The sequence below is a fragment of the Scomber japonicus genome, chromosome 11 (genome assembly GCF_027409825.1).
Source record: "Scomber japonicus isolate fScoJap1 chromosome 11, fScoJap1.pri, whole genome shotgun sequence".
Lineage (NCBI taxonomy): Eukaryota > Metazoa > Chordata > Actinopteri > Scombriformes > Scombridae > Scomber > Scomber japonicus.
The window spans coordinates 17,813,923-17,937,230 of record NC_070588.1 but is presented as its reverse complement, the minus strand read 5'-3'; the positions used below and the strand labels follow the sequence as shown (position 1 = coordinate 17,937,230).

At 38.9% G+C, this 123,308-nt stretch overlaps 7 protein-coding genes and 1 non-coding gene across 10 annotated transcripts; 4 read left to right on the top strand and 4 right to left on the bottom strand.

Moving 5' to 3' along the window:
* Positions 1-9,589: 9,589 nt before the first annotated feature.
* On the bottom strand, positions 9,590-11,179 carry hce2l1 (high choriolytic enzyme 2-like 1). The gene is made up of 8 exons (XM_053328251.1): positions 11,108-11,179; positions 10,969-11,020; positions 10,780-10,839; positions 10,539-10,691; positions 10,333-10,450; positions 10,041-10,219; positions 9,827-9,908; positions 9,590-9,743 (listed from the first exon to the last, which is right to left on the bottom strand). Exons 1-8 carry the CDS (start codon positions 11,177-11,179, stop codon positions 9,590-9,592), a joined length of 870 nt encoding a protein of 289 aa, XP_053184226.1.
* Positions 11,180-12,153: 974 nt separating this feature from the next.
* Positions 12,154-14,048, bottom strand: LOC128367636 (hatching enzyme 1.2). Its single transcript, XM_053328250.1, has 9 exons — positions 13,989-14,048; positions 13,862-13,904; positions 13,715-13,777; positions 13,438-13,593; positions 13,196-13,313; positions 12,740-12,921; positions 12,511-12,592; positions 12,300-12,424; positions 12,154-12,173 (listed from the first exon to the last, which is right to left on the bottom strand). The coding sequence occupies exons 1-9, from the start codon at positions 14,046-14,048 to the stop codon at positions 12,154-12,156; spliced, it is 849 nt and encodes a 282-aa protein (XP_053184225.1).
* Positions 14,049-14,516: 468 nt separating this feature from the next.
* On the bottom strand, positions 14,517-14,589 carry trnak-uuu (transfer RNA lysine (anticodon UUU)). Its single transcript has one exon. It is a non-coding gene; the product is annotated as a tRNA-Lys (tRNA).
* A 12,144-nt stretch (positions 14,590-26,733) lies between these two features.
* On the top strand, positions 26,734-32,022 carry ankzf1 (ankyrin repeat and zinc finger peptidyl tRNA hydrolase 1). Of its 3 annotated transcripts, none has more exons than XM_053328751.1 (16): positions 26,734-26,770; positions 27,127-27,267; positions 27,877-27,995; positions 28,088-28,190; positions 28,288-28,493; positions 28,582-28,691; positions 28,828-28,981; positions 29,801-30,023; positions 30,119-30,217; positions 30,346-30,507; positions 30,629-30,760; positions 30,850-31,123; positions 31,209-31,320; positions 31,414-31,581; positions 31,664-31,734; positions 31,884-32,022. In XM_053328751.1, the coding sequence occupies exons 2-16, from the start codon at positions 27,156-27,158 to the stop codon at positions 32,008-32,010; spliced, it is 2,172 nt and encodes a 723-aa protein (XP_053184726.1). In that variant the 5' UTR covers positions 26,734-26,770; positions 27,127-27,155; the 3' UTR covers positions 32,011-32,022. The 3 variants fall into 3 exon arrangements, with proteins under 3 accessions (XP_053184726.1, XP_053184725.1, XP_053184723.1); XM_053328750.1 differs by having other exon boundaries at positions 27,856-27,995; positions 30,349-30,507; XM_053328748.1 differs by having other exon boundaries at positions 27,856-27,995.
* Positions 32,023-32,622: 600 nt separating this feature from the next.
* Positions 32,623-38,283, bottom strand: glb1l (galactosidase, beta 1-like). The gene is made up of 16 exons (XM_053328752.1): positions 38,163-38,283; positions 37,161-37,330; positions 36,915-37,065; positions 36,294-36,354; positions 36,119-36,213; positions 35,843-36,023; positions 35,693-35,751; positions 35,470-35,591; positions 34,912-34,952; positions 34,688-34,806; positions 34,520-34,594; positions 34,336-34,425; positions 34,097-34,210; positions 33,780-33,911; positions 32,952-33,164; positions 32,623-32,851 (listed from the first exon to the last, which is right to left on the bottom strand). Exons 1-16 carry the CDS (start codon positions 38,265-38,267, stop codon positions 32,648-32,650), a joined length of 1,932 nt encoding a protein of 643 aa, XP_053184727.1. The 5' UTR covers positions 38,268-38,283; the 3' UTR covers positions 32,623-32,647.
* A 13,375-nt stretch (positions 38,284-51,658) lies between these two features.
* Positions 51,659-105,920, top strand: myo10l3 (myosin X, like 3). The gene is made up of 41 exons (XM_053328742.1): positions 51,659-51,781; positions 65,337-65,435; positions 74,592-74,750; positions 75,874-76,061; positions 76,237-76,371; positions 77,312-77,436; positions 77,548-77,561; positions 77,693-77,777; positions 78,210-78,316; positions 78,747-78,876; positions 80,068-80,186; positions 82,299-82,445; positions 83,003-83,103; positions 83,472-83,538; positions 84,126-84,218; positions 85,155-85,223; positions 88,248-88,330; positions 88,425-88,533; positions 89,434-89,514; positions 91,350-91,474; positions 91,603-91,717; positions 94,628-94,734; positions 95,811-96,006; positions 96,052-96,204; positions 96,464-97,297; positions 98,074-98,197; positions 98,481-98,724; positions 98,873-98,968; positions 99,181-99,274; positions 99,709-99,764; positions 99,857-99,999; positions 100,234-100,428; positions 100,643-100,800; positions 101,218-101,341; positions 101,647-101,944; positions 102,043-102,250; positions 102,354-102,490; positions 102,635-102,758; positions 102,848-103,303; positions 103,635-103,826; positions 104,218-105,920. The coding sequence occupies exons 1-41, from the start codon at positions 51,761-51,763 to the stop codon at positions 104,320-104,322; spliced, it is 6,216 nt and encodes a 2,071-aa protein (XP_053184717.1). The 5' UTR covers positions 51,659-51,760; the 3' UTR covers positions 104,323-105,920.
* A 1,194-nt stretch (positions 105,921-107,114) lies between these two features.
* Positions 107,115-114,019, top strand: pttg1ipb (PTTG1 interacting protein b). Its single transcript, XM_053328759.1, has 7 exons — positions 107,115-107,280; positions 108,135-108,190; positions 108,294-108,402; positions 109,045-109,147; positions 109,573-109,638; positions 110,402-110,448; positions 113,358-114,019. The coding sequence occupies exons 1-7, from the start codon at positions 107,181-107,183 to the stop codon at positions 113,399-113,401; spliced, it is 525 nt and encodes a 174-aa protein (XP_053184734.1). The 5' UTR covers positions 107,115-107,180; the 3' UTR covers positions 113,402-114,019.
* Positions 114,020-115,674: 1,655 nt separating this feature from the next.
* Positions 115,675-120,207, top strand: sumo3b (small ubiquitin like modifier 3b). The gene is made up of 4 exons (XM_053328762.1): positions 115,675-115,781; positions 116,358-116,486; positions 116,633-116,704; positions 118,972-120,207. Exons 1-4 carry the CDS (start codon positions 115,761-115,763, stop codon positions 119,035-119,037), a joined length of 288 nt encoding a protein of 95 aa, XP_053184737.1. The 5' UTR covers positions 115,675-115,760; the 3' UTR covers positions 119,038-120,207.
* Positions 120,208-123,308: the final 3,101 nt, after the last annotated feature.

Below are 123,308 nucleotides of genomic sequence, written 5' to 3'. Positions count from 1 at the left end.
CTTACCAAGGTGTGGCCAGCTGTGTGTGACTGCTGCCTTATCATCAGTCTGATCTGTACACTGTGACAAATGCTGCATCACCTGATTGAATCTGTTTATTTACAAGGATTTCAATGGATACTACTCATATCTCTCCATTTATACATCTGCCACACTTATTTACTGTTTTATTAATCATTTTTAAAATATCTTTTATTCTCCAAACAGTCATATTTTAAATATCTTTTATTCTCCAAACAGTAAACATTTACATTTTACACATTCCTACTAATGTCTCAAAGGCTCATTCATCTGTTATGTTGTGCAATTCGGCAAAGTGTAACTATTTACTCAAGTATTGCATGTGTGTAGTTTAAGAGAACTAAACTATTTCCTTTTCTGTTAGGTGAATTTTACTGTTTGTAATGCATTTAAACAACAATGCATTACAGTTTACCTTGGGAGCAAATCCTCAAAATATGTTAAAAACCTTAAGATAATTAGATTGTTATAGTTATAAAATAGACATTGCAAATGAGTGCATCAATATCTTTCCCACAGAAATTAAAAACTTTTTATTGTTGGTTCACATATTTTACAAAATAGAAAACAATTTGTCTGTCGAGCTTCACCAAGTAAATTCCACTTCTCTTCGATATTAATAAATCTGGACAATTAAAACAAAAATGATATGCATGTCACTAGAGATAAGCGACATTTGTTTTTGGTTTTTTAAATCATTTGTGTGAAGTAACCCTTTAAAGAATCAGCCTAAGCTTACTGCTTTTCTTCACTGTAAAGATTTGATCGATTATTCAACACCAAAAGTTAAGAAAAAAAGAAAAGAAAAAGAAAGCATGAAATGATAAACTACAGCTCCAGTAGGACATTGAGTTTATCATGTACTGTACTCTTATGGATGCTGGAACAAGTTTAGTCTCCTGTGTGACCAGCAGGGGTAGATGTTAGACTTCAACACAGTCCCTCAGGGCAGGTCTTGCTACACCACATTGTGTGAGTTTACACAGCAGTACTTAGTGAAATCAACTCGATTTGCTGAACGTATTTATGGATAAGTCGTTGTCCTCATCAGTCTGTTCAGAGTATGAAGAGTGTCAACAAAGCACGTATGGGTTTTTTTTCTTACCACAAACTTTTTAGCCGACAGACAGTGGCATTTAAATCAAAGGTTTATAACTTTCTAGCGAGGGAATATTAGTCATATAGTCACACAGAATTGGTTTCACATGATTATTATTTAAATTGGTGACACAGATCGGATACGTAGGCAAAGATTCAGAGGAAAGTTATATGTGGTTCTGTAATATTTTAACCTGGGTATATTAGATAAGCCTGAACTTTACTTATGCATTTAGCCATATCCATTCAACTGTTTTCAAGATTTGTTTAGTAAATTATGTTAAAAGTTTATTTGATATTCTAGTTGATTTCAAGTAATGTGCTATTTAAGAAACTCTTCATACATTATGCAAAATTATATAACTTGAGTTGACATCTTAAGAAAACTTGTATTATTTGTGCAGTGTGTCCTGCCTTTATCTAAATTTGTGCAGTGATAAGATTGAACTCCCTGGGGCCCTTGCAGGGTGAAGAGGTTAGAAACAAGATGGATGTTAAAAATAAAATAAAATATAACTGAAGACATTTGCAAATGGACTGACTGAATGCATTTTAAGAATATTTGTAAGTATGAATATTCAAGAGCTTAAAGAGTAGCTTGGACACATTTTGTCTGATTTTATAGTTTATTGAAACTTATGAGCTCATGTTTTGTCGTCATCATTCATTTTTCTAATCACCTTTCAACATCAGATGGTTGTAAATGGTTGGATGGTTAAGACATTGTACATGTGTTCAAAAGGAAGGACATGAGTCAAGGTGGAAAACTACATATCCATTTAATCATGAAAAGATTTTCACTAATTTTGCATACAAGAAGGGGAAAAAACAACATAACATTTACGTAGACATTTAGATTAAAAGCAAAAGATGAGACAGCTTGAGTCATGTCAAATGGCACAACTTCAAAACTGACAGAAGTGTTACAGTCACCTTCAATAAAAGGATTCATTCAGAAAAGATAGTTACCACACAGAAACTTTGTGTGCTGGGAAACAGACAGAGGTGATTGACAGCTGATTAGTAGTGACCTGTGAAACAAAAGTAATTAAACAGACCTGCAGCTTGCTAAGTGTTGAAGGCTTCAACATAAAACAGCAGATAATTTATGAAAGCAACTTATGAGGAGAATAAAGAGCGAGGCCTGCAAGTCCCTTTGTAATACAGTGATGAAACAAGACTAATTTAATTAGTCTTCAGTGTATTTGAAAAGAGGAAATGAAAAGGAAACTACAATACCCTTAAACTTAATTTCTCAATAAGAAGCAGGAGGCGTGCTAGTACATTGAGATAGTCACCTGTATGATGTGTTGTAGTCACTGTCATCATAGCCATCATAGCTACCTCTGTTGTATCTGCCATCATATCCGTGGACCAGCTCCACTGCTACACAAAAGACAATACCAAGATGAGATATACACGGTTGTTTCTTATTTTACTGCAGTTCATTATCGGTTTACCTCATCTGTGAATCACTTATCTGAAGTATTCATTTAAAATTCTGCTTTCTTAATAAATTACATGATACAGGTTTTTAATGGGAAAAAGCTTTTTTTTTCTCAGATATTCCACAAAGGCCCTCTATATAGACATTATTAAGGTGACCCCTCTTTTTACTTAGAGGGGAAATGTTATATTCCCTTCAGTTCAGCCTCTGTGAATCAGGTTGTTTTAGCTCCTGTCTCTTTAAGCCTCCCCTCACCTTCCCGTCTAGATGGACCAGCTACTTGCTCCAGAGGCTGTGTCCATGTTTAAAAGACATCTGACATCAATATAAAAATCACAAAAAAAACATTATATAGATTTTAAGGGGTTCCATCTCCGTGCTATCAGCTTGCTCTTTTGCCTGACCCTGAATAAAGATAAATCACCTCATCACAGGCCTTTGTCAACTAATATTCCTATATCTCATTAGCGTCCCTGTGTTCTTGGAGTGTCGTGACAGCTGGTCATACAGATATAGATATCTGCCAGGGGGGCTGTATTAAAAGGAGACTTCCCTCAGCTCCCTTTCTGTGCTGAACAAGCTGAGACCAAACACTCCCAGGCAGCAGTTTAGATCTGGATTGGCCTGCAATTTTAAAGACAGTGAGAAGCTGATATGATCATATTCTTTAATACAATCAACCATTGGTAGAGTCCGTTTTTTACACTCGAGTTTCTGTATCATACATACATACAAACTGATGTAAATTCTGCGTAAGTCTACAGACAAATCAAGCAGCTTATTTATGTGTTGCATTATCAAGGACTTGACGTTTTGTAGATAATATGACATTTATTTTAATGTCAAAAGGTTGTACAGGACTAGTGAAGTGCCACCACAGTAATGGCTACTTGCCTACTTCTGCAAACAGAAAACAGGTATTTAATAGTGTTACAGAACTAAGCTGCATACTGTATATTCATATTTCTTCGAGAAGAATGCACGAAATTCTGCCTGGCTACTTACAACAAAAGTCACTGAGCACTTACGTGGTTGCTGATTTGCCGACAGCGATTGGACACAGGTGATCAGCTGTGGCGTCGGCACTGGCGCTCTCCATTGTGCTACAAAAACAGCGACAAAAGGACCTTGAGTGGAAGCGAGATCGGCTTTAATGTCTGTGTGAACCACGGTGGGAAGGGGCTCTGCATAGAAATAAGCAGTACACATACATTCATATTGATTCTGTGGCTAATCACATTCAGTTTCTTAATAACTGTAACTTTAACTTTGTATGATGGACTACTATGGAACATGAACACACCTCTTATTAGCAACAACCAGTGAGAGGACAAACTGAGAAACTTAATAATTCCTAATAATTCAGTTTAGTGAATAATTAATTTGATCCTCTGAAGAGTACAGAAAAGGACTGAATATTAACTGTAAGACAGCAATATGATTAGATGAATCCATATATACAGTCAGCAAGATGAAACATGAGCACTGTGCCTTTTCCACATTACTTCATCACTTCACTTCTATAAGTTCATTACTTCACATTATTCCTCTTTCTTCAGCTATCATACTTATTTTTACGTCCTCCACCTCACGCTGACCGTACTTAATTCAGCTTTTCAACATGAATATAAAGCATATTAAACTGAATATGAAGCAGACCTGAGACGACTTCTGCATTTTCTTGGTCCACCTGTAACATTTACCCTTACACACTGTTCATAAAAAGTGTTTGTACCAAAATTTGAACCACAGCTCTATGAATAAATGTGTGATTAAACCTTGATTCATGTTTCAGAGAGCAGAGAGAGTGTGCTCATTTTTGGAGAAAATATTCCTACTACCGTACAATATCATGTCCTATTTTACCTAAGAAATGAAAATATAACATAGCAATAATTATTTCATGTATTTTAGAATATACGATCTACAATCTTCAATCAAAGACATGCACAAAAAGATTTATGACCAAATCACACAAACCTTCGATGTTAGTTTTGATAAATGTTAGATAGATGTTAGTTAATTTCATTTTCAGTGACTCTACATCCACTGTTATACCCATCAGCCACTTATACAGACATTATGAAGCATCTTGGATGTAAACATAAATAAAGGAATGTGTTTAATCCTATAAAACCTGCTGCCATAACGGAAATTTAAATATCTAAACACATGTTCATCTTTTTTATCCATTCTGCTCGTGTCTACTGTGAAAGGATGACAGATGGCGTCAGCATCGGGAAAACGGAACAAACTGTTATCCTACACACATATATTCAAAAGATGGTAAACAATTATATAAACTATGATCTTTTGTATAACATATATGGTGTTCCTTAAAAAATGCAGAACTGGATCCTATTAACACAACTGCTGACAAGTGTCCCCTGTGGAGTCAATATGAATTAAGTCTAGTCAAGAATGAACAACACCAACAGCAGCTTTTTCTTTCTTAGTAACTCATGTTTTAAATTTGCCCAGACGACCCCAAGATGCTGCTGCCACTTATTTCTATAGACCATTATCACTAGTACTAGTTAAAGCATGCAAGACCTTGGGAGCCAATCTTCAGCTCATAAACTGTAGCTTTACCAAAATTAAGGAAAAATGGTCTTGAAAGAAACTCTGGACTGTAGACTGTGGCCTTGTATTGCTCATTTATTTAAACTAAGAAGAATAAACCAACTCTTATCTGAAACTGGTCACGATGTGCAGTTATATTTTCTTACTGAATCAGGATATTCTTCTTGAAAACATAAATAAAGGAATATGTGTAATCTTATAAAACCTGCTACCGAAATGTAAACATCCAAACACATGTTCATCTATTTTATCCATTCTGCTCCTTGTGTCTACTGTGAAAGGATGACAGATGGCGTCTGCATCGGGAAAACAGAACAAACTGTGAACTGTGATGGGCTAAATCACAACAGTTTTTCTTTAAGTTATAGATGATGACACTGTAGAGGACGTTAAATGTTGTTGGTCCACAGACAACAGAATTTATAGGAAAGTGCCTTACAGTGTCCTCCTCAAATACATACAGAAACATCAGTTAATTGTTGTCATAAACTAACATCTCAGACCTGGACTAAAACAAATATGTCCTCACCTTTCTACGCAAAAAAACAAACAACAACAAAAAGTCATACAAGACTAACAGAAATGCAATTTTCATCTATCTGATCTAGGCCAATGCAGTACAGTATGCAGTACACACATTGCATTGTTTTTTAACTTTAAAAGGAATAAAGACAAATTGAGTTAGTGCAAATTGAATAAAGAGAAAGCTAAAGGGCCGTTATTTTAAGCTGTTTTAAAAAAAAAAAATTAAAACCAATATGTTGCTTGATTTACAAAAACTCACCCAGAGTAGCCTATTACAAGAAGAGTGACGTAGCTACATAATTACATTAACTCAAATAATGACCACACTACTACTACCATTTACTCAAGTACTGTACTTAACTGCAATTCAGAGGTACTTGTACTTTATTTGAGTATTTCCATTTGATGTCACTTTATACTTCCACTCCTCTACATCATAGAGGGAAATACTGTACTACTATTCTACTTCAATAAATGTATCTCACAGCCTTATTTACTTTTCAGATGAAGATTTGACACAATGGATAATACAACAAGTTTTTAAAATACAACACATTGTGTAACCAGTGGTTTTTAACCTTTTATGCTTTTGAGGTATTACAAAAAGCAGTGAGTAGTCGGGGTCACATTTCAGATGTCTGAGTTGTTAACAGCTCCACCAAATAGTGATTTTTCCCTCTTCTCACATGGTTTCATTTCAATAAATGTTCAAATGATCCAATATTTCACCAAAAACCAAAGATTAGAGAAAAAGTCAGATTTGAGTATCAGAACTTGTTTTTTTTCTTTCCTCTCCCCTCCCATTAATCATCTCACAGCCCTCAGATTTATCTGGTGACCCTTTGGAGGTTAGGAACCACTTAAACTTACTGTATATAACGTTTTCCAAACTAGCTCCACCTAGAGCAGCTACAACATTAACATGCTGCTCTAACACTGATGCTTCAGTATTAATAATCTAATGATGAGATATATAATAATATATCAATCAAGGGACCAAACACACTACTTTTACTACTATTTTGCTGCTACGTTAATACTTACATTTGACTTACATGCTTTTTCATGGAGGACTTTTACTTGTAATGGAGTACTTTTACATTGTTATATTTCTACTTTTACTTCAGTGAAGGATCTGAATACTTCCACCATAGGTAATATCCCCATTAAGCAAAACATTTCCATTATAAAGCTTTAAAGTTTTAAACCCTGTGTTGGCTGAAGCTGGCATCACTGGCAGACGAGGCCTGAGGTCTAACGTTAGCTTTCATTATTAAGAGTTACAAAAAACCCGATACATGGTCAGGGACACACTTTGTTAATCTAATATCACTTCATCAAATTTAACAACTCAACTGTTTTCCAAGGGAGACTTGAGTTAGCGAGCTAACCTTAGCTAGCCAGCATTAGCCTAAACAATGTAAAGACTGCTGCAACATGTTTCATTAATCTTTATTTAAACTAACTGTGTCTGCATTAATCACGTTATAATATCAAAGTTCACACCTACCCGCTCCGTGTAACTTCTGCTGTTGTGACTCATGTTTTTGTGACCGTAAATTAAATATTTCAAAACAACTGATTTTTACGTCTGCTGCTAGCCAGCTAACCTATATAAGTATTGTGTGTGTGTGTGTGTGTGTATCTGTGTTTGTGTGTCTGTGTCCCTCACATAGGGCCTGTTGCCATTGGATACGTGCAGTGCTGTGGCCACTGTGATTATACACCCTCTGTGTTCCTCCTTCACACGTTTTTAAGACGACATTTAACGATTATTTTCTAATTAATCTCCTTGTCCTAATATTTTTTCTCGATTAATCAATTATTTGTGTATAAAAAAAACTTTGCAAAATGTCTCTCATGTTTAACCATATGATAACCAACCACCCAAAGATATTCAGTTTACTGTCAGAACAGGGCTGGAGAAGGTTACTTTGGAAATGTAATAGGTTACAGATTACTAGTTACTCTATTTAAAACGTAATTAGAAATTAACCTATTTCAATTACTCAAAGTAATGTAAGTTATTACATTTGATTACTTTTCTAATTTTATAATGAATGTTTTCAAACATTATAGGGTAAGTGTACCCATTAAGCACCAGAATCTAAGTTCAGGTGTTTGTCATGGATACTGACATGATTTACAAGGGAGATCATTTGTTATAAAACAAGATTTATCTCTCATTTGAAAATGTATTCATTAGTCCATGTAGATTTTGTAAAATAAAATTAAGATATTTTATGAAAATGTCAAACATCTGGCATGGGCTTAATTGGTACTGTCACACCATTTAACAAACGTCATGATTTATTTACAAAATGTGTCTATATATATATATATTTCAAATAATTAAAAACAGCAATAACATGTTAAGTATTAAAAAATAAGGGAAAAACCCTCTTCCTGAGCAAAATCTTAAAGGAAAAGGAAAATAATTTAGATGTAACCCCCTTTATAATCGTCAACATTTTCATAAGTAAGTATAATTTAAGTGCACGGATTACAGTTACATTTATTTTGTAATTAAATTATGTAACGCCATTACATACAACTACAACTAATTACTCCCTAACATTGTTACTACCAGAAACTAGACCTTCACATAAATGACAAAAACAAATTAATTAGGTGGGGAAAAAATGTGTACAATTATAGGCCTACTACAATCATTTTAAAAAGAAAAAAAAACAACATAGAACACAGTAAAAATGTTAACAAGTAATTTAATTTAAAAGGATAATTTACCCTTATGAAACCTCAAATTAGACCAATACAAATATTTGATTTTGGCTCACACTGTAATTGAGAGAGGAGGTTGTGCAGCTGTCATCTTCGTTTGGATTAAGAAAAAGTGATACAACGAGGCAAAGGAAGTATAAATCTTTCATATGCCACTTTTTCATAACATAGCACATAATAAGAAGAAATCAATGCCTTTAACTGGTGATATGTGATATTCATATAAGTCAGATAATTTAGTTTTATTTGTCAAAAGATGTTCACCCACTATTCACCTTGAAGCAACAAAACCATGATTGGAAGAGAACCTAAGACACCTAATGGGCACTGGAAGTGAATGTCATTGACACTGTACCATTTTGTTAACAGTCATTGCTGCGCTCTTTTCTTGTTTTTTCTTCATTTCATCAATCTTCCACTGCAGCTAAAACTAAGACACTGAGGAGCAGACAACCAGAGACGTGTGGATAAGGAGATGGTAATGGCTGTTAATTCCAGTGTAAGAGTACTCTTAGCAGCTAGTTGCTTCTCAGTGGATGAATACTTGTGTTTTGTTTTGTTCTTTTTACCCTGCATGAAAAAAGCATCTCTCTCATTCAGGTTGCAGGACAAAATAAAGAACCTCCAAAGCCAGTGGTGCAAAAAGCAGTTTTATTTGATTTGACTCTTTAAAAGCTGTTGATATGTAGAGGGTTTCATGGCAGTGGAGTGTATTTTATGAAAAGGCAAGGCAGAAAAAGGGGAGTTCAGCAGGGAAGGTCAAGAATACATTTAATGTATAGTTTCTAATCCATATTCCTAGTTCAGTAATACTAAACTAGCACAAAGCAACATCATAAAACCCATACACCTGATTTGTAGCCCATCTCTGTAAGACACAGTTAAATCTATCATGTTAAAGATGTGTAAAGCAGACTCATTAGTGTTATTTAATCAAAGTTAGCAGAAGCTGAGTACTGAGTACTGGGTACTATTATGACATTGGATGCAGTTGCAGACATGTAAATCTTGTTAGTGCATCACAGTTACATTACAGAGGTGCAGCTTTAAACTATTAATTATGACAATTGTATGGCAGAAGGTAACTCTCTGGATTTAGTTACTCATTGGCACCTATAGTGGGGCGTAGAGAGAAATTTCAGTCAGTCATTTTGAATGAAGTAATATATATTTTTAGCAGGTGTATATGTTAGTTCTCTTACCGCAGTCATATAGGACATTTATTTTATGAAGATCTAGAGCACTTGGTCCATCTCGCTGGCCAATGGGAATGTAGGGATCAGGTTTGGGGATTATAGTTGGTCCACCGTCTTCAGAGAAGGCATACCTGCATCAAAATTAGATAAAGTATATAGTATTGTAACACCCCAGCAGAGCACAAACTATATGTTGCCTGACAAAGTAGCTCACCTTCCATAATGCATGACAGAGCTGTAGTCATATGGGCTGTTGAGATTGTTTGTCATATGTTTTCTGAAGTTACTTATATAGTCTGTCAAAAAACACAAAAAATGAAAGACAGGTGTGAAATTGTTAATCTAAGAAAGACTCATTTGATGAAAAAGTACAAACAAGGTGAAGAAATAGCTTTCAGAATGTAAGAGATTAAATTATTGATCCTAACCTGGCATGATGTTTTTCCATACAATTGTGACATAGTGGTCTCGATCTGAGCGAGACTGCTCGTGTACAAAACCAAGCGCATGCATGAACTCATGGGAAGCCACCCCTGACCACATGCACCCAGGAGTCTGCAGCGACAGGGTCTGGCTTCCTCCAGTGTGCCCCAGGAAAGACCAGCAGCTTTGAGCACAACAGGAATAATCCAATTAATTCAACTGAAATTACTACAGTGCAAAAACACCACAAATGACTCATACATTCAAATCAAGGCAGTTATCAGGAATCATGCTTACCCATATCTAGGCTGAATATCAAGAAAGCTGGCTTCATGAGTGCGTGGAACAAATTTAATGCATGTTCCAGAGGAAATGTCTTGCATCCCAGTTTCTATGGTGATTCTGTCCATGTCGTCTGTTGTACAAAACAATTGAAAGCTGAATTAAACAAAACAGATATGAACTATGAGCATTTTTGTTACTGCAAATCTGCAGATTCATACCATAAACTGGAGAGATGATGTATGGAACATAAACAAATCCATCAACTGATTTAGGCCACAGACAGGTATTACCAGGGCACGTTATTGCACTGCGTATATACGAGCTGGCAATGTCGCCTTCTTTGAATGACATTCCTCGAGGGGGTCGCAATCCTGAAGTGAAAAAAAACATTTTATTGAGTTCAGGGTATAGTAGTTATCTTTAATTAGTACCATTATGTATTGTATACATATTACTTACTGCTATTGACTTCCATGATTTTGTCCATTATATTCATTTCATCCCAATCTGGAAGTTCATCTGAATATAAATCAAACAGTGAAAGATTTAATTGTCAGCCTTTGGTCTCCAAAATTAGATGTAAAGAATCATTTATTACATGTGTGATAAAATGCATAAAGATATAAATAACTTAATTAAAGAGCCCACCTGAGTATTTCCTTTTTAACCTCACTTTTCCCTCGTGTACTCCAGTAGAATTCTGCAACACAATTGTGCATTATATATTTTGGCTGCAAACCATTACAATAGGGGTATCTGCTCTAAAATGATTTTTCTTGGTACTGACCTTAACAGGTAGAGTGTACGCCTGGGTTAGCAAGCCAAATAAAATACCCAGAAGCATCATGGTAGAAAGCATAGTTGTGGTTCAGACTGATAACACCAGTTTCAGCCCGCAGTCTTCCAACACAACAGCTAAATGAACTCGTCACCTCCACCGAATCTATATATCTACTGCTCTGTACTGATTGGGCACATTTTCTGTGATGAAGCATGATTAAAACCCCTCATCATCCAGCGTATGTAATTAACTCAAGTCCACTGCTGATCTGTAACAGCTCTACTTATCGCATATAAGATTCAGCACTTTCAAAAATTAGACAGTGAAAGGTGTTTTGCTGTTGGAGTGCTACAGCCCAGCAGTTGCGATCAGCAGAATGAATAACTGTCTACCCGATCCAACAGACCATCAATTTGTCTACGACGGAGCTGGCAACCTGTGATTTTGTGATAAACAATCGGTTGATAACTATGTTGACAGCAATCATTTTGTCACATAAGGTAAATACATAAAGACAAAAACTTATCCTTGTCCAAATATTGTTTCTAGTTTTATCAAGGGGTCAATTTGAAGGGTGTTGACTGAGAGAAGAATCCCAGTGTCAGCAGTTTAGGAAAACTATCCATGGTTACAGCATTTCGGACTATAAAATGTAAACATCTGAGTTTAGGCCACCAGTTTCTTCAGTCTTCCTTCACTATACCCCTCAATTAAATATGTACGCAAGTATGCACACAAGTAGGATTAAATCTTCTTCACATTCAAATCATCTCTTACTGATTTATGAAATGCTGTAAAACTTGGGTAGACAATTGACAACTTTTTATACAAAGCAATGTAATTTTGAACTGCTTTATTCTCTTTGCTACAACCAAAGTGCTCTTGCCTACTCTGTCTCATGAGAAATGGCTCATTTAAACACTAAAGACTGAATGCACACAGAGGAGATACTGGTAGAAAGCTTGAATCAATCTTTATTGTAACTGTTTACATGATTTAATTTGACTGCATTGGCTTTGAGTGCACTCCTGTTTCACCTCAGTTCAGACTGGTCAGTAATCATCCTTGCCACCTTAGAAGAGAGACAGAATAACATCATATTATTTGCTCATTCAACAGTATGTTTTGCAGTCTCACCAATCAAACAACAGTTACTTAAATAATAACTGTCTGTGATTTCAGAATGTTTGGTACCAACCACATTTATAAAGCCTGTTGATTTTCAACTTATCGATGTGGCTGAGAGACATTGCTTGGCCCAGCTTTATGTCCTTTCTGTTCTTAGGCATGATAGTAGGCTTCCCATCCTGAGAGTAGGCATACCTAAACATATTCATATTATATATTATAATATTATACATTCAACACATTACAAGATATCTAGTGATCAGCACCAAATTATTACTTACATTCCAAAGTGCATGATTGAGCCATAGTCATATGGAAGGTTCATATTGTCAGTCTTGAATTTCTCAAAGTTCCTCACACGATCTGTTGGAAATTGGAAAACATGACCATTTCTCATCTTTGTTTCAAACCTGCTATACAAATGCAGTTCATTGTAAATATTTTTTTATCTAAAATTTCTGGAGATCTCACTCTCCAATGCCAGCCTCTATCCCGCCCCTTTGAAATTACCCCTCCAAATGTTTGGCCACATGATGGTGACATATTTGTCCCGGTCGACGCGTGACTGCTCATGCACAAAGCCCAGGGCATGCATGAACTCATGGGAAATCACGCCAACACCGCCGAAGCAGCTGGGGCTCTGGAGAGACACAGTCTGTCTTCCACCACGCACACCAAGGTAGGACCAACACCTGGATTAACATGCACACACAGACACAGCATAATTAGAATCATTTCCAGATTAGGAGGAAAGCAAAGATTAAATAATTACTGACTGAAAAAACACTTCTTGGAGTTTAAACAATGTATCCATTTCAATTGTTCTCATTTTTCTAAAAATGTGCTGCTGCTCAAACTGAAATGAAAATCAAAATATTCCACATCCCTCCAACTTTTCTAACAAGTCATATTTAAAAACAGGTCTATTACATGATGGAGTTAAACTCTCCAAGCAACAGTTCTCACCCAGACTTCTGCTGGATGTCGATGAAGTCTCGCTGGTGTGTCTGGGGAACAAACCGCACACACGTATCTTTCTCTATGTTCTCCATTCCTTTCTTTATCATCTTTGTCTCGATCTCAGCTGTTCATTTGTTTAAACAGAATGGACAGGGTACATAGAATTAGTAAATAATTCAATAACACAATGATGAATCTCACAAAGTATCAGACTATAATGTATCACAACTATTTCCATATTAACATACAGTATTCAGGTGACATTCTGTATGCAATGTAGACATGTCCATCCACAGACTTAGGCCAGGTGCAGGTGCGTGCAAAGCAGACTTTGGAGCGCTTTCCACTAGACACAGCAATGTCTCCCTCTCTGAGACTGGCAGAGCCATCTATGATTTGTGACCCTAAGACAGAAATCAGGGGAAATTAAATTGTTCTAGGCAGAGCAAAAGGACCTAATTTGTTACAGTATGTTGTGCAAGCTGCAAAATAATTAAATCAAGCAAAAAAATGTGTGAAACTTACCTTGGAACGCATTAGCTTTAATAATTTCATCCATTGCCGTCCCATCTCCACGCTCTTCATGCTCTTAAAAAGAAGAGAGGTGTAAATCAGGTGTGTCAGTTTCCCAGTAGAGATACAAATTAAAATTTCAAGCAAGTCCAAATTTACCTTTATAACCCCTGGGTCCCCATCTTGAGCTGAACAGAAATTTCTGCAAAAAACACAAAAAGGACAGTTGTTTGTTATTCTGTTGAATTTAAAATCTCAGACTCTCTACGGTCCCATGTATATTTACCTGAGCATGCACGACTGAGAGACAGGTGAATATCACGCATACGAGGATAATCCGCTCCATCTTTGCCAGTCAGATGTGTCCTCAGTGTTGCCATTTTACCTGCACTAACAACTAGCTTTATATGTGTTCCCAGTCACTGTCCTGAGATAATACCCATGATTATCTCAGGTAAATTACAGTGTTGCTGTTATTTGTTTATGAGTGAGTTTAATCCCCAAATTAGTTAGATTGTTTCATAAACAACAACTCCTACAGTAAGATAATGTGAGGTCTCACTGTGTGTAATAATAGTTCCAGTCCAATGACCAGCTGTAAATGAAATGGTTTAATGTTTGGCACAGGTTGAGGGCAATTTTAAGGGCTTTAGACGTCTTATACATTTACCAGGAGTGCTGTTTTGATTCTACTGAAGCTCAGCTTACTAAAAGTTGATATGTTACGTTGTGTTGCTTATTTTAGATAAGCACCAATCTTGCACTATATGCGTTCATACTGTTTTCATGTTGTGAAAGTGAAGAAAAAAATTACCGCCCGAACAGGGACTTGAACCCTGGACCCTCAGATTAAAAGTCTGATGCTCTACCGACTGAGCTATCCGGGCTCTGCAGAAAACACAAGAAGAGCCTGTTATAAATGATATACAGGCTTAACTGAGTGAGACAAGTAGAAAGTGTGTAAAGGAGTAGTACAGAGTCTTAAAATGCCAACATAGCCTTCGGTTTTGTGAATTATTACGATATCGAAAAACCTATGCGTTCAGAAGGAGCGTGAATGTCTGGGCGGGTCTGGACAGAAGGAAGTGTTAAAGATACAAATAAAGATTGGACTGAGATTATATCGCGTCGTAAAGGGAAAGCTAAAGCGAGAAGAGCTCAGTCAAGATAGCGGATGACAGGAATGAAAAAGAGAGGGTTGTGCACAGAAAAATGGATGAAGACGATTTGAAAGTTTTAATTAGATTTAAGGAAGGACATGTAGCTATATCTCGCTATGGAGAGATCGAGAAAGTGCGTAGTGATCGAAGTCGTCTGATAACAAAAGTGAGGAGCAGAGAGGTAAAGGTCTTAAAAAAGGGGAATTATATATGAAATAAAATTATTGAGGTTTTGCAAAAGTTAAAGTATAGTTTCAGAGGAGGGAAGATATCAAAAACTTGGAGACAGGGTGAAAGGGTGGACTCTTCCCAAGTAAATATCAATTGTTTATATGAAATATAATGTGAGATTATACATTTCCCCCCGCCTCTGAGATGTTATAAACGTCAGAAATATGGTCACACTGCAGCTTATTGTAAGGAGAGACAGATGTGGTCAAACTAGGCAAAATGAGAACTTGACAACTAGCCTACAGAGAAAGTCTGCAAAGCAAACTACTGTAGAGAGATCAGGATGGAAAAAAAGTTAGTGCCTTAGTGGACAGCAGAGTGCAAACAAGCAATAAAAAGTCATAATAAAGCATTAAAAGAGTTTGAAAAATCTATGAACTTGAATACATTTATAGAATATAAAAGAGAACAGTCAAAGGTAAGGAAAATAATTAGATAAGTTAAAAGGAATTATTGAAAGAATATTGTGAAACCATAGGGAGAAGTATGCCTATTAATGAGGTATACGTGGGGGCAATTAAAAAGATGAGAGGAGCAAAAAGCAATTGGAGTTATCCATTACTCAACTATGAAGGGATGTTGGCTGTTAGTGATGAAGAAAAGGCTAATATGATGGTTTAAGTGCCAGCAAAAATTCATACTAATGAGTATCTTACAGAGGATGATAAAAGGGAGAAGGAAAAAAACAAAGAGACAGCATCAAAACAGGGAGTAGGCCTAATGTAGAGCAGGAAGACAGTTTGAATTTGCTTTGTTTACTCAGTGAACTAAAGAGAGCAATAAATAGGCTAAGACAAATGTTACATCTCTGGGAAAAAATAAATAAGTTATGCAATGTTGAAACATCTTAATGACAATGCACTATTAGAACTACAATTTGATAGGAAGGTAAGATACCACATAGATGGAAATTAGCAGTCATCAATCCAATTATAGGCAACCATTGAAAGACTCAGTTACAGCAACAAATTATAGACCAAGCTTTAACATCTCATTTAGGTAAGATTATGGAAAAAATGGTAGTTGGTTAAGCTATTATTGAATAGCAGACCTTATTATCTATATATCAAAGTGGTTTCAGGAAAGAAAGGCCTATAATGGATCAAATTATTCCTTTACAGTCAGACATTAGAAAAGCACAAGCTGACAAAGAAACAATGGCTACTGTCATCTTTGATGTGGAGAAAACTTATGATTTGTTGTGGAAAGAAGGTGTATGAATTAAACTTAAGGAACTGAAGTGGAAATGTAGGTGGATCAAAGACTGTCTTAGTCATAGAAAAATAAGAATTAATAGTAACAACTAGAGAATGGTTCATCCAGGGAGTGTGATTAGTCCAATTTTATTTTTATTACCACCTATGACATATATGAGTCAGTTGATACAGCAATAGGAAGGTTTTTATTTGCTGATGATGAGGCATAATGGAATCACATGTTGTTAAAAGTTTGCAAAATGCCAATGGTAAAGTAGAATCATGGTCTTGAAGTTGGGGATTTAAATGTTGACATCAAAGTACAGCACTAAGAATATGCTCTGCAGCCATAATCTATTGCAGTGTAGATAAGATAGCAGGAAAGTAGGGGATTACTAGTAAAAAGCTTTTCCCATCTGTGGTTCTTCCACTGCATCCTCCATGGCTAATAGCAACTGAACTGATAAAAGCAAATCTACTAATACCAAACCTAAATAGACACAACATTACAAAATACAATAAGAACCAAAAGGGTGAGAGTTGTTTAATGGCATGAATTTACAAATATTATGGGTATTTACAAATATTTACATATGTTTTTTTTAACAGTCAGAAACAGGTAAATCAGTTGCAGCATTTGTTGTGAAAAAGGCAGCAAGATTTTTTTCCCTGCAGGACTAATAGCAAAAATCATGGCATTACAATGGGTAGAAGGAGTCAAGCCAGTTAGGGTAATAATATGTACAGATTCTCTTTCAACTTTAAAAAGACAAACCGGTATTTCAAGTGGGAGACACAGTCGTATCTGTGAACTATTAATAATGATTTATAGAATTAAGAAAGTAGGAATACATGTTAGATTTGTTTGGGTACCTGAACATGTGGAAACAAACTCGCAGATAAATATACAAAACAAGCCCAAACATCAGTAGTCATCGTAGTTAAAAGAAATCTGGGTAAGACAGAAGTCAAATCAATAATAAAAAAGAAAAGAACAGTGGAGTAATGGAAATAAAGAGAGTTATTTTCTATTAATCCATAGTTGGAAAAAATGACACAAGGGGGTAGGAACAGGAGGGAGGAGACAATCTTTACAAGGTTAAGAATAGGGCATACTAGATAAAACAAAACATTATTCATTGTGGGAAAATATGAAAGTGGGAGGTGAAATGCAAAAAGTATTAAAACAAGGGGAAGAAAATGAAAAAATAGAGAGGGCAGGAGGAGTGTCTAGCATCAGATATGTTTTTGAGGTTTTGAGAGCAGCAGGATTAGATAAAATGATTTGACGTTTTGATTGATTGTTTTGTTTTGATTTTGTATTCATGAAATATTAATCTGTAAGACATTGCAGTGATCTTTGCAGACCAAATGGTGGCGGTTATACACGGATATAGTCTGCTACCGCCGTATGAAGACAAAGAGGAAGAAGAAGACTGAGCGATACGATACATTTGTAAAATTAAATTAAAACACACTACAACGAGCGCATTTTCTGGATTTATACAATACCATAACACCAAGGTAAGTTTACGTTAACCTGTAGTTGACTGTTACCCAATTAAAGTTGGACCACTTCAGCTTCTTTGTTGATGGTGGCTCAAATGACGTCAATTTAATCAAGTTGCAAATTAACATGCCAATTAATATTAGTATAACACTCTTGCGACTCTTTTATATTAAAGCTGGGTTTGCTTGTTAGCTCTGTTAAATAGCGTTAAGTTTAGTAACGATGTGTTCGCTCTGGTTAATTAAAGGTTGAATATGTAGAATATTTATTAAAAGCTATATATTTTTTTTAAATAATACAGCCACGGGGCGTTTTGAGGGGTACAGAATGAAAGTATTGCTTTTCCATAAAAAAAAATATTTAGTCTGAGTTAATATTTTTAAATTTTTTTGACGGGTTCAACAATGACGTTCTGACACGTTCTGTGTACATTGTACCAGCCAATTAACGGCCGGAATTGCGGGTTGCCAGGGTTGTCTGTTGTTCCGGTGCAGCTACTGTAGGCAGGCACTGGGTGAAATGGAGTTGTAAACAAACACGGCCGTGTTGGACTCACTAAAACCAGCGTTTTTTGCTCTCAAGTACAACTTTTCATCACAAAACTTCGAAGGTAAGACAGAATATCTGTTAGTCACTGTAAATAAGTGGTTGTTTACCTTTGTATGCTGCTGGTTCACTGAGTTTTTAGCGCAATAATAGTGGTACTGTTGAAATCGCCAGGGTCTTAGCTTTCATATGAGATGCTATTTGTTTGTGTACCATGAAGTATCAAAACGGTAGCAATGGAAATGTGGAGAGTGGGTTGACTTTATTCTGACGCTATTCGGATTTTGATATTTGATCATTAACCTCTTAACGCACGCTGTTCCGTTCACGGGACTGGACGGATGTTAGGAGGTAGCCACAGGGTCTTCTGAATGTTTTAAACACCAACCCTTAAACATATATACTCATGCCGTACATTGTTGGAAAGCTTAGATTGTTCTGATTCATTCAAGACCACTCACGACTTATATGGTTGCTCACAGCCGTAATAGTATTACCGATTAGCTCGGCTAGCCACTCAGCTAAGTGAGAAAAGCTATAATCTCTACATACCTTCAAAGTCTTCCCTTTATCCACAACGATCATCTTATGACTCAGGACTTTCTGTACAGCTCGCCAAGTATCCATTCTTGTGAAATATGAAATCCGTTTTCATAAAACCGGAATATTTTCCTAAATATGTCCATGTATTTAGTCCAACACGTAATGTAATAACACAAACAAACCATATACGGTCCGTGACTAGATGTTTACGACCGTGAGCCTCTCCTGCTTCTGACGACACCACACACCAGCCAATCGGTGTTTAGGATTAGGCAGTACATGCAGAGACATTGCTGCTACTCCCACTGGCGTTACAATGTAATGTACCTCGGTGGTTTCAAGCATAATGTCTCTGTTTCAAGTCAGTTACAGCGAGGGTATGTTTGCTTCCTGTTTTCAAAATAAAAGCACCAACTCTATCGTTATGGTTTTCTTAATAATAAAAGGCAACGGGTGTTTTATTTTGTAAAAATGACCGGAAGTGCGTTACTCGCTACGGCTAACTTGAGTGGCTCCGAATTCGCAGGAACAAAACTTTAAGCAGATGTTATTTGGACAAATTAGCGTCACATTGTGGATCTAAAGGGCTACTTTCTAAAGTGGTAGGCTATATTTACAGAGTTAGAGCTAAAATAAAATCCGGCACCGGACCTGGCAACCCGACTGCTGGAATTACTTTTTGGTTGTTGCGACTACGATCTCGAGACATTAGATGGCGTTGTTCTGCTCATTCTACATATTCTACCTTTAACTTACAGGAGCGAGTCAATCAGCTGCAGCATGCTGTTGAAGAAAGCAAGCTGAAACTGGAAGAAGTCCAACAGGAAAGATTGTGTGCAGAAAAGGAGAAAACTAACTGATACTGTTATTAACACTGGTGTGAAAGTCTCAAAGGACGACTTCACAATTTTTAAAACAATAGTCAGGTGCCTAATTGAACACTGAAACAGGATTTTCTTGCTGTCATCGTTCCTTCTGTTCATATTGGCCATTAGAAGATCCCTTCATAAAACTCTTAGAGTGATGGAGGACAAAATCCACATGGCTCCTTCTCAACCACTCAAATTGTTCAAATCAAGTAATGTTACAGTCTTTTAAGTGCCACCATCCCTCTTTTGTAACTATACTTCCATCACAGCTCAATACAGAAATGCTGTGTGAGGAAACACAGAGAGAATTTGATTTCAAGTTTGTATCTGGCAAAAAAAATCAGTTATTCACATGAAAGTATTCTTAAATATTGTCATTTTGTGTAGGTTTATTTATTTATTTATGCTTTATTGGACCCAAAATTTAAGGAACGTAAAGGTTCAATCTGAAAAATCAATCTCAATATGGGTGCTATAAGGTTCCATCCACAAAGCATTAATCAGTGCTGATGGGGAACTGGAACAGTTGTCCCAGGTGGTAGCTGCATTGGATCAGAGCAGTTTGTTCAAATATATAAGCTTATTGATCTTGGCAGGTTGGACTTTGGGCTTTGTTTTGAAGTATATGGACTAATGAACAGCTGATAGCTACTGTGGAAAGAGTAGCTGTCAGCTATAGCTGCAGTAAACATTAAACAGTTTGCTCAAACCAGAAACCAGCCCATCCCAGTGATGGGAAGAGTGGAGGGTAATGAGAACACGTGAAAAATAAAAGGGGTAAAAAAGATCAGACTCAAGACATTGACTATTCAACAGACAGTGACATGGACAGGCAGTTTGACAGGAAGAAGATGGAAATGTGTCAGAGGAAGAATTTAAGAAGTAAAAAAAAAGTAAAGTAAAGGATCAATGTGCAGGTTTTGGATCACAAAGTCCAATCAAGCTATCAAGTACCATAACATGAGAGTTAGGAGATATCCAACATGCTAAAACCCCAAGCAAATACAATGTTAATGGTATTTTTGTCAGCTGACCACCAAACTAAAATCTATAAAGCCTGTAAGAGGTAAAAGTGTAGAGGTTATCAATTATTATTGTCATCAGAAATCTCAGGGGAGTACTTAAAAGCCAATTTAAAAGGAGAGAAAGAATTGTAATAGAGAAAGGTGAGAAAATGATGTTCTTAGGAAATGCCATGCAAAAAATTGCCATGCTATTTGTGTTCCCAAGTAAAAGTGTATGAAAGACCACTCTTAAGATGCTATAAATGTCAGAGAATGTCGATGTGGAAAATGTGGTAAAAATCATGATATTGAAGGATGTAATGGACATGTTAAATGCTCCAACTGTGGGGTGCACATTTGGCTGTATGTCGAGAATGACCCCATTATGCTAAGGCTTATCCATACAGAAGGTCAGGTATGAGAGTTAGATTTCATATGCAGAGGAATTGGGGGAAAAAAGTAACAATAGTCAGGTAGCTGCGACCTGGGAGGCAGTAGATGACTCAATCCTGATCTAAAAGAAGGCATTTCTTGCATTTCTTTTTGAGGCAGTGTGGAGAATTAAAGATGTGGCAAAGAATAAGTCAGATGTTAGACAGGAGGTAATTTCAGTGGCAGAATAATTTTTTTGGGATCAAAGATGTTCTCACTGAAGCACTGTATAAGTATATGCACGCAGGAATAGCTGAACGTCCGCAGGTAGCCAGCAGCCAGAGAAAGGACAAGTCAGATGAGGAGTACGTGTTTACAGATGAGGGTGAAAATAAGTTCTTAATTATGTTTTATGTCCTGCAATAGATTGCTAGCAACCTACTAGCTAATGATCTGGTATTAAAAAGATTTGATGTGTACAGGACAGTTGGCTTAAGCCATGTTTATATTTTGTAATCCTGGGTATGAATGCTTAAGGGCTGATGGAGCTAACAGTATTGGGGGAGTGGGGGTGTCATGCCACATTTCTTTAAAAAAGGTATATAATATTGAAAAGTAAGACATGAGACACTGAATTTGAATGTGTGATTGTTAAAGTGTGGTCACCACAGTCAATGATCTCTGTAGTTTACTTCTGAAGCCCTGGCCTATGGTTGGAGGAAGAGAAGTTAGGGAATTTTCCATTTTAGATGCCACATATTGGGATACATGGGGTCAAGCATGGTTCTTGAGGTCACTGAAGAAACAGCACTTAATTTTGGCAAATAGAGTCTTTGCTCATTGAGGTGCTGAGCAGCTGTCTGTCTGTGGTGTTTTGGGGAAAGTGGGAGACACTATGATAACACTGAAGCAGCGTTACTGTGGTAACCAAGGTCAGAAGATGTGACTGTCTGACAGATGTGTAACTATGTTTCCTTGTTTGTAGAATAGCAAATCAATAGACTAATTCCATATGCTGTAGATGGATTGAGTTTGACCATTTATGTGCATAGGGTATTTGTGTCACCATCTGTTAAGGGTTAAAGACTATCAACGGAGAAGAGTTTCCTTAGTATTAAGGAGGCATCCTGCAGCAGAAGCGTGTATTGATAATTCCTTCATTCTTCTTGGCCAAACATCAATAAACATCTTCAGCATGAGAAATCTTGGGCTCCTGTGTATTTTCTCCATTGATAAATTAACCATTGATGAACACATTCTCTGTATCAGGTATAATGGATAAAGTCGATGTAGTATTAAATGTTGGTGAACCAACATGGTTCCAATTCAGTCAGGCAGAAAAATCATGCACAGACATAACATTCACATCAGTTGAGCTTGGTTTAGTGGGGGAGGGGATATAATGGACACATTAAGCAGGTTTGGTAGGACGGTAGTAAAAGAGCAGGATAATATGCCAAGGAGATTCAATTACTCAAGGTTATGGTGGGCAGAATTTGAATTGAAGACCTAATCAGAGATTCGAAATGTAAGTAGTGAGGATGTAGATAGGTGGAATAGGCCACTTTGTGGAATGTTAACATTTCAGACGAGTTTATACCAAAAACACAAGTCAGATTGTACCATAGTGGAATGATGCATGCACTCCTGCTGTATATGATCAAAATAAAGCAAATAAGCGGTTGAGGAACAGTCCATTGGAAAGCCATGCAATTGAATATAAGGAACTGTGCAGGATGCAGGGATAATATAAACGATGAAAAGAGTGCAATGCTTTAGGACCACGAGCTATGAAGTTATAGACTTTAGTGCATTGAATGGCACGGGTGTACAGGACCAATTTTACCAAATGAGGCACAGGAGGCAGTTGACAACAGAGCTAAGGCAGACATGCCAGCATAAATGAAAAATAATATTCATAAGTATGTTTTCATTAGTGTATAATCATCTGGAAATAAGAATCATGTTCTTGTTACCTTAGAATGAGCCTTTCATATTTACTTACATACTACTCTACATGTCCTCTTACACAGACCCTGCCATGTTTCTATGGTAGCCCAAAACAGACAAAGCCACCATAGGTTCTCCTACAACACTTTGAAGGGGAAGGTTACAGTATTCAGATGGCTGCAGATTGCAACCTCACCACTAGATGTCACTAAATCCTAGAAACTGGACCTTTAAACAAGCCATTCAGAAAGGGAGACACAAAACACTTGGAAAGGATGGATTAGGTGACCAGATATTTCACCATCTGAATGATCTGCTACTAGAGAAGATATTAGTATTAATCAATACAATATGGGAATACTGTGAAGTAAATGTGGCTAATAGTCCTCCCAGGGAAGTGTAATCAGCCCAGTTTTGTTTAATGTAATGATCATGATATGTTTTAAGTGGGAAATTATTTTGACCATATTCATAAGCAACTACAACAGGCATTGGATAAAAAAGTGACTGCTTCAAGTAAAAGTGTGTGGTCTTTGGAAAGCATTACAACAGGACCTCAGGCTATATAACAAACCTGAGAAAGTTAAGACAATCAAATTTCTGGGTGTCTGGTTTGAGGAGAGAAAAACATGGAGGGTACATGTAGAGAAGACATTTGCAAAAGTGTGATGAAGTCATTAATGCCATAAATGTCTGGTAGGAACTGACTCGAAACCAGATAGAAGAGCATTAATAATGATATACAGGGCAATCATAAGATATGCAGTTAATTTTCGGCGTATGGCATATTGGACAATAGGAGGAGGTGAACAAATGCAGGTTTTATTTTTCAATACAGTCAACACTGAAACACACATCAAATATAAGAATGGGCAGGAGAGACAATGTCGTAATAACTAAGCTGAGACTGGGTTACTGTGCACCGAATCCCGGGCTGGCACTAGTTGGTAAGTACCCAAATGGAAAATGCATCTGTGGAGAGGCAGAAACTTTGAATCATGCTTTGATGGAATGTATCACAGAGAGACGCCTCGTGCAAAGCAGAGCTGGCAGAAATTGGAGTCACAGATTATTAATCGAAATCAACACTCATCACTGAATATTGTGAAACAATAAAAACTATCATTCATTTTCTCCATTGCCCTGAAATTAACACAGGGATTTAACTCACTCAGTGGAGTTCTACAAATGACCTGTGGAGGGCAGCAGTATGCCCTTGCTATGTCTAATCTGCCACAAGTTTCATCGAACAACAACAACTTGGTGCTTGGAATGGAGACCAATCACGTTCCTCCTCTTTACCGTATGACCACATTGCTCTGTGATTATGGTTAAATTCCCCAGAAACAGCAGTAGCCTTTGAAGCCAGTTTGACATAGTGGCCAAACCATTCAATTACCAAGTTATGTGATGCTATTGGGCCCAAGAACATTTTGCCATCGACTTGTATTGTAAAAAAGACGTCTATAAAGAAGCAGATGCAATTTTTGAGTGTCACAACTCCCACAAAGTGACTTGTTTCGCTATCAGAATCTGATCTATTCAGTCTGATAACATTTTGTAAGACTAGAAGAGACGCTCGATTGAGTAACTTGATCTCCATTCAAGTTAGTTGGAGGGCTGAACTGGATGTTAGCAGTCTCAGCTGACAGAAGTCTCTAGGGGGCATGCTCCTTGGACCGTGCGCATTATGTTCACAGGAAGTGGCTTTTTTGGCTTCCAGATCTCTTTATACATCCTTGGATTAAATAGATTTAATTAATTCATGTTGCTCAATCTCAAGTTTTGAAACCTTCAAACTGATATTTTATCAAATTAATTTTGTATAAAACAAATTCCGGCTAAGTTAAAGTCAGTTTTTTTGTTTTTTGTTTTAATTCTGCTTATTATTATTTATTTCTGTCAAGTTAATTATGTCCTTCATTAGCAGGGACACTGCTAAATATGCTTAATCATTTTCATGTTCCTGTCCAGTTCTGGGACCCCTAAATCACTCAAATCAGAATAACTTTGAAGTGTTTTAAGTCCAAAAAATAGTTGCTATTGAAATATTTAGGCAAATTATTAGTAGTATCTTTTGACCAATAATGCAAGCTAATAAACCTGTTTCACAATTTAGGTACTACCATCTGAAAGAGGAACCACCTTACTTCCCTCTGGTGACATGATAAAATCATCTGTAACAACAGGAACAATCTTATCTTAAAAGCACAGCTAACATCTAAAAACCTAACCTGTCTGGATATTTTTCAGTTGCATGTTAGAGAATTCAAGAAGGTTGTAAAAACCATCTTAGGCATTCTTATGCACAAATGTTCAGGCATTTCTGGAGTGGTAGTGCATCAATCCATCTGTTTTCTGTATAAGAAACTTGGCACACCTTGGACAGGTAGCACACAGATACACAGATTAATTCACACATATGGATGATCTAAAGTCACCAGCTCACTAAGCATAGTAGTTCAGTATTTTTGTATCCAAAATAAAATAAGGCATTTATCATGTTTCTTAGGAATACATAGTAAATGTTGATGCCACATTGTCAACCTTAAAATATGCACTGACCAATATTTTCCATATTATTCACCAATCAGTCCACTGAAAGTTGGTCATTGACATCTAATGCTGCTGATTCCCTAAGACTCACCACACCAGCTCCTTTAGCTCATTGCTTTGTTTCACCAAGAAAAGATGTTTGCATATGAATATCACTTCAACAAAACAAAACAAACTATGGGATGGTTTATTCACCTGGTTTGAATCACAGGCCTGTATTTACATAATAATAATAATTATTATTGTTTTTATGATTATAACTGACATTTATATTTCAGACCTTTATCTTTTTTAAAGGGCTTGCCCACCCATTATAAACCCACACAGGTGACTTTCTATCAATCTAGTGAAAAGTACATTATTCCCCTCTGAAAAGCAGGACTGTGCAAAAGTCATAGGCACTTTAGATGTTTAGATTCTTATTCATTATGCAAATTTATTATGCAGCATGAAAACAACCCTAACCATACAACCAGACTCATAAAGAACCATCTTCAGCAATAAGAAGAAAAAGGAGTCCTTCAACAGATGGTATGGCACCCACAGAGCCCCGATCTCAACATCATTGAGTCAGTCTGGGATTACATGAAGAGACAAAAGCAGCCGAGAAGTCTGGAAGAACTGAACTGAAACAAGTTATTTAAGATGGTTTGAACAACCGACCTGCAGTAACTTGAAAAACTCAGTGCTGTAGAACTCTGGAAACTGTTGCTGTTTTAAAGGCAAATTGTGCTCACACCAAATATTGATTTCATTTAGTTTTCCTCTGTTTAATGAACTTTAAATTAAATGATAAATACAAACTAGATGGCATTATTTGCAAAAGCATCCTCACTTTAGGAGAATATCACTTTTGCACAGTACTATAACTCTCTGTAGGTGTAATAATAATTACACAAAGAACTAGTTTAACATGTACTGAATGTACAGCAAAGTAACTTAAACTAAATACTAATCACTTGTGTTATAACAGCTCTTGTAATCTATCCATGGCACTAACAGGGCTGGGTTGTAACCTTTGGTCGGTGAACGCCTTTTTTATTGGCGCTCTTGGGCTTCCGTAGCTATACGAAGAGGACGGAAGTGTCGTTCACAACTCGTCGGCGTTGCTTTTTGAGGCATTTTCTTACGGTATGTAGAGTAACTATTTTAAGCTAGTTAATTGTAACTTTCTTTATATACCTAATGGTAGAATATGTAAACAGCAGCAGTCGCTAAATGAAGACTGTGGTTATTATAAGTGACTAAACACGTGTTTAAAGAGCACTGCTGTCACACTCACACATCAGCTAACATAAGGTTTGCTTGGTAGAGTAAAAACAGTACCAATAGGTGTGTAAGGTCATGAAAGTGATGTTGTCATGTCCGACAGAAAGAGGAGTTGCCGTCTATTTAATTATTGTGGATGAGTTAGAATAAAACGTGTTATTTTGGATAGCAGCAAACAAAACTTACAGCAGGTTTCTCTGGCTTTTAAATAACTACAGGTCATCATGAGGTAAACAAACCACCAACAATGACGGCCTGTGCAGACCACTGCTCCATCTTTGGCGTCAGCCCAAATGATGAGTCTCTGATGGGACTGAGAGAAGTAAACCCCATCCAGAAACACAGAGAAAACAATGAGGGTATGTGATGCTTTAAGTTTAGTTAAGTGTGTGATTTGGTTAAAGAGATAGTTCAGATGTACAGTAGCTTTAGGGAACGTTACTGTTTTTCCCACTTTCCTAGAATCAGAAAAAAGCATGCCTTATTTGGTGTAGTCTTAAGTGTATCAAACAGCAATATTAGTGCTATATTGGCTCAACTATTGAGTGGCTTTGTCTGAGGTGAGCGGTCTAAGTTAGTCAAATAAAGTGGATATCTGCTTTTTAGTAAAACAATTCTGTCTTGTTTTCATGTTGATTGACAGTGGAAGGAATATGTCTTAAAGAGGGAATTTGGCACCAAAAAAGACAATAACTTAATAAGATATCAACTTGATTTGACTAATTCAAATGGCTGAAGCTATAGTTTGCAGAATCAGTGATAATATTTTAAGTCACTTCTCAGAATGTACCTAACAATACCACACTGTTTTATTTCAACATGTTTTATTACTTACTAAATGTTTTAATTATGTAAAGTACTTTGTAACTTTGTGATGAAAAGAGCTGTATAAATAATGCTGTTGTTTCAGGACAATCTTGAAATACCGTGAACCCATCCTTTAATAGTTGTGTCTGCCTTCAACACAGGGTTGGAAGACAAATACCCTGAGGATGACAGACAGCGGGAGTCCAGCCTGGTTAAAGAAGTGTCGGACAAGATGGTCTGCTCAGCTTGCAGATGCTCCTTCACTAACCGCGAAGAACAGGTAAACTCAAACACTCCTCTTTTCATATCATCTAAAGCTCCATTCATGTAGTGAAGACTGTATTACACATGCCTGGGTTGTTACAATTTCAGATGGAGCACTACAAGCTCGACTGGCATCGCTTCAACTTGAGAAAAAAGATGGCTGGAATGCCACCGGTCACAACGGAGGAGTTTGAGAAGAAAACTGGAGCTGGTGAGAAAACCACAGTCCTGCAAATCTAGAATGGAGATGAAAAGTGGGGTTTGTGGGATTGTTAACAGTTAACTGATTTTCAGTCATCACTTTACAGGAGACATGTCAAGTATCTCAGGTTCAGAGTCCGACTCAGAGAAGTCAGATAGCGATGATGGGGGAACAAGCAGTAACGTCACCGGCACAGACAATGAGAGCCCAGTTGAAACCAGTTTAATCACTGGCCGGCCCTCCAGCAAGGTGTTTTTCCAGAACTCAGCAGGACAGTATTTATCAGTGTACCGCTGTATTCTCCAGGGAAAGGTGAGGCTTGGCAGGTACACTGCATATGTAACACCCATATCTCTACATATTGTTGGATGTTTAATGTTCTGTTCCTGCAATATTTCAGTCTGATGGAGAGCTGGATGTGGGATCCTCCCTAAAGGCCATAAATAAGGAGACTTTATGGATCATTCTCATGACAGGCGGTGGCCACTTTGCTGGTGCTGTTTTTCAAGGGTAATATAACTATTCTTTTGCTTGTTTGATTTTAGCACCATCAATATCTGTTACATATTATGGCTGATAATTGAGTGCAGTAGGCAGTAGGACATTAGCGTGTAACAACCTTCTCAACAGTGTATTTATGTTACAGAAAAGAAGTCCTTCAGCACAAGACTTTTCATCGTTACACTGTACGTGCAAAGCGAGGGACTGCTCAAGGACTCCGGGATTCTCAAAACCGCAGTCACGCGCCAAAATCTGCAGGAGCTGCTCTGAGACGACACAATGAGGCAGCGCTAGTCAAGGTTACAGTCCATTTAACAGCATAGTCATTTAACCTTAAGAGTCACAGCAATGAAACCTTTCTATTTCGTTCACAGAGGACATTTCATTCAACATATTAAACTATCCTTAAAGGCTGACATTCAGGATCCACATAATCATGATGAAAGTGTTGAAATGCATTCGTTTTTTTCTACCAAGTTAATAGAGCTTCAAGAGTGGCTTTTGTCAAGTACATTTTTATTTATAATGCACCAGACCACAACAGAAGTTATCACATAAAACTGGTCTAGACCACCATCTGCCTTGACTGGTTGGGTTGAGAGAGAAAGACGAAGGGGGAGAGAGGAGGGAGAGAAACGGAGAAGCCCAGCAACAACAGGAATAATAACCATAACAACAATACAAATAATAGAAATATGATGATAATAACAAAGGTAGAGCTGGACCGAGGGGACAGCAGCTGGTCTGCAGCTGAAGGTAACCTGCTGACAAGAAAGCAATAACTCCAGGAAGATGCCAAGTTACTAAAAAAGTATTAATGTGAGTATGCTGCTGCAACCAAGCAGCATAAAAACTGATCTTTTATAAAAATAGCTGTGATGTCTGTGTTATGTTGGGCACAGTTGCTTATTCCAAAAAAACACAGTCAGAAGACTTCCAAAAATGTACGTTTGACTGTTACAAACTTTGATTAGATAGTCTTCTCAATTAACACGAATGTAGTTTCATTTATTTTGGCTTGGTGTGAATTTCCTACATTTTTTTCATTTCATGCACCTCGTTCATTAGGTGAAGCAAGTTTTGTCTTCATGTGCCAACACTTCTGTAATCTTTTGCAGGACATTCAGGATCTTCTGTTAAGTTGGGCTGAACACTTGAAAAAGGCCTCTGTGATATTTGTACGAGCCCCAAGCTACAATAAAACCATCTTTTTTGGTGGTCGCGGGGCTCCACTGGACAAAAAAGACCCCACAATCCGTACAATTCCCTTTGCCACACGCAGGGCGACCTTCCGAGAGGTACAACGGGTACATGAGGTGCTTTCCACTGTTCAGATTTATGGTGAGCTGAATTATGTACTTGGAATAATAACATGCTTGCTCATTGTTGCTCAACCAGAGTGTAATCAATACTGTCGTCAAAATGTGTTGATGCAGGGAAAGACACAGACATGTCTGCAGTCTGCAGTACATCTAAGAAGTTGTGGAAAAAAACTGTAAAGCCTACAGTACAAATAAACACTGATCAAGAGAAAGGTGAGTTGAAGAGGTTAAGACAGTGGATTTACACCAGTTTTACCCCTTCTGTTGAAATTTCTGTTTCAGTAACAAAGCTTATTACTGTAAAATGTGGTACAACAGCACACTTTTTTTTTTTGTAACAGCAGAAGATCACCATGATAGCGCAGATAGTGAGGAGGATGGGGAGATCCAGCTTGAGATGGTGGAGATGACATTAAGAACTCTTGACCTCAGGGAGTCTGAAATCCAACCCTCCAGACACAGAAGGAGGAGAAGAAAGAAGGAGCCCAAAAAGGATGATCAAGGTGGGTCTAATCTGGTGTGACATCATATAAATGGTTTTCATTCATGCATTATGATAATCCAAGAAATGCTTCACACAAAACTTATGCAAAGTTTACAAAATTTCATATTCATATTTGACAGATGTGAGTAACACAGAAGCAGACAAACAAGACGAGGAAGTGCCAGAAGCTACACCAGCAGACGGTACGCCTCAGGAGACGCAGTCAAAGAACAAGAGGCGGAGGAAAACACAGAGTAAGAAACAAATGGAAGGTGAGTTAGCACTATTTTCTCTGTATTCATTACATTACACTTCTTAATGTTGCAGCTTGTCACAATTCTACTTTCTGCTTCCTCTTTAGAAACTGTGACTGATTCGTGGGAGTACAGCGCAAGTGATGCACTCTTTACAGCCTGCAAGGTTGGGGATGTGGACACTCTGTGTAGCCTCCTCCATCTATCTGGAGAAACACAAGAGCAGCCAGAAAGCAATACTTCTGATGCCCAGAATCCTCTCACTCTCCTTAATAAGCCCATAGACTCATCAGGGTTCACTTTGCTGCATGTTGCTTCAGCAGCTGCACAAAAGGCAGTAGTCAGGTTGCTCCTGGATGCAGGAGCAGACCCAGCCCTCAGGTATGAAAAAATAATGAAGTCAGATGTTGTAAAAGTAAAATTACAATGCAATAAGCTGCATTATTTCTGTAATATTCCTTCACAGGGATAACAAAGGGCAGACCCCATATATTGTTGGCCCTGACAAAGACACTAGGAACGTTTTTCGTAAATACATGGGCGAGAATCCTGACAGATATGACTACAATAAGGCACAGGTAAGTAAGAGGCTTACAGTCGAACTTTTGATATGTGTCATGTTAAAAATTCAAGTTGATCATTTCTACACTTGCACACATGTACAACTCAAGGTTCCAGGACCACTAACGGCAGAGATTGAATCCAAAATGATGGAGAAGAAAAAGGCTCAGAAGGCATTAAAAAAACAGCGAGAAAAAGAGCAGAAGGAGGAGAAGAGAAAACATGAGTTAGAGGCAGAGGAAAAGAAGAGGTTTGCATCTCTCACTGATCGTGAAAAGGTGCGTTAATGTGCATTTGATGATTTATATTCAAGTGATTGTTTTCATTTTAAAATGCTCACGGTTTGCTTTTTGATTACAGAGAGCTTTAGCGGCAGAGAAGAGGCTAGCAGAACAGATCGCTACAGCAGGAGCCAGCCTCTCTAACGTCAAGTATGTTCCATATTGTCATAGAACCAGATCATAATGTAATTAAATGATCATTATCATAAGCAGTCCATTTTGTAAATGATTGGTTATGCAACAATGTTTACTGAAATTTGTTGTGCGTTTTTTCTGTGTTGGTTTTTGTTTGTCACCAGGAGATGCTGGCAATGTGGGGAATCTCTGCTTGGGAAGGTCCCATTTCAGTACCTAGATTATTCGTTCTGCACCCCCAAATGTGTCCAAGCGCATAGAAAATCCAACGCTCCTCCAGGCAAGACTTAACACCCACATGGAAAATTTTAGTTGGCAGAAACTACTTCCAATATGATAAAAACTGCTAATATAGCTGTGATTTTCCAACATGCTCATGTCATTTTCCACTCTGAACATACATTTCAGATTTGACTATGGTAGATGATCTGAGATATTTTAATTCAAACACAGTGGATACATATACTGTATCAAAACAGTCAAATGTGTAATTTATTCACAGAATTTGTAATTATCAAATGTCAAGTAAAAAAGCAAATGCAATAAAAAAAAAAAACTGGAATACATAATTTACTAATGCATTTCTTTCCGCATGCCTCGGGGCCTTTTCAAATTTTAAGACAAGGTCATTATTTTCACTGTTTGATTTGAAGATGTTGTGTCTAAGGCTAAAGCTGTCGACGTTAATTCAGAACTGATAAATGAATGCCTACATATTGTCATCTCAAGTGATTAAGAGTAATGGTGCAATAGAAATAGTGTGCAACAAAGCTTTGTTCCTGAATTCCCTCATATTTAAGGCAAATTGTTCTAATTTGCTTCACACTGTGTTCTGATTTCTTGTGAAAAATGTTTTATGATGTGATGAGGTATGATGCTGAGTGCTGATAAAAAGGTGCACTCAACAGACCAACGTTAGCAAACTCTGTTAAGGCTTTTTAGGAGTGATACTGAGCTGAGGCCTGTTCATAAAAAGAACCCTTAAGTGTGCTGGTGCCCCCTCCAGCTCCAGCACCGTGATGTTGTTGGGCATGGTGGTGCTGAGCAGGGGTCCAGGGACGTAAAGGGTCTGCTGAGGGCCCCTGGATGGCCAGTATCGTCCCAGGTTCATTCCATTAATCCAAACCTGACCCTGATGGGAAAGAAAGGAACCATGGAAACATTAAAAAGACTGTTCAAAACACCCTTGCATGTTTTGGTATGAGGTAAACCCACAACATTTCTTGCTTTACCTTAGTCCATTCAGGGAGCTTGAGAAAGGTGTCCCATGCCAGGCCATTGGGCTTTAATGTTCCTGTGTAAAAGGTTGGTCCGACTGAAGGTTCCTTCCCCAGAGCAGTGGAGGACTGAGGCCATCCACCAGCGATGGCTCCATCAATGTCCAAAGGGTAGATATTCCAGTCAGTCAGTATGTCTTTACCCAGGATCAGGTTGCTCAAGAGGCCCTGGAGCACACATATAGTTTATCAGATAGTATTTGTGTGCAAGTAGGTTTAACTTAACAAAAATATAACATAAGAGCAGATAGTTAATTGTTTATATTAAATTAAAAGATATAGAATGTGTATATTTGCTATAAATTCTAACCGCAGCTGTCCCTGTTACATATGCCATCTAAATATGACTCTATCAACCTATATGAGTCTGTTTGGGATCTTTGAGAAACTGGGCCATCTTTGACAGCTCTAATGATCATGCAAATATACCTGACAGATAAGTAAATATATTGAAATTTAAAAAGTAGTTACACACATGACATATGCCTGTTGATGAGTTTTAACAAAGGAATACATAACTTAAATATTTAACATGACATAAATATTTACGTAGTTGGTTTAATACTGCGTAAAGATAATTTACATTGTCTATTTACTGAATCTAAAGATAAAATAAGGAAATAGGAAAACAATCTGGCTATTTTTACACATACCACATTGAGGTCTGTGAGACCTAAAACAAGGAAGCAAAGACAATGTCAGCAAAACACGAGGGGTTTAAGAAGCGGCTGTATGTGTCTGCTGTAATGTATTATGTATGGGATTGGACTTTTTCCCCCTTGCCTTGTAGTCATTGATCTTGCTGCCGAAGTTAACCCTGCCCATGTTCTCAACGAGGACGTCCAGAGTGTCCCCCTGCTGTCCAGTGACGTTCATCACCAGCGTAGTGTCTCTCACCAGCAAACCCCGGTAAACCTGTTCACACACTCTTGGTCATGAATGAACATGAAACAGACTACAGAATAACCATATAAATATTTTAACTTCAAAATCTGGCTTTTTTAAAAAAAAAATTAACAAGCTTGCTTGGTCTTAATCTGTGATATTTTCCCCCTGACCTGGAATCTGACTGACAACAAAAGTTCATTGTGAAGGCTTACCCCATTGACGGACACATATGCACGGTCATGAACCCCATTCAGTGGAGAGATAAGTGGTGTGGGCTCTGAGAGGTCCCTGGGCAGCGTGGTGCGATACAGCATGTATCCATAGTACTGTAACACAATAGACATGACAGGCTGCAGACACAACAGTCTAGAAGTTCTCCATGTTTCAAGAGGTTTACAATCACTACATCACCTGTCCCTCCCCTGTTGTTGCCTTCAGACTGACACTGTACCTGTTTCACCTGTTCAAACGTCAGAGGGTAACGGGATTGGATTGGCCCCGTGGGTGAGAGGGTCTTCACCAGACTGCTAAAGTTACCTATCTGAAACAACGTTTGCATCATTAACGTAAATCACTACAACCATTGTATGCGTTGCTCTGAAATGCTTAAAGTAATCTTGTCATCACCAAATTACCTTTCTCAGAGTCACAAAGCCATAGGCAAACTTAGGAGTTGCTGGCGGCATGGGTCCAGAGGGAACCTCTCGGAACTGTAGAGAAACAGTGATGCATTAATCATATAATATATACACAAGTTTAATCAAGACATCAACCTTGCTGGGTGGCAGTTCAATCAGTGGTACCTGCTTAATGACATCTCTGATGGCCAATAGCTTCTCTGTGGGGTCTCCTGCTTCAGTCAGCGGCGCGTCGTAATCATAACTAGTCACTACTGAGCGGAATCTGTTGTCATGATCAGCACCTTTGGGACAGAGCACAGTAGGGAGTCAGAAGAGACGACTGAGCTTTTATCTCCAACGTCATCACATAAACAATGATACTTATGGGAACAGTGAAAAGACTTTACCATTCCAGTAGCCAAAGTTAGTACCTCCTTCAAACATGTACCTGGGAGGGAAGAAAGAAGGGTAGACTGCATGACATGATGGAAATCTACTGCTTATCAAACAGACAGCTTGACCTTTTGGGAGCATTTTTAGCTCAAATTGATGAGTCATGCATCTAAAAGGATAACAAAAGATGATATTCTGTATTATTCTTATTGTTAACAAATCTAATGAAAAGACCAAAACCAACAAATTGATCTGACTAGCAAGTATTGACTGTGTAGTCAAAGCCTGATGTATTGGATTCCCATGTGCCATATACCTCCATTGTTGTCCAAAAACTAATAAAAACAGAATGAAACTTTGTATGTGACCTATTTTTAGATTTATGTCTAAAATGCCACAGACAAGGTAAGAAAGTCAAAAAGTCAGAAAGCAGTAACTAAAAACAACACATTGTTGCTTTTGGTCTTTTCTTGGGATTTGTTGACACTAAAAATACAGAACAAAGGCAACCTTTAACCATTTGTACCGAGAGGAGGAAAGTTTGGGAGTACTGAAGGTTTGGGGAGACATACATGTTGACGCTGGCCCCCATGGTTAGCATTTCTCCTAGCACTCTGCTGACCTTCTGAGAATCAACCACAGCATGCTGATCTCCCCAGTGGTCCAACCAGCCAGTGTAGAACTCTGAATTCACCTGTAACATAATTTGAAACATTTCCACAGGATACTTTAAGTTGGATTATTCTACAAACAAAGTATGTCAATAATTTATTTTAAAAAAATCATGTAACTAACCAAGGGGCCTCGAGGTTCAAAGCGTCTTTGCCGGGCAAAGGCATCACTTATGTTGTTTTCTGAATAAGGGAATAAATAAAAGACATTCATCTTTTTCTATAATAACTTCAGACTGGGAAGTTCCTTCTATCTCTTTCACATACTACCAACCTGTGCCAAAGTCTATTGTGGCGTATATTCCTTGTAGAGTACCGCAGGTCATTTCTTTGTCTGTGTTTCCATCAACGGTGAACAGGATTGTCTCCTCACCCAGAAAGAAGCGAAACAGAGACCGCAGCTGACGCATGTAGTTGTAGTCACACATATGGTAACTCCCATATTCATTTTCAACCTGTAGTTTAGAAAGATGATTAATCAACACTATATTAATGTTTCAACCATTTAAAAAAAAAAAAAAACCTCACAGGTACACGCTTAGTGCTTTACCTGGACACTAATGATGTTACCCCCATTTATATAGAGCCTTGGCTTTATTTTGGGGAGGAGAACAGCAAGCCAGTTGCTGACTGCCTGCATATACTCTAGAACAGAAAAAAACAATTCAGTGACAACATAAATTAGAAAAAATATATAATCAAAGACATGTATTTATATGTTATACCTGTGTCAGCTGAGCGCAGCACAATGTTTGGTTTCATTAGTAACCATGCTGGCAATCCACCCTGAGAATAAAGGACAATGTCTCTATTTAGATAATAGCAACAAAAAAGAATCTATATTTTTAAAGTTGGGCTATGTATTACACATCAAACTTTCAGTTTTTGCCTCTTACCAACATGTTTCTTCACACCAAATATCAAAAGCTGTCTATTGCAGCATTGTGACAGTTTACCTATTCTTACATTTATTATTAAAATCCTGATTTATAATAAAAATGTAAATCATATTTTTGCCATATACTGGATTTTAGTGTTATGAGGAATGTTTAAGTTATAGACATTAAATATTACACAATTTTAAAATGATATTACAGCTTACTTTGAATGCAAACCCTCCAGTTTGAAAGATTTGGAACATATTTCATGTGTTTGTCTTTGTTGGCATTGAATCTTTTAAAATCATAACCAGGCATATACATCCAGAGTCTTTGAAACACTGGGAATATGTTATATTTCAAATGTTATTCTTTTAATATTGTTGTAATATCTTTTGTATGTCTGTGGTTGCTATAGAGCAGGTCCAGTTTTCTAAATTACATTTCTTATTATGTTCAATTTCTCACCATTTCCCACTCTGCACAGATGTAAGGACCTGGACGCAAGATGACAAGAAGGCCTGTCTGATTGGCCAGATCCAAGAAATACTCCAAATCTCGGTCTCCAGTGAAGTTGTGCACCCCCTGTACTGTTTCATGGAAGTTCCAGGGCACATATCTGTGTGAAGAATGGGGAAATGTAGTCAGTAAAGAAACAAGATCACCCAGTCACAAAAGAGGTATTTAAGTATGAGATTCATTACACTTGCTTACACTTGGATGGCATTGAGTCCAGTCATATACATCTTTGTAAGTCGATCCTTCCAGTAGTACCGGGGGATTCGGGAGTAGTGGATGCTGCCTGAGATGTACTGAAAATACTTCCCATCTTTCAGGAAACAGTTGTTTTGATAGTCTATGGTGAAAGATTTATTTCCGGACACCTGCAAAAGAGGCATTGTAACTGTTCTGAAAGGCAAAGAATATTTTAAGACTATTTTAAACTTGACACAAAAGTGTGTCATTCTGGAGTGAATCTGTAAGATTACACACAGTTCAGTTTTGGCACCAGATATAAAATCTAACCTTCAAAATAAATGATATTTCCCCTGCAGATACATTCTTATCAGTTTACATCTGGTGTTAATTTCTTGTATTAAAATATTGCAACTATGGATTATTTACATTATCTATTAATCTGCAGATTATTTTCTTGATTAACTGATTTAACGTGGTCCATAAATCTCAGAAAATAGTAAAAAATGGCTGTTACAATTTCCAAGAGTCAAAGGTGACACCTTCACTGGTCTTATTTTTGTCAACCATGTGCAACTAATGATGACATTTCACAAAATTGTGAACATTTTTGTACTCAAAACGACTAATCATCTATTAAAATAGTTGGCATTCAGCCTAACTTTCTGTCAGTTGACTGGGCCTGATTGCTCTATCCAAAACCTAACGATATAATGTTTAATATCCCATATGAGAAGCTGAACCCAGTATTTTTATTTAATTTTGTATTTGTTTTTGGCTTTCGCTTAAAAATGACAAACACAATTGTTATGAAAATAGTTCATGGTTCATTTTCTGTCGATCTACTAATTGATTCATCGTTGCAGCTGTTTGTTTTTTAAACAGTAGACTTTATTACCTCTGCGTTCAAGCAAAATGTCCAAATTATACAAAACAATGTCAACTAAAATGTGTTGCTTTTTTTGGATTATCATGTGACTCCTCTGTTAAAGACTAGTCCACTTTTAGTTTCTTTCTTACCAATTTCCCACTGATAGATAAACAGGCGAGGCTCACTGTGACGAAGAGGAAAACACTCGCAGCCATTTCCGCTGCCTGCCTGCGACGCCTGAAACTAAAACGCATCCATCACTAGTTTGGCTCACGCTATTGCAACTTTACATGTGAAGTTATGAAGCTTTCAGTATGTCTAATGCTTTTAGTGTTTTAGTGCAGCCGCAACATCATCACGTGTTGCTCCGTCATGTGAGTCACGTCGGCCATCCGCAGGGTCTTAAAGCCGGTTAGCTCACCTGAGCCCTCTAATGTTTCTATTGTGTTCACATGATTAATTATAACAAGTATGAGGTCTGTTGTTCAAATTGAATCAAGAATAAAGAGCTGGAAAAATATTCAGTCCAACGTTGAAACAATGACAATAGCCAGAGTTAAAAGTTAAATGTTCATTAAAAACATTACCGTTAATTTAACAAAACACTGTATAGTTATTTGTGCACTATGGGTAAGGTTATGTTTGTAGTAGATATACATCAATATTGGCTATGCATACAGAGCTTTTTCTTCAATTTTGTTTTGTTAAGTCTCATGTTTTGACAGAAAATATAAAATCACATCACATCAATGTAAGTAATACATGTAAGATACAGTCTGTGAGTGTATCACCACAGAGAGCAAGTCTAAATAAATAGTTTAAAAAAAATCAACGACACAGGCTAAGAAAAAAACCCCAACATCAACCCAGAAGGCTACCATATGATATAATGCTGTCACAACATGTGTAACTGTACATTAGGCTGAGAACAATTACCATTGTGTTTGTCACTGTAAGGTAACAAAGCAGCCAGTTCAGGAATAGTTTGCTTTATTGCTTTATTATAGCAGCAGGACCAGGCTCTGTGTCTGTGCATCTTTTCATGTTGTGTAATTGACACTTACATGTCAACCTCTAATCATATCATAAAACTTGAATGTTTATTCAAGGATCTGTGAGTATTTTTTAAAAAAATCAGATCCCGGCTTTTAGTATTTACTCTGGAAAATTGCCAGCCACCAGTGACGTGCTTCATTTTGTTGATGAAATGATAACTAGTTAGTGTAATTATAATAAATCAATTTGCAGACTGTCTTCTACTGAAAATTAAATGTTTTCAATAACTGTATATTCTTTTAAGGACAGTAGATGGCGCTTCAATACCACAATGAGAATGCTGGTATTGTCCTATATGACATGGGATAATGTCATTGTTTCATAAGAAAATATAAGTTTAAAACTACAAGTCAGATCAAGGATCTATTAAAAACATTATCTTTATACCAAAAGGAAGCTTATATTATTCTAAACATGATAGTCTTATATATTTTAAAACAAGTTGATTTACATTAATGTAATTTAATGTTCAGAACAATGCGCTGAGCTGCTGAACCATCTGTTTTTATCTATTTTCAGTGATTTGACTATTAAAGTAGCCTGCTTTGTGTCTGTTAAATTACACTGTCCCAGCCTAACCGACAGATTTTTCCTGTCTTGTCACGATACATGAGTTATTTGCTTCCAAGTGTGTTGACATACTCAAGGAAGGTCAAACGTACATCTTAGACACATTTACTGCAGGCCCCAACATCATTATGGTTCCATGGAGATCTTAAGTGGAAGTGAAGTGGTTGATGCTGTAGTGGGTAATAGAAACAGGAAAAAACAGCATCTCTGTCTCATGTAAACATAAAGCAGTAAGTCCTGGTCATTTCGATTCATAATGTGTGCATGTGCTTGCCGGTGTGTCATTTTGTTTACACACACACACACACACACACACATGCACACACTTTTAGAGACGATTTTAGTCCCACATCCTCAGCACTAATTGTCTATACAGTAATTTCATTTCCTGCTCTAACTCTTTATTCATCAGTCTCCATTTTAAGAAGATTGAAAGGGGATGGAGGGGTAAGTGTGTGTGTGTGTGTGTGTGTGTGTGTGTGTGTGTGTGTGTGTGTGTGTGTGTGTGTGTGTGTGTGTGTGTGTGAGTGTTGGGGGAGGGGGGGGAACAATTGCTAATGGCAACTGATCTGAACTGCAGATAGGCTTTGTCTCTGTGGCTCATTAGCCCACCATCAAACAACAGTCAATTGTCCTGGGAATGAGAGGAAGAAGAACATACATTGGCTTGTAATTTGGTTATGAGTGTGATAGTGCCTGAGGAGAACTTGTCAGTATGGCAGCTTTGGAGCCCCTTAGCTTGTAGAAAATGGATGTTCAAACCACAAAAAAACCCCAATGACTAATGCACTAAGGTCAGAACCACTTACTGACTATAACAAGAGTGAGAGTCTAAAGGAAGTGACTGAGACTAATGCAAACACATTACTGCAGTCACAGACACTGTCAGTTGAGATCATGTTGCACTAACTACACTGCACACCTCTGCAGTTACCCTTTTAATTAATATACAAAAGTACAGACCAGACCTGCAGTAATTGAACATGCCTGTCCCTATTTGTGATGGGAGGAAAGCACTTGGCCTGGGGTCGGGCGTCGGTCTTTAGTAAAGTCCTCTTGTCAGAGTCTGTAATTAGACTGGACTATCCCCACCTCTCCCAGAATAAGCCCTCTTTGTTGTCTCTGGTGGAAGCAGGTGTATTCAGATACCCCTACCCCCTTACAAACTCATTGCCTGAAAATACAGTTCAGCTTACTTGGTATGACTGATGTTAAAGGAGGAGTCCACAGATTTTTAAACGGTCTATGAAAAATGGTTTACACATGACACATTTAGAAAAAGCTTTTATTCAAAATTACAATGTACCTCTCATTCACCTCATGCACTCACACAAAGATGTTTCAGTGCAAGGTGCTCGCCTGGCGAAAGGGATCAGTTGGGGTTCAGTATTTTGCTTAAGGACACTTCAACACGTGGACAGGATTAGCTGGGGACCCTTCCTCCAACCTTGCAATCGAATGACAAACTTGTTCTTCCTCGGGAGCCATCGCTGCCCCAGTTGTACAAAAATGGCTATAAAATATCTTCTGAAGTCTGAAAACATGACCCTAATGATGTCAGGGTTAGAAAACTTTATAACACAAAACCTGTGCTAAAAACTGCTAAGAGAAAAAAATGAAGTCATGGGAAGTGTAGGATCCAGTGTTTTTTAAGCTTGACTGTAGGGTATAGGCATGAAGTTAGTGTATATAAAGAATATTTTTTTCTTTCAGGCATTCTTTCTAAAATCTTCAATTCAATTCAAAACACTTTATTTGTCTCCGAGGGGCAATTTAAAAGGCACGAGGAGCAGCATCATTTAAAAAAGGACAAACAGAACATCAAACAACATAAAATCATCTGTCTCTAACAAGTCTCACAACTTTATGTAAATTCTATAATAAATTAAGCAATGAGGCCCCTGATTGTTATTATCACTATGGTGACTGTCCTGAACTGTTGAAATGTTGAAATCAAAGCGACTAAGTACATTTACTCAAGTAATGTAGGCCTACTAAAATTCATTTTTGACATCCTTCCATTTAATGATATCAGTGCTACAACACATATAACTACTGCTTACGCTGAAGATCAAAATTTAAATACAAATCCAATGCTCACCTTATATGAAATATGATGCATTCATTGTTAAAGTAAACTATACAACTAGACTTAAAGTTTTCAGCGCCATGTTGACCCGCTAGAACATTAAATTGCTGCTTAAATTGTATACTATATAGAGATAATAATTCACTAATATTACAGCTGCAACGATTTGTCGATTAAAGCTACTCTTACCTTTCTTGCATTTCACACAGCACATTGAAAAAACTTGAACAGCAACAACCCCTCCTCCCTCCCTACACCGAACGTTATCACATATGATGTTGTATGTTAGATTATGCAAAATAAAAATAACTTTCAAGCAGAAACTCTGCGACCATTTCATCCCTTTTTAGCTCTGGATGAAGCTTCATCAGACTCCTCCATCGCTCGACAGCAGAGCCGATGTTGATTCTTGTTTTAGCTCTTGTTGCATCAAGCTCTGTTTTTGTGGTGGCTTTTTCTAATGTACTTTTATTTTTCCCCGTGGGAGCGACTGGAGGTGGAAGCTGTGGCCCGCTTTTGTCTGTCATTATCAGTCGTTAGTCTGTTTACGGCTATCTCCTTGTATCATGTATGTATTATAATGCCGTGGACCCACAACAGACTCTCTTCCGGGTAGGGGTGTGCGCACGATTATGTAATGCAGAAGGGGAAAACAGGCAGGTCGCTCGGCCAATCATATCATTGGACCGAATGATATGATTGGTCGGAGTTTTCACTGAATATTATGAGAATGGAATAATCTTTTGTTTCTGTGCCTAGTGGATCTCTCTAAGATTTTAGAGTACCATTACCTTATTAATAGCATTTTAACCTAAACAAAAAAATGTGTAAGAATGTTTCAAAGGTAAGGGTAGCTTTAATTGATTAGTCGACTGAAAATTTTAATTAATCAGCAGTCATTTTGATAATTGAGTCATCCTTAATGGCTAATATCTCCAATGTGTCATACATGATTAAAAACTCAATACCTTAAGGGGAAGGGGAAATCTGAACCCTGTTTGTGAATCACACAGTTGAATCATATGATATGAGACAGCACTGTAGAATTCCCCGCAGGTTTCCATATCAGTCCTGGGTTCAGGATACTATGAAGAATGTGCCCCCTCTGTTTTCTCAGGCTCTGAATGGCCAGTGAGTCACTGCTTGGGCTCATTTAGACTAATACTCTGGACTCTGAGAGAAAACTGTTCTCAGAAATGACACAATAAACAATAACAGCTCAGTAACATGACAAATGTCCATTGGTATGTTTGCATTTTATGACAGATTTAACTCTGCAGTTGGTTGCACCCCTGGTATAAGTTTCCAGGTTTCTGAAAGCGAGCCAAAGATGGGAACAGATAGGAAGCATAAGCATCTTACCGTGGGAGTACAGAAATATGAAGCTCTATAAACAAACAGGAAGTTGACAGTGTGGGGGAGCATGGGAAGTGTGTGAGCTGGCCCTCGTTCTTCAGCCTGAAGGAAGGTACGGTATGCATTTGGGCTATAAGGGTGCAGGATGAGGAGGAATGTTTGTGGTGAGATATGTTGTGAAATCCTGCTGCTTGGACTCCAGTTTAATTCCATTGACCCAGGAAGCTCCATTATGGCCGATTAAGAAACCCACACTAATCACTGTGATGAATGCCTTTCTTCCGTCCTCTCCCCCATATTTTCTTGTATGTTTACTGTGAATACATAAGTGTTCTCAGTTTATTTGAAGCTATGTTCCTACAAGCAGAAGGAGACTAGAAATGGCAAGTTTGGATGATTGGTATGGTCCAATACTACAGTCTATACTGATGAAATGTCTTAACATGTCTTGATTTCCAGAAAACCTTGTACTGACACTCATGAAGCTTTGTGACCCCTGACTTTTATAGAAGTCTATTTTTAGTTATCCAGTGATATATGTTTTACATTTTCTAGATGGACTGTGACAAAATTTACTACAGACACTCATGGTCCCCAGTTATTTTATCTATTGTAGGCCTATTTGTTATTCTTGTTTATATCTTTGCTTTCTTCTTTCCAAACTATTGCCTTTATTTGATTAAAAATTATTAATTAAATAGGCCTACAGCATAAAAAAGATGTATGAACCACAAGTCTCTCTCAAGTATTGAGAGTTTCAGATGAAATGATGACACATATGATACAAAATCTTTTGCTTGTTGTTTTCATAAAAAGGTGGTTTGAAATATTTTTGATTTATATTTTTTGAAGGCACTGGCATTGGCATTGTTGGCAACACTGAAGAAAGCGCTTATATTTTATCGAAAACAAAATATAACTATAATTGAATCCACTGAATCGTTATCTCTTACAGGATTTATTTTTACCCTTCATCTTGAACCTTTATCATAAGAACCACAGAGAGACTGCTGACATAGGTGTGAGTAATGCTTTCAATTGGAGACCTGCTGGCTCTGTGGTGCTCCAGGATCAGCTACATAATCTAATAAATGTGGCACCAGGGTTTGTCATTGACCATATTTACACAGTAATATGACACTGCCAGTGAGAGTGATCCGATGTAGATTGAATCACCTTTGTTTAATGATATTGACAGATGTTCCATTTTTATCACAATGTTCCTGCTCTCCTCTTGTCATCTATCACATTCCATATAATCAGTTTTTTTTTTAACCCTGTCCCTCCCTCTTTGTTTGCTTTGTCACCTGGGTGTGTCCAATGTAATCCACTGCTCCCCTGACACAGCAGTGCCCATCCTGTAAGATGAATAAGCGCCTCCCACATCAATTTCATTAGTAAAATCCAACAATAACATTTATGACATCATTACTCTCATTTACATGAATGACTGGAGTTATTTTATAATGTGTAGCGTTTACTTCATGTTATCCTTTCTTACACTCTTGCACACTCTTGCCTAAAGCTTAAACTCATAAAATTCATTTATTATTATTATTTATAATTAATAATTATTTACCATTTTATGTAATTACATTTTTCTATTAATATAAAATAATAAAGCACAAGATGGCATATTACAGTAAAAAAGAACAAAACAAATCTGAGCAAATAGAATTAGCTACAACTACGGTGATAAAAAACTATAAACAAAAAAGGAGGGCACCATGTGTCAATAGATACCACATCAATGGATATGGTCTGTCTACTCAACATCTTTAGGACATGTATCACATGTCTGTTCCTCCTCTGATGTTCTTCTTGAAGTTTCTCACTTTATTTGTTAATTGTTCAAAGTCTCCAAAGACTTTACTTGGCAATTATAATATTATGATGTAGCTTGTTAACAGGTTTTCAGATCAACTGGTTCATTGCAACACATATCAAATATCATTTTCATCAATATTTCAAGGTCTGGCAGTCTCAAGCTGTCTGGATTTTCAGTATTTGGACAGTTGTACACTGTTTTCACTGCCTTTAAGCATAAATAATTTAAACAAGCAGCTCATACCATGATACTGTTGTGAAGGAGGATCAATAGTTGTGCTTGCTGTACAGCTGGCACTCAGGGTTCAGGCAATCCATGGTTGGGTGCTTTTTATATAATCAAACAACCTCCAGTTAAGTGATTATCATGGTCCGGTAATGACTAACAGCTCATGGCTGCAGAGCAACTAATCAAACAGTCACTCTCAGTCAGTGGGACCTCCATCACATGGGCTCAAACCAGACGTACTCATTATTTGACATGAGGCTGCAAAAGGGTCCTTCACTTGACCTGAATGCCTTTGCCTGAGGTCTTGTCTGCCAATAGAGGGATAATCACAGACTCTCTGTCTCCATTAGCCCTATAAATACACTATTCTTCATGTCACACTCTATTTTCACACTTAATCAGACATTTATTTGAAAAAGCCAGTAGATTGATCTGAAATGGTCACATGACCCTTACTTTTTAGGAGGAGTGCATTAAAAATGTCTTTTATGCATGAGGTTTATCAGGTTTATCTGTCGGTGCCACTGCATGTGTGGCTGCAGAGACCATTTCTGAAGCCACACATTTTTTCACAAATGAACCACATGCTGTAAGCCGGATGTGGGGGAAAAGATTGTATAGTAGATCTGTATGTGTGCTGCCTTGAGAGTTTTTAACAGCTTGTAAAATGTAACACTTTGAGATCTTAAAAAACATTTTTGTTGCTATGATGCTATATTTATCCTCAGTCCTTCCCACCTCTTATGAGTGAGGGTTGCCACTTGCCTCGATGACTGTTGTAGCATGAAGGTCTGATAATAGTTGTTCATTATGTAAACAAATCTGATAGTATTTTTCAATTTAGCACTTAACACGTACAATTAGGACAGAGCACTATATCAGCCTTGCAGACCCAACACTCAGCTGATCATTTCGTCAGTCTGTGGTATGGCTTGTGTCTCCATCAGTAGTCACACTGGAATGCAGGGTCAGAGATCTGTTTTTTCAAATGTAATTGAAAACCTTTAAGGCAAAAATAAACCATGACATGTGCACTTATACAAATACTTATCTGACACTGACAGCCATATGCTGCAATGCCTATAGATAAGTTATTATTGGCCACATTTGTTCCACTTTATATACTGTATTATATACTGTAATATAATTGTGTTATATTACTGTAACTAGTGCAAGTTATTTACTTCATAGTTTAAACTGTTAACTACAAATGAATAGCACTCCAAACACAAGGTAATATAGTAGGATTGGCTCTCTATAACAACGCTATCGTCCTTCCTCTTGTGGAAGCAAAATTGAGATGTTGTGCTCTTCAACGGCGGTGGCCATTTTCCTGCTGTGATGGTTCACCACCATTTTTAGATTTTAATTCCACTCCAAAACAAGAATAGACTTCAAAAGCTCACCTGCACAATTGTTCTCCTCAAAAGGACCAGCACATGTTGACTGGTTCAGAGCAGTCTGATGACCCTCATCCCTTCCCCCAGTCCCTCTGGGAATCTTGATGACCAAATGGATGTTTTGTTCTTGTCCTCTTTGTCCTCTCAGGTAGAGTGAAAGAAAGCTTTGCTCTTACACACAATTTACTCCCTGCCTGTCAACTTGCCACAGTTTCAGATTGAGGGCATTGTTTTGTTTTGGCAAATGTGTAATGGGTAATGCTTAGTCGGTGCAACGCTTGAATATACTCAGCAATCAACCCTGTCCAGGGTCATTAAGAGCTGACATTCATCCCTATTTTCACAAGGTCAAATTATCTGGGACATAAAGTCAACGGTTCCTTCACAATACTAAAGATGTGTGCACTCTTTGCCACAGCACAATATGGCCAAACTCATAATGATATTGATATTTAGGGGTTGAACAATATTCATTCCCCTTGTTTTTAATTTGATTGTGATAAACATTCACACTGACCAGGACGTTTTGAAAAAAAATAAAATCATTTTACTCTGGTGAATGTAAGGGTCGGTTTATGCTCAGTCAGAACTAGTTTGTGCAACGTGTTGAAACCAAAAGTGTTTATAGTTGGTCCAAAAAGCTTCAGAGTGAAAAGTCATCTGTCATAGAGACGGGAAGGATGTGATATTGTTTTAAAATATGGGATAATTATGCATATTTTCTGACTGTTGAGAATGAAAAAGAGAGCTAAAGAGAGAAGGTCAAAGCCTGGCTCCTTTCTCACCTCCACACAGCTGGCCAATAAAGTGGATGTGAAAGTCAGACTGTTGGTTTTGCAAAGTTGCAAAAGTGGTACACAGCCTCCTCTAATGTGATGCTGGAAAGGTGTTGGGGGGTGCAGTTTCTATAGATATTCAACCATCCGATCAGCACGTCAGATGTAGTATACTGTCTCCTTAATGGTGTTGCTATTTCTATATGACCTCAAACCTAGTTTGTCATTTCTGTACTGCAATTTCTTCCTATCAGCTTTCATATAAAACACTTTAGGTATAAAGCTCATATCTGCCAATATCAGTATCACCCTTTCTGATTTATCGGCCTAGCTCTACTGCACAGTACCACTCACAAATACTTTAACTTCAACAAGCACACAGTAGATATTTTGATACTAAACTGTGGTCTTTGTTGTGTTGAGTGTAACTTTAAGTGCTTGTGGTGGAGCAAACCATTCAATACGACTAAATGAAGAAACAAAACTTGATGTAAGTAGCACTAAAGCTAAAGACTAAAGATTTACTTCTAATTGCCTTTATAAACTGTATAAATCTGTACAGTGATAAAGTTTTAGACATACTTTTTGAATAATGTGCCCTAAATGCCCCTTTATTCCATTACTGATGTAAATTAAATATAACTATATGGTGCTATCAAAGGTCAAGGAAGGACATGGCTTTAAAAAAGGAAGATTTGTCCAGACGTGAATCACAGAGGGGAGCTTTTCTTATGTGTTACTATGCATTTAAGTGGAGTAATTAACATGCAATGATTGATCTGTGTAGCACTGGAGACAATCAGAGCAGCTGGCAGTCTGTTATGGATGTGGAGGACAAACTCTCCAAAAGGTTTCTGAGTCATATAGCTGAGTCACTGGCATAGAGATTGTTGAAATTTAATTCTGTTAAAGACCTTACAGGAACACAAACAATGATTGGGCTGTTCTTATGAAAGCTGTTCCTTATCTTATAATCTGGAATTACTGTTTCACCAAAACAAGTTGCCCGCACTTGTGCCAAGGGAAACCTGTAAAGGGCAACATCATTGCAAAAAGCTGGAACTTCTACATACTATCTATGTACTACATAACTATCTACATACATCAAGACCATCTTAAACTATTACATAATACTTCATCTATAATTGATACATTCAAGAGATTAAGCACAATTTAGAGGTTGTACTTTGGTCTATAACGATCAAATTAAGATGTTTGTCCTTTTATGTTTACTGATAGTATACATAGTGACTGTTTGATTAAGGGGTGTTTAAGGTATTTAATGAGGTGTTCCAGGTATAAACAAATGTGATTTATGTACAGGGTTCATTAAAGGAAAATAAACCTCTCATAATGCCAATAAAGTCCACTTAATTGATTTCCAATATAATAGCCTAGAATATACAAGAGTATCAAAATGCTTCATTCACCTTTGCAGCACCCAAAAGCTTAAATCATGATAAGTCCCACTATATTTGAAAGTAAAAATAAATGGATTATTCTGTGTCATAATAGTGGTCAGACAGGAGGATGACGTGTAACAAAGCCACCAGCAGCCAACTTCAGTAGCCTGATTCATTATCAAATGCATTTCAGAGAGAATGCATTTATTAGCTGCCATACAGTCAACAATGATTACATAACAGACTGCACACAGTTTACCAGACTGGATCTCTTGCATGTCTTTCACATATAGATTATCTTGAGTTTGTCTGTCTATAGTTAAGTTCAGGTCATGACTGAGTCCCTGAGTTTACTGGCATAAAAGTCACAGATTAAAAGGCTAGTGCTTTTCCTCTTGTTCCTCGTAAATAAAAGTACAAGCTTAAAAGACTACCAGTAATATTCTGTCTGGTAAGTTTGGGGAAATGCAATAACAATGCACGGCTAGGTCTTTTCAGGTCAGTTTGCCAGCTTGTACAAAATAATCCACATGCCCCAAGCGGATATTTCTAGCTTCTGAGCACCATGCACATTCTCTGCTCTCACTATGTGGAGCAGGAGGTAATTATTATTCCTGGTGCTGGTATTTCTGATAAATGGTTAAGACTCTAACCTCATACTGAACCTTTGTTGTATTTCCCTTTTCTCTACGGTTTCCTCTCTCTCTGCATTTTAATCAAATATAAACTTAAGCATTGATGACAATATTTATCTACTCATTAAGAAAGAAAGCATAGGAAATAAAGATGTAATGAAAAAACAATGGAACCATCATGTGTAACATTTCATTACAAAACCAAAAAATGTAACTTGTCCCTGAAAACAAACAGATGCACTCTTCTAAACAAAATACAAAATAAATGAATAGGATTTTTTTTTAAACAGTAATCTTAAATAATTTGATGATGTGTTTGCCACAGTAATGAATGGAGACTAGTCAGTGTGCAGAGAATGATGACAGTTTCTGATCTAAAATACATCCTATAAATAATCATAATTTTGTTATTTATAGTTGTTTTTAAGCTGTGGGAAATTATTTTTGAACACTAGGGGGCACACTCTAGAGTCCAAAATTTTCACGATAAATCACCTTCTGAAAGTGTTCTCAGATTGAACGCCAACAAGAAAATCAATGTAAAACACAACAAACAGATGGCAATAGACCCTCTCACAGAAGGCATTCATGAGTCAAAGCAGGAAAAGCACAGGTGTAGATAATAACATTAACAATGGCTCCATTCGATTAACTGTCTCAGTAAGTTATGTCAATGAGTGAACAGGCACAATATCAGAGCGTTCACCTAATGTAATTAATTCATGTTATAAATTCGTCCTGCAAATGTTCTGCTTTGAAAAATTAAACTTTTGGGAGAGACAGGAGGTCAATAATAAAAATGTCTTAGTTATAGCTATTTGTAAGTGGGTGTGGCACTACATGAGACTCACACAGTTGTTTGCTCTTCTCACTAGTTAGTTAGCTTATAGGCTATTACAGGTAGGCTACTCAATAAATATGCTCCAGTGTTAGCAGTATGGGAATGAATAATCTACCCAGATAAGGGGTATCGATTGAATTTTTTAAAACAGAAACAGTAGATTAACCAGTACAGAACAATTTCTGATGCTTCACATGAAGAATATAATGCAAGAGGTGAAAACTCCAAACCAAGCAGAGTCTGGCTAGTCGCTCATTAATCTACGCAGGCATCCATGACTTAGTTTTCCTAACACAGTATGTAACCAAATGAAAACAATGTTTTAAGTCAGAAAACATCTGATCACATTTCCAGATGTGACAGTTGATGCTAAAGACACAATTCAGTCAGTAGTAAAGTAGTAAAGTAGTAAAAGTGTCCCTCCTCTTAAAAATGTGCTTTGATAAATATTACTTGGAGTCATGTTTTCTGCTAAAGGGTAAATGTTTCTCTCCACTCCCCTTAAATCTGGCCTCATACCATATCATTTCTAACATCACAGAAGGCAGTCGTCCAGTATGTAACTTATACAAGTGTGACAAATAGATTTGGGGCGTCCAGTATACATACACTGATAATGATAAAAGACTGTACAGTGAAGAAGACATCTTTTGTCCAGCATTACATCTAGTTCATTTTTTGTACAGATCACACATGTAGTAGGTGTGGTTTGGGATGGTGGGAGAGCCCAATGTTTAATTTATTATTATTATCATTATTATTATTATGTATTTATTACTTTGTTTTTCATCCAGATATTTGTTAAATTTCATGTTTTGAAAACGAGATGGTGTATCTTTTGTGCACAATCTGTTAAAACATGTCTGGATATTAAAGTAGGCCTACAATATACAGTTTGTATGGTCAGACCAATGAGTCAGTCTCCCAGAACCTGCTATATTTATCACAAATGTCCACATTACAGAGTACAGTATTTATTTACAGTGCAAACAATCACTGACTAAAATAAAGGCACCTGCTCCCCTCTTCCACTTCCTCCTCAGTTTCAGGGGATAAGAAACACATAGCCTACATGGATAGCTGGAAGTGCAATATTTTCAGTCTTTTTACACAGATTTTAGTCCTATGTTGAAAATCACAGGATGAAGCTCGCACACACCCTTTTCAACTCATTAGACTCTTTGTGGACACAAAAGAGGGCGTATGATGCAGGAGGTCTGTGGCCCTGCAGGCTCCGCCTCTCTGCATAATGTGCCGGCTCCATAGAAATCAAATGGCCAGACAGCAGAGACTCACAGCGGCAGCACAGCGGCTTCCCGGGACACTGAGCCAGCAGCACAGACAACAACTACTCTGAAGTGCCCGAAAACAGGACTGCAAACATGCCTCGTTTCTGAACCATTCAGTTTTCTGAGCTAAAAGACGAAAACAAGGAACTTTAAAAAAAAAAAAAAATTACTCTGTAGGAAGCGGATGGAAATAATTTGGGAATACAGTTTCCTCTCCTCCACTGTGGTACCCTGAACTCAGACTACAAAGGGACGTGAGGTCGGGCACTGGTTAACATGGAAACATTCTTTTTAGAGGTAAGTTAGCCTCATGTTTCTACACGCACACACACTAAATTACCACAGGCTATTATCTCAAAGCGGTATAAGTTCCAGTGTGAGTTTAAAATGATTGCTGGGATCGCGGCGGGTCTTTTGTTTAGTGTCAGCATGTTGTTGTACTGCGCGTCACACTGACTTCAGAACAGCTACAGTTATGCCTCTCATGTGCTCCATAGCTTATTAAAAGCACCACTTTTTCATATCTACTTTTCTGTAGTCAGTTTATGCCTTCTCATGCCCCAGACTATCAGGGCTGTGCCTCTTTGTAGTGAGCTGGTGTACAGGATGCAGCTGTACAGGGACCTTGAGACATGGGAACTTTAATACATTTAAAGATCTCTCCTCCTTTGACGAACAGAGACAGACTGGACTTAGGACAGCATCACTACCATTCTTTAAGTGTTTCTCCTCTTCTGTAGTTTTTACTAGTGGCAGAAAGTCCAGCAGTAAGTGCCTGTTGAGGCTGGATGTGTCAACCCTAAATCATCCCAGACTCACACAGACACTCACACACAGACTAGGAAGAGACAGTCTGTAGTTCAGACTTGTCATATACCTCTGACTCAGACTCACAGAAAGAGAGACAGAGTGTGAGTGAGATGAATCCACCTAGCAGAGGCCCTCTATTCACCTCTGGTCCATTCCTCTGTTAACAGAATCAGCAGTGTTGTCCCTTTAGGGATGTGATGTGACTCTCAGTGTAGGTTTCAATATGCTCTTTATTCTCAATAGTGGAACAAGTTGTAACTCATTCATATCATTATTATCATCATCACCATTATCATTATTTTTCCTTTCTTGAACTTTACCTAATATTGACATCATGCTGTGACTTAGATTTCGATTATAGGAATACAATTATTCTACTTGAGGTTGTCCAATCTGACAAAGACTTCTGTTTGACCAAATCTATGTTAATGGAAAAGTGGTATTTTTTTCATTGTCTTTTTACTTAGTAATCTAGGTTTGTTTTAATTTAAAGGAAATGATCACAGAGTTTAACAAAACCTAAGAAAAAATATTATAAAGATGTCCAACTGTGGGTTTTAGAAACTAGGTGGTCTAATGCTTGTTAGAACATTACAAGGACACAATTTGGGGTAAATTACTGACTTCTTGTTATATTGGACAAAGAAGTGGACATCTCTTTGGTGACTTCAGTTATATGATAAAGGCATCAGAAAGCTCATACAGATGAAACAATGTTGACCTCTATTGACTTTTAATATTCTGCTGTATAAACAGTGAACAGATTGAGCTGAACTCAATTCTGGTTCATGATCTGATTTTATTAGATGGATATTCTGTTCAGAGGACGGATATGATTTCAGCTCAGAGAACATTGTTATAATTTGGTTTGAGTCCTTTATCCTCTACAAATTGTGAGGGATTTCCCCCAAAGATTTATTCGACTTTATCCAGGTTTTCTTTTTATTATTTTATCTAATATGGTTATGTAGTAGATTGCTTTTTATCCTCTAGTATAACCAGCTGCACTGATCCATGTATGTATATCTGGATCTAGTTTCTAAATGTAATGTCCCCATTCATAGTTTTTCATGTCAGTCAGCATTTCAGTTATGTACAGTCCCTCTCCAAGCGACACTTTGGGCCTGTTATTTATATGTGTGTGCGTGTGTGTGTGTATATATATATACACACACACACATAATCGAATATACAAATCCCAAACAAATCCATGATCATGTTTGAAGCTGTAGTTTTTTCTTTTTGTCAGAAAATAGTTTATAGTTATTGAAGTAGTATAGTCATTAAGTGACAAACTTTTAATGAGCCAAAACTGGAGAAATATGCAGTGAAGGTTGTTGCTGTCATCTAATTGAATGAACTGTTGGCATAGACGCCTTTATGTACCAGTAGACCGACAGGAAACATGAGCGAGAGAGAGGGGGGGGGGGGGGGGTTGTGTGACATGCAGCAAAGGACCTACGACCGGGATTCGAATTGGGGTCGGCTGTGTATATGGCATGAGCTCTAACCAGTAGACCACCTGCGCACTCCTGCCCTGTTTTTTTAAAATGACATTTGGGTTAAGATAAGAATCCAACATCCTCAACAACATAGTGCTACCAGTGTGGATTTAATTAAGCAGGGATACTGGAAGTGAACTAAGACAAGGATTAAACTGAGCCAACTCGGCGGAAACAAGTGCAGCAGAATAAATCTTTGGCTTGATTCATTACAGTGCTTTCAGTGAATCCGCCCTTGACAGCTAATGTCAGTGTATAAATTATATGATTGCATTTGCAATTTTCTTTTGCAGGTCGGGTTCACTTAAATTAACTGTTTATCAAGTATCAAGACGATCTAATGCTTATCTAGAGTCAGTTTTCCCTTGCATGCCATCGTCCATGACAACAAAGCTGGCAACGGGGTTAGCAATAGTGGCAGGTACAGGGGTGTGTGCTCAGAGGTTTATCCTGGAAGCCCATCCTGTCCATCAGCACGGCCTTTCCTCTCAGGAGTTGACATAACACCATAAAACCCTCCGCATGGCTGTCTCGCCTCCACACCCAATCCGTCCTCTGAATGGATGTGACCCACTAAACACACACAGTTACTGGGAGTGTGTCAGGGATCTTGTCAGTGCCTGCTAACTTCTGCTGTAGCTATTTGGCCATGCTAGACTTCACTGTATCAGGAAATATGGTGTGTGTGTGTGTGTGCGTGTGTGTGTGTCTGTGCTTCCAAGTTAATGTTTTTTAGCGTTACAGAATCCCTTAGATATTTTATGCCTTTGTGAAACATCCTGTTGACGAAGTTGAATCACAGCTATGTGCATTTCTAAACTTGGTAATCGGTTCCTTTAAAGCAGCAGCTGCTACTCACTGTATGCCCACATGAAGACTTTTCCACACCAGTTAACTCCTTCCTAGCTGAGCCTTGCATTACACACCAAATTCCTTTCTCTCAAAGATAATCTGACAAGAGGGAATCCCAGATTCCCAACCCTGACCCCTGAAATTCCTAGTCATGGCCGCCTGTCATCCAAGCATTATAGAGCAGTGGTAGCAAGGCTTTAGGTTTTACACCGTCACCACCACCCAACACACCCACACACCCACATATACACACACACACACACACACATACACATTCTCCCCATCCTGATGCATCCCTTGCAGCCCTATGTACTGTTTATGTCTAGCTCTTTGAGGCCGTGGATCGGCATGCTCGGTAAACATTCTGTAGTGAAATGGGTAACTTGAGAAAGGCCAACCTGCTCATGAGCATGGACTATTTTTTTCTTGCAATGGCAGGATATTTTCTACCCAGTTGTCACTTCCTCCAGCTGCCACATTAGAGAGCTGAGAAGCCATCTGAGATTCTCTCTCTTCACTTCCAGCCATGCAGACGGCTGATTTTAGTAGGGAAGGAAGTCAGGAAGTGAAGTTAGGATGTAAGGAAGAAAGGAAGGAAAGGTACAAAAATGGTTAATGGGTCTTGCATTCCTTTGAATCTGCTGCTGTCTTAACACGTAATTAAACTTAAAGAGGTTATTGTGCGCTTTACTGCATCAAACAGGAGATTCTTTTAAACAAAGTTGCTGAGATTGTCGTGTTTGGAAGTTGTGGTGAATTAACAGCGCTGACTGTTTCTGAACAAACAGAGGGAGGTTTCATTAAGGCAGCGGTTTATGAGTGCGTCAGCAGAACTCCTGCAGCTTGGGTACAGTCTGGAGGTGGTTTAATCTGTCACAAGAGCACTGGGACTAATTATCAACAGCCATTGTCTGACCACACGCCAAACAACATGGATAATCCTTGCTCATAATGACACAGATGCCTGGTGTGAGGAGAGGTAGTTTAAAGGTGCAGTGTGTAGGATTTAGCAGCATCTAGCGATGAGGTTGGAGATTGCAACAAGCTGAATATCTCCTCCCCTTTCCAGTGTGTAGGGAACCTATAGTGTCCGCAGAACTTGTGAAAAAACATGAACAGCCCTTTTTAGAGCCAGTGTTTGGTTTGTCCATTTTGGGCTACTGTAGAAACACGGCAGTGCAATATGGCGGGCTCCGTGGAAGAGTGTAGACATAAAGGGCTCATTACTTATTAGTATTAGAGTATTATATTCAGTTTTTCACAAATCCGTGCCAATGGATGCCACTAAATTCTACAGTCTGCACTTTTTAAGGTTCGGAAACCTCAGCTCAGTTTGTTGAATTACGATTTTCTATTTTACCACCACAGACATTTTATTTTTTGCCTTGAAATTAGAATCTACTTTTAGCTAATACATCAGTCTCTCCTTTTCACCTGGCTAGCTGTATTTACAAGAAATACAAACACATGAAACCTGACCCCAGTATATCAGTGAGCTGACTGCGAATGGGAGCTCAGTGCTGTGATAACCTCCTGCTGACTCCATGTTGTTGACTTTAGCTTCAGTCTGCTACATCACCAGACTCTTCGGACAAAGGACTCTGTGTTTGTGGTGATTAGAAGAGAAGAATACCTTTTTTATCTTTCCACAGTTTGTTCATTAATAACAAATAATGCTGTGCAAGAGCTTGTTGTCCTGTCTATACATGGAGTATCTGTTGGTCTTACCTGCTTGTCCGCACAAATTCCTTTAAAGCAATTGTTTGATATTTTTTCGGAAATACTTGTGTGATTGGATTGTCACTTTCTCTTTCTTGCCAAGAGTTAGGTGATAAGATTGTTGCCTCTGTCACCCTGTATGATAATTATGAACCTACAAATAGCTGCTGGTTAGCTTAACCAACTTAACTTAACTTAGCAAAAAGTCGGAAACAACAGCAAACTAGCTCATCTGTAGCATGTTATATCACTTCATTTTTATCAGTGCAAAAACTGAACTGTAAAAACTAAAAGTTGTGGTTTTATGGGCGAGACTATTTCTTGGCTGACTGTTGTAAATTCCTGCAACACTGTTATACTTTGATGTTGTTGTTTGTACAAATTGAACAAATTAGATATAATTACTAAGCTAACAGGCTAATAATAAATGTAATTTAATAAAAATAAATACATTTGTCAGACTGAGCTGGGCTACATGATTCCCCCTTTTTCCAGTCATTATGCTGACTGGCTGCTGAGCTAAATGGCTGCTGGTGGAAACATATTTAATGTACTGTACTGTACCTTTAATAGTTGAGCCTTACTGACAACCCACCTGATTCTGGTATTAGTCACCCTCCTCACAGTCCCTCATAAGATTCGATTGAAGAGTGTCAGATAATTTATAGGTTCACAAAAAGTAACCTACTGACGTTCGATCTGCTCCCCAACACCCATCCTTCCTGCCCTCCCTGTGGGTGTATCCCTATCACAGCAGCCCTGGGTGTGTCACACCCTGAAACATAAATCACTTCAGGGCACATGGGCAAATCACTAATTTGCCATTTCAACAAGGCTGTGATGAAAGAGAAGATCCTCAACCACTAAATCTGTGAATTTAAAATAAAATGAAGATATCATTGCACAGTCATGCAGAGTTAAGTCTGGACTTGTCCAAACAGAGGCTCATACACTTTCTCATTTCAGAGAATGGGAAGGTGTGTCTAAACTTTTTTACTGGTACTGTAGTGTGACCTACTTGCCCTCCTCCTGTAGGAACAAGTACATTAAAAAGTATCCTATTTTGTTTTTTTAATCAAGTACACGGCAGATACTTAACATGTCAACATTTCTAGTGACACAATTCATTGCTGAACAGATTCCTGCTGCAGTCACCAGAAAGTTTCTTAGTGAAAGAATATTTATGCCCCTGTACACTAAAATCCTACACTCCACAAACACAAGAATTTATTTTTTTATCAGATTTGCGTGCAGTGTATTTATCTGGGATACTTATCTGGAGAAAATTAAAGTTTACCGCTGCTGACCCTCACACAGTAAAGGTCTCTTGGCACTGACCTTGGTTGCCCTACCTGACAGACACTGCAAGCTGGTAATAAGTGTATTTTAAATCCTCTCAGTTAAGAGGTCTTGTCTGGCAGCTTAATAACAGCCAACCTGTGATTACTGCTCCCAGCCCAGATGTTGACTTTCCTTTTTTAGCCCCCTATGATTACTGCGAACACAGGCAGCCTATTACGGGATCTCGCCTGTGTATTTCATTTTCCTATGTGTGTAAGTTAAACACATCACAATGGCCACAAGGGAGTATAGCCTGAAGGGAAAAATGTTATTTTTTAAATATAAAATTGTTGACTATAGTGATGAGATTATTGCTACAGTTGTAATTTAAAGTTCTAATTGCCAAGACCATCACCCAGCTGTGTTTAAGTACATGTTCCACGCTGCATGAGTCTTGAATAGCCTGAAGAGTCTAACTGACACTTTGGTGCTTAGCAGAGGCAAACAACACAGCATGGTGCAACTCATAGTCATGACATGTTAGCGTTTCCATCCATTCCCAGTCTGGTTTATTAGTCATGAGTGTGTGTGGTTAGGCCTGAGGCTGCTGAAGGATCATATTATACCAAGATACTGAGACTCACATGAGAAGGAATGTCCCATGAAAAATGCTTTGCCCTACAAGAAAAATATAATTCTTTGTAGTCTTTGTTCAGCCATTCCTTGGGTGAAATATGGCGCCGTTTGTGTTGTTTGAACTTTCAGGTGCTGCACAACCTCATATACTCGAAACAAACTAGTGTGTAAGTAGTGTAAACTGGCCATATCTGAAGGCAAAAGTGTTTATAGCTGTTACAGATGGTCACACTTGAAAGCGAGGTGAAATGGAGAGGCGTGATAATTGTTCCAAATGAGGCCTCGCCTGGCCAAACGCTGCATGAAGTGGGCCTGAATGTCAGTTTCTGAAGTGGCTGAAGTGAACACACTTCTGTGGACTGTTGACAATATTTGCCACAATTTTATCCTGACCTACCATGTTCCTTTATGACCATTGTAGGTTTTCTTTAGATTGTCTTTTAGTCAATCAATGAATGAACACATGTCCACAATTATAAAACATGTAAGACAGGAGGGTCCCCAAGAGTGAGAGTAATCAATCTGGGCCAGTAAGAAGTATGGCGTGAGTGAAGGTCAAAAGCAATGTAAAAGAACCCTGGTCACAATTCACAACCACTACACCAGTGGTCGTGTGCCAGATGACTCACACACTCAGACAGACACATCCTCTATCTCTGACAATCCTGACTGAACAGCATTCCTGGAATATCTCTGGGATTCCCGCTGTGTGAGCTCGTAACAATCCACAGAGGAGTACAGAGAGGGTTAAACAAGTAAATGACAGACAGGAGGAGGACTGACAGGTGACACAGTCATGAAGCTTATCTGACAGTCCAATCACACATGCAGTAATCACATCATTTGTTGCCTCCACATCCCATCCTGATTCGAATTCTGTTGTTAATAGAAAGTCGTAACCCGGAGCACAAGGTCATACAAACGCTTTGATCGCTGTAGAACAATATTGGGAGGAAAATCTGTTCACACTGGATGTAAAACAGAATAATGTGCCAGGGGGCTGTGGCAGAGACTCAAGTGTTCATCTTTTTTCTGTTGTGCTCCTGAAGCCATCATTTGTAATGCAAATTCTCTTTAATACACTCATTAGCAACATGGCAGATTACCTTCTTCAGATGATGACGGTTGAGGTGCTAACCTCCCTCTCCCCACCTCCCCTAGACACACTCAGACACACAAAGACATACTCCTGCAAAAACATGTACTTGCTTTACTTTGCCAGATTTTAAATGTGACTTAATTGTTCTATTTAGTATAATTAGCCTAAGAGACAGTGAAGAGTTAAACAATCACAAAAACAAATACATTTATAACATCACCATTCTTAGACCTCCTCCTTTAACAAAATTATGTATGACATCATTCAGTCAGTGAGCCACATGTCAGGATGCTGCTCCAGGCCATCCAGTCTTTGGATAGCTGCCTCTGCAGGGGGTTCCTTGGAGTCAAGAACGGTTGATGAACTGCACCCTCCACCCTCTTCCATCCTTTTCTTTCCTGTCAGGCCCCCACCACAGATTGGGGGAAGCCCTGTTCCCCGTGGGACTCCGCCTCTTCCATTAGCTAATTCCTGATCAGCTGCTCCCTCCATCATTTATTCATCTGTCTTCCAGCACAGATGTTGACGGTTGCCTTTAATCATCTGATTTCTTCCCTCGGTCACCCGCCCTGCCCTTCCCCGCCTTCACCCCATGCTGGCTGCAGGCGTGTGCAGAAGACAGACATTACAGTGGCACAGAGGAAACAAAGACAGACTACTGTAGATGCACATTTTTATTGAATCATTGTTGGTTTGATTTATTCTTCGCTGTTGAGTAAATATATACAATATGATTAGCCTGGTGGCAGTGGTTGGGCTGAATCTTTGGAAAATATGTGCAAGGACGTGGATGAGAAACAATTTTCCTTTTCCTCAAGAAGCTACTGAAGAGTTTTCAGTCAGAACAGTAGAAAACATTTAATTCCAATTTGATTTCACATACATGTGCACAAACAAATTAACATTTGAATTAAGTAACCTAGTTTTACTTTTCATATCCATGTAAAAAAAATGTCCTGATAAAACTGAGAAAGATCAGAAGATCAAAAGATGTGAAATTATATCCAGTAACTTTCAGCTGAGGTTGAGTTTTTTTGTAGGACATACAACTTTAACCCTACTGGAAAGCTTGTGGCCAAAGACCTAGCGGGACCTTTGCCCAGATCCCCATCCCAGCCGCACTCAGCCTGCTTGTTTAATCTCACCAGCTACTTGGCAGATTCCTCCTCGTTCCACTCACTCAGCATTCAGGAGATTTGGTTACAATCCCTCAATTTGACTTTGGCTCCTTTATAATGGATAAAGCAATAAAACCATGGATTGTTAACTACTTTTTTGGGGGGGTGGGGTTCTGCTGGCAACGTACAGTCTTGTGACGATTATTTTTTCTATGGCCATTAGAACCAATATGAACCAAATAAAGTGTTTTACAGTAAAACTCTAAAGATTATTTGAGTTCAGTAGCTGACTGGGTTCTTTCTGTTCTCTCCATGTCTGCATCGATTTCCTTCCACAGTCTATAGATATGCAAGTAAGGGGAAAGAAATTTGAGAGGGACCAGTGAAAGCAGCAATAGCTTGAGTGTCTTTGGGCTGTGTTTGTGCTGGATACGTGTCTGTGCTAGGTTTATCTTCCTCCACATCCGGGCATGACAAATTAGATGCTTGTCAGGAATCCCGCAGAACGTACTCATCCGTTTGCCAGGCATCAATCCTGGCCAACAGTCATCTCTACCTGCACCACCAACAGCCTGCTGTCCACTGGGCAAATGTTCACTCACCACTACCTGAAACCACACTGTGATCCAAGAAGTTATCCTATCATAACTTATTGTTCAACTGTGTCCGTGTTAGGCTGAGTTAATTAGCTTTCTTTTGTGCTGGCTAATGCGATCACCCGATATTCCCTGCTACACCAGACAGCAGAGAAAGAGCCCATGGCACCTTGTACTGTGTATGCCCTTAAATATTTAAGGCACGTTCATTAGCAAATCTTTGAGCTTGATGTCATTATACAAGCTGTAGAAACTCAAGCCACTGAATCCAGGATCGCATCATTCAGCCCGAGTGGTTTCTGTGTCAGAAAGCATGATGGGACGTCAACATGGGGCCTGTTTTGGTGGGTCAGATTACCATTGTCAGCTGGTTCTGCCTCAGCAGTACTACATATGCTCAGTGACATGCAGCATTAAGAATCTTAAATTAGCTTGAGCTAGAAATGTCATGGCAGCAGATCAGCTGTGCTTTTTATTGGGGCTATTAATTAAAACATCTGGAGACCGGAGGCACAGCAGTGGGGTTGACCTGCCAGTGAGTCAAAGTGAAGACTGTGCTTCAATACCAAATGAACACTGTACTTCCCAATGATTATTATGTAAGGTGGCGTTCACTGTATTCCCTAGTTTAGTCAGGGTGATTGCTTTTGCTGCAGGAAGTGATTGAAGTCTGGGGGATTTAACATGAGCTGATACCCGTGCCCCTTTACGTCCCAGCTGGCTTTTGTTTGGGATATTTCCGCCTGGTTAACTCCTGAGCTCTCAGTCAGAGGTGGCTGCCTTTGTCCTGACTTTGTGACAAGGCTTGAGGATGGAGGGGATAAGGGGGAGGAGTTTTGGTGACACCATCTGTTGCTTAGACACAGTTCATCTCTGCTTTACCCTCCAGCTTCAGACTCTTTTACCACACACAAATACACAAACAAATGGACAAACATCTGGTGTTGGCTTTCTTGAGCTCTCAAGTCACTGCAATACCCAACCTCAATTCTGCCAACTTGACAAATTCTGTGATTATTTAAGACCAAAACCTCCCAACATAATATGACATTTTGGATGACTTCGACTACACCAAACTATGAATAATTCCTCAATCTGGGAAGGTTTGTGGAAGTACAATGTACAATTTAAAATCTGGAAGTGTGAGCTAAGACAATATGTCAAATATGGCATATTATTGTACATGCATTAAGGTTGCAACATTATTGGGTACGTAAGGAATATTAGTTGGAGAACATTGGGGTGTTTAGTTCTTAGTTGACTGTTTATAGGGGACATTGTGCTTTTTGTGATCTTCTGATGTTGTATGTCCATGTCCAGATCAGGTATCAACCTGCTCTGAATGTCTGTTTGCAAAGTTACCTCTACTTCTTCAGATGATGTCAGATTACTTGTGTATACCCACAAACAGCCATCTGTTTCAGCTTGTCAACTTTTTAGAACTTCGACCATGTTTAAATTGGATATCTGACATCGTAATTCCTTTTGAATAACAGAAAACTAGAAAAACATGATGTGTCTCCTTTTAGTTTTATAGTGGTGTTATTTCTTACTTTTTGCTTGCTATCTTCCTTTTTTTATTTTCTAATTTAAATATCTCTGATTTATCATAGAGCAAGGGTAGCTACAGGATTGTGTACAAATAAAATAACAAAATGTTTAAAAATATTAAAATGTGGCTTAATCCAATGAATGTGCAAAATACATTTTATTTGTTAAGTGACTTCTGATGTGGCTGTTGCTGCCAATATTGATGGTAGTGTCTTATGGGCAGTTCTCCAAGTCACTCTGCACAGACGCTGGTGCAGCAGACCAGGCGGACATTAATGTCTTTATAGGCCAGCTTGTTGCTGACTGACTGAGTTGCATATAGTTTTGTCTCATTTGATTTACCAACTATTGTGTTAAACCTCTCAGACTCAGCAACTGAACTATTCAAGTCCAAATTTCCCATTAATATTTGCGTCACTGAAAGTTTCTTAATTGATGCAATACTGGTTTTTCATGTCATGGCTTGCCCGCTGTCTTATCCCATTCACTTCTCATGCAATCTAGCTATTGTTACAACTTACTCCCTGCATGTTTCTACCATAGACTGTATATACATTTATATTATATTATACTGTTTCTACACTTTGTCAGATCCACTGTAGCAATTACAAGTACAAACAGCCAAGATGATGACTAGCAGCAATATTCTGCTAAATTCAATCCCCTGTGATTTCTGCTTATGTAACAGCAACAGATCTTCTTAAAATCTATAGAGTAAACACTATTAATCTCCTCACTGGACTGCAGCAAACTCACGTGAAACAGCTTTTCCTTGAACAGGCCATGCATGCCAAGCTGGTACCAGGCAGACACAGTCACTCAGTGGTATGGCAGTGAGGTCAGTAGGTGTTCATGTGTGGCCACGTGTCGGAGAATACCCCTGTAATATTTGTGTCCTCGTGTGGTCTGCCTCTTTTTTTTTTAAACAATAGGAGGCGAGGCATTATCAAGTGCTTGCACCCTTCCTCTGTCCCCTCTCACTCCCCCCTCAGCCTCCTCTTCCTAATTTACACGACCCCCTTTATCCCACTAACCGTTGTCCCCTGTGGTTTAAGAGAGCTACATTTAGCTGTGCTCCATTAGCCGACTGAGCGAAGGAAAAAAAAAACGTTGATGATGGAAGTAGATTTGCAGACTGGCTGGTTATGGGACCCTTTGTTCAAGAAAGAAGCCTGAAAATAAAGAAAATAATAAAATTAGTAACAATGATTCATCTGAGGTGTTGAACATGTTCACTTAAAAGAATAATTATTTAATGTTGAACTTATCTCTTCTTTGTCTCTGTGATTCAGCAGATTGAATTCACATAAACTATCTAGTCATGTATTAAACAAAAGCATCCTGATCTTTGTTCTGTCCCTGATGGCAAACACATTTGTGCTCTGTGGATGTGAGCGTGTGCACACGTGGCAGCCTGTTTTTAATAGTTAATGAGGATTGATGTCTGGAAGTGGTGACCTTGTATAAGGTTTCCAAGTGGAATCCATGCATATTGATCCTTTCGGTTTTATGCTCTGTTGGACACACAATTCCCTTTTGCGCCACGTCTCCCCGGCCATCTCAACGGTTGCACTTTCGATGATTAATAGTGTTTAGTTTGTCAAAGACATGCAAGACAGGTTGACTTTCTTTAGAGTGCACTTCCTGTAGTCTGATTATCAAAGTTTTCAATTAGCATTTTACTTATAGTAAAGACTAAAGACTGATGTAATACAGGGTTCATCTTTTATATGGTTATATCTGATTTTCATTGTTTAACCAAAGGCTAAATTTGTTGTGTTTTGATTGTGACAAAGGTGGTTTCAGTCATCTTTAGTCATGCATTTAGACCACAGGGTCAGACAGTACAGACGTTCTCCCTCATTCACTACAGTCAGTAAAACACAGCCAGGTCTATAAATGTACCTTCCATTGCTGTGAGGAAATGACAGTGCTTCTGAGCAATCAGCCTCAGATTCCTGTTATTCCTCCTGGTTACTTGGCTGCTAACAAACATGTCTGGGAAGGTCAGTGACTTTACATTGATACACAAACATGGAAGACCAGGCCACCCAGATCAGCTGTAGCACTGGTCTCAATCTTCCTCTGGAGCAGGATGTGATGTGGGACTTTGGTGAGAAGCATTTTGAAATATAGAAAAGAAGAAAAGATGGTGGGCACTAAAAACATTTGGACAACCAAAGACTAAAAAGCCTTTTTGACAGTTTACTGAGTGTGTATGACTCTAAATGCGTTTCTGACACACCCTCTGCATGCAGGTCTGGCAAATAACTTTTCTCAACTGAAAGGCAATAGCAGCTTAACCAGAGGATAAGAGCGCCAGTTTGGTGTGGTAAGGGAGTAGCTATGTGGCACAGAGTGCTGAGCAATGCTGGTAAATACAGACAGAGAAAACTAGAGAGTGAAATCTCTGCTTTCCTTAATTGATTTATGCTTTTTTTCTTTAAACTGAGCAGCTATTACTCACCTGACACATTCACATTATACCTGAATAAGACATGGAGTGTTTTTAATCCTGTTTCTGGGGTGAACGTTTCCTTCCTTTCTGTTCATCTCTAGTAAATGGTCTGCTAGATGCATAAAAATGTGATTGTAATGCAAATGAAGACTACTTTTATGAACCAGATGACTCCAATGTGAGCCCTGTGTCCAGATGCTAATGTTGTTGTGCTGGCTATTATGTTGCAGGGGGCCCGTGTCTGGCTGAGACACAAAGAACAGCTCCTCCCCTCCACCGTCAGCTCTTGTGATGATGCATCCCTGGTCCTCACCACTGACTATGGGAAGGTAAGACTTATTTTTCACTGCAGTAACATCAGTTCTGCCAATGATTCATATTCTCCCTGTCTGACATCACCATATGCTGTCACGTTTTTCATCAGTTTAAGGATTTTACACCCATCCTTAAAGTTAAGGAGATCTTTTTTAAGTTAACACTGTTTAGTCTTTATTATGTATATCATCCTTTGAATATATCATAGCTGTAACTAACATAGCGCACTTGTAATCCTCACCTAACCCCTTATGAAATGTAGAGGGTTGTACTATAACTATGGAGGGGAGGGGCCAAGTATGTATGTCAGAAGGTTAATTGTTAGTACATGTGTTTCATCTCTGGGCTCTTCCGTGGGATCAACACCTTTTGTAAAAAAGTAAGAATGACAGGAATGGGCTCCTTGTGACAAGTCATTGGCCAGAGCTTATCTGTTTGGCAGTACATGGTGGTCTTTGTGTCTGGAGGAAATCCTGCTAGAGAGGGGGGGGGGGGGGGGTTGGGGGAGAGAGAGGTGGCGATGGACTGTTAGAAAATAGCTGTGAAAATAAAACAGATCGCAAATGAGCTTTTGTGTACCGCTCGTGTTTTGTGGAATGCCTTTGTACTCAATAGATCATATGAGCACTGCATAGGATTGTACACTGGCTCTAAATGGTCACTGACAGTCCAAACTCAAACCCCCAGCCACAGGTCTTTATGTCAGGGCCTTAGGAAGGAACAGGGAGGGGTTCAAGGATTGATTCTGTCAACAGTATCAAGACGTATAACCTAATTTCCGCATACAGCCTCAACCACACAGCCGTCATCCTAACCACAAGCCGAGACCCGAAGAGAAGTATCACCTCAGTCTACAGCTTTACTGAGACTTTTAACATCTTTCAGATCATTGTGCTTTTACAGCCTGCAGTTTTCTAGCAGGCAGCCTATAAACCCTCTTGCTGTGTACAGTACTACCTGCCCAGTATCAAATGGCACAGTAAGCACATTAACATCCACTTGTTTTTGTGCACACACATACTCAATTTGCACATGAGACAACCTGAGTGGAGAGGCTAGAAATTTGGAAAAAATGTTTACATATCACAGAAAGGTTTTTGGGTTTGACTGAGGTAAAAAAAAAAAAAAAAGGTGTATTGATAAAAAACAAAATGGGACAAAGTGTAGTGGAAACAGACTAAAATATAAGGGTGTTTGAAGCTTGTAATTTAAACATCACTCAAGCTTTTGCTCCACTGACAAGACAAAAAAAGCGTCAGATGAAAAACACCAGATCTGTGCAGAGTGATGAGGAGACTGTAACATTCCTCAAATGAATGCATACAAACATAAATGCCATATTTCCATCTCTTGAGATGTGACTGACCTTCTTTTAATTATGTTGTTGTGCCCTGTTCTTCCACTATGGCTTAATAGCACCTGACTGGAGAATTAGCACGAGAATTAGCACCACTAAATGTTTATCTTGGTACACCCAACTCCTAATATTCACATAACAGTTGTGGATGGAAGTTTCTCTGACAAATTTCTTGGAATTCAGTTGAAATGTGTGCTACATGCCAAAGTTAGCGACTAGCAGGTGAACACAGTGAAGAATATAGGGGCTTAAGAGCTTAAGATCTCCCTTAACAGTCTGTGGAGGTCAAAAACAAATGCTACTATTGAATTTTACTCTGTTTCTGCCAGATGTGTGAACAGGCAACACTTGCTCACATGTGTAACTAATAAATGGTGCTGGATCCTATCATTCTCAAAGTGGAGTGTAGTATGTTAGTTCTATATGATCCACATCAAGGTAACACTATAACATATCAATAAGTAGAGTGTGCATCATTGCATCAACACGTATCGTATCGTATTATATCATATAGTATTGTATAGTACTGTATTGTATCGTAGTGTATCGCATTGTATTGCATTATATTGTATCGTATTGTACTCTACTGTATCGTATCACATTGCATTACATCTTGTCTAATAAAAATGAAATCCGTTTATAATAGCAAGCATGCAAGTTTAAAATTTTACAGTATCATATATTATTAGTGTCATAAGACATGAGTCAGCAGATCATTAGGGCATATGTGTGATGCGTGGCTAGCTGAGTCGATCTGTAGAGTCTCCTGCTGAGTCCCCTGCTGAACTCCACAGCAGGGTGGTGTATAAAAGGTAGGGTCATAAAGGACATATGAGAGGGAACATATGAGCTCATTTATGTGCCCTCGTCTTCTGCACGTTTGTTTAATGTTTCTGTGGTCGGTGGTGAGGATTTTTGTAGTGAGAGAGTGGCAGGAGTGAGTCTGACTGGTGGAAACATCATCAGTCACAGTTAGGAGGGATTCACTGCACCAGGTCAGAGGTTGAGTCTTATTTATTATCTAAATATGACCAGGAAATACCACAGGCTGTTGTTCTCAAATATCCAAAAACATTTCACCATTCTCAGTGGGGTTGAAAAAGATAACATTTGGTTAAAACAGCCAGGCAGTTACATTATGATCTCCACATGTGAGGTCAGAAGCTGCTGGTCAGCAGGCCAGGCATATGGATATCTCTTCTAGTCCCAAGACTCTGCATTCAGAATGACAGGAATGTGAGACTGATAAACAGACAGCCTCCACCTTCAGAACCGCTGGCTGACCTCATGTCAGCCTCTGTTCTTGGACCAAATATCTGCTGAGGTTTATTTGCATTTCCTGATTCAGACTTAATCTTTATTTAAACATGCAGGCTCAGCATATTATAAGAGTCTGTCTTTGCTATGTGCTGTGTCAGAGACGGTTTCGTAAATGCATTCTGGCAGCGTCCCACCCCATATATACCATTATCCATTGCATCAGTGCTTGTAGTAAGGTGCTGCTCCCTGCCTGAGTGTTCAGCTTGCAGAGTCAAGACAGCACTAGCAGAGTTTCTTTACCCACATGGCCTTGGCTTTAACAGGCTGACCTGGCTGTTGTCATGTTAACCATCATATCAGCATTCATCATTGTCTTTTCCTGGTACACCACAGACCTGAAGGAAACCAGTGAGATACAGTGGGACACACTGAAGCTAAGAGCTAAATGTCTTGTGGCTTTGTATGTTTGCATGCATCCATCTGTTTGTGGTGTGTGTGTGTGTGTGTGTGTGTGTGTGTGTGTGTGTGTGTGTGTGTGTGTGTGTGTGTGTGTGTGTGTGTGTGTGTGTGTGTGTGTGTGTGTGTGTGTGTGTGTGTGTGTGTGTGTGTGTGTGTGTGTGCGTGTGTGTGTGCGTTTTTCTATGGCCAGATGGCACCAGCTGGATTAATAGTGTTTGAGCTACTCCCAGAGGGGCGTACATGTAAAGAAAAGCAGGAAGAGGGGTCTGTCACCTGAACTGAATAGCTGCTGCTGGTGATGTCATCCTTGTCTTTCTGACATCAATAAATGTCATAGTAAATAAACAATAAATGAATCCTGAACCATGTTTGTCTATAAGGCCTAAATAGTGTTTTTATGCATGAGACATTTTGTATTTACAGTGCATTTTGTTTTCAGGTAAACTCTAAAGGGGAAAAACAGCAAAATTATGGCCAGATAATTTGTAACTGATGAAGAGAAGAAATGATCAGTCTATTAATTTATTTGTCAATCAACAGAAAAGTGATTGGCATCTATTTTCATCATCGAAGTAATTGTATGTGTTTGAAATGAAAGATTTCCTTTGAGTAGAAAATCTCTGGCATCTGGAGAAGATTTTCTTTGTTTGATGACGTCGGATTGAGCTTTAGGAAATTGTAATTTCCGGTTTTCTTACATTTTGTAGACCAAACAATGAATTGAATAATCATGAAAATAATCGTTAGTAGCAGCCCTAAATTGATGGTCTTTTTTCTAAAGATTCTGTTTAAGTGTATTGCACAAGATAAACTACATTTTCTTGATGTGGTTTTTAGCACTGACTGTTCTTATGCCCCCCAAAAATCAAATGCATTTTGCCTGATAAATGCCCCTTAACAAACCGTCTCTAGACTAAGTGAAAGAGATGAGATGCGTGTGAAGTTGTTCAGGCCCTGCAGACATACAGTCTCTGAGCTTTAAAATAGGTCATTGATGGCCCTTCTTCAGTCTTTTCTGGATTATTGGTCAATGGAGCCATTATGAGGGCCTTTTAAGTGAGTGATGTGCATTCATGAGTGCGTGCACAGAAGTAACGTGCTCACACAAACATTATTGTAAGAATATCTGTCTTGAGGATATGCAGTAATCCGGGTTTTCTGTATTAAGCCATGATAAAAAAATCAATATAAAGATATTTCCTGATGTCTCAGTTAGTTATAATAACACATACAGTCCTCTGTGTGTACCTCACTAACTTGTTTTCACAATTTTCACCATTAATAAGCTTAACCCACCCCCCATGTCCCCGGGGTCTGGGTGGGATCCCCCTTCAGCAGAAGGATTCACTGGAAGACAGAGAGAGAGTCAGACTGAGTAAAAAAGAAAAAAAAAGAGGCAGAGGCCAGACATAGATAAACAAGACTGTGTTTGTATCCACAACCGTGTGATTTTGCTTCTTCTCATGTGTAATTTCTAAAGGCTTGACTATATGTGGCAGTTAAACATAAGTCTACTGAACCTCTGAGTCTAACCACGCCTATATGTGAATATTCAGCAGGGCTGGTTGAACAAAGCAGCAGCAGGGTGTGGCTTCAGTGAGGAGGAAACAAAAGGAAAGCGTTACAGCTGCAAGGAAGTTTTAAAATTCTGATGGTTGTCATCCTCAGGAAATGTATTCTGTGTTGTTTTGGTGAGACTTTGCAATTCTTTGATAGGTTTAATTAATAAGAAAGCACGGATTCTGTCTAAATAAGATGGTTTATCAGGATTCACATAATAGTGCTGAAAATATTTGTTTTCTATTTAATGTTGTGGTCAGCCACATGTCAGCAGTGAACTGTTATAGTGTCAACACCATGCGCTATTTGCTGAGGACTGATTAGTACAACTTCACTAATCAATCACATGACACATGCTGTTGCAAGTGGCATGAAATAGCCTCCGGCCATCATTATATCGCTCAAACTGTAAACACTGTAGAAGCTGGAAACAGGCATTGTGATAATTGCCTCACAGGGCTGCTGTGGCCTGACTGTGATCATGAACAGAAATTAAATCATTACATTAATTATAACCTTTTTAGCCTTTGTTAGTTTTGATTATGAGTTGAGAGCAAATTCATACATTGATAATTCAAAACTTTGAAGCTGTTTTTATTGAATCATTATTACTGTTATATGACTGAGGTCGGCCAGACACAGAGTCAGGCTTTTGTTGAAGTGTTATTTGTTGATAGTACCATGTGGGTCCTGGACTGACTGCTCTACAGCTCCTACAGGGAAAATGTTCCAGTAGGTCTAATTATTATAATGGACACCAACTGAATTTAACAGCACCTCCAGAGAATTGAAATGGAAATATTAAGGAGTATTAGCCTAGTGTCTAGACCTTATCTGTTCTCATGTTCCATCATACTTTCCATTTAGATTTATCTACAGGAAGTTGTTTAATACAAATATGTGAATAAATATTGATGAGAACTGTTGTGGCTGTGAGGATGAAACTGTAATGAAATAAACAATAAAACCAAGCAAGAAAAGACCAGAGTGGGGCAACACAGAGGAATGTGAAAGCTCTTGTGATGCTGGGAACTCCTGCTCAGTTTTCTCCGAGCATCTCTGATGTCTCAGGCATGAAAACCTCCCTGAGGCCCGCTCTGTGAAATCTGAGCAGAACATTATTCATAGATCAAAAACAAGGGTAGCATAATATGATAGAGACAAACACATACATATTGAGTATCTGAGCACACACACAAACACACACACACACAAAAAAATGAACATTTCTTTCTTGAGTTATATATTATTTTGGTGAAGGTGCTTTCCTAAGAAACCTGAGACCCTCGCTACAGTTGAGAGTGTAACGTGGCCCTGTAGCCTTAAGTAGGAGTTTGTTATCCTGCATTATTTTTGCTTCCAGCCACCTCAGTGTAATTTTAGGAATGCAAAAAATGCAAACACAGGTGCTCGACGCATCCCACATTTCTTTGGTTTATTTGATTGAGTGTCAGACACAGTGTCAGTGTCATCTGTGCCAAGAAAATCAGCTCCTGGGGGGCGGTTGATATTTCCCATTTCACAGCACATTTTTTGTTAATTTCACAGGATGAGTAATTGTTATTATTTACCTTTTATCTAAATATACCAGTGAAACGGCAGAGTTACATTATCCCATGTAAATACACTGCTGTACCACGTCCAATGAAGGCAAACAGCCAGCACTTATTTTGTTTTTCATTAGGAGTAGATTTTCATATTTTCAGGTTCATAGATGCTTTAAAATGATAATCTACCCACTTCCTGTAATACTGTTCAGAAGGAAGATTAAAGTTATTTTTTGCAATCGTTGCATTTTGGAATTGTTTGTTAAATGATATGCAGAGTTGGCAATTTGAGCCATTGTCAAATAAACAGGTGTTGTTGATGACGTCAATGCCATTGAGGGACTGAATTAATTGAATGTAATGATAATGCTGATTATGGATGTGTTACATGTGAAACGCCTGTTTGATTTATTCATCAGCCAGGCTCAGTGAATGGTGAAACTGGGCCAATTTGAGAGAGAGGAGAGGGTGGAGTTAGAGTTGAATGTTTAGGGACAGCTGGCTGTAAATCTGCTCGATGGATGACATCACCGCACGTGCTGCTTTTCTCCCCTAGGGCCTCACCCTTTCAGAAACCTTAATGCAACAGAGATATGTAGAAAATCACTGATGACCGCATTGTTATTGTGTTTTTGCCTCAGCATACGCCTATTCTCTGAGGGCTATCCAAAGATAGATAAGGCTGTCAAACCAGAGTCAGTTTATAATTTTAAAGTTGTCTTCCCTCATTATTATATGGATTCACTTTAGTTAATTCTTTGCATCAATTTGTAGACAATAAGAACCACACATGCATATCAATGCAATGATTTATTAATACAGGGGTAGCCTTTAAACACTGTGATCTTCTTTAGAATTTTAAATATCTGCAATATAAATGGATGAAATTTTGCATTTTAACATAAAGGATGGTGTCTACAGTCACATTTGTGACATGAGAGAACCAGTAGGACATGAGAGAACTACACCAGTAGTTCTCTCATGTCCTGGCCTAAGGCAATGATTTGACTGTGTAAACACATAATATTAGATATATGGGATGAGCTTTGGATTCGGTGTAACATTGATTTGACAGATATCATTGATCTGACAGTAATAGAGGCTTTATAGGCTTTTTTGTGGTACTATTGACTTGGTTAAAGCTGCACTGATCAGTATTTTTACATTAACAAAGGGTGAAAGTGTGTCATTTAAAGTAATCTTAAAGATAATTATTACATGAGTCTTTAGATCCTTTCATATTTACAGAACTTTGTAGCGTCTTTTATTTCTTTTTCATTTACATCCTTCATGTTTGCTGTTTTGTTCAACCTCATTGCTCAAAGAATCTTAGTTCCAGCAGCTGCCGGCAGCTATTTTCAGTAAAAAAAAAAAAAAAAACCCTAACCCTAAAAACTGACACTACCTGCCCAGTACTAAACAGCAGACAGAAAGAAATAATAAGTGAATAGTGAGCAAGCAGAGGCAGATATTTCCTTCAGGAGTGGGTGAAAACCAAAAAAAAGATACAATATGAGAGATTTGTCGGGTGGACAATAGCAACACTCCAAATTAATATTGCTGCATGACTGCTGGAGGCGACTGTTTGGTACCTCAGATTCATTCATTTCACCTTTAAAGAATCAACCAAACCCTTTTAAACGTTCATTGGCACTGAGCAGCTCCCCTCATTAGTCAGGTCCCAGCAGCCAGTTTGTGTTGAGTCAGCACTTCTCTGAAACCCAATCTCTTCTCCCAACTGGCACACAAGTGAATGTGCCAGAAGAGCCCTCAGTGATGCATCGGGATACCACACCCCCAGCCCTATCCAGCCATCAGTATTGATCTCTACTCTGCTTCCCATAAAGTGACCAATAATGTTCTCTTATCTCGTGTCTCGTCCATTAAAGTTGTAATAGCCAGAAAGTCTGAGAGACTCTCTGTTGATCCCTGTTGGTTTATGGTTCTGTTTCACAACCACTATAGAGATACTAAGGCTATGTTCACACCGCAGTTAAAAGTGACCTGAATCTGATTTGTTCGCTCAAATGTGACCCATATCTGATTTGTTTCTGACAATGTGAACAGCACAAGTCGCATTGAATCTGACATTTCAAAATCCGATTCAGGCCACTTTCAAATGTGGTACTCAATCGGATACATATCAGATTTTTTTGAATGCTAGATATCTATTGTACTGATTGAAAAGTGAATCAAATAAATGATGTAGAGAGGCCCGGGCATCAGTTCAATAGGGGGGTGGGGTTTATTCTGTACCTGTCAGGTATGCTGGCGGCAGGCACAGGCAGGAAAACATCAGGGATTCCAGTGTGTCACCTCCACCTCAGTTCATCCTGTATCATCACTGTCATCTACGCATGCATGTGCTGTGGTCACAGTGGAAGAGTGATGTTGTGCCAGCCATCTTATTCAGATCTGTGTAAACATGTCTTCCTAACTTATGCAGTGTTAGTGTTAGTTTGGTTTCTGTCTGTCTGCTGCCTTTATTATAAAGAGAAGTGAAATTTGAGCAAGAAGTTGCTGCTTTTGTATTATTAAAGTTATATTCTATATGTTGCAATTCACATGGGCAGCAGTGTGTTGTAGTGCTTAAATTATTTGTCCGTTAATTGATTAGTTTGCCTTTTTGCAGGCAGAAGTGACACACCAAAGTGCAACATTAACACCATGCCAATACATATTTGTTCTGTTAATGCCATTCAGCAGGGTTGCCAAGCAGTGACTCATTCTAACTGAGTGGAGTAGTGGCACATTAGATTTTAGTGCTTTTGACGTAGTATCAGTACTTGCTACTGTCTAATAAATGTAGATACATGATGGTGTTCTGTCCAAACATGCCACAAGAGGAGGTAAAAATGTGCAATATGTTGTCTTTCAGTCAAAAAGCTGCTAAGTTTTTATTTTATTTTGTTTTGTTTAAAAAAAAATTACAATTCAAATTAATTATAATGAAATATAACTGTTTGAATGTGTGTGTGTTGTTCCAGGTGATCTACCTGCAGAAGGCGGAGCTAAACAGAGAGACGGTTTACCCGATGCATCTCAGCAGCATCCATGGAACAGAAGACATGTCTGCACTGGCAGAGCTGCATGAAGGTGCCATCATGCACAACCTCTTTCTGCGCTACCAGAAAGACAACATCTATGTGAGCTACTACACTATTTTAATGAGCATTTACTACTATGATGTACCTGTCTCTGTAGGTCCATTGAGTCGTTATTATTCTTACTGCAGGGAACTGGGACGTGCAACACAATCACAGTTTTAATTTAAAAAGTTTTGATTTTCACATAAGCAAGTTTCAAGAGGAAATGTCAGCTTTGGGTATATTTTTTATTTAAGAATACTGAAGTGTAGCAGGAAGATAAGGAATGTGACTCACTTTATTTTGTCTGTGAAAACTCATCTTTGCTTTTATTCTGCTGGTACTGCAATCATTATATTCTCTGCATGCATAAAACCCAGCTGAATAAAACAAGTTTACACACATTTTTGGTGTGCTTGTCAGAAGACATTCAATGAAATGCACTGTATTATTAATTTAATAGAAGCTTGCAAGGCAGGATGAGTGACGATGCATGTAATAAAATAATAAACACTATCATTCAATAAAATGCTGGTAACCCCTGGAATTGAAGATTACTCAGTGCTGGATTCCAAGTCCGTTTGTTTGACCCGTCTCACTCCCAGGATTATTTTCTCTGTGGAGTGTTGAAGTTCCCTTGAAACACTATCCAGACTTTATTAAAATAATCATTGACCTGACACATGGCAACTATGTTTTTCGAAATCCTATCTCTTAATCTCATTTTAGAGGGTCCGCCCGGTCTGTCTGTATGGCATCGCAGAATGTTATCATTGTGGAATGATGACCCACAAACACACTTTTGTAAGGCACTTTTCCCCAAAGCGCATTAGCCGAGCAGGAGCTGTGAGCTGGATCTTAAAATATTACCAGCCTTAGTGAACTTGTGCAAACTAGGCCATTCACTCACCATAGTTTAAGGTTATTTTCTAGCAGCATTACAGATTACAGGTACTGTGTCAGGGGAAGGACAAGAAACTGGGTGAATCTACTGACCTGATACTGTAGATTTCACACAGTATCTCAGTGTTTTTACAAGATGTACAGATGTTGCAAATTCTTGTTTAAAAAAACAAGATATTTTTCTTTCGTGCCATGTTTTCACTGATAATCTTCTCTGTCTTCTCCACTTTTTTTATGTACTCTGTGGTTGTACTTATCTCTGCTTTTTCATTCTCGTCAGACCAACATAGGTTCAATCCTGGCAGCTGTAAATCCCTACAAGCAGATAGCAGGTCTGTATGACAGCACTTCCGTCGATTTGTACAGCAAACACCAGATGGGGGAGCTGCCTCCTCATATTTTTGCTGTTGCCAACGAGTGTTACCGCTGCCTGTGGAAGAGACATGACAGCCAGTGTGTTCTCATTAGGTAAGAACTGGTAGAAAGTAAAAAGCTGTACAGCATGGATTAAGTCATCAGTCCTTTCAGAGTTTTGCTTACAGAGTAGTTCTCTGAAATTGTGCATTTGAAGTGAAAGTCTTCACACACGTCCATCTATCTTTCTTCCTTTCTCTCTGTCTGACTCCACATATTGTGTCTTCAGTGGAGAGAGTGGTGCTGGGAAGACAGAAAGCACCAAGCTGCTGCTGAAGTTCCTGTCAGTGATGAGTCAAAACTCAGCAGGAACTCCCCTGTCAGAGAGGACCACCAGAGTGGAGCAGGCCCTCGTCCAGAGCAGGTACGGTATGACCTCCAACCTCTGAGCTCAAGTCTCTTTGGGTTGTTGAAAAACCCTCACCCTATGCTTTTTCTGTTGCTTCCCACAATGATATTCTTATATGTTGTTTTTGCTTTGCAATAGTTAACAGAGTCTCTGCCAAAACTGCTTTATTGACAGGGTGGAGAAATCTCCAAAACACCATTCACACCATCATGGATCACAAAAATTCCTATTGAAAACCACAGAATTTAATAAATGAGTGAAACGTGTTTATTCAGTGAGTGGCAATTCGTGGGTACCCACAGTAATTATCAATTGTAGGGAAATCTCTGACATACAAAGTTCCATTCAAATTTCACAGTTTTGTTTAGTCACTGACACAGTTTTCACAGTATAGAGGCAAAAATACATGAAGCATAGTTCTCACTTTCAAAGGCAACAGAAAATTTAAAGAAATGTTTATCATGGGAAGGCTCTGTAGTGGTAAAACTTTCGTATGTCTCTATAAAATGCTTTGTGGCAGACTATATCAAAGTGCTGTGTGGGCTTATAACAAGATGCTCTGTGTAAGCCTAGTTACTCTAAATATCAATTATATACTCATGTAAACCTATATACTCAGAATACCAGTCATATGCATGTAAAAGGTTAGAGGTAGTCTCTTACTCATATAAAAAACCTATGTTATTCTGTGTATGTGCAAGAGCAGTCAGAGGGAGGGCTGAGCAGGAATGAGAGACGGCCTCACTGCTCTCCTGTGTTTGATGTTATCAGCAGTTCTGACCTTGGCTTTCTTGCCACTCTCTAGTAGGGTTGTGCTAACTGGTGAAGGTCCTCAAAGGAAGCTTGTTGCATGAGACTTCTCCAACACCTCCTTAACCAAGACAAAAATACACCAACAGTAGATTGTTTGATTTGATGGATTTCATGCTTGACTTGCCTGTCCTTTTGTGTCCAGTCCCATCATGGAAACATTCGGGAACGCTAAGACTGTGTACAACAATAACTCCAGTCGCTTTGGGAAGTTCATCCAACTCCACTTTTCCCAGAATGGAAACATCCAGGGAGGCTGCATCATTGACTGTATCCTTAAACAGTGTATTTAGATGTACTATATAGAAAATCAATTTTCACAGTGTTTGGTACAGAGGACACAGATGTTTTCATTGTTTCTCCTTGACTTTCAATCATCAGATTTGCTGGAAAAGGTAAGTGTGCATTAAAGTGATAGGAAAGGAATAGGATCAGCATATTTCTTACTTGGTGAGATCAGTGTATAATATTACATTCGGCTTTGAAATACTTTTACATCTTCTTCTAACCATCCTCTCTTTCCAAGAACCGAGTGGTTCGACAGAATCCTGGAGAAAGAAACTACCATATCTTCTACGCACTGTTAGCAGGGGCAGACAAAGACCACAGAGGTTGGTGTTTACAGAGTTTAAAGGAATAAGGGAACGTTTTGACCCATGTAGTTATACGAGCAAACATTTTAACACACACCAGATCCCTGTTTAAAGAAAGCAAGTGACTAACATTGTTTCACAAGTCTTAAAATGTGTGCTTAAAGCAGCACTGAAGGCAAGTGGAAAATCAATTAATCAAAATCAAATATATGCCAAATATAATTATAGAGTTTATGTTACCTTTTCTGTTTGTTTACAAAGGAATGAATCGTAGTTAACAGCTAAAAGGTCTCAAAATATTTCTCTCTGTATATAATAGCTCTCTAAATCTTTGAGAATTAGTAGGGTGGAGTGAAGGGTCTTCTGATGTTAAACGAAAGATGAAGTTGTCTATTTTTGCATGAATGGGATTTCCTTTGGTGTGAGTCTCGTCATTTCTCTGTGTTGCAGACATGTACTTACTGTCTGAGGGTCCTGAGTCATATCACTACTTGAGCCAGTCAGGCTGCGTAAAGGACAGCAGTCTGGATGACAAGCAACTGTTCAACAGTGTTATGGTAAGGACTAGGAGAGTGTTTAAACAAGAGAACTGCCGCGTTTAACTCAAACTCTTTGTCAAGTGGTGGGTGGTGACCCAAAAAGATATAAAAATAACAAATGAAACTGTTCCTTTGCTGCTGTGCACCATGAAAGAAAGAAGTGATACACACTGATTTGTGAGCGCTCATGACTCCATTTATTATTAGGGATGAGGAGAGGTAAGAAAGAATATTTTTAGTGTACATGGTTTGTTGTACCTCCAGGGGGTGCCATTACTCTTTTTCATGTTTGTAATACCGTCTTACCAGTTACAGACTTGACCCTGAGGGAAATGTTTTGTATTATATTGAATTTTTAGGCATTTTTTGAGGTTCGTTTTAGTGTTTTATCATCAGTGAATCCATGTTTACTCACATGTCGTCCAACTTTCTCTGTGTTGTATTGCAGGAAGCCCTGAAGGTGATGGAGTTCACTGAGGAAGAGATCAGAGATGTGTTCAAGTTGCTGTCTGCTGTCCTCCAGATGGGCAACATTGAATTTATGACTGCTGGCGGGGCTCAGATCACTTCTAAAGGGGGTAGGAGAAAAAATTAAGAGAGTAATAATACACCTATTTGTGTGTGTGTGTGTGTGTGTGTGTGTGTGTGTGTGTGTGTGTGTGTGTGTGTGTGTGTGTGTGTGTTAGATTCACCTGGACAAAGTGGTGCAAGCATCCTAGATCCGTCCTGCACTGTTGAAACTTTGAGGGACACAAACGAGCAAAAACTACTAACTAAATTCTGGAAATACTGTATTTAACAGAGCAATAATTTACAGTTGATGCATGACATATATATTCTAATAAATAATGAATGAATTTGTGTTTGGGTTTAAATTGAGCATTTCTTTTAAGAAAAATCTAATTTTTCCTAAAGTTAATTCCAAATTTCACGATTTTCCTAAGAAATTATTCAGTAGTATTCAGAAATTACATAGAAAAAAGTCATATTAGTTTATGAGTTTACTTTTCATTTAGGTGATTTCTCAAACAAACAAACAATCACAACACAATCTTTTCAACCTCTTAAGCTCTTTGGTGAGACCCTCATTATAAACGTATGCTGTGCTGTGAAAACCTGTAGAATTGTACCTTAAACACTATTGAAATTCCTGAGATCTTCAGACTCACTCAAAGCGAAATATGTGACAAAATGTTGCAAAGCGCTGGACCAACGGGGCACAGAATGCATGTGATGTTTATCGTACGTTGGAAAAATGTTTTTATCTAACTTTTAAGCAATTTGCGAGGTAATCTGGAAGCATGTGGGTTTTAGTGGTTAAGCCTCATCCTGTTAAAATAACCAATTGTTACTGCCTGCTGGAATTTATTGCAGAAAACCTCTATTTTCTACCAGATGACTAGTTCACCACTGAGGTTGGACATTCTACAGTTTTCCTCATGCCGCTGAGTTTGATTGACATTGTACTAGCAGACAGAGCTCTGAACAGGCTGAAACATGAGCTCAAGGCTCCTTTGTTAGCTGTGTCTGACCTCTTTTCCAAAGAACCAGTGAACTACAGTGACTGCAGAATACTACAGCTCCACCAGCAGAGTAGAGGTTCCTATAGCCTGTATAGGATCATAGTACATATGTCAGCTCTTTTGTTTGACACAAATAGAAGTAACTTGAAATGTCTATGGTCTGCATTACACACACGATATCCAAATATTAAAGTAAAGTATAAATATTTGTATATTTATGCTTGTCAACGTGTGTGTTTGTTTCAGTGGTCAACAATGTCAGTGAGCTGCTTGGCCTGGACTCCTTCCAGCTGTCTGAGGTGTTGACCCAGCGCTCCATGATCCTCAGAGGAGAGGAGATCTGCTCACCACTTACTGTAGAGCAGGTAACAACACCGTCCAACCTAACTTCATCCTCCACTGGTTGTCAAAGGAATCATACAGCTGATGCAGAAGAATCCTGAAAGATTTGTTCATCCTCATTTATTTCCCAAATTTCAGTGTAGTATCTTGGGATTTGGTGTAAGGTGGTACAAAGAAGTGGTTTAGAGGTTTATTTCTTGAATTGAAGACACTGGCACATACAGTAGATGCCTGTATGTCTCCCTCCCCTGTCCTGGTGACACTCACAGCCTTTCTCCGGCACTCTCCCCCACATGCCTCTCCAGATCCCTTGCGTGACTCCCAGCCATTTCCTGCTTTTTGTCTGCCAGATTCCCAGCACAATAAAGCCATCGTGATAGTGATCTGAGTCAAAAGCACAATAGAGCCAATGACTGGGGGGTGAAGTGAGGGACTTCTCCTCTGGAGGCAGTGCAGCCAGGCACCAAGAGTTGAGACGGCGTAATAATTAACTCATGCCTTGCTTGGCTTCAAATGTCTATGCTGTGGTTTGTGATTAACGTGAATAGTTCACAAATCTTCGTCTGCATGTGTCATCCTTTTCACCGAATGCCATAAGAACCTTGTGACGCACAACACAATCCTTTTTGGATGAGCACAAGCCTCTAGCCCACACGTTCTCACAAATGTCAGTGAATATGCAGAATGGACCTTTACTGTAATCACAGGGACACGAAAGTCACAAGAAAGCTTTTCTTCATTGGACAAAGATCTTGTGCTGTCACCCCACTGCTGCTTGCTCTGCCTGGCCTTTGAAGCAGCCTGTGTCTTAATAGAGTGCATTATTCCAGTCCCAGAGTCAGTAAGAAAGGCTTCTTCTCACAGTAGCCAGGGGTCACCCACCCTACGACTGCCTGCAGTAGCCCCCCTCCCCCACATCACCTCCCCATCCTGGACAAACAGCCATTCTTCTCACCACTGTGACGGAGATCCTGGAGTCGCCAGCTTTCTGTTCACAGCCGCTTATTGCAAGGAGGTGACTGGACATGATGGATTACTCAAAAGCCCAGGAGCATTGTTGCCCCAAATACAGTACACACCGCCACACTTTGTTGTGTTTTTAATTCAAGCACAATGCCTGTGGAGGAAGTGTCACTGGCAAGCTTGAGCTTTTTATATGCACACACAGATTCAACACAGATTCAACTTCACGGCAGCTGGAGAAAATCAGTAAAAACGGCAAGCGTAAATAGATTCTGTCACCACATGAGGATCAAATTGTACCAGCTAGGTTGTCAATCACAGTGAAGTAAATCTTTGATTATGACAATTGACAAAACAATTTACAACTCAAGGTCCACTTACTCTCTTCTTCTGGACTGATTATATCTTTTCTTCCTCAGCAGCTTGGAAACTTGGGAACTTTCAACTATACCATGCGGTCTCCATAAGCAGATGGCTCTAATTACTCTAATACTCTAATTATGTTTAATTGTTTAACTGCCATGCAAAAAAAATTCCACCTATCTGCCAATTCCAGCAGATTAAAATACACTAAAAGAAAGTTAAAAAAAAAAAAACTTTAGTTACAAGTCATGTGTATAAGTCCTTTGATGCCTTCAAGTACTATGCCTTTATTGAGCTGCATGATCTTTCCTGGGTGAAGTGAGAGGAAAGGCATGACAGAAAAGGCATAATTTCCTTGTGCAAGGTTTGAAAAAAAGAAAAGCAATTGTCAACAAAAGCACGTTTATACAATGCTCTGATTTGTCCTTTTTTTTCCTTTTGGATTTAAAAAAATATAACAAATACTGCAGGCAGTGCGTCACTCTTAAGACGTGGAGGTGATAAACGACGGTGTCTGTTGTGAAAACACACATCGTCTTACCTGCTGCCTGCAGACAGATGCTGACATAACACACCTTTGTCTGAAAACCACTATTTGTTTAATAGACGCTGTGGCCTCACACAGCCCGTTAGTCAGACAATAAATGTATTATTGTCTCTAACAGCTTCAACCTCAATCTTGTTGAACTGATGAAATGTATATGCTGAAATATGTTGTGTTTTTTATGATACACACACTGCAAAGTTTCTTCATTCATTATTTATACCTGACTTGGTATCCATGGTAACCTCTGTGTCATGATTTTCAGGCCGTGGACTCGCGGGATTCAGTTGCCATGGCGCTATATTCTCAGTGTTTCTCCTGGATTATAATGAGGATCAACCACAAGATTAAAGGAAAAGACAATTTCAAGTCCATCGGCATCCTGGACATCTTCGGCTTTGAGAATTTCGAGGTGAAAGCTCACTCGTTGAATCACAGCTTTATTCAGCAAAGAAATTAATTCAAATGCTCATTTATGGTACTATATATAATGACTTTATCACTCAACTTCTTAACAAGAGTAAAATAATCCTACATGTCATGAACACAAAAATTCCCTTCAAACTTAAAACAGTTTTGGTGATTTCACATCAGAAGAGTATTTCCTTTTATTTCCTCCTACTGATTTCAAGTGGGCAGGCTCAAATGGAAAAAGGTGTTGATCATTATTGTTACTTGTTGAGTCAGGCATATTTATTTTTTTAGAGAAATACTACCACATTTTCAGGGGCTTTAAAATCATTATTTAAAACTTGAAATATTTCAGCAAAATTAGGATTCAACTTCTATCCAAGACAAAAAAAACATTAACGTGCCATCACTTGTTTAATGTCACACCTATGAATCATTTTAGGACTTAAATGACTTGTTGACATGCAAGTTATTTGCATTGAGAACCAATCACAGATGAACTGCTAAAGCTACAGAATTGACGGTTATTAAATGAATCTATTTTCTACCATCCTGTAGGTGAACCGGTTTGAACAGTTTAATATCAACTACGCCAACGAGAAGCTCCAGGAGTATTTTAATAAGCACATTTTCTCACTGGAGCAGCTGGAATACAACAGGTAAAAAAGACTCAATAAATTGAATTTACTTTCAATATTACATTTATACAGATTATCATCGTTTGTATGCTGGTATAGTAGATTCATTCAAAATGAAAACAAGGCTTTGCATGTGCTGGAGACAGTCCCACAGACAGATAGGGCAGGGGATGGGGGTTGGGCCTCCTCTTTACAGGCAGACTGCCAGAGGTTTGGATTCGGCTCAGATTCTCCCCCAGACAGTTGTTTTGTTGTATAAAGGACCAGCAGCTTGGACATGGCTCATTTCATCACATGTTCACACTGGACAATACAGCCCTTGTGTGTCTTGCTAGTTGTTTATATTTATATACTGTATATGTGGTGGGTGTGTGTCTTTGTCCTCACAGGGAGGGCATCCAGTGGGAGGCCATAGATTGGATGGATAACGCTGAGTGTCTGGATCTCATTGAAAAGGTAACAGACAGTCAAACCCTGACAGAGCAGAGTCACCGCCGGGGGGCCGACCGCCAACCGCCAACCAGAGCGTGCTGACCCAGACGCCACACTGTGCTTACATTGCCCTCCTTCTCCTGCTCTATCATTATACAGTCTCATTTTGCATGTTGTGTGCACAGTAATGTACATCAGTCAGCAATTAGAGGTATGGCTGAAGTGAAGCATGAAGACAACTTGTGTTATTTTATCGCCATAGTTATAAAGATGGGCCTCTGCAGTGGTGGGCTTGTTACTGAAAGGTTTCTGATTCAAAATCTCACACTTACTTGGAAACCTTAAAGGAAGAAAAAGATTATGGACATTTTTGATTTGTCTTTGTTGAAGCTATTAGATGATTGCATCTGTATTAGTGTGACTGTGTGTAACATAGCCAACACGTAGTTTACTCAGAGAACCCTGTCTTTATAAGTAAAAAGAAAACTGAATGAATAACTATGGTGTTTCCTGGACACATTGTTATAATAAAAGCTGCCAGATTATAACTAGTTCCATCATGACTGTGGTGTATTTCACCCTCTATGCTCCTCTGTCTGTCTCCCCTTTAGAAACTGGGCATGTTGGCTCTTATCAATGAGGAGAGTCGATTCCCCAAAGGCACTGACTACACCCTTCTGGAAAAACTGCACAGCCGACATGCAGTGAGTCCACACGCACATATGAAAACTTACATGCATTTTTCACATGTGCTGCAATGCAAACACACCCTCTCCTTCCCACACAGGAACTCACATGCAGATGCAAAGGTGTAAGAATAATCCAAACCCCAAGCTCAAGCAACCTGTAAGAGTTAAACCTGTTGCCTTTGGTGCAGCATTTAATGTCAGCGCCACACTTGTACATGCCCCCGAGCGCTCTCACGTGCAAACACAACAATGCTGAAATGTGATCAGCCATTCTTCGAGGCTGATCAGCATTGTGTACTGGAGAAAAGAGTGTCCTCAGAAAGCCTAACGTCTTTTATAGATGACGGAAACAGGAGGGTTACAAAAGTGAGGTGTCAGGCTTCACTGCTAAAGCTTTAAGGTCGGGGAACTTGATAGGGGAAATTGATAGGGCTAAGGCATCGATAATTAATAAAAAGATCAACCTACAATGATTTTCGAATCATTTAATCATTCACGTGTAAGAGATTTCTAAAGCAAGAATACTCAATTCTCTGTTTCCAGCTTCTCAAATGTGAGGATGTTTTGCTTTTCTTTGGGTTATATCACTGTAAATTGATTGATTGATTTTGGGCTCAGATGTCACCAGGGAATCAAGAAGAAGCCAACAGATTGATGAATAATGAAAGTTGTCAAAATAATGTCGCTGCAGGTTCTGGAGTTGTACATAGTCTTAGGAATATCATGTAATACTATCAAAAGCTCTTGTGAGATTGTTTCACCAACTGATAATGGAAATAATCATTAGATGCAGTCTTACATCTGTTACTGACCTTTCGGCTGCTCATTTGGCTCCCTCTTGGAGGACTCAACGTACTTATTTATGTGCTCTGCTCAGTTGGATTGTAATTAATAAAGTAGACATGAACAGCATTTGTAAAAGTCTGGGGGCTCTTTGACTTTTCTTCTCAGACAAACCCATACTATGTGAAGCCTAGAGTGACTGACCACCAGTTTGGCATCAAGCACTACGCTGGAGAGGTAATTATCAACACACACACACACACACACACACACACACACACACACACACACATATATACAGTACAGAGCAAAACAATCATGAGAGCCAGTCATTATCTCTCTGAATGCATAAGTTAAGGAAATTAGAGTTACTGGATGGGCAGCAGGATCATCTTTGCCAAAATCCGCTACAGGATGTTGACACCACACTGCCGTGCCCCCCTCCCTGTTCTGTTCTTTTCCCTGAGTCAGGAGAAACTGCCTGAACCTCTCCTTCTCTTTTTTTTCTCTTACATGATGACAAAGATTACTCCTGACAGAAGTGTAGAGAAAGGCAAAAGAGATCAGGGAAGCGGTATGCTGGACACAAATACAGAGACTGGAAAGAACAGGAGGGTTTGAGTATGAGGGGGGTAGGAAGATTTGGCTTGATAAAGAATGGCCTTATAAAGTCTGCCTAAGACAAGGTCTCCTCAGTGTGAGCATGGCAGCTCAGTCACAAGCCTGGCATGGATGCCTATGGTAATGATGGCCCAGAGAGGACAGGCAGGCCAGCCAGTTGTTCCCCCTCTCTCTCTCTCTCTGTCTGTCTGTCTGTCTCTCTGTCTCTCCAGTGTGCCTCTCAGGAGAGTTTATTCGCCTCTCTGAAAGCTCCTTCTGTTATCTGAAACAGTGCCCATGACTTCAGTTGAGGAAATTTCAATATCCTCTGATAAATTTGATTATTTGTGTGGTGCCAGAGATATGCGATTAATTTAAAGCCGGGAAAAAAACAAGCTACATTTTTAAGTGTGCATTATGCCTCCTGTACTCCACTAACTCTGATTCCTGTATTTATCATTGTACCCTTTATGAATTGGTAGACTGGCTACATTTTGTATATTTATGTGTACAAGGCCATGCTGAGTAAACTACCCTCATGAATATTTAAGCTGATGCAGACCACCAGCAGTCTTCAGTTTCACTCCACCAGTGGCTTGAGTACCAGGTTCCAAGGGCACTGAGATGGGAAAAAAAGTCTTCTCATACTATGTTCAATGCACTTGGAATTATCTGCCTTTTAATAATCTAGTCCCTCAAAATTTAAAGCTGTGTTAAAAGTCTATGTAACTGAGAGGTGTGTTTGATGTTTGTCATCCTTATTTGTTGCATTTTATTTCTATTTAAACTGTAACTGTTTGCTGCCTTGGCCAGGTCACCCTTGGAAAAGAGATTTAGATCTCATTAAAAAAAAATGTAAAAAACATATCAACTCTCTCACTATCAGACATGAACTTTAACATCCCTCCAAAAACCATAAACAAATTCACAAATACAGTGTTTGTTTAATAATGCCGAAAGACTGCACTTTATATCAGCGGATTCAGTGTGTACTGTATATATCATCAATGCATTCACCACTTTGTATCACAAGATTTTGTTCTCGTATTGTGTTTAATCCTCTGTCACAGACCCATTTCTGTGTAGTGTCATGAGGCTACCGTAGTTAACCTTCTTACTTAGCTAAACCTGAAACTGTCAGACACAGAGAGCCTTTTGTAAGAGTTGACTCCAATGAGAGAGGAATGGAGCGTAATTAGTGTGTCTGTGAATTATAAATACATGTGTGGTCAAGTATGGATCTCATGGCTCCCCATGAGCCTCAAGGCTTGGGAATGGGGGATGGGGGTTGTTATTGGATTATAGTGTACACACACAGCTGTGAAAACAAACTCTCATGCACACAAATGTGCTCGTGTTTGCATACACATGATTAAAGTATGTATTTTATATTCTTTTATACATCGTAGTGCACAAAATACTTTTATGCCCTTTTATATTTTTGATCACACTGGTGCACAAACACAAACTGAGAGTGCATTACTGTGGTGAGGAATGCTGTGTCGTTAAGATGAAGGCTGAGCAGGACACGACAGGTGACTGCATTAATACACAGGCGCTCTGTTGTACTTGTCTTTGTTCACACAGAGCCTCAAACACGCATTTACAGTTCCTGCTCACGTCACACATTGTGCACATATACGTGAATCTGAAAACGTAAATACCCCAGAGCTTTATTTCCAAGTGAGTCGTCCATCATTTGAAGACATCGGTGTCCAATATGAGTTATGGGTCGATAATAACACCTTTGAATACAAAATCATTATAATTTAAAGTTTGAATGATCTGCACCCCTGACAGCAGATTTTGAAATACTGTGCTAACACTGCCACCCACATAGTTGCAGAATTTCAACTCATAGTTCATCTCTGTTGTTGTAAATTACGAATGATACCCTGACAACAAAAACTTCACTTAATAGCTGCTTCATTGCATTATGTTTTATGTTTTCATAATATCACATATATAAATTACATTTAAGACTGGACATAAAACTGGATTATATTTGGATAAAGCTGCAAATTACTTTGCCTGTTGTTGAAAATTAATTACTATATAAATGAAATGATTAGTTGATTAATTAATTCGTTTTTAACTTTAATTTATTGCCAACTATTTTTTATGATCAATTAATCATCTTCAGTGTTTTTTTCTTTTAAGAAAAACAAATCCAAATTCTCTGATTTCAGCTTCTCAAAATGTGAATATTTTCTGGTTTCTTTAGGCCTCTGTGATAATAAGCTGAATATTTATGGGTTCTGTTAGGACAAAACAAGATGTTTGAGGACATCTTCTTGCGCTTTCTGAAAAGTCGTTCACATGTTTCACCATTTATGACCATTTATTTTATAGAGCAAATGTCTAATCAACAAATTAATTGATAAAGAATTATTTATTTGCAATCCAACATTACTACTGCTCATATGTATTTGCATATTTTTTTGCAGAAAACATAAATCATGTATAGCTCAAGTATTATACTGTATTAATTTCTTAAGTGGATGTATTTCTTCAATGTATTATTTAATACAGTTTGTTACCTTACTCTTTGGACGCTCTTGTTTCTTATTCTTCTGTAACATGCTCTGGGGATATATAAAGTGTTATTTTAAATGTAAACACACTTACTCATACTTACTTTTTTGTTTTCACCGGTTTTAGGTGCTCTATGATGTGCGTGGAATCCTGGAGAAGAACAGAGACACCTTCAGAGATGACATCTTGTTCATTCTCAAAGACAGCAGGTAAGCAAAGCATACTGAACGCAGACCTGTATGATTCAGTCCACATGCATATGTGTCTACAACACACGCTCTGTTCTGCACTCTGTGTCTGCAGGCTCGACTTCATCTACGACCTCTTTGAGCGCGTGGGTAGCAGAAGTGGAGATGAGACCCTAAAGATGGGCACGGCCCGACGCAAGCCCACCGTCAGCTCTCAGTTCAGGGTGGGTGCAGAGCTTCTGTGACCTAAATATCACTCCCAGTTGTGCGATTCAGTGAGACAACAAGACAGACAACAAGTTTATTGTTTCTCATGTGCCGTTGCATGTAATGATCACTTAACCCCTTAACATTTGGCTCGTTATCTTGGCATGATGAGTGTCAGCACAGGGACACAGTGAAAAAGGGCCGATAGAAATCATGGAGAGACAGAAAGGCAAAGAGAATACTGTCTGTATTTGATCTGCAAAGAATGGTGGGTGATGGGATGTATGAAATATGTGCTTGGTCGGTGGTAGTGGTGATGGGGGGATCGGTGGGAGTTACAGTGGAGGGCTTAGTTTAGCATGTCCTAACTGCAGTGTGGAGAGAAGGAGCAGTAGAGGATTTGGCAGGCTGCCCTGGTCTACAGTTCCTAAAGCCAGGAGATTAGGGTTGATGGCTGGGCAGAGAGGGGCCAACCAGGGGCCAATCACGCTCAGCTCTGCCAGGCCTCGCTGGAGACAGACTGTCTGAGGCAGTGAGGAGAACGAAGCTGACATAACCTGCTAGGTTCAAGGGTCCTTGGAGTGTGTGTGTGTGTGTGTGTGTGTTTGTGCACATGTGTGGGTGTTAAGGTAAATATGGGCTGAGTGATCCCCTGTAAGACCATGAAAGTACTAAAAATATATTTACTCAGCACTTTTAATTTTGTTACTGTACTTTAAGTACAGTCTTTGTATTATTGTGTACAAGATGAGAAAAGCAAATTAAATATTGGCTAATTATAAGTCTTTTCCTTAAAAAAATTAACATTAGCATGAATAAATATCATAAATAAACTGAAATATAGGAAAATGTTTGGACTAATGATTCAGCTTATCTGCTGCCCTAATCTTTATCCTCTTGTTGCTAATGTGTTTCAGGACTCGCTCCATTCCCTGATGGCCACACTAAGTGCCTCCAACCCCTTTTTCGTGCGCTGCATTAAACCAAACATGGACAAGGTAGGTCATGCAAATTTCATTGCACAAAAAAATGTTAGAAACCCTGCCAGGTCTTGTCAAGGTCAGCCCCTGCAAAATTAAACCACCTCAGTGCTATTCATAGGTCCCGTTGCTTAGAGCTAATATTTAGTCTTGTTGTTTCTGTGAAACTTTGTCTCTCACCATGAGCAAAGTCATTTTACAGTGTAACAGCACTAATAACCACAAAGTCATGAAAATATTTCACTTGAAAAGTAACCGTTTCATTTGTTTTTTAATACACTGATGCATCTTTCTTGCTTTGGTGCAAAGACCTTCTTTGTACTTCCTCAAATAAAAGGCTATGTACAAGCACATTCCTGCCACTTAGCCCCTTTACCAGGGTCAGAGGTCACTGCTGGCCACTCCAGCTGCAGCGGCTTGGCTGATGCTCTGCTGATCTGGCTGCATCAGTGAAATGCCAAGATAAGACCACAGCGGCTGCAGCAGAGCCAATGGGAGGTTTATTTATTTATCCTCTATTCCACTCCTCTTTGCCGTACCACTACAAACACTTTCATATCCAGCACTGTTGTCCAATTTTCTTATATTGGTTATTATATTTCTTTATTCTCTGTGAAACAGTGAATTTGCTGCACTGCAATCCAGTAGGATCTTCTCTGTTACTTATTAATGTGGTGATTGTCCTCTTCTCTCGGCTTACCTCCCACTCCCAATATGTCATTCCACACCTTCTTGCTCACTTATTTTCATGGAAACTTCACTGTCCTCCTCTCACCCTCATTCTCTCTACCCGCCTCTTTCTCTCATCCATCCCTTGCACTCATTGGCTCTGCCCCACATTTGCTCACCTGGCCTTGGTTGGTCAAGATGGAACAAGCCGAGCCTCTGTTAATCCCACAGAATGACAGGATTGCATACACGATCCTCTGATATGATTGCATGCATGCAAACACACACACGCACATGTGTGATTTACATGCACCCGCTTCACTGGAAAAAATACCACTCAGAGAAGGGCTAGCTTGTTTTTATTCAAACAAGTCAACATGCCATACCTCTTTCAGCTGCCTAAATCCTCTGCTAAAGAGCAAAGTTCAGAGCTCAGAGGAGCTCAGGATGCAAGCGTGCAAGTGCCTTTGTATCCAAGTGTGTCTGTTTCCATGCATAGTAGCATTACCCTGTAATTAGATTGACACATTTGGGGAATGCTCTGGTCCTGTTGGGGGCTTATACAGAGCTGCATGCCCTCTGGGTGACAATGGCCTTCGTGCGGTCGCACTGAGTGATCAGGCACCCTGTATAGAGGTGTAAGTCGGCAGACATCACTGATCCTGCTCTCTGATATGCAGGCCTAAGGAACAGTTGTGAACAATGCAGCTGATTATTCCAGAAAGAAAGGTCTCCCCGGTTGGCAAGGTCTAGCTGTACACTGTTTGTGTTTCTCTGCGATGGTGTGTGTGTGTTTTCTTTGCACTAACCTGCTTGTTAATGTAAAATGATAGCGCTCAAAGTGGTAATTTACTTTTTAATTCAAATTTAACCTGACTCAGCAATAAGATCATTTGAATAGGTGTGTAGACTCATTGGTGCAGGATTACATTTGCCTGCAGAGTTCCACTAACAGATACTGGTATCAAGGAGATTATGTTTAGGGAACACATACGTAGTCACTAAAACATCAATTGTTCTGCATGAGGTCTGTATTCAAGTCACCGTTCACTGCACAGCTGTTCAGCTGTTGCTGAAAAATGCCATAGTCAAGTAAACATGGAGCTGTAGTGTTGCTATCCTTTTTAATAGGAATACAAAGGCATTTTGGTGTCTGCAGTTTTCATGTCATTTGTCATCTACAGAACGCCAACCAGTTTGATCCTGATGTGGTTCTGAATCAGCTGAGATACTCTGGAATGCTAGAAACGGTTAAGATCCGTAAGGCTGGATTCCCTGTTCGCAGAACTTTTATGGACTTCTACAGCAGGTCAGCAAAATACATACACCAAATTAAAAAAACTATCTCTACAGGGTTGATGCTTGGTTTTTTCTCTAATTGTGCTAAAATGTTTATGCTCTCTGTTAATGTTATATGTGTTGTTTCTGTTTCCACAGGTACAAGATGATCCTGAAGAACAAGATCCATTCAGACGATGAGAAGCAGAGTTGCTCAGAGCTTCTCACACTTCATGACAAAGCTAAAAAAGAGTGGCATCTGGGGAAGACAAAGGTGAAGCATACACTCACGCAGGCATGCCCAAACTTGTTTTTGTCACATGAGAGGACATTTCATTGACTTACATTCACATCCTGGACACTTGATCATAACATATGCTTACTCCCTTGTTTTAAACCTTAAACCTTAACCAGTCTTCACTTTAGAATTGAATGGATTACGTTATTTCCTTTAGATGGTAGATGACTCCCCATAATGTGACAGTGGGGACAGATATTTGTCTCTACAATGTAGCTAATGCACACACACACACACACACACACACACACACACACACACACACACACACACTCAGGCAGGATACAGTTTCATGCTTGAAGCAGACAGGAACACAGCTGGGCAGACTGAAGGGTCAGGTGAAATGTCAGTCTATGTTCTCCTGTAAGACTGACTCTGTAGTACATTTGTAAAGACTCTTCAGTGATCAATCCGCATACGTGCTCTTCAAAACATGTTCAACAAGTCTGAAATCACAGTTTTTTATCCATAAAGATGTTATGGTCTGCAGAAAATCATGACAGCAGATGATTCAAAATGGCAGGCTGTTAATGTGTGCCACAGTTTGGACGGCCCTCTCCGTGACTCACATCCAAAGGATTTTTCTGGCCGGTTGTGGTCAATCTACTGTTCTCTTGTTGACAACCACAGAGCTGCACAGAAATCCAGAAAAACCATGACACCAACAACTGTTACTGTAACTGTAACCCAGTGTTGGGGTTTATAGTAATCCTGAGGCAGCCTTAATGTAAGTGAAAGAGTGTTAGCCTCTTGATACTCACCAAGCTGTTGATTGAATTCAAACTGAAGTGCCAGAGAGTGATTTGGAGGCGCTGATGAAGCTGAGCAGAGGTTAAAAGTCACTTACTTCTCAAGCATTCATTTTGGAAAAGTTATCATAGCGATATGATCTGCATCTGTTGCAATACAGCTCTCAGTGATACTTATCTCTCACTTATCTTTCCCCTGTCTGTCCATCTTTTTCGCTCTCTCGGTCATTATCATCAAACAATCATCAACTCCCCTGTTGAAAGATCTCTGTTTTTCACTGGTTTCTAACTGAATGATTATCCTTTAATGACTTGTTTGATCTGGACAGTAAAACCTCTTTGCTCCATGTTGAACTCAGCGTAAACAGCCTCTATAAAGCCAAAAGAGAAGATATAAATAAGACTGTTTTTATGGGGCTTCTTGAAAACGGCTAAATCCACATTTGTCCTACTGTTGCTTCCTGCTCTAATTTGTGGTTCCTCCATGGCTGTTAAATCACTGAGACATTTCAGATTTGCTGGTTCCCTTTTGGACACTTTTGTTTTAATTCCCCATTTGGCTGGCAGACCATGAAGAGTGTCAGCTGCACACATGGCATGCTGAAATATACGTCAAGACCAAAAATGTTTGATGTGAACCACATGTTGATTCTTAATGAATATATAAGCAGGGCATAACCACATGTGCACATGTCTACATACATGAAAGTTCTCTCTCACACACTCACATACACTTACTGACTTTTTGACTCCAGAGAAGAATCATTTTTCCTCTGTGTGGGTGAAACTTCATTACGCATCCGTGGTCAGCACTTTGACCTTTGGCTGACTCGCTACTGGTGACTGCTCCACTTCACACAGTATATGTATCAAGAGAGGGAGTGAAGCTTTAGTTTTTCAAAGTGAGACACAAAAATGCAAGGAGAGGCGTATGAAGAGTGTGTGCACGTGGTTATGTGTATTCCCTGAATCCCAAGTATATTTTTGGGGGTTCAGGGAAATGCAGTGTGAGCTGTGGGAAGGGAACAGAGAGATGGTGGGGGCTAAATTTCCTTTGGAGAAACAATCTGTGTGTAATTATATACATGCTGATTGTGCGCGGAGGAAGTGTGTGCCCAGAATTAGGAGCTTGGATGACGTTGCGCCGAGTAGGTGTGCGCGGGTGTTTGTGAGCCATTTGTTTTACAGATGAGGGAAGGATGTGGACTAGAGGAAGCTTCCTCCTCTCACAGACTTACAGAGAGCAAGCAGGGCTGCAGCTGTGGGATCCTTTGATTAGTGGAACATCTGGGACACACACACACACATATACACACACACATAGAGCCACTCAAAGGCCTCCACCCTTTACAGAAAAGTAGTTGATCCTCCAGGCTAGCAATAGATATCGCATTATCACATAAACCCAGATACACAGCTGGTTGGCTCTTCCAGCCTGCTACAACATTCAGATTAAATCTGATTATGCTGTATAATGTCATGCTACCACTTTGTATTGCTGTGTAATGACCTGCACACTACATTCTCTGAAAAAAAGTCTCCAGTAGCAAGGGAAGGGTTAAGCAAACTCTTTCTCCTTCCTTCATAAGAGCAAGTAGGGGTGTGGCTTGCTTTTCTGGACACCCGCCACCATCCCTCCCCCTCATCCCTCCATCCCTCCTTTCCCTACCTCCCCCTTCCCCTCCCCTCCCTCTATGTGCTTCTCTGCCTGTGCACGTCAGTCAGGCTACCAACGCAGCGGTAGCAGCAGCAGCAGTAGGGAAATGCTCAGGAAGGACGCCTGAACACAATGAGGCTCTGCAGCAGCAGCAGCAATAGCAGCAACACTGCAGTCCTGGTGCCAGTCGTCCCCTCTGCTCTACTCTGCAGTCAGGGAGAGCTGCTAGCCTGCTAGCCTCAGCTGCACCACAGCTTCCTCTGCAGTGGGCACAGGGAGCTGCCAACAAACAACAGGGGCCCTTCACATCTCTGTGGGCCCTCTTTTGCAGGCTTACCAAGAAGAGGAACTAACTCATTCCGTTTCCTTCAAACCCGTCCCCCCCACCCCGACCCCAACCCAACTCCAACCCCAACCCCTCTCTCTGTGTGTCTCTGTCTCTGTCACTCCCTGTCGGCCGTGGCGTTGCCTGTCCCGCAGGTGTTCTTGAAGGAGGCCCTGGAGCAAAGACTGGAGAAGGAGAGGGAAGAGGTGCGGCGCAGGGCTGGCATGGTGATCCGCGCCCACATCCTCAGCTATGTGGCAAGGTGAGTGGAGGAGGGGTTGAGGGTTGGCAGCGACAGTTGTCAGTGTTTGTTTTGTAATAGAGTTGTGTGCAGCCTGTGTGTATGTAGGAGGACTGGGGAGGGGGGTTTACAGTATGTGCATGCCTCTGTGTTTACCTTTGTGCACGTGTGTTATGTGGTTAAAGATATGTTATTTAGTAGGACTAGTATGTCTTGATTTGGTTGTGTCCCTTCATTGGCCAGTTCACTAATTTAATGTCTAAAAGTACAATTACAGCAATACAGTTGGTGCTTTTTTTAACTCAAGAAATCTCAGACCTCTTAGCCTGAGCAGAAAGTTTTCCACTTCTCCACTCCACCTGACAGACAGCACATCCATCACTTAGACAGTTTAAAAATCTGTACCGACAGGCACCCTCAGACATGTAATCAAGCTGAGCTCCACCTGCGTGACACCTTATATAAAGTCACATAGAGTCCTCTGAAATGCTCTGTTGGGAGGGTATAAAGAGACTGATGACAGCGTTCATGTTGTGGGTTCTGTTCCCTTCAGAGCCACTCTTACTAAAGGCAGAGGCTTGGGAAGTTCCCCAAAGACACAAGCAAACCCTTTGTGTTATTATATGTAACAGTATCTCTGCCCAGAGTGTGTCCTGAGACTAGTCATGGAGCGATTACTAGGCCACGCTCAGGGTCAGAGCGTCAGAGCATTGTGTGTGGTCCTTTAGCAGGTCACGTGTGTTTTTGTGTGTGTGTGCATGTTTATACTGTATGTGTGTGTGTGTGTGTGTGTGTAGTCAATGCATGTGCGGTGTGTGGGTGATGGGGCTTGGTCACAGGGCTAAACACAACAGCCCACACTGCCACAGTGGAACAGCACAAGCTCATCAAACTCTAAACACCGCACAGTTCACAATGTACAGGCTTTTTTACCAGTGTGTTTATTTAAACAGAGGGTGCCAGCAGGCATTCAGCGCAGTGGTGAGCAATGTCACAAATATGTTCGTGGTGACACAGAATGTTCTCAGATAAGGTTAAATATGGGACTCGTCTTGAGTTGACACTAATTACAAATATGTGTTCGATTTTCTCACCAGGAAGCAATATAGGAAGGTTCTGTCCAGCGTTGTCACCATCCAGAAGAACTATCGCGCTCACTTTTGGAGACGAGTCTTCTTGCGCTTGCGCTTGGCCTCCGTCGTCCTTCAGAAACATCACAGAGGCCAGCTGGCCCGATCCCTCTATCGTCAGCTCAAGGAGGAGAAACAGAAGCGAGAGGAGGAGAGGAGGCGAGTAGAGGAGGAAAAGAGGAGGATGGAGGAGGAGAGGAGACAACAGGAGGAGGAGGCGAAGAAGAGAAAGAGGGAGGAGGAGGAAGAGAAACAGAGGCTGATGGACGAGGAGCTGAAGAGGAGGGCGGAGGAGGAAGAGTCGAGGAGGAAGGAGGAGCTCAGACTAATGAAGGAGAAAGAGGATGAGCAGCAAATGGCAGCTAAAGGAAGCAGGAAAAGGTATAAAATGTCTCACTTTTTATGTGTTACAGGTGTAATCATTTATATCAGAAGACTTCATCATTTTATATTTAAATGAACAACAAATGTTTTTTATTGTGTCTTCAGGAACTCACTTGTGGTGAATGGTGCTTGTCAGAAGGTAAATCTACTTAATTAAAACACTTTATTTATCTTTCATATTGCAACATAAAGTGCTTAAAGGTGTTTTCTTTTTCTCTTCCTCTTGCTGTCTACAGAAGGAGCTGTCCCAGACTGAGGAAGAGAGTCGTCAGATGGAGGAGATCCTGCGGCTGGAGAGAGAGATCGAGCGCCTGCAGAAGCAGCAGGAAGATGGTGTGTCCCTTCTTGGTGACGTCTCTCGCGAGGAGCTGCGGCAGATGAGGGATGCTGAGATTTACAGACTGGAGAAGGAAGCCTCCCGTGTGGCTACAGAGTTCCTGGAACTCTTGGACTTTGGTGGTTTGGAGCCATCACTCTCAAGTGAGGAGAACCTCCATGACCCAACTGAATCTACTGCTCCCTTGGCTGAGGAGGAGGTAGACGAGGGTTTCCACGCTGACGACGAGTTTGTTCCTTTGCCTGACTTCCCTCCACCAGCTGCAATTCCTCTGGACAAGGAATTATTCCAAAGTATTCCACCTCCTCCACCTGCCTTTGCAGAAGGACTACTCGGTGCCCCCTCTGCCTCTTCTGCTGCCCCAGCAAAGCTCTCCCCATATACCCCCAACGGACTGAGTCACGTCCCTGTACTCAGAGATTCCAAAATCCCAGGCCCTCCTCCTCCTCCTCCTCCACCTCCCCCTCCCCTTCCCCCTCCTGTGGTCACCAATGGAGAAAAGCGGCCATGCCAGAGAGCCAGCAGGGGGTCGGACTTTGAGCCTGTGATTGAAGAACCGTGCCACTCAAATCTGCCAGACACAGAATCGGACTATGACCAGGAGGAGTTTGAGGAGGCTCATGGGAGCTCAGGTGCCAGCACCAATGATGGCCATATTACAGATGAAGAGGTGTTACGAAAATCCTCCTGCACCCAAAACAGCCTGGACTCCTTCAGAGGCAGCTCGGACTCGGTGAGAACTAACAGGCTAGGAGTCTTTTCTGTGAAGTGCAACAGATCTAAACCAGATGGGAAATGCTTTAAAGCACTTTCAGAGGTCCAGAACAGAAGTGGAAGTAGATTTTGTAAATTCGGTCACTGGAGAATTGGAGAAGTTGTTTATGTTTTTCCCTCATATTTTACATTGACATGGGATCACTGTATTTTTTATTTTCATTTCAGGTCAAACCTTTTCACACATGCACTCACACACGCCTAAATTTTCTCTGGGCTTATTTTATTATGCTTCTACCACATTCACTCAACACCTAACATGCATATCCAATGTACTGTGTGCATGTGTGCATGCCTAAATCCTCTCTTATCCTATCAAAAGGCACAGCTCATGCCAGAATCACTGCGAAACACTGTTGCAATTATTTGTTTTGGCTCTGCAGATGAGCATGTGAATCTTTTCCCAGATACTGCTAGTCAAGCAGAGAGCTTGGATCTAACACTGTTAGATCAGCAGAATGTCAAAGGGGAAGAAGGGAGTGTGTGCATGTTCGGGGCACTGATTTAAGTACTGAAATTGCAAAATGAGGACCAAAGACCACTTCATCACTCTTTTAAGAATGCAAAAAGAAAATATTTTTACATAGAATATGAAACTTGAAGGTGTTAATGTTTTAACATTTCTGTCGCATATCTGCCAACCTCTTTTAAAATGAGACAAAATCACTTGCTTTTTTTGTATTTTTGTTCTATGGAGGACTTCTGTCATCATAAACAGTGTTGTCTTTGTTTCAGTTCATTGACAGTGATGAAGACAACGATGGCTACGTGGATACAGATGAGGAAATTTCCAATGGGAGAGTGAATCTATTAAATGGCAGTGGGCCTCCCTACTTCCATGGCTACCTCTACATGAAGAGTTAGTAGCTTTAGTAAATCACTGCCCAGCAAGCATACATATGATTTATCCATAATTTGTGTGGTCATATCCTCACTTTTAAGAGATCTGGTTCAGGCCTTGTTTGTTTCTTTCTTGCTTACTATTTTTTGCTGTTCTAAAGTTCCTATTGTGCATTGTTTACTTTTGTTAATTGTAGACTGGATGTTTAGTCTCAAGAGGATGTGTGTGTGTGTGTGTGTGTGTGTGTGTGTGGAAACGGCAAAAATTAAAACCCTTTCTTTCTCCTTCCCTACTCTTTCAGGTGGCCTGATGATCCCATGGCGTCGTCGCTGGTGTGTGCTGAAAGATGAAACCTTCATGTGGTTTCGGGCAAAGCAGGACTCTGTCAAATCCGGCTGGCTCTACAAGAAAGGAGGAGGAATGTCCACCTTGTCACGACGCAACTGGAAGATGCGCTGGTTTGTTTTGCGAGAGTCAAAGCTCATGTACTTCGAGAATGACAGTGAAGAGAAGCTGAAAGGAACCATTGATATCCACACAGCCAAGTAAGATTTGCTATCAGTTGAAGGGTTAAACATTGTGGCTCTTTTTCTCTTTTTTTTCGTGTAGCTTCTTTCTTTTTTTAATTTTTGCTATTTGCTTGAAAGAAACAGAAAAACATATCTATTAAGTGAACTCGGGTTCTTTCTACAGGGATATAGTGGACAATCATGAGAAGGAAAATGCACTGAATATTGTGACTGGGGAGAGGACGTACCACATCTATGCAGAGTCCCCAGAAGATGCCAGGTAGAGTATATCCATATATTCCATAGAAATCCTCAACCAGCTGCAGCTTCTTTTGGAGAGTTTAACTTTGTCATCACTGCCTTGTAAATGTGATGTGTGGAAATAAAGTTCCCCCTTGTGGCTGTCAGTGGAAGTTCATGCGGTAATTTTCTCTTCCATATTTGCTGACTTCTCCTTCCTTTACTTTCTGCACTCTCTCTGACCCCACTCAGTGGTTGGTTCAATGTGCTTAGTCGGGTCCACAGCGCCAGCCCGGAGCAGCTCATGGAGATGCACCATGAACAGGCCAACCCCAAGAATGCAGTGGTTAGTATTGTTTTACCTCTCTCCTACATGGGTCCCAACTTCAGCTCCATTTTTCAGCAATAATAATAAAGTATGATGTACAAAATTTGGTCCATATAGTAAGATGAGCAGAAGAAGCATTTCATGTACATTAAAATGTTGCCTGCAATAAGGAAACCAAAATGAAAGCAAGACTAAAAATCACTTAGTACATAGAAACAAGCTGAAATATATGTAAAATGAACTTGTTAATTACTATAAACACCAATATACTCACCTTTAATCCACCCTCTTTCTCCCCACAACACATGTAATGCAACTTCAAAAATATTTTCTCTGACAGGACTAACTTTACTATCCAATGTAAAAAATCCCATCAAGGAAAATATTTGCAAACGTGCAAACAGTTAGAGTCTATATTTTAACTCAACCTCATACCTCTTTTCTCTCTCCAGGGCACACTGGATGTGGGCTTGATTGATTCTGTCTGTGCATCAGACAACCCTGACAGGTGAGGAATGGACAGTAAATTGAACCCACGTCTGGTCACAAGATGTGTTTTAAACTATAGTCTGAGTATAAAAATGTGTGTTGTGTTTCCAGACCAAACTCGTTTGTGATCATCACGGCCAACCGGGTGATTCACTGCAACACAGACACACCTGAGGAGATGCACCACTGGATCGGCCTGCTGCAGAAATCCAAGGGAGACTCCAGGGTTGATGGACAGGAGTTTCTAGTCCGAGGTCAGTCAGCGGAGATACACACCTGGACAGTTTGAGAGTCAATTCATGTAATTATTGTATCTGTCAGGAGGTACAATGTGAGTCAAGTTTTCTCCTTAAATTTCTTTTTTGATACTCAGGAGGATAAATGCTTTGAATCTGTTTGGGAAAAGGAAAAAAATAAAGATGATCGATTGACAGTATATGAAAAATGCTCCAAATGAAAAAGTATTTAATTCATTTATCCACCCCCAGGCTGGCTGCATAAAGAGATGAAGTCAGGAGCGAAAAGTACCTCTCTGAAACTGAAGAAGCGCTGGTTTGTTCTCACCACAAACTCTTTGGACTACTATAAGTCGTCAGAGCGTAGCGCCTCCAAGCTGGGAACTCTGGTCCTCAACAGCCTCTGCTCTGTGGTGCAGCCGGACGAGAAGGTCTTCAAGGACACTGGTCAGTTCACTGTCAATGTCATTGTCATTCTTTCTAATTATTATAGGGAAATATACCAATACTATACAATAATGTGTATCAGCTCTTTAGTTAGATTTGAGCAGTAAGGGGTCATTTAAACATATTTCTGTTAAGTAATTTGAGTGTCTTCCAGGGACATATTTTGTTTCTCCTCTGTCAGTGTTATAATTATTTTTCTTCCATGTTCACCCAGGTTATTGGAATATAATCGTCCATGGGCGTAAACACTCTTACCGTCTTTACACCAAAATGCTGAATGAAGCCATGCGGTGGGCGAATGCCATACAGGGAGCGATAGACAGCAAAGTTCCCATAGAAACGCCAACACAACAACTCATCAGGGACATTAAGGTATAAAGGGATTCAATGGGCTTTTTCTCCAGCTACTCTGTGTACAATGGGTGGAGATTTCATGCTGCATTTATACAGTGTTTAACTTGCTAGATGCACTAATTTAATAAGAAAAAGTAAATAACAATTTTAACTCCAATTCTTTTCAGTCATGCAAGCCTTTGCCAAGGACACATACTGTAGTAAAGTGAGGTATTTGTACTCACTACATGTGTGCCGTGATCTTCTCTTAGTTTCTTGTTTACCTCTTTTCTGTTCTTCTTTTGCATTCAACTGTTTGCTGGATTTACTGTAGCGACTCTGATATTACTTCTTTAGTTATTCTCCCTAATTCGACTTTATCAGTTTGTGTAGATTCAGATTCAAATTCAGAAAGAGTTTACTGAGACCACTGATCGAGTCTCTCTGTCTTTGCAGGAGAGCAGTTTGAATGCAGAGGCAGTGGAGCAGACGTACTGGAGGAACCCCATCCTGAGATATACCCAGCATCCTTTACACTCCCCTCTTCTACCTCTACCTTATGGAGATGTCAATGTACATTGTGAGTGTTGCGATCTGCAGCTTCTGATGATTCTGATAAATGAGATACCCTAATAGTACTGTTGGAGGCAACACATTACAAGATCTCTCTCTTTTCTTTTGTATACATTTTTCAGTAAGTTTCCACATCAAGTAGTGGGATCTAATCTAAAATGTACTTTAAAATACAAAATACTTCATCTTCAAATTACAAGGAATTAAAATTCAAAATAATTAAGCTCTTTAAGTGCTTAGATATAATGAAGTAACTAGTTTCTAAAGTTGTTTTACTGGCTGATCTCTAATTCAAACCTCTCTTTTTCTCAGTGCAAAAGGAAAAGGGTTACACCAGCCTGCAAGATGAGGCCGTGAAGATTTTCAACTCACTGCAAGAAATGGAGGCAGTCTCAGATCCTGTGCCAATCATCCAGGGAATCCTGCAGACCTGTCAGGACTTGAGGTCATTAAGAGATGAGGTCTACTGTCAGCTGATCAAACAAACCAATCACGTCCCTCACCCTAACAGTCCTGCCAATCGCGCCCACTGGCATCTCCTTACCTGTATGAGCTGCACCTTCCTGCCCAGCCGTGGCATCCTACGCTACCTCAAGTTTCACCTCAAAAGGTGCGGAGCCACTTTTGGACATTGCTCTTGAGTCATAACAATGCAATCCTTCAAATATTCCTGAGTTTACTGTGTTTGCGTCTTTTATGTGTTCTCAGGATCAAGGAGCTGTTCCCCGGTACAGAGATTGAAATGTTTGCTCACTTCATCAGTGAGTCTCTGAAGAAGACCAAGGCCAGGGAGTTTGTTCCATCCCAAGAAGAAATCATAGCATTGCTTACTAGACAGGAAATGACCACCACAGTCTACTGCCATGGAGGAGGCTCCTGCAAGATCTCCATTAACTCACACACAACCGCTGGAGAGGTAGATGAGCTGCAGACACACAGTTGCCTTTTCTAAAAGTTACTCAGCTAGATATTAGTGTGATTATTTTATATTTACACAAACTCTGGCTTGCTTTTTCTAGGTTGTGGAGAAGCTGATTAGAGGTCTGGCTATGGAGGACAGCAGGAACATGTTCGCTCTGTTTGAGCACAACAACACTATAGACAAAGCTGTGGAGAGCAGGGTGCTTGTGGCTGATGTTCTGGCCAAATTTGAAAGGTATGTTATACAAGATCATGAGTTACTTTTTAAATTTTGTTAATATATATGTTATAAATTCAGGGTCCTGTTAAGATACTCAACCTGTTGAAGTCTGTGGAAATGTGTTACTGACTATCTTGTTGCTTTGTGAATTCTCATCAGACTGGCTGGCAGTGAAGAAGCAGAGGATGAAGGCCAGTGGAAACTCTATTTCAAACTCTACTGCTTCCTGGATGTGGAGAGCATGCCTAAGGAAGGAGTGGAGTTTGCATTCATGTTTGAGCAGGTGTGTTTAACATGTATTGCTTTGCTTTTTTGAGGGTCTTTTTAATCACATGTTGTGGCTAATGTTGAACTCTTATGCTGTTCCTTCAGGCTCATGAGAGTTTGACCAGAGGCCACTTCCCTGCCCGTGAAGAGACCCTGCAACACCTGGCAGCTTTACGCCTGCAGTTTCTGTATGGAGACAAATCCCGGGCCACCTGGAGCCTGGAAAATGTCTACCCTGTAGGCCGCCTGCGCAGTCGCATCCTACAGTTTACCAAAGTGGGTGGTGCCTCGGGATCTGGCCAAACTTTGGAGCGTCGGAGGACCAGCTTCCTGGATGGGACCCTGCGCCGAGGGCTAAAGACAGGCTCAATGAAGAAGCAGCGTATGGAGGAGGAGCAGATGCTGGAGATGTGGATAAAGGAGGAGATGTCTGCCACCAGGGCGAGCATCATGGAGAAGTGGTCCCGCCTCAGTGGTCTGGTCCAGCACCAAGCCATGCTCAAATATATGACCATCATCAAGGAGTGGCCTGGCTATGGATCCACACTGTTTGACGTGGAGGTAAGTTTACTGGGTTTTTGACGCTAGTCAGGTTTTAATGGTGCCAGTAGGAAAGTACCTATACAACCATTTTCTCTCCTGATATCAATTCCAATTTCTCGCTTCAGGGTATATGCCGATAATGAATATCCATCCAATACCAGTGCTCTTTTTTCCATAATCTCTATACCTTACTGTGTGGAACTCAACTAATTATTTTTTTTAGTTAGGTCACATGATTTCTGTGGTGCTAAAAACTGAGTTGGTGTAGAATATTACATCTGGATGATACCCAATCTACAAAAGTAAAAAATTGGCCTTGATACTGATCGCACTTTTTGTGTCTTCATAGTGCAAAGAAGGAGGCTTCCCTCATGATCTGTGGTTGAGTGTGAGTGCTGAAAACGTGTCTGTTTACAAGAAAGGAGAGCCGAAGCCTCTGGAGACCTTCCCATACGAGCACATCATCTTCTTTGGTGCTCCACAACCCTGCACCTATAAGATCACTGTGGATGAGAGAGAAATGTTCTTTGAAACACCACAGGTACCTATTTGTCTCTAATCTTGATATGTGGGCTTAAGTATTTCAGTTGGTTGCCTTAAAAACAGGACTGCAATGTATATATTTCCCCCAAAAAATGTAGGAAAAAGGCAGCACTCCAGTGGAAAAACAAAGCCAAAGAATCATCTCATGTGTTAATCATTTTGGTACATTTTATTTACAGTTAATGTAATAACAGGTAACTGCTGATGCATTTCAGATCCAATTGTAATCAAGTAGCATTAAGCTCTCATTTTAAGCTTTGTCTCTTAGTTATGAAATTCACACAAATGATCAAGACGCGAGGAGATTCTTTTACAGATTTATTTTGGGGAAACATGCAGTTTTGTTGCTTCTCTTCTCTTCTGACTGTGTTTCATTTGTTCATTCCCAGGTTGGAGAGATCACAAAGATCATGAAAGCCTACATAAACATGATCGTGAAGAAACGGTGCAGCGTGAAGTCAGTGTCCAGCTACAGTAGCAACTGGATCAGGTGATTGACAGGACAGGACACAGCACACCTGACCCACAAACAAGCGTGGAGAGAAGACACAGAGATGGCAAGAGGAACAAATCACCTCAACAGAGATTTTGAAGCGTTTTGCAGCAGGCAAACCCCATCTGGAAAGATTTCTTTCTGTAGAGACACAAAAATGTGACGTCTTTACCGCTTCTGGTAAAAGTAAGGACTCAAGCGTTTGTACCATTTTAAGCTTTGCAGTCATCCTGAGTGTTGCTTTTCTCCATGCAGTCTCCAAACATGTACACTGGTGATTTGTCATGCTACTTGAAATGTACTTCAGGTATCTTTTTAGTGGATTTTATTTTAAAGACAAGGAATAGCTGACCGAGTTTAAATGCTCTTTGTTTTTCGAACAAACCTTCTATCACAAGACTTTCACATCTAAATCAGAACTTTCAATTTCCAAAAAAGTAAATTTCTTTCAAGTTGGCATCCCAAACTGCACTTTTATTCAATTGTTTCTTTCTACAGAACATTGCGGCCCATTTAATGAATGTTCTCCTGAATGGAGATTCCCTCAGGTTAATGTTTAATATAATTGTAAACTTCCCAGGGAGATTACCTCCCTCTTCTTGCCTTATTTAGCTTTGTATTGGTGCAGATGTGGCCTTTCAGGAATGGAGTATAAACAGTTGAGTGATAGTTATAGCTTCCACGGGTGCATGTGTCACAAAAGCACATCCCTATTTTAAAGAGAATACAATTTGCCTTTTATTAAACAAAGAAATACAGCAAACAGAGAAATGAAATGTGAAAAACAATAGAATAAGTGAAACTGCAAAGTTTATAACCTCTGCACTGAAGTAGTTTCTCAAAATTACTGAAAGTCGAACAATTTGCGCTTCTATCCTCCAGCAAGTACTCTGTTGAGCTGTTGTACTTGCGCACTAATTTGAGGTCTTTGAAACTCTTTTTGTAGCTAAGACTGACATTGCTTGTTGAGAACGTCTGTGTCTAAGGAATGTTTTACTGTGTTTTTTTAGTGATGTCGCAGGAAACGTGAGGGCGGGGTATTTATTTATTGCAGTATCAGTGGATTGGGAGAAAAATGAGAGAAGATGAACAGACTGAGTGGGCTTGAAATGTGTTGATGGGGTTTTGCTTGTACATTTGTTTTTTTATTGTTTGTGTATTCAGGGACACAAAGTTAACAGGATTCACAAATAGACATATTGGTCATTACTTACTATCAATTTTCTCCAGAGGGTTCCCTGTTTCTGAGTGTTTTGTCAACATACAAAATAACTGTGTTGCCCTCAAAAACCCAACAGGCTTAACTCCATTGATTGTCTTGTTTCCTCTCATAGGCCAACTGTACATGAACACAAAGTATTCAAGCCTATGCCAATCAACTTACAGTATAGTTCATTATAGGAATATGATCCACACATAATGAGTTTAGTATTTACCTCACATTGCATCACTGTCTTCCATTGCTCTCCAATCGTACTCACTTAGGCAATCTGGTCAGCTGCCGGCGGCCAAACCAGAGACTGATCTTACCATTGACGATGACTGTACCTTGAGATTTCTGATTGTTTTCAAGAGGAAGAAAAAGAAAATCAGAAAATGTTTTATATCAGAATTTAAAGATGCTTTAATAAATTATTGTATTTCAAAAGCTGCTTTGTGTGTGTTTGTGTCACTATTGTCTTATTTTTGATGTGTCCACCAATGCTGTAGAGTTCAATCTCTGTGCATCAGGTGCCAAATATTTACTGCTACAAATGTGAGGTAGCTAATTGTTGAAAATACCAATTAAATGAATGCAGCTGTATTGGCTGATCTAATTTCTGCAATGCTCAAACAGATATAGTATTAGGAATATCATAAAGAGTACTCTGTGATTAATTAAAATAGCAGAATTATGGTTAAATAGTGATATGTTAAATATAGAGCATGCTAAGTTCAATAAGAAATCATTCCTTGATCATTATGCATGGAATATAAACTGCATGCTGACAAGGTTCAGATGTTATATTTTACTTGGTATGAGGAGTACTCATGCTGCTGCTGATGTCATCAGGGTTATGGGAAGTGTAGGAGTTAGGGTGGAAAAAGCCAAGTCAGCTTTTCCTGCCTCATTTTGACAATTATTTTCAAAATCTGTGTCTCACAAGTCCTCCAACGTTTTGAAAGTAAAATAATAAATTCTTGGAGTAGCTAAGTGAGTTTCACGACCTGTCAAATATGCTGTTGAGATAATGCTAATTAATTCGTATTAATAAAGTGATTTTCGAAACACTCTGTAGCCCTTTTTCAGAAGATAGGTGGTCATTTTTATAAGACTTAGTTAATCATATAAACCATACTAAGAACATATGTTTTTCAGTTGCCAATATGCAGACTGTGAACTGTCTGAATGATCATCATCATGAATTGATCAAGATGTTGTTGAAAAAAAAAATCGATGTTAAAAAAGGAATAAAAAGAATAAAAGAAAGAGCCAAATAGACAAAGCATGTGATCTACTGAATGAGGATAAACACCTGCTAGAGACAGTTTTGTATGTATTTAGTATTTAATAATGTATTAACAATCAATAAAGTCATTTCTTGCAGCATAAATCTTGTTAAAAACACTACCAGCTTTGTTTTTGAACAGTTTTGAATCAAACTTGGAAAATAATAAGAAACTGACTAATTCCATACAGTGTGTTGTGTTGTATTTTGTATTTTTGAGAGGTTTCAGTTTGCAGCTGTTTGATGACACCAGTGTCAGGAGCTCGTGACGTCAGCCCTCATGAAGCAGAGGTCCAGCCCTCAGTGGCGCCACAGACTCCGGAGTTGGGTCTCTGTTTCCACGCAGTCCTCTATCTTCACTCGTGTCACAATGTTTACAGTTAAAAGCTCTTCATTTATTGTCTTTACGAGCATCTTCTGCTTCATTGTGTCCACAGATGCGCAGACATCGACTCCTGCTCCAGCTTCGAGTAAGTTTTTCTCTTTTTTTTGGCCGTTGTGCTTTGTTTTGGTCAGGAGGTTGTCACATGACGGCTACAAAATGGATTTACAGTAATTATCATGAAATATCAATTTGTTGTCCTGTCTCGCTTGTTAGTTTTATAATTGGACATATCTATGAAAGCATACTTTACTTGTCGTCTGTAATACTTTAACTCCTTCTAAACTCTGTTGTTGTCCATGATTTGTCTCATGGGGGAAGAAAGTGAAAACCTCTACTATCACTACTATTACTTAATACTTAATTTCCTCTTTTGTAAGCAGTGCTGGACAGTCACATAACTTAAAAAGTACATTTATCACTGTACTTAAATACAACTTTCAGGTTCAAACAGCCAGTTACTTCCTCACAGATGACTTAAAAAGCAGATGATAAACTTTTACAATATCATACATAGTTAAAGATTAAACCAGGTTCCTTCTCAAACTTTTTGGCTTTTGACCCCTTTAAAAAACTAGAAAAGTAGTGTCTATAATGGGCTAGTTGTTAAACATGAAACATTTGATAGGGTTTCACTTAAAATAACCCAATTAAGGCTCAAAGAATCAAAGTATTTAATATATCACAAAAAATGAATATTAGAGTTAAGGCTCAAAAGTTAATACAGACTTATGTATTTTGTCTTTTCTCCTATCTCCGTTAAAATTTTCATGACATCTCAGATTTATTTAGTGACAGTTTTCAACAGAACCTGTATATTTTGCTGTAATACTTGTGTACTTTAACTTACAGTACTCCACCACTTGTACATGTATCAGTTTAAGCCTACACAGTGAAGGGAGGGGCAGCAACCTGCTCTAAAAACTGATATCTCTGTTTCAGCTCCCTGTGCCTTGAGATCAAACACCAGTTGTGATGAATGTCTGAAGAATGTGACGGTAAGTCTCCTAAAATCCAACAAGACAAATACTGTAGCTGTCTTCAGTTTGCTGCCATAAATACCAAAGATAAGAGAGCCATCTGTGTTTGTATTTGTTGCAGTGTTTGTGGTGTATACCAACCCAACAATGCATTGACTACCCAGTGAGGACCATCCTGCCCTCCAAAACTGTGTGTCCATTAAATGATGCACGATGGGGGATGTGTTGGGGTAAGACTGACCCAAATTTACTCCTCATTAATGTCAAATATGTGTGTAACCTGTAAGCTTTTTTGATATTGGGGTTTGGGATGTGTGTCAGAAAGACTCCACAGGGAAAATATTGTTCAGTATATGAAAGAATTGAGACTGCTAATTGATTGATTGATTGATTAGTCAGTTGAGCGATAGTTATGTGGCAGCTACTTTGATAAGTAATTAATAATTTAAATGCTTGTCTTTTTGTTATGTGGCTGTACACTGATAAATCTTTGGTTTTGAACTGTTGGTCAGACAAAACAAACAATTTAAAGAAGCCACTTTGAATTTTAGGGATTTTTCATATCAATGTTTCAGTATTTTGGGATAATTTTCAGGTTAAACAACAAATGAACATTATAATTAGTTGTACTTCTAGTGTATGACTTTTATCAGAAAAAGAAATTTGTTGTTAATCAATATTCAATTAATTGCCTAAATGTTTAATGACTGACTTTTTGCGATAGAAAAACTTCTCACTAAAATTTTACAATCCACCAAAATCCCAAGCAGCTGATGACGGCAGCCAAAGTAGCCGTGTGTATTTAAACAGGACTTTCACATGAAAAATGTTTTTCACTTCTGCTTTTTCTTGTGTCTGTCTTTGCTTTCCAGTAAACTTCCAGATTTTGATAATCACCATTTCCGTGGTGGCTGGCGTCATCATCATTTCCATTTTCGTCTGCTGTTTCTGCAGCTGCAAGTGTGAGAGAATTGGGTAAGCATTAAATCACATGAAGTGTTGGTCATGAAATCGGGTTGAACATGGAAGGGGAGGAGGGCTGAGCAACACAATAGGTTGTTATTCTGCAGAGCTTGTACCGCTGTCTCCAAAGCCCTGCCAGAGTCTGTGGCCGCAGTTTAGCTCTGAAAATAACTTTTCTCTTTCTGTCAACATCACCCTAACCCTAACCCTCCTAAAAACTAGAAAATAATGGCAGTTGTATGAAGAGGGATGGCAGTTGATATTCATGGTCAGATTATCAGACTGATTAGTTCTGTAATGATGTATTAGGTTAAAGAGAAAACACACCTGCACTTTGCCTCTCGAACATTTCCTGTATATTTTAATGCAAGCTTTAATTTAGAAAACCATGTCATGAAACAAGTAAACTGTAATGAATATATATTGTTATATTCCAGAAACAAGAGAGAGGACGCAGAGGCAGATCGACGAACCCGAGCGAGGAAATCTCGTCAGAAAGTGAAGTAAGTGGCTGTTGAGTAGAAGTCTGATTATAACAAAATTAACTATTCACTCAAAAATACAAACATTTACTAGTTTATACCTCTGTCAATATAACAATACATATAAAAACACAAGACATCAGCATGTTGATGAATAAACTAGAGCTGCAATGATTATTTGATTGATTGATTAGTCAATCGATAGAACATTTATTTCAGAAAATAATAAATAAATAAATAATAGAAAAATGCCAAAATTCTCTGGTTCCAGCCTCTCAAATGAATACAATATAATACAAAAAAATTCTGGCTTCTTTTGATGGTAGATAGATGAATTAAATAGTGAAACTACATATCTCTGGATTGTTGACTGTTGTCACCTTGGGCTTCAGGAAACAGTGATTGATGTTTTGCACAATTTGCTGACATTTTATAGACCAAACAACAATAAAAAAAACAATCAACAGAATCATTGAAAATGAAAATAATATCTAGTTGCAGCAGTAGGATAAACATTCATTGTGATAAAAGGTGAACTTGTTTGCTTGTTACAAATAATTGAAAATTGAAAAATATTGAAATGTTGAAAAAATGTTTATATTGTTTTATATCACCTGGAAATAAATTTAAAAAAAAGTTAAATAGGGTGTACTGTGTGCTGGTATCCTTTACACATCATAACAATGTTTTGTTTTACTCTGAAGGTGATAATTCAGATCATTTAAACAGACACTGTAGGTGTGGCTGGTATTCTCTGTTTGACAGTTTGTTTCTGCTCATACAGGAGAACAGAAATGCAGCTGAGGCATGATGAAATCAGGCAGAAATACGGTGAGACACATTTCCTGTTTGTGGTTTGAGTGGGTTCATACATATTTTCAATATAAAATGTGTGGCTGTGCTTAGTTTGTAATATAACAACAGTATAATAAATACACATCTTTAAACCTTCATACTTGAGCAGGGCCCTGTTCCATAAAGCAGGATTACCAAATAAACTGGGTTTACTTTGTAAGTCTGGCTCATTTTCCAGCAGATTCAGTTCCATAAAGCAAGCTCACCTTAATTTAACAGTAGCTGGTATGGAGAGAGAGAGAGAGAACGTTCCTCACTGGTATTGAACCAGCGACACTGTCACTATGAAGCATGCGCAGTAACCACTTGGCTATCAATCACCTTCAAATATTGCATTTGTGACAGCCTGACAGACGGTTGCCTTGGAAACATGAACTTGAACAGAGAACTTATTCTGAACTGAGAGCATGTCCATGTGGTGTTGTACAGACGATACGAGGGCTGAGAATATTGTTCAGATAAATTATCGATTTGTACAGAAAAATGGAAACACTCAAACAGAACATCATCAGAGAATGATAAAACACTCCAGCGGGGTCCGATCACCCTCTGACGGAGATTTGTGCTTCGTATTTGTGCTTTAATATTAACTGACTCTTGAAGAAAAGGACACACCATGTCTGACACCTCCTTCAGTCTGTCGGCTTTAACTAAAAAGGAGGAGAAACTCAGGGTTAGTTGAAGACAACCTGCCAGCGAGCAGGTTAGGTTCACGGAGTATGTTGCCAGGGTAACTGACTCAGAGTTAACCCTCATCTCAGGGTTAACTCAGAGTTTTCACTAAACCTGCTTTCTGAAACAGGCCCCAGGTCCGGACCAGGCTAATTGTCAGGCTTAGTCTGAGTTGCTGCTTATCCTGAAAGAAAATAATTATTAATTAATTATTAATTATTAATTATTTAACATATTATATGGCTTCATTAATCACCATAATTTAAAAAGAAAAGTTAACATAAAGTCGTCTTAATAATAGCCTAATCATATAAATATATATACACATATATATAGTTAACTTAATACTCATATGTATATACATTCATACCCCTATATAGTCGAGTACATAGTTAACTGAATTATATATGTATGTATTTGTGTCTGTGTATGTGTGTTCATAATATTGAACATTGAGGCCTGACAGGACAAGAGATGTAATATTTAAGTCCATGTCTTTAACTGGTAGGAAGCACTGTTTTAAAAGGTATTGGTTATTGATAAGTACATTTAAAATAATGTCTGAAAAGTAAACTAAGACGTGTTTAGCGGATGCATGTGTAGGCGTTTCCCTTTTTTCTGTTAATTGATTAAGGTCCAGTCTATATAACGACCTCAACCCCTGCACTGTTTCTCTGTTTGTGAAGGCGTGCCCCTTGATTGAGGAGCTTGAACATGACAGAGCTGCCATAGTACGCAGGGCACTGCAACAAGAGCGCACCTTCAGAGACAGATCAGACCCATTCAATTGATCAGCAATTTCCTGCCAGCCTTTCTCTTGGACTTTATTTATTATTTTTTGTGATCATATGTTTAAATTCTTCATATGTCTTCAACAGAAGTGTGTGCTAAAGACTGCTGCTGCTCTGTGGCTCTTTTGTGGTGGATTTTGTCATTATGAATCCGTTAGATCTGTGTTCGACGTCATGGGCTGCTCATGAATGGCATGCACACGCAATTAGTATGAATACGCAAGCCTGTCTTGAATTAGTCAGACGTGAATTGGGCTTTATGTAGCCTGATCTCATTTGTTAGGCTCATTAAAGTCAGGTGTTCGACAATAAGCCGCTTTTCTGAGCTTGCTTTATGGAATGGACCCCAGAGGCCTGTACTACGAAGCTTCAGGGTTAACCCTGGGTTTTCCGTACTACGACGCTGGTTCACTTCTTACCGGGGTAAATCACCATGGTAACTTATGCTGAACGGCTAACCTGCTCCGGAGCAGGTTATGTTCTGGATAAGAGATCAACGAGTATAAAAGCACCGCCTCCTGACCAATCAGTTCTCTTGGAAAATGGCCTCAATAAGAACATCTTGAGAGTAATCGCAGCAAAAGTGCAGAAAAGCAGAATTTTATTCATATTTTTTAATTGTAAAAATTTACCGAAATATATATTCAAAAAAGAATCCTTGTGGCACATGAGGGATATTAGTCCGTATGTTATACAGTTGGTTTGACACCATTCACTCAAATAGTTGAAGCGCATAATAGGTTTGTATTTTGAATGTCAAATGAATGTTGAATATTAAACTAATTTAATGTTGACAATTTTCTGCCAGCATTCCTTCCTGGCTTTTGCTGCAGCAACAGTGTTGCTTTTGGCCTGGATGATGCGTTTGAATTCTTCATATTTTTGAAGAATAATTGTCTGCTGCTCCATGGTAAAGTAGGCTGCTCTGCAGGGTTTCTCCATGTTTGCGATTGGTCAGACGCTGCAAACACCTCCCCTTTATGTGAGCGTGCAGTGATCCAGATTGGAAAACCCAGGGTTCAATTACCGAGTTGATAACCAGCTTCATAGTACGTTTATCAGGATTGCGAATGTCTGGTTAAGTCAACCCAGGTAACGGAGAGATATCACGGGTATGTTAATCAGGCTTCGTAGTACAGGCCTCAGGTGTTCCAAAAAGAGGGGCAACTAAAAACAATTGGAGAACATCAACACAAACATAAACAAATGTGACCTTGTACCGCCATCTTCTGGAGAAAACAATCCAGTGTACATATTTGATGTAGAATTCCGTTTTTTTAGACAACACTGGTTCATTTTTTCGAAGGCAATTTTTTTGGAAAACAAGTCAAATATACAACTCATCTGCATATTTAATACTCCTGGTTGTTTCTAGCTGTACTGTTATGGTTACAATACATTGTTCTCCATTGCTCTCTTTAGGTCTGGCAAAGGATAATCCATATGCTCGTATGGACAACAATTAAGAAGAATTCCAGCAATTTCCTCTAAAAAACCCCCCCCAAAAAAGCCTCTCGATCATCTTATTGACCCCTGTAACATTAAGATACATCTTATCTCTATTGTGATAGGCTGAATAAGCATGTGATAAACTGTGATTATCTGATTTTATTTTATTGTGCCAGTTCCTTTAAAAAAATGTCACCAAAATGTTCTGAAATCCTTTTGACTGAGTGTGCACTATATTTCAAACACTGTCCCATATGTTATTTCATCATTGTTAACATTTTTGTGAAGATACATAAGTTTTATTTTTCTCATGCAATAAGTTGCAAATAATTTCAATAAAATCTACTCAGTTAACCTGTAACAGAAACTAAGCAGAAACCTGTTAAAACATGTTATTCACCATGACATGCAAACACTCCAACAGGAATGCAATGTTGTTCTGCATCTCTGTAGCAAATCAGTGTTTGTGTTGCTTCTATTATAACTAGCTGTTTTGTTTTCACATATACATATTTGAAATACACACCATTTTACTGATGTCTATATTATAACATTTATTTTTATTACAAGTGTTAATTTGTAACCTGCATGTAATATGTTTTACATGGTTAATAAATGTCTGTATTATTCCAGAAGTTTCTTTTTCTTTTAAGAGCAGTTGTGGATCTTTAATTTTTGTGCACAAGACAGATTGTGGACTATTCATTTCAAAATTAAATTAATAAGAAATGTTTTTTTGCATTGTAACAATAACATCAAAATTTGAACTGCATAAATCACAACTTACCATATTTTCCATCTCATCCCTGCCCAAACCTCAGAAATTTCAGAAAGGAAAGAAGAAAAAAAAAGAAACGATGCATCACTAAAAGAAAGTACAAATGCACAAATCCACCTTATCATTTCACTCAAGTATCTATTAAAGAAACATTTTTCTGCCCTCTTCACATTGTTTCTTACATTGCAGTCTTCCTAATGCAGAATCACTTCCTACCTCTGTCAGCTAATTGTGAAATCAGGCACGTCAGGCGTCATCCAGTTCCTGAAAACCGTTATTGCAATCCGGCACAGCCCTTCTATGAAACCTGTGAAATCCACAATAGATCTGTGAATCTTCAACCAAAATTGTTGAATTTCAGGGCATACCATTATCCACAGGAAATGTAAATATATGTACTGTATGTACCCTTGTCTCCCTTAGATTTCAACAGGAAGCAGATTTAAAACAAACTATAACTTTCTGGGTGTTGAGTATTAAGGATGGGACATTTGAAATAGCTGTTTTTTGATTGAATTAATTTTAAAGAATCTGTTCACAATTTTTCAAGTCTGTCTTAAAACGACAGTCAGGTGTACAAATGAACACTGACAGAGATTAACCGTGCTGTAATCATTCCTCCTGTTCATACTGGCTGAAAAGATCTCTTTCAAATGTACTTTCAATGTAAGTGACGGGGTCCAAAATCCACAGTGTGTCCACACAGTCATTTAGTGCAAAAATTACGTAGATATCTGCCACATTTACAGTCTTTTTAACCATCAAATTCTCTTTTTGTGTGTCCTTAGACAATGTTTTGCTGTTGAGTAGCAAAAAGTATATAGTATAGTAAAAGTATAGTAACAAAAAGAGGGACTTTGGCACCGAAAAGACTGTAAGGTTGAAAGATATCTAATAGATTTGACTCATTTGGACGCCTGAAACTTCATATTATCTTCAGATAAAGTTATACATTTCTGCACAGAAGGAGGCTTGTGGATTTTTGCCATGATCAATTGCATTGTTAGTGCATTATGAAGGGATCATCTAATGGTCAACATGAACAGGAAGAATGATGAAAAAAAAGTTTCTACGTTCCTTTGGGCATCTGACTGTTGTTTGAAGACGGACTTGAAAAACTGTGAACCCGTCCTTTAATAAAAATATTTGACAACATTTGAGAGCTGCTGCAGATTTGATCTCATTAATAAGATATGAATGCTGACACCATCATTATTTTTTTTAAAGTGGAATATTGATTGATTTATTGATCTTGTTATTATTATTAAAGAGCTCATGTATTCTCACAAAAATGCTCTCCCTCTGTTTCTCATTGGAAGGAGGCTGGTTTTAATTAATAAATGATTTGGAGCCAAAACTTTCTCAGAGCTTTCTTTGCAGAGGGGGCCTTTTGTTTCACTTATCTCGCGGGGATGCGCAAATTAGCTTGCGCGCTCACGTATCCGCGGCCCCGAGGAAACTGGGAGCACGTGACCACTTTGGACGAATTAGGTTTTAAATTTCAGTGCGCGCTACCGGTCCAAACTACAGAGCCGACGGGACAGATACCCCGCTCAGTGTTAGCAATCCGTCTTCACGTTATCCATAAAACCTGCAGGATGTCCGAAGAAAAGCCAAAGGTCAGTACCTGCGTCTCTACCGAGAAGCATCGTGTTGACTATTAAGTGCAGATGACGCTAGCCGCAAGTTAATATGAGCGTGTTTTGCTAAGCTACCAGCTTCCAGGCTACAGATGGCGCATTTGAGCGGGCAGAAAACAAAGGTTGACCAATTTGCGGATCGTTTGACTTCATGCGCACACGCTTCGTTTTGCACTACACGCTCTAAATAACACAAAGAGCATCTTGCTGCTTCGTGTTGGTCTTCAGTTGAAGTGTGTGTACTTTTGTTGGTGTCAGAGATTTCAAGTGAAACGAGCGATTTGTGCGTTTCCTTTCATTTGCGCCATTGTGGCTTTCTGCGCCAGTTTGAACACGGGCTAGCTTGCTATGCTAACCATCGGAAGGACCGGATAAGCTTTTATGCGACGGTGTTTGCGGTGTGTTTTGAAAGCTGCAGCTTGCCTTCAGGACGAAGCTCGTCTTTGCAAATGCTGCTAATATATCCGGCTAGTTGAGTTGACTGTTTATCAGTGTGTGAGTGTTTGTATGCTCGGTTACCGGTTTGTCGCCGCTGATGACGACTGTTTGTTGCAGGAAGGCGTGAAGACGGAGAACGACCACATTAACCTCAAGGTAGCTGGTCAGGATGGGTCGGTCGTACAATTTAAAATCAAGAGACACACTCCGCTCAGCAAACTCATGAAGGCATACTGCGAAAGACAGGTAAGTTATCCTGCAGCTTTCACTCTGATTTTAACATCTATGACCCGTGTGTCTTTCTGTGTTGACTGTTAGCTTTGTTTACATCTCTCTCTCGAGATGCTAAAAGCTCTCTGAAATGTTGCACATGTGTTTTCTGTCTCTTACAGGGATTGTCAATCCGTCAGATAAGGTTTAGGTTTGATGGACAACCAATTAATGAAACAGACACACCTGCACAGGTTGGTGACTCCTCAGTTTTCATCACATGTTCAGTTATGCTTTACTAAACCAACCTAGTCCACTCAGGTAGACGATTATTGTGTGGGATTGATTTTGTCAGTCAATAAGTTTTTTATTTTTATGAGTGGCAAGATGTGAAATTCAGAAATATCTTAAATTGTCTTTTGAAAGCATGTGCCAGTTATTAAAATGTACATATTGTATTTTTGTTTGTCATATAAAATGACATTTGCATCATTTATTTAACCTAAAGAAATAAAGGCAAATGGTGTAACCACAAAAGAATATTAAATATTTTATCCACCTACAGTGTATGTAAGTGTACTTAAACAAATAAATACTTCATTAAGACCATGGAAATGGTTGCCAATGCTGCTCTTTAGCTGTGTAGGGGAGTGTAGATGTGCTACATTACACGAATGTGGTAGAAAATGATGGAAAGTGTTTTCCACAACACACATTTACAATTATTTTAATACCATATGGACATGAAATGTTATATGCCATGACAATTTGCCATTGAATCATTATTGGCCTGTGTTTTACTGGTTGTTCAGTTGCAGATATGATCATTCACAAACTGATATTTTTTTCAACTTCAGATAACTCAACTGGTGAAGTAAAAGTCAAATGCAGTATAGTAGGATAAGGCTGCCTATAAGGTGTATTAATAACTTTCATTATTTATATTTGTTGTAAATAAAACACCACATGTTGCAATTTACATTCAGCACTGTTGTGTTGTGTTGAAAGGACAGATGAATTACTTTCACAGGCAACAAACCATGCCCATTCAGTTTGAGTGTTAACTGTAATTTTGGCTGATTTTTAAATGTTAACATTTAACAGAGTTGACGGCAAAGAATACAGTTCATCCGCTAGCAGTATAAAGCCTCTAGTATATGTCAGAACTTCTCGCTAGATTGTTTAAAAAAAAAAAAAAAAACTCCCCATAGTCAAGCACAGGACATTGCACCTCTTGCAGTTAGAAGAATTAACAGAATTTCATGATATACATTTAAACACTGTTACATATAAATCTTTGCAGTGTCCAAGTTGTTTTAGACTGTTGATAGTGAAGTCAAAGTGTTCATGACTATTACAACCTAATTAAACCAAATTTAATCAAGTGCACATTGTGCACATTTTTACATATTCTGACTTTGTCTTTAAGAAAAGTCATAAAATGTCATGCTAAAATGATTGTGTTCAGGGTGTTTTTAATGCTGTCAAATGTAAAAATGGATCAGACTTGACGTTGGGGTTAAATGGAGCACGTCAGTCATACTCTGTGTGTTTTTTCTGGCGTAAGAGCAGTTTCAAGTTACTAATTATTTATTCATTATTTAGCTGGATAAGGAAAATGCAATGTTAATGGTCCAAGTACTCACAGAGCACATTGTCCTCAGAATGCAGATCAGCCAAATTACAGTGGGTGGTCTCCACAATGATGGTCTCACATTGTGATTGGATGTGTCAGGTGTATATCTAGGTGTAAAGGTCAACTCAGCTTCTTTTAGCTAGCTCAGGCAAACTTAGAAAAACCTACAAATGGTGTCAGTGAGTCTTCCCCTGCAAGAAAATAAATTATGCTAAAGATGGAAAAATACAAACACAGAATTGGAACTCTGACCAGGGGGGTATTCCAGGTAGGAGGTTCAACAAACTCTGAGTTGACTTACTCTGAGTGAAACTAAGTCAATGTTAATTCAGTGACTATTTCAACATGTGGTCATTTAAACTGCCAACAGAAAGCTGGTTAACACATATGTCCTCTCATGCTTAGTAGATTAACATTTTACACTATTTAACACAATTTTACTTATTATACATATTGGAGTCATTGATTTTAAGACTAAAATGTGAGCTGTGTACTATATGAATATTAAATAAAAATACTTCCGGGTAGAAACTCAGGGTTTCTTAAAGAAAACCTGCCAGTGAGCAGGTTATGTTCACAGAGTCAGTTACCATGGTGACAGACTCAGAGTTTCAGTTGCCTCACTTTCCCTCATCTCAGGGTTAACATACTATGAATTTCCACATAACCCGCTTTCTGGTATACCCCCCAGATGTTCAGTGTCAGATTTGGGTACTTATATTTTTTGTTACTCTTACTACAGACACATGTTGGTCAATTATCAATAGCTACAATTATTGAGAGTGTTTGATCATAAATATTATTATACCTTGTGATGATGTGCAGTAGATACTATACCTTCTGTGTTGTCGAATGACTAATGTGTAAATGTGTTTGTTTTTACAGCTGGAGATGGAGGATGAAGACACTATTGATGTATTTCAACAACAGACAGGAGGAGCCTATTCTTAAGTGGGATGTGGACTCAACTCTTGGAAGAGCATCCACACCATTTTTTTTTTTTTCATGTTGTAATTGTTTATTGCTGTTTTTACTCATTTCTTTTCCCCCCCACTATGCTTGTCTCAATGTCAGGCTTTTCACAACATAAAAAGACAGGAGCATTTTTTCATTGGGAGCCAAATCCTAGCGTTGAGATGCAGGGTCTATTTTCTTTCTTTAAACACGTTTTATTCACATTAATAGAAATTGTCCGAGGCAGGGACAATTCTCAAACTAGATATGGCTTATAATGGAAAAAACTCAATGTTCTTTTGATGTCCTCCTGCATGTCTCATTAACAATAAGCTGAACTACATGCCAAATCTTTTTTTTTTTTCTCCAGATTCTTATGAGCATTTAAATTCAGGATACATGCTCAAGTATTTTAAGAAATGTATGTAATGGGATTGCTTTGGAGGAACATTTCTGGATGGGAGGGATTATTCTGTCCATAAGTGGGAGATACTTATTTCTCATGTATCTAATTTTTTTTTTTTTTAGGAATGTTAAAAATGATTTGATGTATCCATGCCCGTTTTACCTTGAGCATTTGCTAAGAAAAATGCTTGTTTACCTCAATACTGTTGCTCTCAATGCAGATTTAACTAAATGGTAAATAAAGTACAGTAATGTTGCTGGACCAAAAAAACGCTAAATGAACAGTGTTCCTTTTTAAAAACAAACAAAAAAAAGAAGGGTTAGGTTAATATATGTAATTTAGATAAGAGGCTACTACGGTTAACAGTGGTCTTTATCATTACACTAAAGGACAACTGTTATTTTAGCATGTTAATTCAGTAGTTTCCCACTTTTTTTAAAGATATAAACAAATGACCTTTTACCAGTCTAGATACTGATTGTCGCATCTAAAGTTATATCTCAGTCAGCGTGTAGATACGCAAACCATACTGAGTTGCCAATTTAAATATGTTTGTCCAAAATCCATCCAAACATTCTCAACACCTGCTTAATTGTTTTGACTCTTGTGTTTTGGTAGCAATCATGTTTTTATAAGAATATTCACCTTCATTTTAAAAGTTGACATTTGTTAGGTTTTTGAGGGTGACATTGTCATATTCCACAACTTTTTGATTTGTACATTTGGTGTCCCTATAATGTATACAATAAATATAGTTTGATACTCAGCCTCTTGAATTATATGTAGCCTTTTTACAGTATTTGTCTGGACCTACTATAAAATGAATATTTCAGCTGCTACAACTTCACATGAAATATTGACATCTTGGGAACATGCAGGCTATTAATGATCTATAGGGAGGGCTGCTGACTGCTAAAATAGACATTACTATCATTCATTTAGAGGTGTAAAGAAGTGTCCACCAATCATCATTGCGGAAAATATAAGACTTATTTATTGGTGTGAAGCTCTGCAGCAAAAATGGATTTGTCCAACCCTGTAGTTATGTTCATCTGTTTGCTTTAATTCAATAACAATCAGAGGAGTTGAGTCTACTGATGCAGAACAGGCAGTTCAGTCTTCACACATTAGAGGGCACCATTGTTCTGAATATTCAATGGATCACTGTTGTCTGAAATCTGCATGTCTGCACTCAGATGAATTACTTAGTCCTCAAATTTAAACACAAAGACATATTTGTTGCTCCGGTCAAGGCTTGTGAAGGCCATATCTTCACAAGCCTCCTCTTAGTTGAGAGAACTTCATTTCACAGATGTTACTAAACTGAGCAGCCAAATGAACTCCCTGCGAGGCTCCTCACACAGCGGGCCGATTGTGTTGCCTTTATGTTTGGCATCTCTTTTGCATTTTATATTTCCTCATGGAGATATCTGAAGCCTCGCATACTTCCGCAGACCTCTTGGAGATGCAGCTGCAAGGTGCCCCCTCCAACCCATACATTCACTCCCTCTTGGACTGATGCTGAAATATATATTATGGTTGGTGAGAAGCAGCATCCTGAAAACAGCTGCTGAGCAGCAGTGTTTAAACTGAGAAAATCACTATTTTGAGGTTAAGTTTACATGTGTGCCTCTCTACTAAAGCATGTGCAATGTATGTACTATAACCCGATACTCTCCTTTACAGCACATCAGGAACAAAAACATTTATAGACAAAATTGTCACTAATTAATTCAAATCCTTTTCTTCATTCTTGCTGTGCTGTGTCACCATCAGTGCCAGGACACTTGCGAAGCAGCAGAGACACTTTGTATTATTGTAATTGTTTTAAAGCTCATTCATTGTCTAGCTTATGTCATGTGCTGCTCCACTGTGCATGCACAGTAAGAACCATTTGTTTATTATTGTGAGAGGATAATAGGTGGATTACTGAGTCCAACTACAGTCACTAACATGTGTTTAGACTGAAAAGGGGATGATTATGTTCACTTTAATGTACGTCACCTCTAACACTAAACCTTATACATTTCAAGTAAATCAAAAGTACCAAAATAAATCATGTTTCATAATGGAGAAGAAGAAACAACCTTTCTTTGTGTAAAAGAAAAATACTGCTGCAATGTATTTGTATTTATTGGGTTAAACTCTAGTCCCTATTAATATGTCATTGGACTAAGAAAATCATTGAAACAATTACTTTTAAAAAAAATGCACAAAAAAGGAGAAAGAGGCATTAAAATGTCAAATAAAATAATACAAAAGTGCACCAGAATAACCAGCATCTTCTTAGTAAGTGGATAAGCATGCTGTACAACACGGGAGAGGGGTCCTCACCAGAGCAAATCAACATAACTTGGATCACGTAGTGATCGTATGAGGTCAGTCAGCTGTGTTTCGCATCCTCAATGTGTCCAGCCAGCTAACCTCAGATGTGACACACTCCCCTATTGAATCAGACCAGCAGCCTGAATAAAACCACTGTGCATCTGGAGAACCTCTGGATCATCTCCAGAGTGCTGCGTGCTGATGTCACCCTCTTGTGCATATTGTGGTCCACACCCTGTCAGCAGGTCAGATTTCATCCAAACACATGTTGAAGATCTTGAAGGGAGAAAAACATGTTAGAAACTGTGTTATCATAAAATACTTGTAATTGTTTGTGCTTTCAGACATATAAAAATACTTTTCACCTTGTTAAAAAAAAAACAAAACCCAACATTTATGTCCTAGTTGAAATGCATACTGAATGTTTTGAGTTCTGAAATCACACTTGAGTAAGTCGCACACTTGACCCCAACTGGCTTCAAACTAGTTGTGGGGTCAGAAATCACACATGTATGTGCGCAAGGTGTAACTTTCCATCTTCAGCAGATCAATATAAAAACAGTGTCAAACTTTGCACACACATCATTCTGTTGATTGAAGCTCAAACACCAACTGAAGTAATAAAAAGCAGGTACACTTTTGAATGGCGGTGGAGTGGGAAGACTTTAAATAGAAATGAACAAATGTATTGAAAGCAATTGTTGATAAATGAGACAAAACAACAAGGCTGAAAAAGTGAAACGAATCATAGATATATTGACTTGTCACTAGCAAAATCAAAGCTATTATAATACTATTAATGAGGAGAAGAAGCCATTATTCATGTTATAAGCAACACCTGCGTTTTTCCTGCTTTGACAAGTCAGAATTTGTGCTGTGAAATGGTCAAATATAGTATTAAACAGTGAGCTCAGTAAATTATGACTGAGTTTGCTTGTGATGTATGATTCACTGGCTAATTTAAAAATATTGTTAATATGATCTCAGTGTGGCTAACCCCAAATATGTGACAAAGGCTTATGTGTGAATGTTTTGCTACTGCTGACACAACTGACACTCACAACTCACTCACAGCAGAGAGTTTAACATGTCAATCACAAGAGTAACTAGTACCAATTATTGCTGATCACATTTCCCTTGGGGATAAATAATCTATTTATTATTATTATTATAATTTATTATTGACTTTTTCCTAATTATGATGACACAAACTTTACCCACTGTGAGGATTCGACTAATGAGCATTTTCATCATGAATAAATCTATCAATAGTTTGTTTGGTTTATTGAAAGTCACAAAATCGTGACAAAACACAACAAGGTGATGGCTTCATATCACTTCCAGCAGTTAAAACCCAAAGCTATTACACTTCCTACCATCTATAACAAAGAAAAGCAGCAAAAGTGAACAATATAGAAGCTGGGAAATGTTTCTAAATTTTTTTGTGATACTTTAAATTAGGCCCAAATACTTTCCAATTAGGGTAGATCATTTGACAAATACATTGAAATAATGAACATATGGAACTGGAACTCTG

What these genes read in the sequence shown, in the direction of transcription:
- ankzf1 (XM_053328748.1), top strand. Translation starts at nt 27,156, where the DNA reads ATGACGGCCTGTGCAGACCACTGCTCCATCTTTGGCGTCAGCCCAAAT. An exon ending in GAGTAAGAAACAAATGGAAG is followed by an intron (nt 30,761 to 30,849) that starts GTGAGTTAGCAC and finishes CTTCCTCTTTAG; the next exon opens with AAACTGTGACTGATTCGTGG. An exon ending in ATGACTACAATAAGGCACAG is followed by an intron (nt 31,321 to 31,413) that starts GTAAGTAAGAGG and finishes GTACAACTCAAG; the next exon opens with GTTCCAGGACCACTAACGGC.
- sumo3b (XM_053328762.1), top strand. Translation starts at nt 115,761, where the DNA reads ATGTCCGAAGAAAAGCCAAAG. An exon ending in TGTCCGAAGAAAAGCCAAAG is followed by an intron (nt 115,782 to 116,357) that starts GTCAGTACCTGC and finishes TGTTTGTTGCAG; the next exon opens with GAAGGCGTGAAGACGGAGAA. An exon ending in AAACAGACACACCTGCACAG is followed by an intron (nt 116,705 to 118,971) that starts GTTGGTGACTCC and finishes TTGTTTTTACAG; the next exon opens with CTGGAGATGGAGGATGAAGA.
- pttg1ipb (XM_053328759.1), top strand. Translation starts at nt 107,181, where the DNA reads ATGTTTACAGTTAAAAGCTCTTCATTTATTGTCTTTACGAGCATCTTC. An exon ending in GACTCCTGCTCCAGCTTCGA is followed by an intron (nt 107,281 to 108,134) that starts GTAAGTTTTTCT and finishes TCTCTGTTTCAG; the next exon opens with CTCCCTGTGCCTTGAGATCA. An exon ending in AAATCTCGTCAGAAAGTGAA is followed by an intron (nt 109,639 to 110,401) that starts GTAAGTGGCTGT and finishes CTGCTCATACAG; the next exon opens with GAGAACAGAAATGCAGCTGA.
- glb1l (XM_053328752.1), bottom strand. Translation starts at nt 38,267, where the DNA reads ATGCGTTTTAGTTTCAGGCGTCGCAGGCAGGCAGCGGAAATGGCTGCG. An exon ending in TAACTTTGGCTACTGGAATG is followed by an intron (nt 34,807 to 34,911) that starts GTAAAGTCTTTT and finishes TCTGTCCCAAAG; the next exon opens with GTGCTGATCATGACAACAGA. An exon ending in GCTTTGTGACTCTGAGAAAG is followed by an intron (nt 34,426 to 34,519) that starts GTAATTTGGTGA and finishes ACGTTGTTTCAG; the next exon opens with ATAGGTAACTTTAGCAGTCT.
- LOC128367636 (XM_053328250.1), bottom strand. Translation starts at nt 14,048, where the DNA reads ATGGAGCGGATTATCCTCGTATGCGTGATATTCACCTGTCTCTCAGTC. An exon ending in GGGACCCAGGGGTTATAAAG is followed by an intron (nt 13,778 to 13,861) that starts GTAAATTTGGAC and finishes CTTCTTTTTAAG; the next exon opens with AGCATGAAGAGCGTGGAGAT. An exon ending in CAACAGGCTTTATAAATGTG is followed by an intron (nt 12,174 to 12,299) that starts GTTGGTACCAAA and finishes CTCTCTTCTAAG; the next exon opens with GTGGCAAGGATGATTACTGA.
- hce2l1 (XM_053328251.1), bottom strand. Translation starts at nt 11,179, where the DNA reads ATGCTTTCTACCATGATGCTTCTGGGTATTTTATTTGGCTTGCTAACC. An exon ending in GTTAAAAAGGAAATACTCAG is followed by an intron (nt 10,840 to 10,968) that starts GTGGGCTCTTTA and finishes ATTTATATTCAG; the next exon opens with ATGAACTTCCAGATTGGGAT. An exon ending in GATATTCAGCCTAGATATGG is followed by an intron (nt 10,220 to 10,332) that starts GTAAGCATGATT and finishes TTGTGCTCAAAG; the next exon opens with CTGCTGGTCTTTCCTGGGGC.
- myo10l3 (XM_053328742.1), top strand. Translation starts at nt 51,761, where the DNA reads ATGGAAACATTCTTTTTAGAG. An exon ending in CAGGCCCTCGTCCAGAGCAG is followed by an intron (nt 76,372 to 77,311) that starts GTACGGTATGAC and finishes TTTTGTGTCCAG; the next exon opens with TCCCATCATGGAAACATTCG. An exon ending in GAAGGTCTTCAAGGACACTG is followed by an intron (nt 100,429 to 100,642) that starts GTCAGTTCACTG and finishes ATGTTCACCCAG; the next exon opens with GTTATTGGAATATAATCGTC.